Here is a 144,179-nt window from a genome sequence, read left to right on the forward strand (position 1 = left end):
ACCTCTGTGATACATAGCGCCCATTCACCAAATGACCAGTCGCCATACCACAAGTGATATAATGAACTGACAATTGCAGCTTTTTATATCCAATTTCTATGTATAAGTTTCTCAGAAAGTGACCAAAAGCTGCTGTTGGGTCTGCTTACTCAAAGGCAAAGTAACCGGTGCAGAGAAAGTAATTTTTATATTTTGAGTGAAAATCCTCAGCAATAGTTTTTTTTGATGGAGTAGAAATAAGAAATAAGATGTGTAGAGGAGAAAAGATAATTCTTGCTACAATTTTTTTCTTATTGCATTGGCAAAATTATTTCCATTTTCACATCCACACAAGACTGACTCTGCTTTGGATTTGAAAACCTGCGCCATGCTTCTATTTTTCTGCAGATTTTAACTGAGGGAATTAGAAATGAGCAGATCATGCAAAATTCAAATTCGCCTTTTTGTACGAATTTTCCTGGAAAATTAGATTTGCGAAGAAGTTATTGTTTTCAAATTTATTGTTCCTTATTCTTCTCTTATGCTCAATTTATTATCCCTTATTATTCTCTATTATTTTATTTTTATACTCTTACCCCAGAGCATAATAAATGTAAGGTGTAAAAAAGCAGAATACAAATACTTACTGTATACTCACCTTACCGCTTGCCTCTCCAGTTGTTCAGCTTCTTACTGTCTGGTCTGCTTCATATATTCTGATCCACACCACGAGTGCTGAAATCCCGGGCCTCGTACACTGAGCCTGGACTTCTTGCTCTGATGAGGCACAAGAGGGTTCTGCATATACATGTGAAAGTTCATGACTTCATGCCATGCGCTGTGACCTTGCACGTGCATGCACAAAACTGTCTCAGACCTACTCAGAGCTGGAAGTCTCAGGTTAGTGTGAGAAGCTTGGGGCAAGGATCAAAAAATGCTAAAGGACCGGATGAGTGGTGGTAAGCAGTGGACGGGCTGGAGAGGTGAGCGGTAATGTGAGTACAAGTATTTTTTTATTATTATTTTACTCATTTCTAGAGCTCCATTTATTCCCCAGTGCTTTACAGATATTATCATTGCTATCCTGACTGGGGCTCACAATCCAGATTCCCTATCAGTATGTCTTTGGAGTGTGGGGGAGTCAACCGAAGTACCCGAAGGAATCCCACTTGAGAACATACAAACTCCTTGCACGTGTTGTCCTTGGATGGGATTTGAGTCAGGATTGCAAGGCTACAGTGCTAATTACTGAGAATTTTTTTAACGTTTTGATCACCCTTTACGGTTTAGAAAAATGTCGAATGCGAATTTTTGTAAAATGTGAGAATAATTCAATTATGATCAAATTTATTAGCACAGCTTTTGAGGCAACCTATAGAAAATGCTCAGATTCATTGTGTGCCTGAAGTTCTTAGCTTTATACCTGACTCAGGAAAAGAAGAAAATCCCTGAGGAGTAAACCTCTAGGAAACAAAACATAACAGATTACCTGTTCCTTTGGTTCAGGACTCGCTCATACAAGCATATAAAATGGACGAGTGCTATCCAATATTTTATTGGATAGCACTCGACCAATGTTACTCTACGGGATAACTAAGTGCTGATTAGTGGTTTTTATTTTCAAAAACAAATTGCAGCATGCTGTGAGTTGCTGCATAAAGCAGATTGCACTTATTTATTCAAGTCTATTGGTGTGTGGAAAACGGACTCACACAATGGAGAAGATGGAGAAGTCTTGTTCTCCCTCTTCTCCTCAGGAATGCTACAGTTCTCTTATCTGAGAGAATCAGATTACAATAAGCTAAGGGTACCGTCACACTAAGTGACGCTGCAGCGATACCGACAACGATGTCGATCGCTGCAGCGTCGCTGTTTGGTCGCTGGAGAGCTGTCACACAGACAGCTCTCCAGCGACCAACGATCCCGAGGTCCCCTGTAACCAGGGTAAACATTGGGTTACTAAGCACAGGGCCGCGCTTAGTAACCCGATGTTTACCCTGGTTACCAGCGTAAACGTTAAAAAAACAAACACTACATACTTACCTTCAGCTGTCTGTCCTCCGGCGCTCTGCTTTCCTCTGCACTGTCAGCGCCAGTCAGCCGGAAAGCAGAGCGGTGACGTCACCGCTGTGCTTTCTGGCTTGCCGGCGCTGACACAGGATGCTGGAGGAGTGCAGAGAAGCACAGCGCCGGGGACAGACAGCTGAAGGTAAGTATGTAGTGTTTGTTTTTTTAAAGTTTACGCTGGTAATCAGGGTAAACATCGGGTTACTAAGCGCGGCCCTGTGCTTAGTAACCCGATGTTTACCCTGGTTACCAGTGAAGACATCGCTGAATCGGCATCACACATGCCGATTCAGCGATGTCAGCGGGAGATCCAGCGACGAAAGAAAGTTTCAGACGATCTGCTACGATGTACGATTCTCAGCGGGGTCCCTGATCGCAGTAGCGTGTCAGACACAGCGGGATCATAACGATATCGCTGGAACGTCACGGATCGTGCCGTCCTAGCGATCAAAGTGCCACTGTGTGACGGTACCCTAAGAGTTTGAACCAAGTGTCATTTACATATTCAATCCAATTCTCTAGCATAAGGGAATCTACTCTCGGGTTACTCCAGCCTTAAAGAAATTTTGTCAGCATAAAATCACAGTTCAAACCATGTAGAGATGCTCAGTGCACCCTTTGCGTGGCCAAACAGTTCTTCGCACCTCCTCAACTACTTGTTTTCCATTTATCTTCACCCTTCTCTCACTCCTTTAAATCCAGAGCTATAAAACAAAAAAGTGGAGTGCAGAGAGAGATTCAAACATGTATAATGAGAGAGTACACTGACCTGTTTGGCCACCTCAAGGTTGCACCGAGGGCCTGTACTTGGTTTGGACAGTCATTTTGTGATGACAGATTTCTTTTAAAAAGTTTACGGTTTTTATACAATTTAAACTTACTGTATGAATACATTTGTATTATACTTTATGGTTTTCTAAATATTTGTTTGATGGCAATTGAGAACACTTACTTGCAGTCAAAGGCTGCTACATTTGTATCCAGTCTAGATAAGGATGTCTGATCTAAGGCTAGGTTCACATTGCGTTAGTGGGTGTCCGCTAACGGAACCCGTTACATGGCGAAATTGGCGCAATTAACGCTATGTAACGGATCCGTTAGCGCACCCATTGACTGCAATGTGCTAATGGATCGCTAATGCATTGCTAACGTATGCCATTTTTGGCATGCGTCAGCGATCTGCCGTTATTTTCGGACGGACCTCGAACGCTGCTTGCAGCGTTCAGGGTACGTTCTTCGCTAGCGCAGATCTGGCATCTGCACTAGCGGGATTGCCAAACGCAATCCCTTTTTGGACATTGCGATAGCGCAATCCATTAGCGTATCCGCTAAACGGATTGCACTAACGCAATGTGAACCTAGCCTAAACAGTATGCATTCTACATTGATAGGTACATTGTTGTCTACCCTATCACAATTTATAGTTTTGTCAGTGTTTTGATTGTATTTTTTAAATTAGTTTTAAGAATTTTTTTTCGGTAAGTAATTCTCAACTTTAAACAGTAGTGCTTTTTGGGCCTTAATGACTAAACTGAATTTTATTGAGCATTAACATTTTACCTTTAACTTTTAGACTATTAGATTAATTGAGTAATAGAGCTTTTTCAATATTTATTTTGCTTTCACTATTTTATGAATACTTTGCAAGAAAACATTGCAAAACTGATTATTTTATGGCATTTTCTCTGACATCTGGATAGCTGACCTTTGGTTGTATGATTTTCCATGCATGAACCCTAAAGGAGTGCCTTTAAAAAGGCATTAAAGGTCATTAAATGGTTAAACAATGTAAAGATGAGATGCTCTGTGGTTTATCTAACCTCTGAGAATTACACACAATTTTACAGCTTCTCATGTAACCTTTATTCTTCTTACAACAAACAAAATGTCCGAAAAAATATATTCCTGAATTGAGTTTAAAGTGCAGCTCTCCATTCCTGAATTTACAGCCAATCAATGCCTAAAAGTGTTAAATTTCCCATATTTTCTATATAAAGGCGTGCGTGAACTACCAGCACCAGCAGAGACCTTTGTAGTGAAACTATTAAGTGCTCTTGTCTTTGTCTTGTCAGCACAGTGTTTGTATATTTGTGCCATGTGCACATACTTGACCCCCGGCTTCCCTTCTCACCTCAATACGACCTACAGATAACCCATGACAAGTCTCCCAGTCATCTGCAGAATGTGACAACATGTAGTCCATGTCTTTTATCATTCAAGCACCTTTTAAATATGTCTTTGTCTCTTCAAGTCAGACGACAGTGCCACATGGATCAGTAACACGTCACCTTCTTCTATAACGATTCCGTCCCAGATATCTTCTGTAACTGAGGTTATTGCTAGCATGGAAAATAGTTGCATTAATGATAACAATATAAAATACATTTTTATTATTTTACATAACACTACGTAGAAATGTTCTATCAATTGGATATCTTATTAATCAGTGTGATATATTCTATTTAATTTAACAATATTACCTCCCTCATTAAATAGGCTACAATCATCCATCCATGTGACACGTCCAAGTAGTGTCCTCTTTTTCCTCATATAACAAATATACCCATAGAGTTTTATTCGTTCATACACACATCCATTTTAGAAACAAATCTGGGCCCAATCCGTGACACTTGACTATTAAAGTCTATTCATAAGATTTGAAAGAAGCGAAGAAGACAAACTTTGTACTTCCAGGTTTCATTCATTTGAAGCGATGGCCAGGGGACCACCACGGTGCAGGAAGACTACCGTACACAAGATGAGGTGCAAACAACAAAGGGTAGATTTATTGGAAGGCAATGAAGTGGATGAGGAAGATGCAAACAGGGGTATGCAATGGCAAAAGATAATTTACAAGAGTTATATTCTTTAGCTTGTCCGTAACATAGCACGGTGCTCCAACTGTTACAGATTCAATATATGCCACACAAGCAAATGCAAGCAATAAACAAATAATGATGCTACTCTATGTATAACCTCCCTGGCCTCTACTAAGCAGGCCACACGGCTCCCGTGTACTGACTATTGAAGCCTACACTAGGCCCTGACATGTGTACAAAACAGGAACAAACTCACGGTGATGTTGGGGACTCAGATCCTGTCCTGGGGGGCCCCCAACAGTCTAGTACAGTGGTGCGCACGGCTTTCTACCAGCTCCGTGAAACGTGGTCTTCTCCTTGCTTCGGGGTCCTGGAGGTGCTCCTGAAAACTGTAAATCCCTTTCTCGGTATCTTCGTGGCTTCTCAAACTCACACAGGACAGCCACTCTCGCTGCACCCGGAAAAGGCTGTCAAATTTCACAAGTCCACTACGTTACAGGCTGTGGGTCCTCTCTTGCAGCTATAAGCACAAAGTTCTCTCTGCAGCAGCTCTAGCTCACACACGCTCTCCAGGCTCCACCCCCGCCCTCTGCTCAGTCCAGTTCATTCACACAGCCTATTGAAGGGGAGAAACAGAACATTCCACCACACCAGACAAGGGGGTGCACTCTTTTAAAGTGACAGCATGTTCCTTACTGTCCATAACAGCACCACCCTCTTACACATTTTTTACTGCACACATGAGAGAATCAAGATCTGTTTTTACATGGATGAAAAATAGACACAGAGGTATAAATGGACCCCTAGGATAAATTCACATATCTGTATTTCACAGTCCATGTATGGACTGTAATGCTCAAACCAACCACATGTCTCCTGATGCAAACTAGCAGACCCACATGCATATATGGGACTTTTATTTTGGGTCCGAAAACCCACTGTCCTGACATTGTAGTCCTTACACAGACTGTGAACAGAGATATGTGAATGCCGCCTTAGCCTGCACCTACACAGGGAGTTCAACCATAAAACATGGTGTCCGGACCGTGACACAATTCACACTATGACGATGCTACAAAGTTGTAATTTAGCCCCAGATTAAACTTGTAGGTTGTAAAGAGTAGCCTATAAAATAAACATTTTCTAAAAAAAAAAGTTTGTAATTGTGAATATTTCTATTTCCAATCTACATAATTAATGCTGGGTTAAAATTCCACCAAGTACAACATCGGAAAGGAGTTTCTGTGTTCTCCCCATGTTTGTGTGGGTTTCCTCCAGTTTCCCCAGTTTTCTCCCATACTCCAAAGATATATTGATAGAGAATTTAGATTGTGAGTAGAGATGAGCGAACTTGTTAAGAAAATGTTTGCTAATCTCAAATTCGGCATGAACGTTGCACTTTTGGATTCGTATTTGGATTCTCGAGCTTTTATTCCTAAAAATCGGCAAAAGTCGGCCAAAGTTCGATAAATGAACGAGTTCACTAATGGCTCTTTCAGACGTCAGTGTTTTCAGGAGCAGCTCGGGCCGCAAAACGTCTGACATACATGCACACTGATGACACGATTGACATCCCTGTGTCATCAATGTGACACGTACCGGCGCCTGGAAATCAGTAGTGCTGTTCGCACTGTTTTCCGGCACTGGGTGCTGAAGAAAACAGCTCACATCACTGTCCCCTGCTTGCGCTGCAATCAGCACCAGCAGGGGACAATTTTGAGAGTTGTATTCATCTGTTAACAGTGAGTCCACACGGTGGCTGATGGGAGTATTAATCAACCGCCACCTGCAGTAAAAATAAATATAAAACAAAATGAAGTGAGGTTCCTTTGTATTTTCAATAACCAGCCAGGCAAAACTCACAGCTGCAGGTTGCAACCCTTAGCTGTCAGCGTCATCAAGGCTGGCTATCAAGTATAGAGGGGCCCCCATGTCGTATTTTTTAACAATTGAAATAAATAATTTAAAATAACGGCGTGGATTCTCTCCCATTTTTGACAACCAGCCAAGCTAAAGCAGACAGCTGGGGACTGGCATTCTCAGACTGGTAACTGGTAAGAATGTGGGCGATGCGGCGGTCGTTTCTCAGGCACTGCAGCATGAAATCAACCATGTGCTGCAGACTGCCAACTGGCCAAGAAACGCTGCCCCCTGCTTGAGGCGTGATGTCTGCCTGCTCTGCATCACTCCACCCTCGCTCTACATACTGACTACTTGAGATTTGTGTAACTCCCTCCTCTGGAAAGATGCCTTCCTCCTCCATTGACTCCTCCTCATCCTCCTCACAAAAGGTCCCCTGCCTAGTCCTTTGTGAGGAACCACGTTGCGCAGACTGTCCTGAAGCCGATGGCATTTCTGACTCCTCATCCTCAACCTCTTCCACCACCTCATCCCTTAGCGCTTGCAGTGTTCTTTCAAGCAGGCAGATAAGGTGGACAGTCATGCTGACTAGTGCATCATCTTCACTCGCCATCCGCGTGGATTCATCAAAGGCCCGCAAAACCTGGCAGATGTCCTTCATAGTGGCCCACTCAGTGGTTGTGAAGTCTGAACGGCACGCACTGCGACTATTTTGCGCCTGATGCAGCTGGTACTCCATTACTGCTCGCTGCTGCTCACACAACATGGAAATCCACTTGGTGGGGAGGTCATGCAGCGCCCCAGAGATCTGGTCATTGCAGTATGACACTCTGCCACTAAGGGGAGTGATGGTACGTCTGATGGCACTGAAGGAATTCTACTGACCAGTTATCACCAGCACACATTACACTTCACACTCCAGCCACTAGGGGGAGAAAAAGGCTTTATTTATTGGGCCACTCCTCACACTGGTAAAACTAGGGGTTGGATAGGAAGTTAGTCAGAAGCTGACTGGATTGGATTCAGGCAACATCCCGTGGCAGGGGGTGTTGCAGGGAGAAGACACAGGGGGGTCCTTGTCGGGCGTGGGAACCTGGCAGGTACCTAGCGAAGAGAGCAGAACGTTAAGGAACCGCGCCTGCACTACCTTGCGGCAGTATCCTAAGAAAGAGAAACGAAGCGAAGGGTATTGTGGAACAGTGAGAAACGAGATCAAGCACAAAGGAGAGCCAGTAGGAGTCGTGCCGTGAGACCGAGGCAACATCCTACTGAGGCGCAAAAGAGAATGGTAAAACCAAAAACACTCAGTTTGAAAAAATGTTTGCAGTAATCCGCAAGTGCTAGTAAAAGATGTAAATAACAGGGTATTTGGTTGATACGTTTTTTGCAAAAAATGTATACTAAGCTGCTCTACCAATCTTCACGGTATACCCATATCAGAGCAGTCCTAACTAATGTATGCAATCCCTATCTGATGTATTTAAAGACCTGATCATCTGTATATTACCTGTGTGAACAGGGTTCAGAGAGGAAAAATCCATGTGTGCATACAGGGCAGAACAGCTTTCAACAGCTTTCAAACTGAGTGTTTTTGGTTTTACCATTCTCTTTTGTGTCTTCAGGTTTCTTGGTGGTGTGTGAACATGTTCTTACAGACTTGTTCACTGTGCAAGTAGCCCATGTGTTCCTGTTCCCATGATTGTTCTCTTGTGTCTACAAGACTGGGGAGTTCCACCACTCCTCTTGGGCTAGCTGCACAAAAGCTGTTCTGCCCTGTATGCACACATGGATTTTTCCTCTCTGAACCCTGTTCACACAGGTAATATACAGATGATCAGGTCTTTAAATACATCAGATAGGGATTGCATACATTAGTTAGGACTGCTCTGATATGGGTATACCGTGAAGATTGGTAGAGCAGCTTAGTATACATTTTTTGCAAAAAACGTATCAACCAAATACCCTGTTATTTACATCTTTTACTAGCACTTGCGGATTACTGCAAACATTTTTTCAAACTGAGTGTTTTTGGTTTTACCATTCTCTTTTGTGTCTTCAGGTTTCTTGGTGGTGTGTGAACATGTTCTTACAGACTTGTTCACTGTGCAAGTAGCCCATGTGTTCCTGTTTCCATGATTGTTCTCTTGTGTCTACAAGACTGGGGAGTTCCACCACTCCTCTTGGGCTAGCTGCACAAAAGCTGTTCTGCCCTGTATGCACACATGGATTTTTCCTCTCTGAACCCTGTTCACACAGGTAATATACAGATGATCAGGTCTTTAAATACATCAGATAGGGATTGCATACATTAGTTAGGACTGCTCTGATATGGGTATACCGTGAAGATTGGTAGAGCAGCTTAGTATACATTTTTTGCAAAAAACGTATCAACCAAATACCCTGTTATTTACATCTTTTACTAGCACTTGCGGATTACTGCAAACATTTTTTCAAACTGAGTGTTTTTGGTTTTACCATTCTCTTTTGTGTCTTCAGGTTTCTTGGTGGTGTGTGAACATGTTCTTACAGACTTGTTCACTGTGCAAGTAGCCCATGTGTTCCTGTATCCTACTGAGGCGCGTAGCCGGTGGCTGGAACACCGCGGAAGTAACTGACTCTATGCCTTACTTCGAACTCCGCAGGGCAGTTAATTATAGGTTGGCTGTCTACCTTAAATTTCCTACGAAGACATAGGGGGCAACGCATGGAGAGGGGCGTCTCTAGGGTTCCAGAAGAGCTCCAAGCCTTCCCGTCATACGGGTGCATCCTAGCCAAAACATATCTGGGGTACGAGAAACTAGTAACATCTGGAACAAGAGAGAGAGAAAGAATTAGAAAGAATGAACGAACGAGAACAGAAGTTGTGAGGACTATTACGAATGCTCAGCAGGGTAGCACTGCAACACACAGGCGCTAGTGGTAGGCAACGATTTCCACCTGCAAAGGGAACTCTGGATGTGCCCATCGGACCGGCCGGTCTCAGAAAGCCCTGTTAACCGTGCTCTGGATTGCGGATCCTGAAGTCTTCAGTAAAGAGGTAAAGAGACTGCAACCTTGTGTACTCGTTATTGTCTGCACCTCACACCATGGCCATCTATATCACTGGGAAGCCCTGGGGACATACTTCACCTGTGGGAAGGTATACCATCTAGCTGCCATTCCATCACCCCAGCGGACCCCAAGCAGCGTCGGTCATCCTGACCAAACACCACAGGTGGCGTCACGAAACCTTGACAGACTCCTATCACCTTTCATTGGACGCCCCTTAGCAGGGTCACAGACCGGGTCCAGCCACCGTGACAACCCCAGAACTGAGACAGAAAGGACCGGTACCGAGTAACCTTTGGCCCTGTGTCTGGGGGCGATCCAGTCACATATGATGTGATGTTCCGGAAGACGGAATCGGCGCTGCAGAGTTGCAATGCGCGATCTGGCCATACTGGAACGCCGCAAGTGAGCACACTCAAGGCGGACCTTGTGCAGCAGTGCATCAAGATCCGGATAGTCCCTCAGAAAACTTTGCACAACCAAGTTGAGCACATGTGCCAGACATTGGATGTGAGTGAGGTTGCCAAGGCCCAGAGCTGCCACCAGATTTCTGCCATTGTCACACACTACCATGCCTGGCTGGAGATTCACTGGCGCAAACCATACGTCACTCTCAGAATTGATGGCATTCCAGAGATCCTGCGCTGTGTGGCTTCGATTCCCCAAAGAAATTAATTTAAGTACGGCCTGTTGACGTTTGGCCACAGCTGTGCTCATATCGGTTGTAACAGGTAAGCGTTCACGGGTCAAGGTGGAGGTAGAACGTGACGGCTCCTGCAGCGATGATTCTGAGGAACTGGAGTATGAGTAGGAGTCAATGTGCACAGACTGGATTCCTGCAATCCTTGGCGTTGGCAGTGCACGTACAGCGCCACTCGCCATGTCTGTACCCGGCTCCACAACATTGACCCAAAGGGCAGTGAGGGAAAGGTATCGTCCCTGTCCATGGTGACTGGTCCACGCATCGGTGGTGAGGTTGACCTTGCTACTAACGGCATTTAGTAGCGCATGTTTGATGTTTCCCTCCACATGCTTTTGCAGGGCAGGGACGGCTTGTCTGCTGAAAAAAAAGCGGCTGGGCACATTGTATTGTGGGACTGCCAATGCCATCAAGTTACGGAAGCTGTCAGTCTCCACCAGCCTGAATGAGAGCATTTCAAGTGACAGAAGTTTTGCAATGCCTGCATTCAGAGCCTGTGCTCGTGGGTGGTTTGCCGAGAATGGCCGCCTTTTCTCCCATACCTGTGGTACTGATGGCTGTAGACTGGGCAGGGAGTGTGAGGATGACTGGGAGTGTGGTGCTGTGGGTGGAATTACACTGGGTTTCTGGACAACAGTGCCAGAGGTTCTTCCATGGCTATCCTGTGAGGAAACCGAACCAGCAGTGTGTGAGCTGGAGGAAGAGGCAACAACACGAGCTGAAGAGGTGGTAGGTGCCGCTGTAGGTTGGCCTAGGTCTTCAGTGTGTTTTTGTAACTCCACCGCGTGCTTGGTCCGCACATGTTTCCACATGTTTGAGGTATTGAGGTTGCTGACATTTCTACCTCGTTTGATTTTCTGACGACATAGCTTGCATTTGACAAAGCAAATGTCATCTGCAACTGTGTCAAAAAAGGACCTGGCACTGCAAGTCTTGGGAGCGCCCGCTTTGGCTTTTGGAAGAGGCATGCTGCTAATGGGTGCCGAAGTGGAGGCTACAGGCACCGCAGTCTTCCCCCTCCCTCTCCCGGCCATTCGGGGAATCTCTTCCTCAGAGCTGCTCCCACCACCTTCCTGTTCCTCACGCCATGATGGGTCGAGGACCTCATCATCTATGCTACCCTCTTCCACCAACTGCTTCTCCTGGGTAGTCTCGGCAGCACAGTACGCACCAGAAACTGGCACCTGAGTCTCATCATCAGATGCGTACTGAGAAGTGGTAACCGGAGGCACTGTCCCACCTGCCTCTTCTGATTCAGAGAGACAAAGCTGTTGGGCATCACTGCATACAGCCTCTTCTTCTGATTCTCTAATGCTGCTTGGCTCGCCCCCTGTTTCCAAGCCAAGAGATTCAGAGAACAGAAGAAGAGATGGCTCCTGTCCTGGGCTCTCTGACTGCCTGGGCAATTTGGCAGGTGGTGAAGAGACAGATGGTTGCTCTTCAGTGCTCTGTGCCTGAGAGGATGTGGCACTAATTGAAGTCGATGCATTAGCTGCCATCCATCCGACAACGGCTTCAATTTGTTTGTCCCGCAGCAGCGGGGTACGGCGAGCTCCTACAAAGCTGCGCATGAAGGTCTGCTCCCTGCTAAAACTGGGGGATGATAAGTCACCGGTGCCCGCAGCTGGCGCAGAGTCCTCACGTCCTCTCCCTGCTCCACCAGACAATACAAAGTTGACATCAACCCCACAAATATGAACCCCACTTGCCACCACAACAGGGCATCTGGGAAGAGCCGGGTAAAGTGCCAGAATTGGCATATCTAATGAATGCACCTTTTCTGAGGCTGGTGTGTTATGCTATTTTTAGGCTGTGGGGCCAATAACCATGAACCCTTACCAGCAGGGCCGTATTTGCCACTAGGCACTCGAGGGCACGTGCCTAGGGCGGCGACATTGCGGGGGGCGGCACCTGGGCAAGGATTTTTTTTTTTTAGTCACAAACGCGACCGACCGCAGAACTTCATCGCCCCCTTCCTCCCTGCAGAACATCGCCCCCCGTCCGTCCTCATACTCACCTGTCAGCTGCCTGTCCCACACACTGCGCGCGCCGCAGCCGCCGACAGAGCGCCAGAGGGATGTCGGCGGCTGCGGCGCGCGCGGTGTGTGGGACAGGCAGCTGACAGGTGAGTATGAGGACGGACGGGGGGCGATGTTCTGCAGGGAGGAAGAGGGGGCGATGAAGTTCTGCAGGGAGGAAGGAGGGGCCATGAAGTACTGCAGGGAGGAAGGGGGGTCGATGAAGTTCTGCAGGGAGGGGGGGGCGATGAAGTTCTGCAGGGAGGGAGGGGGGGCGATGAAGTTCTGCAGGGAGGGAGGGGGGGCGATGAAGTTCTGCAGGGAGGGAGGGGGGGCGATGAAGTTCTGCAGGGAGGGAGGGGGGGGCGATGAAGTTCTGCAGGGAGGGAGGGGGGGCGATGAAGTTCTGCAGGGAGGGAGGGGGGGCGATGAAGTTCTGCAGGGAGGGAGGGGGGGCGATGAAGTTCTGCAGGGAGGGAGGGGGGGGCGATGAAGTTCTGCAGGGAGGGGGGGGCGATGAAGTTCTGTAGGGAGGGAGGGGGGGCGATGAAGTTCTGCAGGGAGGGAGGGGGGGCGATGAAGTTCTGCAGGGAGGGAGGGGGGCGATGAAGTTCTGCAGGGAGGGAGGGGGGGCGATGAAGTTCTGCAGGGAGGGAGGGGGGGCGATGAAGTTCTGCAGGAAGGGAGGGGGGGTGATGAAGTTCTGCAGGGAGGGAGGGGGGGCAATGAAGTTCTGCAGGGAGGGATGGGGGGCGATGAAGTTCTGCAGGGAGGGAGGGGGGGCGATGAAGGTCTGCAGGCAGGGAGGGGGGGCGATGAAGTTCTGCAGGGAGGGAGGGGGGGCGATGAAGTTCTGCAGGGAGGGAGGGGGGGCGATGAAGTTCTGCAGGGAGGGAGGGGGGGCGATGAAGTTCTGCAGGGAGGGAGGGGGGCGATGAAGTTCTGCAGGGAGGGAGGGGGGGCGATGAAGTTCTGCAGGGAGGGAGGGGGGGCGATGAAGTTCTGCAGGGAGGGAGGGGGGGGCGATGAAGTTCTGCAGGGAGGGAGGGGGGGGCGATGAAGTTCTGCAGGGAGGGAGGGGGGGACGATGAAGTTCTGCAGGGAGGGAGGGGGGGGGCGATGAAGTTCTGCAGGGAGGGAGGGGGGGCGATGAAGTTCTGCAGGGAGGGAGGGGGGGGCGATGAAGTTCTGCAGGGAGGGAGGGGGGGCGATGAAGTTCTGCAGGGAGGGAGGGGGGGCGATGAAGTTCTGCAGGGAGGGAGGGGGGGCGATGAAGTTCTGCAGGGAGGGAGGGGGGGCGATGAAGTTCTGCAGGGAGGGAGGGGGGCGATGAAGTTCTGCAGGGAGGGAGGGGGGGCGATGAAGTTCTGCAGGGAGGGAGGGGGGGCGATGAAGTTCTGCAGGGAGGGAGGGGGGGCGATGAAGTTCTGCAGGGAGGGAGGGGGGGCGATGAAGTTCTGCAGGGAGGGAGGGGGGGCGATGAAGTTCTGCAGGGAGGGAGGGGGGGCGATGAAGTTGTGCAGGGAGGGAGGGGGGGCGATGAAGTTCTGCAGGGAGGGAGGGGGGCGATGAAGTTCTGCAGGGAGGGAGGGGGGGCGATGAAGTTCTGCAGGGAGGGAGGGGGGGCGATGAAGTTCTGCAGGGAGGGAGGGGGGGCGAAGAAGTTCTGCAGGGAGGGAGGGGGGGGCGATGAAGTTCTGCAGGGAGGGAGGGGGGCAATGAAGTTCTGCAGGGAGGAAGGGGGGGCGATGAAGTTCTGCAGGGAGGGAGGGGGGGGCGATGAAGTTCTGCAGGGAGGGAGGATGATGTTAGGGAGGGAGGATGATGTTAGGGAGGGAGGGGGGGCGATGAAGTTCTGCAGGGAGGGAGGGGGGGGGCGATGAAGTTCTGCAGGGAGGGAGGGGGGGCGATGATGTTCTGTAGGGAGGGAGGGGGGCGATGATGTTCTGCAGGGAGGGAGGGGGGGCGATGATGTTCTGCAGGGAGGGAGGGGGGGCGATGATGTTCTGCAGGGAGGGAGGGGGGGCGATGATGTTCTGCAGGGAGGGAGGGGGGGCGATGATGTTCTGCAGGGAGGGAGGGGGGGCGATGATGTTCTGCAGGGAGGGAGGGGGGGCGATGATGTTCTACAGGGAGGGAGGGGGGGCGATGATGATCTGCAGGGAGGGAGGGGGGGGCGATGATGATCTGCAGGGAGGGAGGGGGGGCGATGATGATCTGCAGGGAGGGGGGGGGCGATGATGATCTGCAGGGAGGGAGGGGGGGGCGATGATGTTCTGCAGGGATGGAGGGGGGGATGATGTTCTGCAGGGAGGGAGGGGGGCGATGATGTTCTGCAGGGAGGGAGGGGGGGCGATGATGTTCTGCAGGGAGGGAGGGGGCGATGATGTTCTGCAGGGAGGGAGGGGGGGCGATGATGTTCTGCAGGGAGGGAGGGAGGGGGGCGATGATGTTCTGCAGGGAGGGAGGGAGGGGGGCGATGTTCTGCAGGGAGGGAGGGAGGGGGACGATGTTCTGCAGGGAGGGAGGGGGGGCGATGATGTTCTGCAGGGAGGGGGGGCGATGATGTTCTGCAGGGAGGGAGGGGGGACGATGTTCTGCAGGGAGGGAGGGGGGCGATGATGTTCTGCAGGGAGGGAGGGAGGGGGGGCGATGATGTTCTGCAGGGAGGGAGGGGGGCGATGATGTTCTGCAGGGAGGGAGGGGGGCAATGATGTTCTGCAGGGAGGGAGGGGGGGCGATGATGTTCTGCAGGGAGGGGCGATGTTCTGCAGCTGTCGCGGTCCTGTAGAGTTATCGGACATGTTTGTCTTCTCTGTTGGGTGCAGATGGAGCAGATAACGGCAGACGACCCCCATCCTCCGCGGAGTCCTGTCCACACTGGGAGATCCCGTGTCCGCAGTCGCTTGTGGCGGTGTCGCCCGCGCGGATCAGCGCCGTCCTCCCGTGGAAATATCCAGTGATCAGACAGCGAGGCTTCTACTCTGATATTCTGACCTAGAGCGCCACTCCTCTGGTGAAAGTGAGTGCAGGCGTCACATGACCGGCAGCCGCATGCTATACTGCACGTCTCCACGGCTGCAGAGCGCTCTGTCCCCGCCGTTCTCTGGTGTCTCCTGGTGCTGCAGCTTCAGCCGCCATTTCCATTATATTGCAGGATGTCAGCGCCGGACCGGGCGATGAAGTTCTGCAGGGAGGGAGGGGGGGCGATGAAGTTCTGCAGGGAGGGAGGGGGGGCGATGAAGTTCTGCAGGGAGGGAGGGGGGGCGATGAAGTTCTGCAGGGAGGGAGGGGGGGCGATGAAGTTCTGCAGGGAGGGAGGGGGGGCGATGAAGTTCTGCAGGGAGGGAGGGGGGGCGATGAAGTTCTGCAGGGAGGGAGGGGGGGCGATGAAGTTCTGCAGGGAGGGAGGGGGGGCGATGAAGTTCTGCAGGGAGGGAGGGGGGGCGATGAAGTTCTGCAGGGAGGGAGGGGGGGGCGATGAAGTTCTGCAGGGAGGGAGGGGGGGGCGATGAAGTTCTGCAGGGAGGGAGGGGGGGGCGATGAAGTTCTGCAGGGAGGGAGGGGGGGGCGATGAAGTTCTGCAGGGAGGGAGGGGGGGCGATGAAGTTCTGCAGGGAGGGAGGGGAGGGGCGATGAAGTTCTGCAGGGAGGGAGGGGGGGCGATGAAGTTCTGCAGGGAGGGAGGGGGGGGCGATGAAGTTCTGCAGGGAGGGAGGGGGGGCGATGAAGTTCTGCAGGGAGGGAGGGGGGGCGATGAAGTTCTGCAGGGAGGGAGGGGGGGGCGATGAAGTTCTGCAGGGAGGGAGGGGGGGCGATGAAGTTCTGCAGGGAGGGAGGGGAGGGGCGATGAAGTTCTGCAGGGAGGGAGGGGGGGCGATGAAGTTCTGCAGGGAGGGAGGGGGGGGCGATGAAGTTCTGCAGGGAGGGAGGGGGGGCGATGAAGTTCTGCAGGGAGGGAGGGGGGGCGATGAAGTTCTGCAGGGAGGGAGGGGGGGCGATGAAGTTCTGCAGGGAGGGAGGGGGGGCGATGAAGTTCTGCAGGGAGGGAGGGGGGGCGATGAAGTTCTGCAGGGAGGGAGGGGGGGCGATGAAGTTCTGCAGGGAGGGAGGGGGGGCGATGAAGTTCTGCAGGGAGGGAGGGGGGGCGATGAAGTTCTGCAGGGAGGGAGGGGGGGCGATGAAGTTCTGCAGGGAGGGAGGGGGGGCGATGAAGTTCTGCAGGGAGGGAGGGGGGGCGATGAAGTTCTGCAGGGAGGGAGGGGGGGCGATGAAGTTCTGCAGGGAGGGAGGGGGGCGATGAAGTTCTGCAGGGAGGAAGGGGGGGCGATGAAGTTCTGCAGGGAGGGAGGGGGGGCGATGAAGTTCTGCAGGGAGGGAGGGGGGGGCGATGAAGTTCTGCAGGGAGGGAGGGGGGGCGATGAAGTTCTGCAGGGAGGGAGGATGATGTTAGGGAGGGAGGATGATGTTAGGGAGGGAGGGGGGGCGATGAAGTTCTGCAGGGAGGGGGGGGGCGATGAAGTTCTGCAGGGAGGGAGGGGGGGCGATGATGTTCTGTAGGGAGGGAGGGGGGCGACGATGTTCTGCAGGGAGGGAGGGGGGGCGATGATGTTCTGCAGGGAGGGAGGGGGGGCGATGATGTTCTGCAGGGAGGGAGGGGGGGCGATGATGTTCTGCAGGGAGGGAGGGGGGGCGATGATGTTCTGCAGGGAGGGAGGGGGGGCGATGATAATCTGCAGGGAGGGAGGGGGGGCGATGATGCTCTGCAGGGAGGGAGGGGGGGATGATGTTCTGCAGGGAGGGAGGGGGGCGATGATGTTCTGCAGGGAGGGAGGGGGGGCGATGATGTTCTGCAGGGAGGGAGGGGGGGCGATGATGTTCTGCAGGGAGGGAGGGGGGCGATGATGTTCTGCAGGGAGGGAGGGGGGGCGATGATGTTCTGCAGGGAGGGAGGGAGGGGGGCGATGATGTTCTGCAGGGAGGGAGGGAGGGGGGCGATGTTCTGCAGGGAGGGAGGGAGGGGGGCGATGTTCTGCAGGGAGGGAGGGGGGCGATGTTCTGCAGGGAGGGAGGGGGGGCGATGATGTTCTGCAGGGAGGGGGGGCGATGTTCTGCAGGGAGGGAGGGGGGGCGATGATGTTCTGCAGGGAGGGAGGGAGGGGGGCGATGATGTTCTGCAGGGAGGGAGGGGGGCGATGATGTTCTGCAGGGAGGGAGGGGGGGCGATGATGTTCTGCAGGGAGGGGCGATGTTCTGCAGCTGTCGCGGTCCTGTAGAGTTATCGGACATGTTTGTCTTCTCTGTTGGGTGCAGATGGAGCAGATAACGGCAGACGACCCCCATCCTCCGCGGAGTCCCGTCCACACTGGGAGATCCCGTGTCCGCAGTCGCTTGTGGCGGTGTCGCCCGCGCGGATCAGCGCCGTCCTCCCGTGGAAATATCCAGTGATCAGACAGCGAGGCTTCTACTCTGATATTCTGACCTAGAGCGCCACTCCTCTGGTGAAAGTGAGTGCAGGCGTCACATGACCGGCAGCCGCATGCTATACTGCACGTCTCCACGGCCGCAGAGCGCTCTGTCCCCGCCGTTCTCTGGTGTCTCCTGGTGCTGCAGCTTCAGCCGCCATTTCCATTATATTGCAGGATGTCAGCGCCGGACCGAGCGTTCAACCGAATCTCCTGAGACAAGTGGACGAGGAGCGCAACACCCCGAAAGGTGAGCGGAGGATACAATGTAACAACCACAGGAAGGTAGACCCCGGCAACCAGATCCAGCAGTCACAATAGGAGATGTCACAGCTCACCTCCTCCTCCTTAAAGGGAACCTGTCACCCCCAAAATCGTGGGTGAGGTAGGCACACCGGCATCAGGGGCTTATCTACAGCATTCTGGAATGCTGTAGATAAGCCCCCGATGTATCCTAAAACATGAGAAAAAGACGTTATATTATACTCACCCAGGGGCGTTCCCGCTGTTCGTCCGGGTCCGGGGCCTCCCATCTTCATCAGATGACGTCCTCTTCTGGTCTTCACGCCGCAGCTCTGGCGCAGGCGTACTTTGCCTGCCCTGTTGAGGGCAGAGTAAAGTACTGCATTGCGCAGGTGCCGGGAAAGGTCAGAGAGGCCCGGCGCCTGCGCAATGCTGTACTTTGCTCTGCCCTCAACAGGGCAGGCAAAGTACGCCTGCGCCGGAGCTGCGGCATGAAGACCAGAAGAGGATGTCATCTGATGAAGATGGGAGGCGCCGGACCCGGACCATCAGCGGGAACGCCCCTGGGTGAGTATAATATAACGTCTTTTTCTCATCTTTTAGGTTACATCGGGGGCTTATCTACAGCATTCCAGAATGCTGTAGATAAGCCCCTGATGCCGGTGGGCTTACCTCACCCGCGATTTTGGGGGTGACAGGTTCCCTTTAACACCCTCCCATAGAAGTGAATGGTCCCCACAATACAGTCTGATGTTACTTACATATTACAGTGTCACCCGGGCTCAGTACATGGGGTGTCGCGCCCGTCACCCGGGCTCAGTACATGTGGTGTCTCGCCCGTCACTCGGGCTCAGTACAGTCATGGTGAAAAGTATTGACACCCCTGCAATTCTGTCAGATTATACTCAGTTTCTTCCTGAAAATGATTGCAAACACAAATTCTTTGGTATTATTATCTTCATTTAATTTGTCTTAAATGAAAAAACACAAAAGAGAATGAAGCAAAAAGCAAAACATTCTTCCAAAACGTTTTAGGCTTTTTCAGGTAAGTTTTGGCAAACTCCAGCCTGGCTTTTTTATGTCTTGGGGTAAGAAGTGGGGTCTTCCTGGGTCTCCTACCATACAGTCCTTTTTCATTTAGATGCCGACGGATAGTACGGGTTGACACTGTTGTACCCTCGGACTGCAGGGCAGCTTGAACTTGTTTGGATGTTAGTCGAGGTTCTTTATCCAACATCCGCACAATCTTGCATTGAAATCTCTTGTCAATTTTTCTTTTCCATCCACATCTAGGGAGGTTAGCCACAGTGCCATAAGCTTTAAACTTCTTGGTGACAGTGCGCACGGTAGACACAGGAACATTCAGTTCTCTGGAGATGGACTTGTAGCTTTGAGATTGCTCATGCTTTCTCACAATTTGGTTTCTCAAGTGCTCAGACAGTTCTTTGGTCTTCTTTCTTTTTTCCATTCTCAATGTGGTACACACAAGGACACAGGACAGACGTGGCCATTATACAGTATGGAGCATCATGTGGGACCATTATACAGTATGAAGCATCATGTGGGACCATTATACAGTATGGAGCATCATGTGTGGCCATTATACAGTATGGAGCATCATGTGTGGCCAATGGCCATTATACAGTATTGAGCATCATGTGTGGCCATTATACAGTATGGAGCACTGTGTGGCCATTATACAGTATGGAACATCATGTAGGGCCATTATACAGTGTGTGGAGCACTGCATAGCAATTGTACAGTATGAAGCACTGCGTGGCCATATTTTTTTTTTGTTTTAATGTATATGAAACAGTGTGATCAGCAGTGCTAAATGGGTGTGGTTGGGACTTGGATATGGGTGTGATTAGTTGTGAAATGGGTGTGGTCAGAGGCGTGGCCTAAAATTTGCCGCAGCGCACACAGTGCGCCGCAAACTTTAGACCTTTTTCTCTTCAAAAGTTGAGAGGTATGGTACCGCATTTCCCAGATCACACCAAGTACCGCAAATCCCATAGGGAATGAATGAAACCAAACGCAGTGTTGCCGTAAGTGATCCGTTACGTGGCAGATACAGAAAAACTGCCTGATCTGCTGCAAAAGGCAACTTTCACATCAGCGATTCTTCCCAAAGTCACTGCCGATAGTGTCATACTCACCAGAGGGGGAGGCAGCGCTAAAAGTGCCTAAGGCAGCAGAAACTCTAAATACGGCCCTGACCACGGCTGATTATTGGGTGTACACCCACCTCGATCCGCGCTACAGGGACAATTTGCAAACCCTCATACCACTGTTGCAGCGGGAGCATAAAATGCGGCTGTACCAAGACACACTGGTGCAGTCCATCATCTTCTCCAGTCCAATCGAGAGAAGTGCTGCGCCTGCTACTGCTAGTGCTTTACAAAGCAGCTCTGTGCGTAGAGGCAGTGGAGGAATCTCTGCACAAAGAGGGAGCAGAAGCAGTGGCTCAGCACAAGTTAAGACCAGCCTGTTCCAACAATGGCAAAGTTTTGTGTGCCCGCCACAAATGTCTACACCATCACTGACGGATCCAGTCAGCAGGAGGCCACGTTTCTGTCAGATGGTGACAGACTACATGTCTTGCACCCTCAGCGTACTCCCAGACGGCTCTTCCCCCTTCAAGTGTTGGGTCTCTAAGCTGGATATATGGCCAGAGCATAGCCAGTATGCATTGGAGGTGCTGGCTTGCCCTGCTGCCAGTGTATTATCGGAACGCGTCTTTTAGTGCTGCAGGTGGTGTACTAACAGACCGTCGCATGCAACTATCCTCCAATAACGTTGACCGGCTTACTTTCTTGAAAATGAACAAGGCCTGGATCTCACAGGAATTTGCCACTCCTCTTACCGATTAAATAATTGGTTGCCAACAGTATCCAGGTCTCTAGCTGTGTTCATGTTTCAACCACCTGAACTTTAATCCCTGGGCTCCAACACTGCCAGTTGCTGCCCAGAAGTGCCGGCTGCACAGACAACACATGACCCAGTGTTATTGGGTTTCAGTAATGTCCGCTGATCCCCTGCTGTGTATCCGGCAACGTGTCCAGCGACCGCCACGCTGGCACTACAACAGCAATTAAAGGGAACCTGTACCCCCCCAGGCGTTTGTAACTGAAAGAGCCACCTTGTGTAGCACTATTGCTGCACAAGGAACAGGTGGCTCTTTTATTTCTGCTTCTTGCACACGCTGCACTTAACACATATAAAATATGTGTCTCCTCATACCGTGAAACCATCCCGTAGGTGGGACTTTCCTTTGCAATGAGACGTAGCACAGCTGGCATTCATACCCCCATGGTGCCGAGCGCCGCCTCCTCAGCGTTGTTTGCATCTGACCCGGAGCCTGCGCTGTTATGTTTAACCTTGGGCATGCACAGTTAGTGCTGCCCATCTTCTGACATCATTTGATGTCATGCTGGCTGTGCCTGTGCGGCCGCGCTGCCAGAGATCACGCCACGCAGTGTCTTCTGATTTAGTCACACTGTGGGGCTGGGATTCCTGGGCATGCGCAGTGCATATCTTTGCCTCTCACTCTTCTCCCTCCACCTTCTACAGACAGTGTGGAGTCAGCTGATCCCAATTCACATGCCACGGCCGTGATGCTGCACACTCTGAAGATGGAGGATGGAGAGTAGGGAGAGGCGAAGTTATGTACTGCGCATGCCCAGGAATCCCAGCCCCACAGTGGGACTAAATCAGAAGACACTGCGAGGCGGTTTCTCGGTGGTTCGGCCGCACAGGCACAGTTAGCATGACACCAAATGATATTAGAAGACGGGCAGCTCTAACTGCGCATGGCCAAGGTTTAACATAACAGCGCGGGCTCCATGACAGATTCAAGCAACGCTGATGAGGCGGCGCCCAGGGGCACGGGGGTATGAATGCCAGCTGTGCTTCGTCTCATCACGACGGAAAGTGCCACCTCTGGGACGGTATCTGTTGTGAATTCTGTTATCGAACTCCCTTCTGTGGTCATGAATGGTACTTCGGCGAGTTCTGTCCATGGATTCCCTCTGGTGGCTGAGTGGAGCTGCTGCTTCTGAGGTTCCTTCCACAGGTGACTTAGTTTATTCTTTGGCTGGCTGCTCTATTTAACTCCACTCAGATCGTTACTCCATGCCAGCTGTCAATGTTCTTGTACTGGTTCAGTTCGCTCTTGGATCTTTCTGGTGACCTGTCTACTCCAGCAGAAGCTAAGTCCCTGCTAGTTAATTATTTGTTCATTGTTTTCTTGTCCAGCTTGCTATCATGATTTTGCCTTGCTAGCTGGAAGCTCTGGGATGCAGAGTGGCACCTCCGCACCGTGAGTCGGTGCGGAGGTCTTTTTGCACACTCTGCGTGGTCTTTTTGTAGTTTTTTGTGCTGACCGCAAAGATACCTTTCCTATCCTCAGTCTGTTTAGTAAGTCTGGCCTCCTTTGCTGAAACCTGTTTCATTTCTGTGTTTGTGACTTTCATCTTAACTCACAATCAATATATGTGGGGGGCTGCCTTTTCCATTGGGGAATTTCTCTGAGGCAAGGCAGGCTTAATTTTCTATCTCTAGGGCTAGTTAGCTCTTAGGCTGTGAAGAGGCGTCTAGGCAGAGTTAGGTACGCTCCACGGCTATTTCTAGTGTGTGTGATAGGATTAGGGGTTGCGGTCAGCAGAGCTCCCACTTCCCAGAGCTTTTCCTGTGTTAGTTTAACCATCAGGTCGTTCCGAGTGCTCCTAACCACCAGGTCCATAACAGTAAAGCTGGCCCAAAGTGTTAATGCATCTCAATAGAGGGTTAAGAGAAGTTCTGATACCATTTTTTTTTCTCTGCAGTGTGTTTTATCTTTCTTTTCCCCTTAACCTCTGGGTGGTTCAGGATACAGGTGTAGATATGGACATTCAAGGTCTGTCCTCTTGTGTGGATCATTTCACTGCAAGGGTACAAAACATTCAAGATTTTGTGGTTCAGAATCTGATGTTAGAGCCTAGAATTCCAATTCCTGATTTGTTTTCTGGGGATAGATCTAAGTTCCTGAATTTCAAAAATAATTGTAAACTGTTTCTTGCTTTGAAACTCCGCTCCTCTGGTAACCCCGTTCAACAAGTAAAAATCATTATTTCTTTGTTGCGTGGCGACCCTCAAGACTGGGCATTTTCCCTTGCGCCAGGAGATCCTGCATTGCGTGATGTAGATGCGTTTTTTCTGGCGCTTGGATTGCTTTATGATGAACCAAATTCAGTGGATCAGGCAGAGAAAATCTTGCTGGCTTTGTGTCAGGGTCAGGATGAAGCAGAGGTATATTGTCAGAAGTTTAGAAAGTGGTCTGTGCTTACTCAGTGGAATGATTGTGCCCTGCCGGCAATTTTCAGAAAGGGTCTTTCTGAAGCCCTTAAGGATGTCATGGTGGGATTTCCCACGCCTGCTGGTCTGAATGAGTCTATGTCCTTGGCCATTCAGATCGATCGGCGCTTGCGTGAGCGCAAAGCTGTGCACCATTTGGCGGTATTCTCTGAGCATAGGCCTGAGCCTATGCAATGTGATAGGACTTTGACCAGAGCTGAACGGCAAGAACACAGACGTCAGAATGGGCTGTGTTTTTACTGTGGTGATTCCACTCATGCTATCTCCGATTGTCCTAAGCACACTAAGCGGTTCGCTAGGTCTGCCACCATTGGTACGGTACAGTCTAAATTTCTTTTGTCCGTTACTCTGATTTGCTCTTTGTCGTCCTATTCTGTTATGGCATTTGTGGATTCAGGCGCTGCCCTGAATTTGATGGACTTGGAGTTTGCCAGGCGCTGTGGTTTTTTCTTGGAGCCCTTGCAGTATCCTATTCCATTGAGAGGAATTGATGCTACGCCTTTGGCCAAGAATAAGCCTCAGTACTGGACTCAATTGACCATGTGCATGGCTCCTGCACATCAGGAGGATATTCGCTTTTTGGTGTTGCATAATCTGCATGATGTGGTCGTTTTGGGGTTGCCATGGCTACAGGTCCATAATCCAGTATTGGATTGGAAATCTATGTCTGTGTCCAGCTGGGGTTGTCAAGGGGTACATGGTGATGTTCCATTGCTGTCAATTTTGCCTTCCACTCCTTCTGAAGTCCCTGAGTTTTTGTCGGATTACCGGGATGTATTTGATGAGCCAAAATCCAGTGCCCTACCCCCTCATAGGGATTGCGATTGTGCTATTAATTTGATTCCTGGTAGTAAGTTTCCTAAGAGCCGACTGTTCAATTTATCTGTGCCAGAGCACGCCGCTATGCGGAGTTATATAAAGGAATCCTTGGAGAAAGGTCATATTCGCCCATTGTCATCACCGTTGGGAGCAGGGTTCTTTTTTGTGGCCAAGAAGGATGGTTCTTTGAGACCTTGTATTGATTACCGCCTTCTTAATAAGATCACAGTCAAATTTCAGAACCCTTTGCCGCTGCTGTCTGATTTGTTTGCTCGGATTAAGGGGGCTAGTTGGTTCACCAAGATAGATCTTCGAGGGGCGTATAATCTTGTGCGTATTAAACAGGGCGATGAATGGAAAACAGCATTTAATACGCCCGAGGGCCATTTTGAGAACCTGGTTATGCCATTCGGGCTTTCTAATGCTCCATCTGTGTTTCAGTCCTTTATGCATGACATCTTCCGAAAGTACCTGGATAGATTCATGATTGTATATTTGGATGATATTTTGGTCTTTTCGGATGATTGGGAATCTCATGTGAAGCAGGTCAGAATGGTGTTCCAGGTCCTTCGTGTGAATTCCTTGTTTGTGAAGGGGTCAAAATGTCTCTTTGGAGTTCAGAAGGTTTCATTTTTGGGTTTCATTTTTCCCCTTCTACTATCGAGATGGACCCTGTTAAAGTTCAGGCCATTTATGATTGTACTCAGCCGACATCTGTGAAGAGCCTACAGAAGTTCCTGGGCTTTGCTAGTTTTTACCGTCGCTTCATCGCTAATTTTTCTAGTGTTGCTAAACCGTTGACTGATTTGACCAAGAAAGGTGCTGATGTGGTCAATTGGTCCTCTGCGGCTGTAGAGGCTTTTCAGGAGTTGAAGCGTCGTTTTTCTTCTGCCCCTGTGTTGTGCCAGCCAGATGTTTCGCTCCCGTTTCAGGTCGAGGTTGATGCTTCTGAGATTGGAGCAGGGGCTGTTTTGTCGCAAAGAAGTTCTGATTGCTCAGTGATGAAACCATGTGCCTTCTTTTCTAGAAAGTTCTCACCTGCTGAGCGCAATTATGATGTTGGCAATCGAGAGTTGTTGGCCATGAAGTGGGCATTCGAGGAGTGGCGACATTGGCTTGAAGGAGCCAAGCATCGCGTGTGGTCTTGACGGATCACAAGAATTTGACTTATCTCGAGTCAAATGGTTGAATCCTAGACAGACTCGATGGTCACTGTTTTTCTCCCGTTTTGATTTTGTGGTTTCGTAGCTTCCGGGCTCTAAGAATGTGAAGGCTGATGCCCTGTCAAGGAGTTTTGTGCCTGACTCTCCGGGTGTTCCGGAGCCGGCGGGTATTCTCAAAGAGGGGGTAATTTTGTCTGCCATCTCCCCTGATTTGCGGCGGGTGCTGCAGAAGTTTCAGGCTGATAGACCTGACCGTTGTCCAGCGGAGAAACTGTTTGTCCCTGATAGATGGACTAGTAGAGTTATCGCTGAGGTTCATTGTTCAGTGTTGGCTGGTCATCCTGGAATCTTTGGTACCAGAGATTTGGTGGCTAGATCCTTTTGGTGGCCTTCTTTGTCACGGGATGTGCAGTCCTGTGGGACTTGTGCTCGGGCTAAGCCCTGCTGTTCTCGTGCCAGTGGGTTGCTTTTGCCCTTGCCGGTCCCGAAGAGGCCCTGGACGCATATTTCCATGGATTTTATTTCAGATCTCCCTGTCTCTCAAAGGATGTCGGTCATTTGGGTGGTTTGTGATCGCTTCTCTAAGATGGTCCATTTGGTACCCTTGTCTAAATTGCCTTCCTCCTCTGATTTGGTGCCATTGTTTTTCCAGCATGTGGTTCGTTTGCATGGCATTCCGGAGAACATCGTCTCGGACAGAGGTTCCCAGTTTGTTTAGAGGTTTTGGTGGTCCTTTTGTGCTAAGATGGGCATTGATTTGTCTTTTTCTTCGGTTTTCCATCCTCAGACAAATGGCCAAACCGAACGAACTAATCAGATTTTGGAAACATATCTGAGATGCTTTGTTTCTGCTGATCAGGATGATTGTGTGTCCTTCTTGCCTTTGGCTGAGTTCGCCCTTAATAATCGGGCCAGCTCGGCTACTTTGGTTTCGCCTTTTTTCTGTAATTCTGGTTTCCATCCTCGTTTCTCTTCAGGGCAGGTTGAGCCTTCGGACTGTCCTGGTGTGGATACTGTGGTGGACAGGTTGCAGCAGATTTGGACTCATGTGGTGGACAATTTGACATTGTCCCAGGAGAAGGCTCAACGTTTCGCTAACCACCGGCGCTGTGTTAGTCCCCGACTTCGTGTTGGGGATTTGGTTTGGTTGTCGTCTCGTTATGTTCCTATGAAGGTTTCCTCTCCTAAGTTTAAGCCTCGTTTCATTGGTCCGTATAAGATTTCTGACGTTCTCAATCCTGTGTCATTTCGTTTGGCCCTTCCAGCTTCTTTTGCCATCCATAATGTGTTCCATAGGTCGTTATTGCGGAGATACGTGGCGCCTATCGTTCCCTCCGTTGATCCTCCTGCCCCGGTGTTGGTCGAGGGGGAGTTGGAGTATGTGGTGGAGAAGATTTTGGATTCTCGTATTTCGAGACGGAAACTCCAGTACCTGGTCAAGTGGAAGGGTTATGGTCAGGAAGATAATTCCTGGGTTTTTGCCTCTGATGTTCATGCTGCCAATCTAGTTCGTGCCTTTCATTTGGCTCGTCCTGATCGGCCTGGGGGCTCTGGTGAGGGTTCGGTGACCCCTCCTCAAGGGGGGGGGTACTGTTGTGAATTCTGTTATCGAACTCCCTCCTGTGGTCATGAATGGTACTTCGGCGAGTTCTGTCCATGGACTCCCCCTGGTGGCTGTGAGTGGAGCTGCTGCTTCTGAGGTTCCTTCCACAGGTGACTTAGTTTATTCTTTGGCTGGCTGCTCTATTTAACTCCACTCAGATTGTTACTCCATGCCAGCTGTCAATGTTCTTGTACTGGTTCAGTTTGCTCTTGGATCTTTCTGGTGACCTGTCTACTCCAGCAGAAGCTAAGTCCCTGCTAGTTAATTATTTGTTCATTGTTTTCTTGTCCAGCTTGCTATCATGATTTTGCCTTGCTAGCTGGAAGCTCTGGGATGCAGAGTGGCACCTCCGCACCGTGAGTCGGTGCAGAGGTCTTTTTGCACACTCTGCGTGGTCTTTTTGTAGATTTTTGTGCTGACCGCAAAGATACCTTTCCTATCCTCAGTCTGTTTAGTAAGTCTGGCCTCCTTTGCTGAAACCTGTTTCATTTCTGTGTTTGTGACTTTCATCTTAACTCACAGTCAATATATGTGGGGGGCTGCCTTTTCCTTTGGGGAATTTCTCTGAGGCAAGGTAGGCTTAATTTTCTATCTCTAGGGCTAGTTAGCTCTTAGGCTGTGAAGAGGCGTCTAGGCAGAGTTAGGTACGCTCCACGGCTATTTCTAGTGTGTGTGATAGGATTAGGGGTTGCGGTCAGCAGAGCTCCCACTTCCCAGAGCTTGTCCTGTGTTAGTTTAACCATCAGGTCGTTCCGGGTGCTCCTAACCACCAGGTCCATAACAGGTATCACGGTATCAAGGGACACATTTTATAAGTGTTTAGTTCAGCGTGTGCAAGGAGCATAATTAAAAGAACCACCTTGTCCTTGTGCACTATTAGTGCTGCACAAGTTGGCTCTTTCAGTTGCTAACGCATGGGGGGGTTAAAGGTTTACTTTCAACTTAATGCAATTAGGCCTCGGCCTACACTCTGCTCCTCCTGCTGTCCCTGGGCTCTAACACCGCCAGTTGGTGCCTGGAAGTGCTGTCCGAACAGTCAACAGTCACTCCTCTGTTATTGGGGTTCAGTAACGTCAGCTGTTCCCCAGCTGTGTGTGTGGCAATACCTCATATCTGCTCCTCCTGCTCTCCCTGGGCTCTAACACCGCCAGTTGGTGCCTGGAAGTGCTGGCTGCACAGTTAACACTTGCTGCCTTGTTATTGGGTTTCAGTAACATCAGCTGATTCCCAGCTGTGTATCTGGCAAAACCTCATATCTGCTCCTCCTGCTGTCCCTGGGCTCTAACACCACCAGTTGGTACCTGGAAGTGCTGTCCGCACAGTCAACAGTCGCTCCTCTGTTATTGGCGTTCAGTAACGTCAGTTGTTCCCCAGCTGTGTGTGTGGCAATACCTCATATCTGCTCCTCCTGCTGTCCCTGGGCTCTAACACCGCCAGTTGGTGCCTGGAAGTGCTGTCCGCACAGTCAACAGTCGCTCCTCTGTTATTGGGGTTCAGTAACGTCAGTTGTTCCTCAGCTGTGTTTGCAGCAATACCTCATATCTGCTCCTTCTGCTGTCCCTGGGCTCTAACATCGCCAGTTGGTGCCTGAAAGTGCTGGCTGCACAGTTAACACTTGCTGCTGTGTTATTGGGTTTCAGTAATGTCAGCTGATTCCCAGCTGTGTATCTGGCAAAACCTCATATCTGCTCCTCCTGCTGTCCCAGGGCTTCAACACTGTCAGTTGTTGCAAAAGCCACACTGGCACAATAACAGACATTTACCTGCCTCCAGTGCAGGCTTCGGCCTACACTCTGCTCCTCCTTGATTCCCTGGGCTTCAACACTGTCAGTTGTTGCCCGGAAGTGCTGGCTGCACAGACAAAAACACTAGCTCATGTGTCAGTGGGGTTCAGTAAAGCCAGCTGTTCCCCTGCTGGTTAGTCGGCAACGTGTCCAGCAAAAGCCACGCTGGCACAAAAACAGACATTTACCTGCCTCCAGTGCAGGCTTCGGCCTACACTCTGCTCCTCCTTGATTCCCTGGGCTTCAACACTGTCAGTTGTTGCCCGGAAGTGCTGGCTGCACAGACAAAAACACTAGCTCACGTGTCAGTGGGGTTCAGCAACGCCAGCTGTTCCCCTGCTGTGTAGTCAACAACGTGTCCAGCAAAAGCCACGCTGGCACAATAACAGCAATTAAAGGGACCCGGCCCCCCCAGGGACCCGGCCCCCCCAGGCGTTTGTAACTGAAAGAGCCATCTTGTGCAGCACTAATGCTGCACAAGGAACAGGTGGCTCTTTTAGTTATGCTCCTTGCAGACGCTGCACTTAACACTTATAAAATATGTGTCCCCTCATACAGGGGCGGACACAGACAGCATGGGGCCCCTGTGCAGGAAATGTGCCTGGGCCCCCCTCTTTTTAAGGCGACAAAGCTAAGGGACTGTGCTATACATAAGTGAGTACACTTTATACTAAGGGACTGTGTTATACATAATAATCGATAATAATGTCTTCCTCCACCTCCCCCTGTTCTTAAACCCATTATAAAACCCCCGCATCCCATTATGGCCCTCTCCCCCACCCCCATGATTTCCCTCTTCACAACCTACATCATTGCTTTCTCCCCCACCACCCCATATCATTGCCCTTTCCACCACCTCCATCACTGCCTCCTCCCCACCACCCCCATCATTGTCCTTTCCACTGCCACCATCATTTCCTCCTGCCCCACCACCCCTATCATTGCTCTCTCCATCAACCCAATCATTGCCTTCTGCCCCGTCACCCCCATCATTGCCCTCTCCTCCACCTACACACACAGCACCATTCACCTCTCTACACACACACACACACACACACACACCACCTCTGCTCGCACGGTATCCAGAAGCCGCACCATTGCCGGCAGCTTCCTGTCTCACACAGCCGCGGCGCTGAATGATGATGTAATTTAGCCGCTGCTGTGTGGCAGGAAGCAGGATGGATCCATTCCCTGCAGCTCCGCTCCACTGCCTTTTTCTCTTGCAGGCAGCAGAGCTGCAATCCCATGATGGCAATCTAGCCAGGGGCCCCCCAAAGCCGGATAAACTGGCCAGTTTGCCCTCATTATTAGCCACCTTGCAGGCAGGGCAAAGTGGGGCCCTAGGCAAAGTTTAAAATGGGGCCTCAACTCCTAACATATTGCACATCACACAGAAGCATTTCGGTTGTATTTACATGCGCTGAGTTCAGGCCACTAAATGAGTGTGATTGACAATACTGAAGTCGTTCAACGCTTGTTTCTCAGCCTCTTTCCACCGTCTGAGAAAGAATGATGGGGACAGAACGGCGCAGCCTCATAGTATACAGCACTGCCCGCATAGTATACAGCGCAGCCTCATAGTATACAGCGCAGCCTCAAAGTATACAGCGCTGCCCGCATAGTATACAGCGCAGCCTGCATAGTATACAGCGCAGCCTCATAGTATACAGCGCAGCCTCATAGTATACAGCGCAGCCTCATAGTATACAGCGCAGCCTCATAATATACAGCGCAGCCTCATAATATACAGCGCAGCCTCATAGTATACAGCGCAGCCTCATAGTATACAGCGCAGCCTCATGGTATACAGCGCAGCCTCATGGTATACAGCGCAGCCTCATGGTATACAGCGCAGCCTCATAGTATACAGCGCAGCCTCATAGTATACAGTGCAGCCTCATAGAATACTGCGCAGCCTCATAGTATACAGCGCAGCCTCATAGTATACAGCGAAGCCTCATGATATACAGCGCAGCCTCATGGTATACAGCGCAGCCTCATAGTATACAGCGCAGCCTCATAGTATACAGCGCAGCCTCATAGTATACAGCGCAGCCTCATAGTATACAGCACAGCCTCATAGTATACAGCGCAGCCTCATGGTATACAGCGCTGCCTCATGGTATACAGCACAACTTCATCGCATACAGCACACAGCCTCATAGTATACAACACACAGCCTCATGGTATACAGCACACAGCCTCATAGTATACAGCGCACAGCCTCATGTTATACAGCACACAGCCTCATAGTATACAGCACACAGCCTCATAGTATACAGCGCAGCCTCATGGCATACAGCACAGCCTCATGGTATACAGTGCAGCCTCATGGTATACAGCGCAGCCTCATAGTATACAGCGCAGCCTCGTAGTATACAGCGCACACAGCCTCATGGTATACAGCACGCAGCCTCATAGTATACAGCGCAGCCTCATGGTATACAGCACACAGCCTCATGGTATACAGAACGCAGCCTCATAGTATACAGCGCAGCCTCGTAGTATACAGCGCACACAGCCTCATGGTATACAGCACGCAGCCTCATAGTATACAGCGCAGCCTCATGGTATACAGCGCACACAGCCTCATGGTATACAGAACGCAGCCTCATAGTATACAGCGCAGCCTCATGGTATACAGCACACAGCCTCATGGTTTACAGCCAGCACGCAGCCTCATGGTATACAGCACGCAGCCTTATAGTATACAGCGCAGCCTCATGGTATACAGCACACAGCCTCATGGTATACAGCACGCAGCCTCATGGTATACAGCACGCAGCAGCAGCCTCATGGTATACAGCATGCTGCCTCATGGTATACAGCACGCAGCGGCAGCCTCATGGTATACAGCACGCAGCCTCATGGTATACAGCACACAGCCTCATGGTATACAGCACGCAGCCTCATGGTATACAGCACACAGCCTCATGGTATACAGCACGCAGCCTCATGGTATACAGCACGCAGCCTCATGGTATACAGCACGTAGCTTCATGGTATACAGCGCAGCCTCATGGTATACAGCACGCAGCCTCATGGTATACAGCACGCAGCCTCATGGTATACAGCACGCAGCTTCATGGTATACAGCGCAGCCTCATGGTATACAGCACGCAGCCTCATGGTATACAGCACGCAGCCTCATGGTATACAGCACGCAGCCTCATGGTATACAGCACGCAGCCTCGTGGTATACAGCGCAGCTCCCCCACCCTCCCCAGAATGGCCCCACAGTCCAGTACTCACTGTTATAGAGCAAAAAAAACAAACAAACAACACATTCCTCACCTCACCTCGTGCCCGCGCTGCTTCCACTTCCTGCTCCTGTCGGCACACAGTGAGAGTGCGAGGCAGTGTCTGTCAGAGGCAGAGCGGGGAATGATGGGCGAGGGAGCGTCAGGTGACGTTCTCTCCTCCATCATTCATTGCTTTGAACTCTACCAGCAGACGCCGGTATAGTTCAACGCAGTGGGGGAGTTGGTGCTGGCGGCAGGCGGGCCCCCCTGCCTCATAGGGGCCCCATAGCAGCTGCGTGATGTGCCACTAGCTGGGGGACCCTGGGGAAGCCTGCCCCTAACGCCGGCCCTGCCTGCAGGGGCCTCTGGGCCCCTGTGCAGCCGCACAGGTTGAACAGGAGATATGTCCGCCCATGCCCTCATACCTTGAAATGGTCCCGGAGGTGGGACTTTCCTTCGCAATGAGACGCAGCACGGCCAGCATTCATGCCCCCATGGCACCGAGCGCCGCATCATCAGCGTTGTTTGAATCTGTCCCGGGGCCTGCGCTGTTATGTTTAACCTTGGGCATGCGCTGTTAGCACTGTCCTTCTTCTGACATCATTTGATGTCAGGCTGACTGCGCCTGTGCATACGCGCTGCCCGAGATCCCGCCCTGCAGTGTCTTCTGATTTTGTCACACTGCGGGCCTGGGATTCATGGGCATGCCCAGTGCATATCCTCACCTCCTACTCATCTGCTTCTGCCTTACTCAGACTGTGCGGCGTCACGGCCATGGCATGTGATTATGGATCGGCTGACGCCGCACACTCATAAGATGGCAGATGGAGAGGAGTGAGAGGCGAAGATATGCACTGCGCATGGCCATGAATCCCAGGCCCACAGTGTGACTAAATCAGAAGACACTGCGGGGCGTGATCTCTGGCAGCGCGCCCGCACAGGCGTAGTCAGCCTGACACCAAATAATGTCAGAAGACGGGCAGCGCTAACAGCGCATGGCCAAGGTTTAACATAACAGTGCGGGCTCTGTGACAGATTCAAACAATGCTGAGGAGGCAGTGCCCGGCGCCAAGGGGGCCTGAATTGCGGCTGTGCTGCGTCTCATTACGAAGGAAAGTCCCACCTCCGGGATGGTTTCTTGGTATCAAGGGACACATTTTATAAGTGTTTAGTTCTGCATGTGCAAGGAGCATAACTAAAAGAGCCACCTTCTCCATGTGCAGTGTTAGTGCTATACAAGGTGGCTTTTTAAGTTGCTAACGTCTGGAGGGGGTTAAAGGTTCCCTTTAAACTTGCTCCAATAAGGCCTCAGCCTACACTCTATCATGTAATCCCTGGGCTCCAACACCGCCAGTTGCTGCTCAGAAGTGTCTTTGGCACGGGTACTCCCACCTGCCCAGCCTGGTTCCGGTATGCTAGCTGTTTCCGGGTAGTGTCAAGGTCACTTGTCCTGTCGTGTTGCGGTCGGGTTAGCCAACTCCATGGTGCCTGCAGTGTAGGTGCTGCCTATGTGGGCTGCGGGAAGTGGCAATCAAGGCTGGTTCTGTAGTGCCAATAGGACAAGCCCCCCCTGTAGGACTGTTGGTTATCGGTAACTGCGGCTAGATCATGGCCTACCTATTTTTTCTTTTACTGTTGACCTTCTGCTGCCTGAGTTTCAGCATCGTTAGCTGGTTCTTGGCAACACAATCTTATCTAGGTACCCCTGGTTCCAGCACTGTCAGCTGGTTCCGGGCAGAGTCTTTGGCTTAGGTGCCTCCTTCTGGGTATCCGAGTTCCACCAACGTCAGGTGGTCCTTGGTAGTGCTTTGTGGCACGGGTACCTCATGCTTAGTAACCGGGTTCCAGTACCGTCAGCTGGTTCTCGGTCGTGCCATTGGCTCTTGCACCTTGGGCAACGCATCTGGGTTCCAGTACCGTCAGCTGGTTCTCGGCAGTGTTTTTGGCACGGGTACTCCCTCCTGCCCAGCCTGGTTTTAGCACCATCAGCTGTTTCCGGGTAGTGTCAAGGTCACTTAGACTCCGAAACGTTGTCCTGTCGTGTTGCGGTTGGGTTAGCCGACTCCATGGTGCCTGCAGTTTAGGTGCTGCCTATGTGGGCTATGGGAAGTGGCAATCAAGGCTGGTTCTGTAGTGCCAATAGGACAAGCTCCCCCTGTAAGACTGTTGGTTTCGGTAACTGCGGCTGGATCGCGGCCTACCTATTTTTTCTTTTACTGTGGACCTTCTGCTGCCTGAGTTCCAGCACCGTTAGCTGGTTCTTGGCAACACAATCTTATCTAGTTCCCCCTCTTTCCAGCACCGTCAGCTGGTTCCGGGCAGAGCCTTTGGCTTAGGTGCCTCCTTCCACCAACGTCAGATGGTCCTTGGTAGTGCTTTGTGGCATGGGTACCTCATGCTTAGGAATCGGGTTCCAGTACCGTCAGCTGGTCCTCGGTCGTGTCATTGGCTCTTGCACCTTGGGTAACGCATCTGGGTTCCAGCACCGTCAGCTGGTCCTCGGTCATGCCATTGGCTCTTCTACCTTTGGGTAGCCATCCGGGATCCAGTACCATCAGCTGGTTCTCGGCAAGGTCTTTTGCTCTTTTACCTTCTGCTCCCCATCCTGGTTTCAGCACCGTCAGCTGGTTCCAGGCAGAGCCTTTGGCTTAGGTGCCTCCTTCTGGGTATCCGAGTTCCACCATTGTCAGGCGGTCCTTGGTAGTGCTTTGTGGCACGGGTACCTCCTGCTTAGTAACCGGGTTCCAGTACCGTCAGCTGTTCCTCGGTCGTGCCATTGGCTCTTGCACCTTCGGGTAGCCATCCGGGTTCCAGTACCGTCAGCTGGTTCTCTGCAGTTCCTCGGCCTTCTTGTGCCTCCTGCTACAGTTCAAAGTTCAAGACCCTAAGCATGACGACCCTGAAGACCGAGAAGCAAAAGAACAAGAAGCTGCAGAACAAAAAGCAGAAGAACATTAAGCATAAGACTAAAAATCAGACTAAAAGATATTATCTAAATTATAAGCAGAAGAAGACTAAGCAGTGTATGGGGGTGAGTCCGTTCCTCCTCGTGGTGCCCCTGGAAAAAACCTGCTGCTGCAGGCCAAACTGAACGTGGACAAATGCTGTTTTAAATCTTTTGTGACAGGCAGAATGGAAGGTGTAATCTTCAAACTTTGACAGATAACAACTACAGGAATGCCTGTTTGTAACACATAAGATTTTGATGAAGAAGAGGAATATGAAGGAGATGATGAAGTTGAATATGAAGAAGAAGAAGAGTTGAATGAGAAGAATATGAGGAATTTAAAAAAAAAGAATAATAGGAAGAAGGTGAAGAAGAAGATGAATAAGGTGAAGAAGTTAATGAAAAAGATGCTGCTGCTGAGGATGATGAAGAAGAAAGTGTGGTAGAAGTTAAAAAAAGGTGCAGAGCATGGAAGTAGAGAAACATAAATATATGACAAAATCTAAAAAAAATAAACATAGTCAAAATCTTTGTAACTCCGAACGTCTTAAAAAATTTATAATTCCTGCTATTCTATTTGAATGGGCTAAACCTTTATGCCTTTAATGTCTCCTCCACCTCCTCCGATACATTCTACGTTAGTCTTAGTTGTTTTCCTTCATGTAGAATTACCTACAGGGAAAGAAAGGGTATATTTTAATTCCGATATTTTGGTCCCATTGACTTGCATTGGTATCGGGTATCGGTATCGGCGAGATCCGATATTTTTACGATATCGGCCAATCCAATCCGATACCGATACTTTTGAATATCAGAAGGTATCGCTCAACACTAATAATAATCCATTTGTCCTGCAATGGGTCTAGCTGTACATCTAGATGGCAGGCTGCATTGTTGCACGATAGTAACATAGTACCAGAGTTAGCAAGGCAGAAAAAAAGACGTTTGTCCATCCAGTTCAGTCTATATTCTGTCAGAATAAATCCCCAGATCTACGTCCTTCTAAAGAATCTAATAATTGTAAGATACAATATTGCTACGCTCCAGGAAGACATCCAGGCCTTTCTTGAACCCATCGAATGAGTTTGCCATCATCACCTCCTCAGGCAAGGAATTCCAGATTCTCACTGCCCTAACAGTAAGGGTATGTGCACACGATGCAGATTTAGTGCAGATTTAGTGCAGTTCTGCAGCGTTTTTTTCTGTAGCAGAAACGCTGCAGAACTGCACTGTGATTTATAGTACAATGTAAATCAATGTGAAAAAAAAGCTGTGCACATGGTGCAGAAAACTCTGCGCAGAAACACTGCAGATTTCAAAGAAGTGCATGTCACTTCTTTTGTGCAGTTCTGCAGTGTTTCTGCACCCCTCCATTAATAGAAATCTGCAGTGGTAAAATCTGCACAAAAACTGCACAAAATCCGCATCAATTCCGCACAAGAAGCGCACTAAAACCGCATAAAAAATGCATCAAAAACGCACCTGCAGATTCTGCCAGGAGATGCAGATTTAGTGCAGAAAATTCTGCACCACATTTCCTACGTGTGCACACAGCCTATCCTTTTCTATGTTGGTGGAAAAACCTTCTCTCCTCCAGATGCAGAGAATGCCCCCTTGTGCCCGTCACCTTCCTTGTTATAAACAGATCCTCTGAGAAATATTTGTATTGTCTTCTTATATACTTATACATGGCTATTAGATCGCCCCTCAGTTGTCTTATTTCTAGACTAAATAATCCTAATTTTGCTAATCTCTCTGGTTATTGTAGTTCCCCCATTCCCTTTATTAATTTTGTTGCCCTCCTTTGTACTCACTCTAGCTCCATTATATCCTTCCTGAGCACCGATGCCCAAAACTGTGCACAGTACTCCATGTGCGGTCTGACCAGTGATATGACCCCACGTCGTTAGCTAAGAAAAGTGCCTTTACCAACATAAAAAGAAAGGTACAAATCAAGCTACGCGAGATGCAGGATATCTGGTTTAGCAAGAAGGCCAACGAAATTCAGGGCTATGCAGATACCCATGACCAGAAACGCTTCTACGATGCGCTCAAAGCTGCATATGGACCCCAGTCATCAAGCTCTTCATCTCTGCTTAACGCAGATGGAACTAAGCTGCTGGCAGAAAGGAAACAAATTCTGGAACGGTGGGCTGAGCACTTTAATAATATTCTTAATCGCCCTGCCAATATCAATGATGAGGCTATTGCTCGCCTGCCCCAGGTGGAAATCAACAAGGAGCTTGATGTTCTTACAAGTGGAGATGAAGTCACGAAAGCAGTGAAACAACTTTCTTGTGGAAAAGCACCCGGAAATGATGCTATACCTGCTGAGGTATATAAAGCTGGCGGCCCTGTTCTGATGCAAACGGTGACCAAACTATTCCAATATATGTGGACAAAGGAACAGGTCCCACAACAAATGAAAGATGCCAGCATAATCCACATATAAAAGAGGAAAGGTAATCGCCAATCTTGTGACAACCATCGAGGCATCTCCCTTCTGTCCACTGCAGGCAAGATATTGGCTCGTGTCTTGCTCAACCGCCTTCTACATCACCTTGAGCAAGGACTATTACCCAAAAGCCAGTGTGGTTTCTGTGCTAAATGTGGAACAGTAGATATGGTCTTTTCAGCACGTCAACTTCAGGAAAAGTGCCAGGAGCAACACCGTGACCTTTATGTAACTTTTGTTGATTTGACCAAGGTTTTGACACAGTCAGTAGAGATGACCTGTGGAAGATCATGGCAAAATTTGGCTGCCCGAGCAAGTTCATCTCAGTCATCCGGCAGTTCCATGATGGCATGATGGTGAAGGTTCTGAACGATGGAGACGTATCTGAGGCTTTCCCAGTAACAAACGGCGTAAAACAAGGCTGTGTGCCTGCTCCAACCCTGTTCAGTATGCTGTTCTCTGCAATGTTAAGTGATGCCTTTAACAACTGTGAAGATGGAATCCAGGTTAGGTACATGACAATTGGGTATACGTGAATCCCCATGAGTTTCTCTACCCACCTTTTTCACTCCTCATTTACCCCTTCAACCTAACGGCTCGACCACTTTATCTGAAATAAAAACTGACCACAATGGTTATTTGGATAAGTTGGCCACAGCAGCCGTTTTATTAACACATAATAACAAACAGTTTATTTATTAAACATTAACCACGGGGAGGGCGGTCCTCGAAGCCCCAAAATGTAATAAACTTGGCCTCCAGACCATAAAACTTGTCCTCCATAACCGTAACAAACTTGGCCTCCAGGTCGCGTCTTGCCTCTAGCCGCTACGCTCCAGCTCAGAGACGCCCATAGACTCACCCGGCCAATTTCCTCCAAAATTACCCATGTATCCTAATTATCACCTCCATGTGATCTTTTGTTCCATTCCAAATTTGTTCACCCACGGGGGAGTCCAGGACCTTTGAGATCCCCCCCCCCTCCGATCCACCATTTCCATCACCACCAACCTCGAGGACCTCCCCCCCCACGCCACCAGCATAAATGTTCTGATCCCTTAAACATTTATGTCCCGCCAAACCAAAATACCTTTCTCAATGCCCTCTTGAATCGCCAGACACCACAGATCTAGACCTATCGCATTTAAATGGACCCCATCTTTCCGCCAGTATTCCCCTTGCCCAGACTCTAGATCCTTATGCCGAACCACAAGTGCCCCATTTCTCACCATAAAACGTGAAATCGCTCTGTTTAGCTTAATCCTCGCCTTGTTCACACCCTGAACAGATCTTGCCCCGCGCCAAACCTTCCTGGGCACAATGTCTGACCAAACCACCAACAAACGTGGAAACATAGACCAAAGCCGTAACATGTCAAACTTGATATCCTTGATTAGTTCCCTACAGGGACGTTTGCCCAAATCATTGCCCCCCACATGAACCACCAACAAGTCTGGTACCCGATCCAATCGAACAAATCTGTGGAATTCTGGCAGCAATTGTTTCCACATCATACCCCTTTTTCCGATCCACCTCAGGGTTCCAAGCGATCGGGGCACTCCCAGTTGTCTCCCGTCCGGACGCACGTCGGCCCTCACTGCCGCCCAGAAGACAAATGAATGACCCATGATCCAAATAAGTAATTGCCTCGGCTCTGAAAATAGAAAAGAAACATCAACACTGTATAACTGAGAAAGGAAAAACCACGGTCAATTAGATCAATCCGTCACAACAAAGAAGGGCGAATGTAAGAACGAAATCTTACTGATTCCCAACGACCGATCCTCTGAACCATTTCATCTCCCAAACCCCTCCTGGCAGCCTCCGTTGCCGCCCCAATCCGGAATGAATGCCCACTAAAATTCTTCGCTGGAATGCCCCCTTTTTCCAAACAACGTCTAAATATAGTCAAAAACTGAAAACGGGAGAGGAATGACCTATCCTTATGCACTAACAATGGGCAGTCCCCCGAACCTGGCCCAGACAGGAATTCTCTCAAACATTTTACCGGGCAAACTGGCGAGCCGTTTACCTCAAAAAGAACAACTCGACAACCTTTTCCTGCAGTATCCGTTTTGGACGAACGCAAAAATATCACTAACCTGTCCCCAAACATGTCCACATCCTGCCTCAATATACCACCTTTCTTATACCTGGAAGGACTAACCAATTCACCTAAACGAAAAGCACCGAAAAATGCTAGAGAAAATGCTAATCTAAACAAAATTACTTCCCCCATATCCGAACACACAGCCTCCAACTGATTTTCCAGATTTAGTAAAACTTCATATGACACCGGACGCCTACCGTCTGACACCTTCCAACCTTTACGACAGCCTTTTACCACCTGCCGGACCAAAAACGATTTTGTCAAATCCTTCAACCCCCTAAGTTTAAAGCCAAAAGCCAAACCTGATAAAGAATTATTGATTTTTGACACTGACCATCCTGTTTCCCAGATATGACCGATAAATAAAATCAATTTGCTTTCGTCCTCCAAATCCACCCCCATTTGATATTTCCACCGTACCCAAGAATCCCAGGCCCTCGTATAGTGCGACCAAGTTCCCGCCGACAGCGATCTGGCCAACAAGTCTCTCACTGCCCCAGCGGAAGATTCCATAGCTCCTCTGAACAAACCTTCCCTGTGGGTTCCACTTGAGGTGCCAACTCCCGAACACGATCCCACTGTGAAGAAGAAAGAGCTTCAAGAATGTTGTTATATTTCAAAACCCCAAACTCCGCCGTGACCCACAAATTAAAATTCAAACCAACCCAAACCAAGTGCTGCAAAACTCGCAGAATAGAGTGTTTTGATGATGACAACGAATTAATAGCCTCCATGGCCCCAATTGAGCCGCAACGAAAACATATTTTCTTGTCTCGAACATTGCCTCCCCATAGTGTCAAAGCTACCACGATAGGAAAAACTTCGCAGAGTGTAAGATCAGCTACCAGACCATTGTCTTTCCACATTTTTGGCCACTCGGCTACTAACCATTCGTTCCGAAAGAACAAAGAAAAACCTGATTCGTCCGCCGAACCGATCAAGATTCCGAGAAACTCCGCCGACACCACCGGCGCAATCCAAAGTGACTTTCCATTATATGATTCCAGGAAAAATTCCCAAACTTTCAAATCATCCTTCAGGTCCCTCCTAAGCCGTATGAAATGATTCGGCGCTCTAATCCCAATCGTGGCCAATGAAAGTCTACGACAAAAAACTCTTCCCATTGGCATGATCCGACATGCGAAGTTCAGTTTACCAAGCAATGACTGGACCTCGCAAAGTGTTACCTTCTTCAAGCTACCCACGCGCTTCACCTCCAATCTCATGTTCACCAGTTTGTCCTCTGGCAATCTACACTCCATTGCCACCGTGTCGATTTCAATACCCAGAAAACTCAAAGATGTAACAGGCCCAACCGTTTTTTCCGCTGCCAACGGAACGCCAAATCTTTTAGCCACCCCTTCCATCGAGTGAAGTAAAACCGAACAATCCGAAGAAAAAGCTGACCCTACAAACAGGAAATCATCCAAATAATGAACACAAGAGCCGAGTCCTGTCACGTCCTTAACTACCCATTCTAGAAATGTACTAAATGCTTCGAAATAGGCGCATGACAGTGAACACCCCATCGGCAAACAACGATCCACAAAAAATCCCCCGTCCCAAAAACAACCAAGCAAATGCATACTGTCCGGGTGAACTGGTAGCAGTCTAAACGCTGCCTCAATGTCCGTCTTTGCCAACATGGCCCCTTGTCCACTTTTCCTAACCCACGACATTGCCGAATCAAAAGAAGTATATAACACAGAACACAATTGGGGGTCAATTCCATCGTTTACCGAAGAGCCCTTCGGAAATGAAAGGTGATGAATCAACCTGAACTTGTTAGGCTCCTTTTTTGGCACAACCCCCAATGGCGACACTCTCAGGTTATCGATGGGGGCCGTGTCAAACGGGCCAGCCATTCTACCTAAGGCCACTTCTTTGTGTAATTTTTCAGTGACCACTTCTGGGAATTCCCTGGCTGATTTCAAATTCTTGGTTGATAACCTCACCTCCATCTCAACAAAAGGGATCTTGAATCCCTCCCGAAAACCATCACGCAACAATTTCGCAGCCTCTTTGTCCGGGTATTTATTTAGAAAGTGCTCCATCTCTTCCAGCCGAACTGGTGTCACCCCTTTTTTCAAAACCCTCAGATCCCTTCTGTCTTCCTCCCTTGAAGCACTTCGACACCCCGTGATTACCTCCGCAGGCAGAACACTCGTGTTTAAATTTGCATTTGGTACCAAACCTGCATGCGCCGTCATTGTATAAGAAGCACAGTCCTTTCTGTACTGCCACCGAGTGCCCTGACTGCCCTGAACCCCCGGTGCCCCCAAGAAACGATTGTGAACCTGAACCCCCTTTACCAGGGGCCGTCACTCTCATCCAAAGAGCTATGTCTTTATGATCCCACCTAATGTTCGGACGAACTGCTTTCCTCTGGCGGAATTACTCATCATATCTCAGCCATCCTTGTCCCCCGTATACTCTATATGCCTCCCCTATGATATCCATATAGCAGAATAGGGGCGAACAATTTTCTGGCGCTTTTTCCCCAATAACGCTAGCAAATATAGCGAAAGCCTGTAACCAATTATTGAATGTGCGGGGTATCAAACGAAAACGTCTCTTTTCCTCGTCTTCCTTTTTAGACTCATCCCGACTGACCCTATCTAAATTAAAACGTTCGAGTGGGAGAAGCGAGAATATTTCCACGTATTCCCCCTTCCAAATCCTATCCCTCACTTCCTGCTTTAAATGTGTTCCCAGCGGCCCCTCAAAACAGACATACACTTGACCTTTTGCAGCATCCCCTAAACGCGGTGCCTCATCCTTATCTTTACCCCCGTTATCAACTGCCGTGGATACCTGACCCGTTATCGCATTGCCCGAAACCGCCACATCCCCAGCCGCCGCAGTAACCCCCATTGCCTCGCTCTGGACCACAGGGCATGACTCTATACCCCTTCCTGCATCCCCCATAACCCTTCTATTACCTAACCAAGCCGCCGAAGGAGATAACGTGCCCTGTGTACTCCCCGCCTCCCATAAACGCACTAAATCTTTAAGACTTTGTAATAAAACATCAGAGCCACCACTAGCCCCCCCAACAGATAAATCCTCCCCCCCCGCGTTCACATTTGAGGCTAGTACCGGCAAGTAAAAGGAAGTGACATCTCGCTCACCTGGCTGCCTGGGTGCTGTGTTCCCAGCAGCCGCCAGTCCAGCGTCCTGACGCGATCTCTCTGGGCGCGTGCTTCTTCCATCCTCGTGCTGTCCCATGGATGTTGATGTGGTGTGCAGCCGGCCTGACTCGACCGCTGCGTCCCCAGTGTCCATGAGTCCTACGTAACCTGGTTCATATCTGGCTGATGATCTTCTTCTTCTAGATGAATGGCCACATTCATGCTCCCCCCTCCTCTCCCCCTCCCCAGTGGCCGGAGATTCCCTCCCTCTTGCTTCACAGCGATCCCCTCCAGGCCTGCGTTCAGCTTCACCCCCCCTCTCCCTCCCAGCTGCAGCACAGGGACCTCGATCTCTGTCCCCTGTAGCAGCAGCAGCCAGTGAGCGGGAGGAGTTTCCCCACTGCCACTCATCAGCCACCCTGCGTGCTGGTGCTTGCCCTGCCGACTCCTCACTGCTGCTGGAGGAATGCTGAGCCTGGGACCGAACCGAAGGGGCCCCAGCCGTACCTGACCCTGGATCCCTGTTATCTGCTGCTGCTGGTGAGTTCTCGCGTTGCCGGCTATCCCCCTGCGCTGAAGGCACCTGACTAGCAGGCCCTCGTGTGCACCGCAGTACCTCTCTGCCCCGCCGAGCCGAGCCCGTTCCTGGTTGGGCAGCGGCCGCTCCTGCTCCTGGATCCACACTCCCTCCAGACGCCATCGCTGCAGGGGAGGCCGACACCTCCCCCTGTTGCAGGCCCCGCCGGTTTTGCGGATTCCTCCCAGCCGCTGGTTTACGTGCCGCCTGCCGTCGCTTCGTGACCGCGGCTGGAGGGTCCCTAGAGGGGCTCCTAATACGGCGTCGGGCCCTGGGGGTAGCCTCAGGGCTGAGGCGCTCCGGAGGCCTAGACCTCCGAGTCCGTCGCCCTGTACTCAATCCTTGGGGTTGCACGGCTCCCCCATCAGGCAGCAGGCCCTGAATGGATGCCTGCAGCCATCCCGCACCCCTGGTTCCCGCAGCAGCTCTCAATTGCTGCAGAATCGCCTCAATCTCCATAACTACAAAAAATAGCTCTGAGCTTGTTTCTAGTATGGTGGGGAACCTAAAATGGTTGCCCCACTGAGATGGCCGTTGCCCCTTATAGTGCCCGCCCTTACTCCGCCTCCTCTCCCTACTCCCCCCCCCCAGCCATACATCATACCCCTGATTCAAACTTATTAACCCTTCCCCACCCAAAATTCCTTCTACCCCATGCTTCCTCATGTATTATCACTTAACCCTGTCATGGCGTCCTCCCTTTGAAGGCCTGCGGCCCAGTACGGCCTTACTGCACTGATGGCAAGCTATTTAACCCAAAACGCCTGAAGGCAGTTACGAAAGTGCATGAGACTGTTATCCGTGAATTACTATTTGCTGATGACTGTGCACTTAACGCTAGCACGGAACAGCAGATGCAGCATGAAATGGACTGTTTTTCAGAAGCCTGCGACAGTTTTGGTCTCAAGATCAACATTAGAAAAACCGAAGTCATGTATCAACCGGTTCAAGGAAAACTGTACAAGGAGCCACGTATCACGGTGAAGGAGCAAAACCTCAAAGCAGTCGATAACTTCACCTACTTAGGCAGCACACTTTCCCGTGAAGTAACCTTAGATGCTGAGGTTAATAACACAATCGCCAAAGCCAGTGTCGCCTTCGGGAGACTGCGTAAGATCGTCTGGGAACGAAGGGGACTCAGCCTTACCACCAAGCTGAAGGTCTACTGCGCGGTGGTCCTCACCACACTTCTCTATGCTAGCGAGACCTGGACAGTGTACAGGCGGCATACTAAACAGCTTAATCATTTCCACATGAGTTGCCTCCGCAGACTCCTCCACATCAGGTGGCAAGACAATGTCCCGGACACGGCAATTCTAGAACAAACTGGGCTCTGCAGCATTTACACTCTCCTGCTGAAAGCCCAAGCCAGGTGGGCTGGACATGTGGTCCGAATGCCTGACAGCCGACTACCGAAACAACTGCTGTACGGAGAACTGTGCCAAGGAAAGCGAGCAGTTGGGGGGCAGAAGAAGCGCTATAAAGACTGCCTTAAGGTGTCTCTCAAAAACCTGGAAGTCAACACCAATGAATGGGAAGAGCTTGCCGTGGATCATCCAGGTTGGAGGGGCAGGATCACCTCAGGAGCACGTGCAGCTGAAGATAGGAAAATCTCTGATGCAAAAAGAAAGCGTGCTGTACGCAAGGCACAAGTAGAATCTGGTGTACTGACCACATCTGCTTTCGTATGTCAAGTATGTGGGCGAACCTTCAGGGCCCGGATTGGACTCATTAGCCACCTCCGGACTCATAACTATTAATTCTCTTCTAACCCTGAAGTCATGGTCATCTTCGAAAACGAAGGACGAACATCATCATGTACAGAGGCAGTATAATGCTCTCATCATGTGTATCCAGACCTCTTTTAATGGACCCCATGATCCTGTTTGCCTTGTCAGCCCCTGCCTGGCACTGGCTGCTCTAGGTGAGTTTATCATTAACTAGGATCCCCAAGTCCTTCTCCATGTCAGATTTAACCAGTGGTTTCCGGTTCAGTGTGTAATGATGATATTGATTCCTTCTTCCCATGTGTATAACCTTACATTTATCATTGTTAAACTGCATCTGCCACCTCTTGGCCCAAGTTTCCAACTTATCCAGATCCATCTGTAGCAGAATACTATCTTCTCCTGTATTGACTGCTTTACATAGTTTTGTATCATCTGCAAATATCAATATTTTACTGTGTAAACCTTCTACCAGATCATTAATAAATATATTGAAGAGAATAGGTCCCAACACCAACCCCTGTGGTAGCCCACTGGTCACAGCGACCCAGTTAGAGAATATAACATTTATAACCACCCTCTGCGTTCTATCACTAAGCCAGTTACTTACCCATTTGCACACATTTTCCACCAGACCCAGCATTCTCATCTTGTGTACCAATCTCTTGTGTGGCACGGTATCAAACGCTTAGGAAAAATCAAGATATACCACGTCCAATGACTCACCTTGGTCCAGTCTATAGCTTACCTCTTCATAAAAGCTGAGTAGATTGGTTTGACAGGAGCGATTCCTCATAAACCCATGCTGGTATGGAGTTAAACAGTTATTCTCATTGAGATAATCCAGAATAACATCCCTCAGAAACCCTTCAAATATTTTACCAACAACAGAGGTTAGACTTACTGGCCTAAAATTTCCAGGTTCACTTTTAGAGCACTTTTTGAATATTGTACCACATTTGCTATATGCCTGTCCTGTGGAACAGATCCTGTTGCTATAGAATCCCTAAATATAAGAAATAATGGTTTGTCTATTACATTACTTAGTTCTCTTAGTACTCGTGGGTGTATGCCATCCGGACCCGGAGATTTATCTCTATTAGGCTAGGTTCACATTGCGTTAATGGGATAACACTAACAGACAGCCTTGCACGGCGAAATGTCGCAACTAACGCCGTGCAACAAGTCCGTTAGCGCACCCATTGACAGCAATGTTATTTCTGAATGTAGCGCATCGCTAGCGCGTGCCATTTTCGGCACGCGCTAGCGATGTGCCGTTCTTTTGCGATGGACCTCGGAGGCTGCTTGCAGCGTCCGAGGTGCGTCCGAGTTCTGGTCCTCACTAGCGTAGATCGGGGATCTGCACTAGCGGGGATGGCGAACGCGGATCAAAAAGAAACATTGCGTTAGCGCAATCTGCTAGCGATATGCGCTTAACGGATTGCCCTAACACAATGTGAACCTAGCCTTAATCTTATTTAGCTGGTTTTGCACCTCTTCTTGGGTTAGATTGGTGAACCTTAATATAGGGTTTTCTTTGTCTCTCTGCATTTCACCTAGCATTTTATTTTCCACCATGAATACCGTGGAGAAGAAGGTGTTTAATATATTAGCTTTTTCCTTGTCTTCTACAACCATTCTTCAACGGTGACATCCTGCTTTAATAGTTTAAATGCTTTCTTTTCATTGTTAATTGCCCCTCATCTTTGTTTAGCCACATTAGGTTTTTCCTAATTCTTGTCCTTTTATTCCCACAAGGTATAAACAGCTTACAATGTCTATTTAGGATGTTCTTAAACATTTCCCATTTACTGTATTATCTGTATTCTTATTTCTAAGGACATACAGCCTGCAACTATACAGCCTGCAATCCAGCAGAGATATTGGGCAGCGTGTGCTACTGCTGCTCAATACCTCACGGTGAACTCCTATGACCTGACTGATGTCACCATGATCGTGAGAAAATTTTCACAATCGTGGTGCTGTCAGAAAGGTCCTGGGAGTCCACAGTCAATGACCTCAGTTCAACTCACTGAAGTCAGCGTGAGTGTAATGGGAAAAGTTGAAGTGGCGCTTCAGTGAGTTGACCTTTCTCATGCTCATTGGGATGTCAGTCATACAGTAGGAGTTCACCACGAGACACTCAGCAGTGGTTGCACACGCTGCTGAGGGTCTCTGCTGTATTACAGGCTGTACAGTCATGGCCAAAAGTTTTGAGAATGACACCAAAATTATATTTTCATATGATCTGCTGCCCTCTGGTTTTTATTAGTGTTTGTCTGATGTTTATATCACATACAGAAATATAATTGCAATCATATTTTGAGTACCAATAGTTTATATTGACAGTTAGAATGAGTTAATGCAGCAAGTCAATATTTGCAGTGTTGACCCTTCTTCTTCAAGACCTCTGCAATTCTCCCTGGCATGCTCTCAATCAACTTCTGGACCAAATCCTGACTGATAGCAGTCCATTCTTGCATAATCAATGCTTGCATTTTGCCAGAATTTGTTGGTTTTTGTTTGTCCACCGGTCTCTTGATGATTGACCACAAGTTCAATGGGATTAAGATCTGGGGAGTTTCCAGGCCATGGACTCAAAATCTCTATGTTTTGTTCCATGAGCCATTTAGTTATCACCTTTGCTTTATGGCAAGATGCTCCATCATGCTGGAAAAGGCATTGTTGGGCGCCAAACTGCTCTTGGACGGTTGGGAGAAGTTGCTCTTGGAGGACATTCTGGTACCATTCTTTATTCATGGCTGTGTTTTTTGGCAAGACTGTGAGTGAGCCGATTCCCTTGGCTGAGAAGCAACCCCACACATGAATGTTTTCAGGATGCTTTACAGTTGGCATGAGACAAGACTGGTGGTATCGCTCACCTCTTCTTCTCCGAATAAGCTGTTTTCCAGATGTCCCAAACAATCGAAAAGGGGATTCATCAGGGAAAATGACTTTGCCCCAGTCCTCAGCAGTCCACTCCCTGTACCTTTTGCAGAATATCAGTCGGTCCCTGATGTTTTTTCTGGAGTGAAGTGGCTTCTTTGCTGCCCGCCTTGAAACCAGGCCTTGCTCAAAGAGTCTCCGCCTCACAGTGCGTGCAGAAGCACTCACACCAGCCTGCTGCCATTCCTGAGCAAGCTCGGCACTGCTGGTAGTCCGATCCCGCAGCTGAAACAGTTTTAAGATACGGTCCTGGCGCTTGCTGGTCTTTCTTGGGCGCCCTGGAGCCTTTTTGACAACAATGGAAGCTCTCTCCTTGAAGTTCTTGATGGTGCGATAGATTGTTGACTGAGGTGCAATCTTTGTAGCTGCGATACTCTTCCCTGTTAGGCCATTTTTGTGCAGGGCAATGATGGCCGCACGTGTTTCTTTAGCCTAGGTTCACACTAGCGTTGCGCCGCCCTGCGTCGGCGACGCAACGCACGACGCACGTAAAAACGCGCGCAAACGCGCGCAAAAACGCGCGCGTTTTGCGACGCGTGCGTCGTTTTTGACGAAAATCGGACGCACAGAAAATGCTACAATGTAGCGTTTTCTTGCGTCCGACGCTAGCGTCGGAAACGACGCACGTGGCAAAAACGCCACCAAAACAACGCACGCGTCCCCTATGTTAAACATAGGGGCGCGTCGCCGCTGCGTCGCCGCTGCGTCGCCGGCGCAACAGCGACGCACATTGGCGGAACGCCAATGTGAACATAGCCTTAGAGATAACCATGGTTAACTGAAGAGAAACAATGATACCAAGCACCAGCCTCCTTTTAAAGTGTCCAGTGATGTCATTCTTACTTAATCATGACTGATTCCTCATCAACACCCACACCTGTGTTAATGGATCAATCACTAAAACGATGTTAGCTGCTCCTTTTAAGGCAGGACTGCAATGATGTTGAAATGTGTTTTGGGGGTTAAAGTTCATTTTCTGGGCAAATATTGACTTTGCAAGTACAGTAATTGCTGTTAAGCTGATCACTCTGACATTCAAATTGCAATTAGAAAAAATGAAGCAGTAGACTTTGGAAAAATTAATATTTGTCTCATTCTCAAAATTTTTGGCCATGACTGTATAGTCGCATCATGCAACAATGCAGCCTGCCATCTAGATGTAGCAAAGCTAGACCACTCGCTGGACAAATTGATTTTATCTTCTTTGCAGACATGAGACGAATATTGTTGTTTATTATTTTAATTTAATTCTCTAAACAGAAGACATTGGCTTATGTGGACTGGGCGATTACGTGAGTATGGTTTAATTTAGATTCATTAAAGGAATATGTGTTATTATTTCTATTAAATAACTTTATTATCCATTAATAACCTCTGGGTTTGATGCCACCTGACAATACAAAGGTGACATCAACCCCTCAACTATAACCCCACTTGCCACCGCACCAGGGTAAGTAAAAAGAGTCGGGCAAAGCGCCAGAAATGGCGCATCTAATAGATGCACCTTTTCTGGGGTGGCTGCGGGCTGCTAGTTTTAGGCTGGGGGAGCCAATATCCATGGCCCCTTACCAGCTTGAGAATACCAGCCCCCTGCTGTCTGCTTAGCCTTTGATGGTTATTAAATATAATGGGACCTAATGTCATTTTTAGGGGGGTCCCCAATTTAATAACCAGAAAAGGCTAAGTATACAGCTGTGCATTTTGTCACTAAATTAACTATAACCCGCAATTTTATGTGTATTAAGGAAATCATCCAACCCTTTTTAAAAACTGTTAGTGTCTGTCATTGCTTCCTTATTTTGGTAGGGCATTCCACACTCTGATTGCTCTAACTGTAAAGAATCCTTTCCTATTTAGCTGTCGGTATCGCCTTTCTTCCACCAGTAATGAGTGCCTCTTGGTCCTAAGTATGGTCCTTGGAAGGAATAAGTCATACGCCAGTCCTTTGTGGTGAGCACACATGCATTTATACATGTAAATGAGATCTCTGAGGCGTATTTTTTTTCTAAGCTAAACAAACCTAACTTTTGCAACCTCTCATCATATGAGATGCCTTCCAACCCTTGTAATAATCTAGTTGCCCGCCTTTTGAACTGACTCTAATTTCTGAAAATTCTTTCTTAAATGTAGTGCCCAAAATTGGATCCCATATTCTAGATGTGGCCTTACCAGTGATTTATAAATGGGTCTCCCATAGTGCAGTAAATACAAGGGCTGCCAAAAATTTGGAGGCACTCCAATGCCCCTTTGAAGAGACACAGAGGAGGGTCTCATGAAAAATGTTCCCACTCTTAGGAAGTGGGTCTCCCATAGTGTTTGCCTATGCAGTGAATGCAAGGGCTGCCAAAAATTTGGAGGCACTCCAATGCCCCTTGGAAGAGACGTGGAGGAGGGCCTCATAAAAAAAATGTTTCCATTAGAAAGGAGCGGGTCTCCTGTACTTGTAATGCCCATGCACTAAGTATATGGCCTGACAAACATTTAACCCTGGGGGGTATACATGAACATACTGTACAACAAAAATTTTTAACGGCCATCATAAACACGCTTTAAAAATTTTTTGTGGGTGTTGCATCACGGACGACAGTCACCCTGGTGATGTGGTGGAGGATGAGGAGAAGGAGGACAACAGCAAATAGCCAAAATTAGGAAGTGCATATGTGACACCCCAGGGTCCTGGTTGTCACAGTGGCATTGCTTTCCTCACAGGGAGAGTGATGCCACGTTTGGAAAGGAAGGAAGATCTTCTCTGTCAGGTATACACAAATATGCAACATATTCACACTCCAGGCCAGAAGAGGGAGCTCTGAACCCGGTTTTCAGGGGAACTTTCCTATAGATAAAGTCTGGTCTGGAGTGAAAGTCAGTCAGTTCCTGTCAGAGCGACAGAGAGGAGAGAGAGCAGTCAGAAGGACTGGCCCGTGCAGCCAGAGGTGCTGCAGCCATTGGAGAAAGAGAATACAGAGAGAAGAACACATTGTAGAGAGAGAAGCACAGAAGAGTGACAACTGGGGAGAATAGCTGCGATTGGGCTACCTCCCTGTAGAGCGCAGACACCGGTAGCCAGAAGACTGAAGTTGTGTCGGACTCCACAAGGCACAGCAAAAACTGTCAAGGACAGCTGAACTACACGTCACCTGTCCGCCCTTCCTACTGGTTTTACGTGGAACCTTTGAAGAAATTGCTGCTAATGTTGCCTTGAAAGTTGAATTGTTTTACAGAGACCTGAAGAAAGACCGGTTTGGCGTGGCCGAAAACAAGGTCTGGGTGTCACGCCTTGTAGCATGCCCAAAACTACGTTGGAGGTTTACAAAACAGGTCTCCCGCATCGTTGATGCTGTTTAAATATTATTGAGTTATTGACTTGAATAATAATTGCACCTTTAAATACACTACCTCAGTATAGAACATGTTAAATTATTGCACTTTAAGATAGTGAAAATGTTTAATGTTGTTAGAAAAAGTGAGAGTTCCATGGTATAGTATGTGTCAGATTGTTAAAATATGTAGTCAGAGAAGTTACCCTGTAAGGGGAGTAAGTAGTGTTTTTATATGCGAGATAAAAATATTCAGATAGTGTTGAACATTATAATGAGAGCTAGTAAATGAGAAGTAAAGTTGATATTTTGCACTTTGATTAAAGAAAGCCTTAAAGATAGTATACCCGTAAAGGTAGTCGCCGTCCGATAGTAAAGTTTATTATGGCTAAAAAATTAATTATATTATGTACATATGTTCTTGTAATGTTTAAGAATTACTTACCTCCCATAAAAGGGAAGCCAATGTTTACACCTGCTTAACCTGTTGATATGCATTTGCATATGCATATGCATGTCTTTTTCCCAGTCCGGGAGTACTGGATTTAACGGGGGTGGGGGGAGTGTGTCACCCCAGGGTCCTGGTTGTCACAGTGGCATTGCTTTCCTCACGAGGAGAGTGATGTCATGATTGGAAGCACAGGAAGATCTTTTCTATCAGGTATACACAAACATGCAACATGTTCACACTCCAGGCCAGAAGGGGGAGCTCTGAACCCGGTTTTCAGGGGAATTTCCCTATAGATATAGTCTGGTCTGGAGGGAAAGTCAGTCAGTTCCTGTCAGAAAGACAGAGAGGAGAGAGAGCAGTCAGAAGGACTGAAGGGGCCGTGCAGCCAGAGGTGCTGCAGCCATTGGAGAAAAAGAACACAAAGAGAAGAACACATTGTAGAGAATGTGCAGGAGAGCAAAGCACAGGAGAGTGACAACTGGGGAGAATAGCTGCGATTGGTCTACCTCTCAGCACAGTGCAGACACCGGTAGCCGGAAGACTGAGGTTGTGTCGGACTCCACAAGGCACAGCAGAAACTGGCAGGACAGCTGGACTACACATCAACTGTCCACCCTAATACCCAGGAGACACAGTGGTGCATAGAGCCTGGGTTGTGATAGAAACCCTGTAAAAAGGCTGGAGCCACCTGTCATACGGGTTAGTGTCCCACCTTTATGGAGGACAGAGAGAACTGTGAGGACCTTGACAGAAGCCACAGGCAGTAAGGGACTACACCACCGCACTAGTAGGAAGGCTATTAATTCCACCTGGGAAAGGGGACTCTGAACTCGCTTTCAAGCCAGCCAGACCTTGCCTGTACCTGTGATCTGGTGCCCTGGACTGTGGTTGCCTGAAGTCTTCAGTAAACTAGGTAAAGAGACTGCAAACCTGTGTCCTCCGTTTCTTAGTGCACCACTCACCATCTCCATCTACACACCGGGAGCCCTGGGGACCCAACTTCACCTGTGGGTAGTTATACCATCTTAGCTGCCATACCATCACCTCAAAGGACCCATTTAAGCAGAGTCGGTCCCCACTGACCGAATACCACAGGTGGCATCACAAACACAACTTTATTCTCAAAACCCCTTTAAAGACATTCCCTTTAACATGGGCGCCCAGGGCCACTGACCGGGTCGACACCACCGTGACATCCCCTTTTAAGTACCAGACCCAATACCGAGTGCCTTATGGTCCTGGCGGGCATTCCACATACCCATGTGTGGGTGCGAAGAGGTGCATGGGAATAGACCTCCCAAAAAAAGACACTGGATTTGAGTTTATGCTACACTGCTATCATTCGGTGGTGTTGAGAAGTCTGGCCAAATCCAGCCCTTCTTTACTTTCATAAGAGTCAGCCTGTCATTTTCAGTTTACAAATTTAAAAAACTGACCGTCACATCCAAACATAGAACAAGTGTGAACAGGTGCTGAACCTAGATTCACCAACTCGTATACAGTCAAATAAATAAGGCAGCAAACTGCGGCGCTAAAACATGCAAACATGAAACATGAAAATTGAACTGCATTACTGCATTAGAAATATGAAATAATGAAAGCGTTTAGTGCATAAATTGGCCAATTCATTTGTGCCTGGTTGCCACATTAAGGCATCTCTCATATACCAGGACCTAGACATTCCTTTCCTCACTGAGAATAAACGTCTTCATCTGAATGGGAACCTACTGTAAAGCTCTTCTTAGACTATAATCTCTCTCTCTCTGTGGAGGGGTAATGGTCCTGCTGCAATTAAAACACCTGTGGCTAAAAGGCGGAGTGCTCAGTCAGGAGGCTAATGAATACAAATTTCAAAACACTGACCGTCACATCCAAACATAGAACAAGTGTGAACAGGTGCTGAACCTAGAGTCACCAACTTGTATACAGTCAAATAAATAAGGCGGCACACTGCGGCGCTAAAACATGCAAACATGAAACATGAAAATTGAACTGCATTACTGCATTAGAAGGATGAAAAAATGAGAGTGTTTAGCGCATAAATTGGCTAATTCATGTGTACCTGGTAGCCACATTAAGGCAATATTTTTTCGGGGGGTAAAACAGTAATTTTGCGCAAAAAATCTTACGCGGAGGGCTGACGGGATGATTGAGGGTTGTGCAAGCTATGTTCTGGTGGGAAGATGTACCTGAAAGTAAATGTAAAGTGTTAATGCCGGAATGAGTAAAAGGAACGAGTAGGTACTTTAAGAACACACTTCATAGGCTGTGGACTACACAGAGAAGAGGATCACAGCCGACAGAGCATCTAGCTAGAGGTGTGCAGAGGAATGCAATGGTGTGGGTGCTCAGAGAGTCTTCACTGAGGGGGATATCAAAGTCAATAGGCAAACAAGGAGGGCACAGATTATTAAAAATGAAAGACCCTTTGGGCAGATAGCCGATATAGTCAGATTGAGAGATTTTTTAAATTGACTTCTGTCGGGTATGATTAAACACAGGTGACGTGCCCTGTATTCCTTTAAGGTATGTGGGACAGGCAGAGGAGTGGAGGTCCTTGCAGTTGCTGTCGGTGCAGACAGGACTTGTGTGACGTAGAGAGTCACGTGTGCCCCACGTGGTTACTGCTGGTGCGAGGAGCTGTGAGGACCAAAGGCAATCCCTAAAGCACCTACTGTTTTTACACCAACGACACTTTGTTCCAATTGGGTATCATTCCTTTTACCCATTCAGGCATTAACACTTTACATTTACTTTCAGGTACATCTTCCCACCAGAACATACCTCGCACAACCCTCAATCATCCTGCCAGCCCTCCGGGTAAGATTTTTAGTGCAAAATTACTGTTTTACCCATTTGTTGTTTTCACACTGACAGCAGGGTTGTTGCTGTCTTTGTTTTGCAGCTTTTATCTTACCTAGTGGTTATTAGTGCCTTCAACCTTGTTGTTTTTTTTTTTAAATATATTTTTTTGCCTAAAATTCAAAGGAAATGTGTCATCTTTAACTTTAGTCCATTTAGAGATCAATTCATCTTCAACTTGCTTAACTGTTCACAATAACAGTCATTTTGACCAAGGGTGCCCAAACTTTTCCATGTCACTGTATGTAACTTCTCCTGCAGGATCAAGTTCTTTTAAGGATGTAACCATCTGCAGTGCCCCAGAGTCCTGGTCGTTGCAGTAATGTCGCTCTTCCACCAGGGAGAGTGATGTTACGTCTGATGGCACCAAAGGAGTTCACCTTGCCAGGTATCACAGCCACACACACACTTCACACACCAGTCCACCAGGGGGAGCTAAGGGTTCTATCCACTAGGCCACTCCTCACATAGGGTAAAACTGGTGGGTTGGTTAGGAAGTTAGAAGCTGAATAGAGGGAGAAGGAGATGGGCAGAACGAGGAAATGAGAGTTCCTGGCTGGAGGCCGACGAGGAAAGGTCTTCAGGTCGAGCTGGCTGGGGTGATCCCTGGTCAGATCCAGACTGAAGTCTGAGGAAGAGAGGAGGAAGGAAAGAAGGATACGGAGCTGCGCCTGCAACCCATGCGGCAGCATCCTAAGAAAGGACAAGAAAGGAAATGTGCTGTAGTGAGTGAGCAAAGAAGTCATAGCAGCAGGAGTGAAACATCGGTGGGAGACCAGCTAGGAGCAGGCTGCCTCCTTCCAAAGCGCAGACCCGGTTGCTGGAACACCGAGGGAGTAATAGACTCTACGCTTTACTTCAGAGACCGGCAGGGCAGTCAATTCCAAGTTGGCTGTCCGATTTAAACACCTAAGCAGATACGGTGGCAATAGTGGAGGAGGGGCGTCACTAAGGTCCCTATAAAATAGCCTCAGGCCACCACCATCATACAGGTTTGTCCTATCCATCTGGGGGACAGAGAGAGAGAAGTAACAACAGTGAGGACCTTATGGTAGCTAATGCAAGTAGGGACCTACTACGTTAGTGTGCACAAGGGGAAGGCTACTGATTTCCACCTGGATAAGGGGACTCTGGAATTGCTATCAGACCAGCCGAACCCTGCCTACCCTGTTGTCCGGCACTCTGGACTGTGGATGCTGAAGCCTTCAGTAAAGGTAAAGAGACTGCACCCATTGTGTCCTCGTTATTTGCTGTGCCTTACATCATCCACCACCATCATCTACACTTCTGGGAAGCCCTGGGGAAATACTTCACCTGTGGGAAGATATACCATCTAGCTGCCATAACACCACCCCAGCGGACCCCTGAGCAGCGTTGGTCACTCTGACCGAATACCACGGGTGGCGTCATGAACACTACCATTATCTACGAACTCTGCCTTTTAGTTGGGCGCCCCTCATAGGGCCACGGTCCGGGTCGGGCCACCGTGACATCCTCACTGAGGGAACTGAAGGACCCGGGACCGGGTACCCCATTGACTTTACGTGGGGGCGCTCCACATCCTTCGCCTCAAAGAGCCATTTTTCTGTAATAAACCAGGATGCACCCACATTCTTCTCCTCCTTCGCGGATCAACTATCACGGGGTATGGGTGGCCAAAGCGGCGTGACAAGACCCAATTAAATAATACCCGCTGAGTTTGTGTGAATTACAGGAGGTCACACATGTTTCCCAAGTACCACCAAAACACCTACACAAGCACAGCAACAAAACGGCCATATGGGAGGGTTCCACCTGTTGTAGAGGCCTTAAATAGGATTATGCTGATGATTTAAATTAATTTCAGGCCTCAAAACCGTTAAATGTCCATGTTTGGTTGCGAGAAAAAAATGCATTACGGATGCCATACGGATTACATGCGGAGGTTAACAAGCATAAAATACGCAGACACACCCTGCCTACGGCTGACATACGGATCACTGTTTTGGGATCATTTCTGCGTATTACGCATGTAAAATACGGACCGTATTTCCCTACGCTGAGTTTGACTCCAGCCTTATAATAACTTAATGCCTATTCTTCTGAAGCCATTGTTTTCTGTAAAAAAACATAAAATAAAATTTAAAAAAACCATATTCCTTGCCTGTCCGTTGTTCTGTCCCACATCGTAATCCATGTCTGGGGATAAACAGTTTTCAACCTGGTTGATGCAAAGGTTTGCACATGACAGGGCGGCAAACACTGGATATTCGGTCCCCCCATTCAAGTGAATGGGGTACAAGTTTGGGTTTGGATGCTCTGCTGGTACACGAACACAAACTTTTTTTAATTGTCCAGCCGAAGCAGCCAGACCCAAACAGGGTACCGCCGCACCTGAGCCACCTTCCACCCAGGTAATTTACCTTGCCTTCAATATATCCTATGCCTCATAGGAATTGTGCTTTACCCCTATTACCTCCCTGGTCTTATAGTAACTGTGCTTTACCCTATTTAGTCAGTCCTTTAACCTCACTGCCTACATCTTGGGTATAATATGGCTGATCTTCCAACATAATTATAAGTCATTGTATTAAGAAGCACCCACTGACCATCACATATCTATATACTGTATCTCTCTCTCTCTCTCTCTCTCTCTCTCTCTCTTCTGTTCGTTCCAGTCCTGAGTTTTCTAGTTGCTTATGGGGCATGGCACTGGCTGTATATACTTGGATATAAAATGTTGTGCACAGTGTAGCACACAAAACATTGTGATGATATAATGAAAGTGTTATACATCATCTATTTACTACCCTGGGGTTTTGTTTTTTAATTGTTTAACTGTATATAATTATGTGTTTTTTACGTTAATGGTGTATGTATGTGGTGCTACCTCTTACCACTTTGTTAATAAAGGTATTTTATCTTTATATACTTTCTTGTCCCGTATTGTTTTGATCACATGTTCGGCTTCTTTTTTTTCTTTAAAATTTTTCAGTCTTTGTTTCATTGCAGCCATTTGGTAAATTCAAAAACGTTCATTTTTTCTCATTAATATATACTCTGCACCCCATTTTGACTGAAAAAAAATGAGAAATGTAGTATTTTTTGCAAATTTATAAAAATGAAAAACAACTGAAATATCACATGGTCATAGGTATTCAGACCGTTTGCTCGGTATTGAGTAGAAGCACCGTTTTGAGCTAGTACAGCCATGTGTAAGCATGGGAAGGATGCAACAAGTTTTTCACACCTGGATTTGGGGATCCTCTGCCATGCTACCTTGCAGATATTCTCTAGTTTCGTCAGGTTGGATGGTGAATGTTGGTGGACAGCCATTTTCAGGTCTCTCCAGAGATGCTCGATTGAGTTTAGGTCAGGGCTCTGGCTGGGCCACTCAACAATGGTCACAGAGTTGTTCTGAAGCTACTCCTTTGTTATTTTAGCTGTATGCTTAGGGTCATTGTCTTGTTGGAAGGTGAACCTTCGGCCAAGTCTGAGGTCCACAGCACTCTGGAAGATATTTTCATCCAGGATATCTCTGTACTTGGCTGTATTCAGGTTTCCTTCAATGGCAACCAGTCATCCTGTCCCTGCAGCTGAAAAACAACCCCATAACATGATGCTGCCACCACCATGTTTCACTGTTGGGATTGTATTGGGCAGGTGATGAGTAGTGCCTGGTTTTCTCCACATATACCGCTTAGAATTGTCACCAAAAAGGTCTCTATTCATCTCATTAGAACAGAGAATCTAATTTATTATAGTCTGGGAGTCCTTCATGTGTTTTTTTAGCAAACTCTATGCAGGCTTTCATATATCTTGCACTGAGGAGAGGCTTCCATCGGGCCACTATGCTATAAAGGCCCGACTGGTGGATGGCTGCAGTGATAGTTGACTTTATGGAACTTTCTCCCATCTCCCTACTGCATCTCTGGAGCTCGGCCACAGTGATCTTGGGGTTCTTCTTTACCTCTCTCACCAAGGTTCTTCTCCCACGATTGCTTAGTTTGGCTGGATGGCCAGGTCTAGGAATACTTTTGGTGGTCCCAAACTTCTTTCATTTAAGGATTATAGAGGCCACTGTGCCCTTAGCAACCTTGAGTACTGCAAAAATTCTTTTGTAAACTTGGTAAGATCTGTGCCTTGCCACAATGCTGCCTCTGAGCTCCTTGGCCAGTTCCTTTGACCTCATGATTCTAATTTGGTCTGACATGCACTGTGAGCTGTGAGGTCTTATATAGACAGGTGTGTGCTTTTCCAAATCAAGTCTTATCAGTTTTAATTAAACAAAGATGGCATCCAATGAAGGAGTAGAACATCTCAAGGAGGATCCCAAAGAAATGAACAGCATGTGACTAAGGCTGGTTTCACATTTGCGTTTTTTGCCGCTGCTTTTGTAACGCATATAAATGCATGCGTCATGTTTTACTATATGTAACATTAAAAACGCACGTTTTCTTGTACGCGTTTTGCCGCGTTTGATGATGCGTGCGTCGTTTCGATGCTTGCGTCTTGGCACGGAAATGCCAACATGTAGTAATTTCTAGAGGCATTTTTTGCCGCAAAAAAACGTATGCGTTCGATGGCGTCAAAAAAACGTATTGCTGTCTATGTAAACGCATGCGTTTTTTAACACATGCGTTTGGTTGCGTTTTTGAACGCATGCGTTTCCATAGAGAAAAACAAGTCTAGACACTGATAAGCCACCCCCCACCATCAAGGTGATAAAGGGATCCAAACCATAACCCTAACCCTAGCCCTAACCCTAACCCTAAGCCACCATCAAGATGATAAAGGGATCCAAACCCTAACACTAACCCTAGCCCTAACCCTAACCCCAAAGGAATCCAAACCCTAACCCTAGCCCTAACCCTAACCCTAGCCCTAACCCTAACCCTAACCCTAAGCCACCATCAAGATGATAAAGGGATCCAAACCCTAACCCTAGCCCTAACCCTAATGGGAAAATGGAAATAAAAATTTTTTTTTAATTTTTAAATTTTTCCCTAACTAAGGAGTTGATGAATGGGGTTTGATTTCTATTTATAAGGGGTTTTCTAGTGGATTTTTATGATTGGCAGCTGTCACACACTGAAAGACGCTTTTTATTCCAAAAAATATATTTTTTGCATTACCACATTTTGAGAGCTACAATTTTTCCATATTTTGGTCCACAGAGTCATCTGAGGTCTTGTTTTTTGCGGGCCGAGTTGACATTTTTATTTGTAACATTTTCGGGCACGTGACATTTTTGATTGCTTTTTATTCCGATTTTTGTTAAGCAGAATGAGCAAAAACCAGCTTGTGAAATTTCTCATCATGCGTACCAAAAGCACAAACGCAGGGAAATACGCATGTAATCGACAACGCATGCGTCTAAAAAACACAGCGTTTGTACACGTTTACATGTGTTTTTTTCACCACTTGCGGATGCGTTTAAAACACTGCGGATTTAAACGCAAATGTGAAACCAGCCTTACTTATGAGTGACTGAGCAATGGGTCTGAAAACTTATGACCATGTGATATTTCAGTTTTTCTTTTTTTATTAAATTTGCAAAAATGTCAACATTTCTGGTTTTTTCAGTCAAGATGGGGTATAGAGTGTACATTAACCCCTTCATGACCTTGGGATTTTCCATTTTTCCGTGTTCGTTTTTTGCTCCCCTCCTTCCCTGAGTCATAACTTTTATAATTTTCGGTCAATATGGCCATGTGAGAGCTTATTTTTTGCAGAACGAGTTGTACTTTTGAATTACATCATTGGTTTTAGCATGTCACGTACTAGAAAAAGGGAAAAAAATTCCAAGTGCGGTGAAATTGCAAAAAAAAGTGCAATCCCACACTTGTTTTTTTGTTTGGCTTTTTTGCTAGGTTCACTAAACGCTAAAACCTCATATTATGATTCTCCAGGTCAGTACGAGTTCGTAGACACCAAACATGTCTAGGTTACGTTTTATCTAAGTGGTGAAAAAAAATTCCAAACTTTGCTTAAAAAAAAAGAAATTGTGCGGTATTCCGATACCTGTAGCGTCTCCATCTTTCGTGATCTGGAGTTGGGTGAGGGGTTATTTTTTGCGTTCCAAACTGAAGTTTTTATTGATACCACTTTTGTGCAGATACGTTCTTTTGATCGCCCGTTATTGCATTTTAATGCAATGTCACTGCGACCAAAAAAACCATAATTCTGGCGTTTCAAATTATTTTCTCCCTACGCCGTTTAGCGATCAGGTTAATGTTTTTTATTGATAGATCGGGTGATTCTGAATGAGGTGATACCAAATATGTGTAGGTTTGATTTTTTTTTATTGTTTTATTTTGAATGGGGCGAAAGGGGGGTGATTTAAACTTTTATACTTTTTTATTTTTTTCACATTTTTTTACTTTTTTTAAACTTTTGCCATGCTTCAATAGCCTACATGGGAGGCTAGAAGCTGGCACAACTGGATTGGCTCTGCTACATAGCAGCGATCATCAGATCGTGCTATGCAGCAGAAATGCAGGTGTGCTATGAGCGCCGACCACAGGGTGGCGCTCAAAGCTAGCGGGGATCAGTAAGCATAGAGGTCTCAAGGACCTCTATGGTTAAAATGCAGAAGCATCGCTGACCCCCGATCATGTGACGGGGGTCGGCGATGTGCGCATTTCCGTCTGCGCTGCCCAAAGCGGTAGTTAAATGCCGCTGTTTGCGTTTGAAAGCGTCATTTAACTAGTTAATAGGGGCAGGTGAATCGTGATTTCACCCACCGCTATTGCGGGCACATGTCAGCTGTTCAAAACAGCTGACATGTCCCGGCTTTAATGCGGGCCCACAGCCGGAGCCCGCATCAAAGTAGCCCACATCAAAGCGGGGCTTCTGACCTCAAAAAGGGGTTAATGAGAAAATAGTGAACTTTTTTGAATATACCAAATGGCTGCAAAGAAACGAAGAGTGAAAAATTTAAAGGGGTCTGAATAACTTTCCGTAACCACTGTATACCACTTACTCCATAGAAACAAACAAAACCAAAGAAAAAACAATATGTGCATATATCCTAATGAAAATAAATAAGTAAAAAAGCGCATTAAAGTGCATTAAATAATTACCATAGGGTACTTAGTAAACACTGTTTTTGAAAAAAAAAAAAGCATAAAGCTGCCCCACCATGGCAAGGTGTACCCAATTGGGACAGTAACTACACTCTCTAATGTTAAAACCTACCTAGTGTGAATAGTGGCAAAGAGTCACAGGGTCCCAACCAGACACCAAGCCTTGGAGGAACTCCAGTGGCGTATCTAGGGGGGAACAGCCGGGGCATTTGCCCCGGGCGCAGCCGGCAGGGGGGCGCAGTCGGGCCGCCTAATTCGGTGGTCCGCAGTGTCTCCCCCGGTGGCTGCATTCTGCCGCCCCCCGCACTGGGAGTCAGCTGTTCTCTGTGCCGACTGTCAAGCTGACAGCCGACACAGAGAAGCTGCAGAGTGCCGGCTCCCAGTGTGTGCAGAGGGGGAGGGGAGCCCCTGCAGAGTGGCTGCGGCGGGTGGGGAGAAATCCCTGCAGCTCCACTGCCCAGCTGCATGATCTGTCTTCTTCCTGCTTCCTCTCACGCAGACGCGCCGCTGGATGACGTCATCATTCAGCGGCCGGCTGTGTCAGAGGAAGGCGATGGAGCTGCTGCGCAGAGCGCGAGGAGAGGTGAGAGGAGTGTGTGTATGTGTGTGTGTATGTTAGTGTGTGTATGTGTGTGAATGTGAGTGTGTATGTGTGTGAATGTGTGTGAATGTATGTGTGTGTGTGTGAATGTGTATGTGTGTGAGTGTGTGTGAATGTGTGTGTGAATGTATGTGTGTGTGTGTGTGTGAATGTGCATGTGTGAGTGTGTGTGTATGTGAGTGTGTGCGTATGTGTGTGTCTCAGTATTGTGTGTGTGTGTGTGTGTGTATCGTGCTGCAGGGGAATGTGCAGAGAAGTGAATGGTGTGTGTGGGGGGGGAGGAGAGGGCAATGATGGGGCTGACGGGGGGCATATGCCCTTGGAGGGGGGGGGGGGGGGCGCCAAAATGAATTCTTGCCCCGGGTGCCAGAAGCGCTAGATACACCTCTGAGGAACTCTATATGAACTGTCAGCTCAATGAAAAGGGGACCAGCCCCTATTTGTACTGAATACTAAAATACTGATGAAAACAAAAAACTGAGCCAGTGTATGACTTGAAAAGATGCATGATGTAACAGCATGTTCACACTGGCCATGGAAACAAACAAAACCAAAGAAAAAATAATATGTGCATATACTCTAATGAAAATAAATAAGTAAAAATGCAAGTGCATTAAATAATTAACATAGGGTACTTAGTAAACACTATTTATATATAAAAAAGAATAAAGCTGTCCCACCATGGCAAAGTGTACCCAATTGGGGCAGTAACTACACTCTCTAATGTTAACACCTACCTGGTGTGAATAATGGCAGAGAGTCACAGGATCCCCAACCTTGGAGGAACAATATATGAACTGCTAATGTCAAGGTAAAAATATATGTCTTTATACTCTTTTGTACTTTTATGTATTCTTATGCTGTGAAACAATAAGTGTTTCCTCTTCGCTTGCTAATGCATATGTTATTGTGTTTAAGATGGCTGCCAGTATTCACCTTTGCCTTAGTTTTTGTTCTTGCCAAGAATCTACTTTCGTTTCTGAAGCTAAAGTATCGTTTCTGGGGAAATGATACTTAAAGCGATGTGGACAAGATGTGGACAAAGGAAGATTCATCAGATGATGTCAGAGCCAACCAGAAGGACTGAATACTAGATACATTGCTTAACCCCTGCCTATCCCCGCCCTCTGCACACCTTCCCCCAATAGATCATGTAATGTTGTGTATCAGGAAATAAAGTTCAGTCGTTGCTGTGACGTTACACACGAGCATGCAATGAGTTTGAACCAGCATTGTGTCTGACTCATTCTTATCCGGTACCAACATGCTTTTATTCTGATTTGGAATGACTGGTGGATGAAGGGTATTGTCGTGACGACCCCGACAATTTGGCGCAACCAACGTGGGGCGTGGCCGGCGATCCGAGACCCCCTGGACCCATGCCTGGATGTCCGTGGATGACACCCGTAGTGCCTGACCTCGAGGACTGATCACCCTCCAAACACGGTAAGTGGAGATCACATACTATGTATGTGTCACACTTGCTAGTGTTTCAGCCGTTATTGGTTAGTCTGTGGTCTCCTTGGGTCTGGGGAGTGACCGGTCGAGTGGTGAGACCGAGCGCGATCTCGTGCCACGCTTCGAACCAGCAACTGAGAGACGTCGCACTCTGCGCGTACTCGTGTACACCACACCTCCTCCACCGGTCATTGTACTCCATTCAACCACCCTACCCGTGATTGTTGTCTAGTAGTGATAGAGTGAAAGATTGAAGAAGTTTGTGGATTGGGGGCGGCTGAGAGAAAGAGATAGGAGACGCAGCCTCTGTGATATTGCACGCATTGGTAATTAAGACGTCCCAAGTGGGGGGACCACCAGAATCACATTGGTAATTAAGACGTCTCAAGTGGGGGGACCACCAGAATCACATTGGTAATTAAGACGTCCCAAGTGGGGGGACCACCAGAATCACATTGGTAATTAAGACGTCCCAAGTGGGGGGACCACCAGAATCACAGTGGAGGGGTCTCACTAGGAGACCGCCTCCCAATGTTTAGAATATCGTGACAGGACAGACTGTAATCACTGGTGTTCAGGTTAGGGAAAAATATTGAGCGCGAGGCTCTTTATTCATAGCACGTCGAACGTGAGGCTCCGTGCTAAGGACACAAGTGTTGCTGTCGCTGTCAGCGGCCTACTGCAGAAGGGCGTAGTATTCTGTGAGTCATGTTGCGTCTCTTAAAAAGAAGTCCGTGCCCCATGAGTTAAGTGAGGATGCTGTAAAAGTCAAGACAATAGTAGAGTCACGGGAGGGCAAGAAGGCAGTTAAGAATGTCGAGAGGGTGTACGAGCATGTAGGATTGCCCTCGACAGGGAGATTGCAGCCGTCTACATGGCACAATTTCATAGAGAACAAAAAGGGCATGTTCAAAGAGAAAGGATTGTTAGAACAAGTGCAAGCTCATCTGCGAGTTGCGCGAGGTTTAAAGAACGAGGAATGGAAAAAGGTTAATGGAGAGGAAAGATGAAAGGATGCAGAGCCCGTGTTTGGTTATAAAATATCTCAATCATTGGTTTTTCCAAGGTGTTTGGTATATGAATTGTGTGAAGGTTTTGTAGAAATTAATTGAGTCTGAGAATTGCTGTATTCCGTTACTGTGGTTTTCCAAGACACTCGATGGGAGGGGTCAAACAGCTGCGCTGTGCCTTCCTTCTTTTGTGTTGAGGAATGCTGTAAATTCTTATTTCTGTGTTTATAGCTGATGGGAGGGGTGAACTCCTGCGCGAATTGTTTTTTGACTTCTCCTCTCTGTGCTGCGGGCCAGAGAAAGGGGGGCCGGCTGCGCTGAAGAATATGGAGTTGTGTATATTCTGTCCTTGGTTCAGTATGCGCTGAGTCCAGAAGAACTTAACCTATTCTGTATCAGCAGCTGCAGCGATCCTTACTCGCTCTCTAGTCCCCCTCCCCCCCGCCGCAGCTTCAAGGACACGGCACGCGGCTCGGTTCCTTATCAGTGGCCCAAGAAACAGATTCCAGCTCCAGCCCCTTCCCTTACACAAATCCAGTCTTACACTCCAATATCCATTTTAACCCTGTGTCTGGAAATCTCCCTCCCAAGCCTCGCTATGTTAATTCTCAGACCAAGAGCTTGTTTTAATTAGAGTAGATGGCAGACCCAATTGATAGACTCTCACAAAACCCATCCCTGTGGGACCTTCCCCTGAAGTTACTGCTCAGTTTGTAATCTCTCCCTGAGGCCGGCTTCACACTTGCGAGTTTTACGGACGTAAGAGCGCAGAAACTACGTCCGTAAAACTCGCAAAAAATACGGCACAATTATTCTCTATGCCCCTGCTCCTATCTGCCGTATTTTACTGATCAGTATTATACGGCTTTCTACGGCCGTACAAAATCGCAGCATGCTGCGTTTGTCACCGTACTGCGCAAGAAATACGCCAATGAAAGTCTATGGAAGCGTGAAAAATACGGATTACACACGGACAAGCAGTGTGACTTGCGAGAAATACGCAGCGCTGTTAGAGAGAAAAGCCGGCAATTCAGTGCGGTGTACAGTAAAATCACACTGACAGCTTACAGTCCAATAGGTAGAATAAATGTGTACACATAGAATAGGTATATATATATATATATATATATATATATATATATGTCAGTGAGACACATATATGTATATATATTAATATTTATTCCAGCGCTATACAGCTTGAAAGCCGGTAATTCAATTACCGGCTTTTTCTTTCTCCTTCCTAAACCCGACATGATTTGAGACATGGTTTACATACAGTAAACCATGTCTTCTCTCCATTTTTTTTGCAGATTCCACACTACTAATGTCAGTAGTGTGTATCTGCAAAATTTGGCCGTTCTAGCTCTTAAAATAAAGGGTTAAATGGCGGAAAAAATTGGCGTGGGCTCCCACGCAATTTTCTCCGCCAGAGTAGTAAAGCCAGTGACTGAGGGCAGATATTAATAGCCTGGAGAGGGTCCATGGTTATTGGCCCCCCCCTGGCTAAAAACACCTGCCCCCAGCCACCCCAGAACAGGCACATCTGGAAGATGCGCCTATTCTGGCACTTGGCCACTCTCTTCCCATTCCCGTGTAGCGGTGGGATATGGGGTAATGAAGGGTTAATGCCACCTTGCTATTGTAAGGTGACATTAAGCCTAATTAATAATGGAGAGGCGTCAATTATGACACCTATCCATTATTAATCCAATTGAATGAAAGGGATAAAAAAACACACACACACATTATTAAAAATTATTTTAATGAAATAAAAACAAAGGTTGTTGTAATATTTTATTTAACGCCCAATCCAGTCACTGAAGACCCTCGTTCTGTGAAAGAAAAAACATAATAAACCAACAATATCCTTACCCTCTGCAGATCTGTAACGTCCAACGATGTAAATCCTTCTGAAGGGGTTAAAACATTTTGCAGCAAGGAGTTCCGCTAATGCAGGCTGCTCCTCGCTGCAAAACCCCGGGGAATGAGGCTAAATATAGATCAATGATCTATATTTAGCTTCATTTGCGGTGAGGCGCCCTCTGCTGGCTGTTCCTAGATCGTGGGAACTTTCCTAGAAAGCTCCCAGGCTTTCTAGGTAAGTTCACACGATCTATGAACATTTAACTTTTTTACACAAAAAATTTACTTTAGCTCCAATTTGTTTTATTTTACCAAGGGTAACAGGAGAAATTGGACCCAAAAAGTTGTTGTCCAATTTGTCCTGAGTACGCTGATACCCCATATGTGGCAGTAAACCACTGTTTGGGCGCATGGGAGAGCTCGGAAGGGAAGGAGCGCTATTTGACTTTTCAATGCAAAATTGATAGAAATTGAGATGGGACGCCATGTTGCGTTTGGAGAGCCACTGATGTGCCTAAACATTGAAACCCCCCACAAGTGACACCATTTTGGAAAGTAGACCCCCTAAGGAACTTATCTAGAGGTGTGGTGAGCACTTTGACCCACCAAGTGCTTCACAGAAGTTTATAATGCAGAACCGTAAAAATAAAAAATCATATTTTTTCACAAAAATTATATTTTTGCCCCCAATTTTTTATTTTTCCAAGGGTAAGAGAAGAAATTGGACCTCAAAAGTTGTTGTCCAATTTGTCCTGAGTACGCTGATACCCCATATGTGGCAGTAAACCACTGTTTGGGCGCATGGGAGAGCTCGGAAGGGAAGGAGCGCCGTTTGACTTTTCAATGCAAAATTGACAGGAATTGAGATGGGACGCCATGTTGCGTTTGGAGAGCCACTGATGTGCCTAAACATTGAAACCCCCCACAAGTGACACCATTTTGGAAAGTTGACCCCCTAAGGAACTTATCTGGATGTGTGGTGAGCACTTTGACCCACCAAGGGCTTCACAGAAGTTTATAATGCAGAGCCATAAAAATAAAACAAAATTTTTTTCCCACAAAAATTATTTTTTAGCCCCCAGTTTTGTATTTTCCCTAGGGTAACAGGAGAAATTGGACCCCAAAAGTTGTTGTCCAATTTGTCCTGAGTACGCTGATACCCCATATGTGGGGGGGAACCACCGTTTGGGCGCATGGGAGGGCTCGGAAGGGAAGGAGCGCCATTTGGAATGCAGACTTAGATGGAATGGTCTGCAGGCGTCACATTGCGTTTGCAGAGCCGCTAATGTACCTAAACAGTAGAAACCCCCCACAAGTGACACCATTTTGGAAAGTAGACCCCCTAAGGAACTCATCTTGATGTGTTGTGAAAGCTTTGAACCCCCAAGTATTTCACTACAGTTTATAACGCAGAGCCATGCAAATAAAAAATATTTTTTTTCCACAAAAATTATATTTTAGCCCCCAGTTTTGTATTTTTCCAAGGTTAGCAGGAGAAATTGGACCCTAAATGTTGTTGTCCAATTTGTCCTGAGTACGCTGATACCCGATATGTGGGGGGGAACCACCGTTTGGGCGCATGGGAGGGCTCGGAAGGGAAGGAGCATCATTTGGAATGCAGACTTAGATGGATTGGTCTGCAGGCGTCACATTGCGTTTGCAGAGCCCCTAATGTACCTAAACAGTAGAAACCCCCCACAAGTGACCCCATATTGGAAACTAGACCCCTCAATAAACTTATCTAGATGTGTTGTGAGAACTTTGAACCCCCAAGTGTTTCACTACAGTTTATAACGCAGAGCCGTGAAAATAAAAAATCTTTTTGTTTTCCCACAAAAATTATTTTTTAGCCCCCAGTTTTGTATTTTCCCAAGGGTAACAGGAGAAATTGGTCCACAAAAGTTGTTGTCCAATTTGTCCTGAGTACGCTGATACCCCATATGTTGGGGTAAACCCCTGTTTGGGCACACAGGAGAGCTCGGAAGGGAAGGAGCACTGTTTTACTTTTTCAACGCAGAATTGGCTGGAATTGAGATCGGACGCCATGTCGTGTTTGGAGAGCCCCTGATGTGCCGAAACAGTGGAAACCCCCCAATTATAACTGAAACCCTAATCTAAACACACCCCTAACCCTAATTCCAACGGTAACCCTAACCACACCTCTAACCCTGACACACCCCTAACCCTAATCCCAACCCTATTCCCAACTGTAAATGTAATCTAAACCCTAACCCTAACTGTAGCCCCAACCCTAACCCTAACCCTAGCCCTAACCCTAGCCCTAACCCTAGCCCTAACCCTAACCCTAGCCCTAACCCTAGCCCTAACCCTAGCCCTAACCCTAGCCCTAACCCTAGCCCTAACCCTAACCCTAGCCCTAACCCTAGCCCTAGCCCTAACCCTAACCCTAGCCCTAGCCCTAACCCTAGCCCTAACCCTAGCCCTAACCCTAGCCCTAGCCCTAGCCCTAACCCTAGCCCTAACCCTAGCCCTAGCCCTAACCCTAGCCCTAACCCTAGCCCTAATGGGAAAATGGAAATAAATACATTTTTTTTTATTTTTCCCTAACTAAGGGGGTGATGAAGGGGGGTTTGATTTACTTTCATAGCGAGTTTTTTAGCGGATTTTTATGATTGGCAGCCGTCACACACTGAAAGACCCTTTTTATTGCAAAAAATATTTTTTGCAATACCACATTTTGAGAGCTATAATTTTTCCATATTTTGGTCCACAGAGTCATGTGAGGTCTTGTTTTTTGCGGGACGAGTTGACGTTTTTATTGAAAACATTTTTGGGCACGTGACATTTTTTGATCGCTTTTTATTCCGATTTTTGTGAGGAAGAATGACCAAAAGCCAGCTATTCATGAATTTCTATTGGGGGAGGCGTTTATACCATTCCGCGTTTGGTAAAATTGATAAATCAGTTTTATTCTTCGGGTCAGTACGATTACAGCGATACCTCATTTATATCATTTTTTTATGGTTTGGCGCTTTTATACGATAAAAACTATTTTACAGAAAAAATAATTATTTCTGCATCGCTTTATTCTCAGGACTATAACTTTTTTATTTTTTTGCTGATGATGCTGTATGGCGGCTCTTTTTTTGCGGGACAATATGACGCTTTCAGCAGTACCATGGTTATTTATATCTGTCCTTTTGATCGCGTGTTATTCCACTTTTTGTTCGGCGGTATGATAATAAAGCGTTGTTTTTTGCCTCGTTTTTTTTTTTTTTTTCTTACGGTGTTTACTGAAGGGGTTAACTAGTGGGACAGTTTTATAGGTCGGGTCGTTACGGACGCGGCGATACTAAATATGTGTACTTTTATTGGGTTTTTTTTTTTATTTAGATGAAGAAATGTATTTATGGGAATAATATTTTTTTTTTTTTCATTATTTTGGAATATTTTTTTAAATTTTTTTTACACATTTGGAAAATTTTTTTTTTACTTTTTTACTTTGTCCCGGGGGGGACATCACAGATCAGTGATCTGACAGTTTGCACAGCACTCTGTCAGATCACTGATCTGATATGCAGCACTGCAGGCTTCACAGTGCCTGCTCTGAGCAGGCTCTGTGAAGCCACCTCCCTCCCTGCAGGACCCGGATCCGCGGCCATCTTGGATCCGGAGCTGGACTGAGCAGGGAGGGAGGTGAGACCCTCGCAGCAACGCGATCACATCGCGTTGCTCCGGGGGTCTCAGGGAAGCCCGCAGGGAGCCCCCTCCCTGCGCGGTGCTTCCCTGCACCGCCGGCACATCGCGATCATCTTTGATCGCGGTGTGCCAGGGGTTAATGTGCCAGGGGCGGTCCGTGACCGCTCCTGGCACATAGTGCCGGATGTCAGCTGCGATAAGCAGCTGACACCCGGCCGCGATCGGCCACGCTCCCCCCGTGAGCGCGGCCGATCGGCTATGACGTACTATCCCGTCCAGGGTCAGATAAGCCCAGGGCACCTCGACGGGATAGTACGTCTAAGGTCACAGAGGGGTTAAAGCCGGAGCAGCAAGAGCAAGTTTTGGCTTATCTTGCTGACTCAGCCTCTAGCTCTTTTGCCTCCTCTCATGAAACTGGTAAATGTAAAAGCAGCGCGTCGTTAGTGGATGTTCACGGTCAGGGACAAGTCGCTTCCTTGTCCTCTTCAGCAAAAACAACAACAGAGAAGAATGCAGCAGGCGACACAACGGGTTACTCCATGGAGCTCTTTACACATACCGTCCCTGGCTTAGAAAGTGAAGCAGTTAACAGTCCATGCCCATTACAAGTTGAATCTGACATGGAGTGCACTGATGCACAGCCACAGCCAGACTACTATGCTGGTCCTTTGACTCAGACCACAACATTGCCCTCGCAGGGTAATGATCAAGAATCAGACCCTGATGAGACTATGTTGCCCCATCACGAACGCTATACCACCGACCGACACGGTGACACAGACGAAGTTGCACACGAGCTACAAGAAGAGGTAATAGATGACCCAGTTCTTGACCCAGATTGGCAGCCATTGGGGGAACAGGGTGCAGGTGGCAGCAGTTCTGAAGCGGAGGAGGAGGGGCCGCAGCAGGCATCAACATCGCAACAGGTTCCATCTGCCGGGCCCGTATCTTGCCCAAAACGCGTGGCAAAGCCAAAACCTGTTGGAGGACAGCGTGGCCATCCGATTAAAGCTCAGTCTGCAATGCCTGAAAAGATATCCGATGCTAGAAAGAGTGCAGTCTGGCATTTTTTTAAACAACATCCAATTGATCAGCGCAAAGTCATCTGTCAAAAATGTTCAACTACCTTAAGCAGAGGGCAGAATCTGAAAAGTCTCAATACAAGTTGCATGCATAGACATTTAACCACCATGCATTTGCAAGCTTGGACTAACTACCAAACGTCCCTTAAGGTTGTAGCACCCTCGGCCAATGAAGCTAGTCATCAACGCAACATCCCTTCCGGCAGTGTAGGGCCACCATTTTCCGCACCACCTACAGTATCTGTGCAGGTTTCTTTGCCAGGCCAAAGCAGTCAGGGTCAGGGAATCACCAGTTTCGTAGTAGGAAACACTGCATCTAGGGCACCGGCGGCAACAATACCATCTCCCACCGTCTCTCAGTCTGCCATGTCCACCGGCACCCCCGCTAGTTCCACGATCTCCAGCTCTCCAGTCCAGCTCACCCTACATGAGACTATGGTTAGAAAAAGGAAGTACTTAGCCTCGCATCCGCGTACACAGGGTTTGAACGCCCACATAGCTAGACTAATTTCGTTAGAGATGATGCCCTACCGGTTAGTTGAAAGCGAAGCTTTCAAAGCCCTGATGGACTACGCTGTACCACGCTACGAGCTACCCAGTCGACACTTTTTTCCAGAAAAGCCATCCCAGCCCTCCACCAGCATGTTAAAGAGCGCATCGTCCATGCACTCAGGCAATCTGTGAGCACAAAGGTGCACCTCACAACAGATGCATGGACCAGTAGGCATGGCCAGGGACGTTACGTGTCCATCACGGCACACTGGGTGAATGTTGTGGATGCAGGGTCCACAGGGGACAGCAAGTTTGGGACAGTTCTGCCTAGCCCATGGTCTAGGAAACAGTTCGCTGTAGCCGTTCGCACCCCCTCCTCCTCCTCCTCGTCCTCCTGCAGAAGCGAGAGCTCGTCCACAGACCGCAGTCGCACAACCACTCCATCCGCAGCTGCCACTGTTGCACACCAGGTCTCCCATTATGGGGCAGCTACTGGCAAACGTCAGCAGGCTGTATTGGCTATGAAGTGTTTGGGCGACAACAGACACACCGCGGAAGTTCTGTCCGAGTTCTTGCAGAAAGAAACGCAGTCGTGGCTGGGCACTGTAGATCTTGAGGCAGGCAAGGTAGTGAGTGATAACGGAAGGAATTTCATGGCTGCCATCTCCCTTTCCCAACTGAAACACATTCCTTGCCTGGCTCACACCTTAAACCTGGTGGTGCAGTGCTTCCTGAAAAGTTATCCGGGGTTATCCGACCTGCTCCTCAAAGTGCGTGGACTTTGCTCACATATCCGCCGTTCGCCCGTACACTCCAGCCGTATGCAGACCTATCAGCGTTCTTTGAACCTTCCCCAGCATCGCCTAATCATAGACGTTGCAACAAGGTGGAACTCAACACTGCACATGCTTCAGAGACTGTGCGAACAGAGGCGGGCTGTTATGTTTTTCTGGGAGGATACACATACACCGGCAGGCAGTAGGATGGCAGACATGGAGTTGTCAGGTGTGCAGTGGTCGAAGATTCAAGACATGTGTCAAGTCCTTCAGTGGTTTGAGGAATGCACACGGCTGGTTAGTGCAGACAACGCCATAATAAGCATGAGCATCCCCCTAATGCGTCTGCTGATGCAAAGTTTGACGCACATAAAGGATCAGGCGTCTGCAGCTGAGGAAGAGGAAAGCCTTGATGACAGTTAGCCATTGTCTGGCCAGGGCAGTGTACAGGACGAGGTAGCGGGCGAAGAGGAGGAGGAGGACGAGGAGGATGATGGGGATGATTATATTTTTAATGAGGAAGCTTTTCCGGGGCCACTGGAAATTGTTGACGCGGCAAGGCCGGGTTCTGGTTTTTGGAGGGACACAAGTGACGTGGATTTGCCTGAAACTGCCCCTCAACCAAGCACAACCGCAGATTTGAGAACTGGAACTTTGGCCCACATGGCGGATTATGCCTTACGTATCCTCAAAAGGGACACACACATTACTAAAATGATGAACGATGACGATTACTGGTTGGCCTGCCTCCTTGATCCTCGCTATAAAGGCAAATTGCAAAATATAATGCCACATGACAACTTGGAAATAATATTAGCAACCAAACAATCAACTCTTGTTGACCGTTTGCTTCTGGCATTCCCTGCACACAGCGCCCGTGATCGTTCTCACACGAGCTGCAGGGGCCAGCAGACCAGAGGTGTTAGAGGGGCAGAAATCAGAAGTGGCGTTGGCCAGAGGGGTTTTCTGACCAGGTTGTGGAGTGATTTTGCTATGACCGCAGACAGGACAGGTACTGCAGCATCAATTCAAAGTGACAGGAGACAACATTTGTCCAGTATGGTTACAAACTATTTTTCATCCCTTATTGACGTTCTCCCTCAACCATCATTCCCATTTGATTACTGGGCATCCAAATTAGACACCTGGCCAGAATTGGCAGAATATGCATTGCAGGAGCTTGCTTGCCCGGCAGCTAGTGTCCTATCAGAAAGAGTATTCAGTGCTGCAGGTTCAATACTAACAGAAAAAAGGACTCGTCTGGCTACCCAAAATGTAGATGATCTAACCTTCATTAAAATGAACCACAACTGGATTTCGAAATCTTTTGCCCCACCTTGCCCGGCTGACACCTAGCTTTCCTATGAAAAGGTCTTGCCTGTGGACTATTCTGAATGACTTTTCCAATCTCGTAATTTTCTGCACCTGATTGTCCAGCATACGACATGTTTACACCTCACTAAATGGCCAAACTCCCCACACGGGGCCGTGGTATCGCCACTTGGCGCCAGCACCCGTGAGAGTGCTGTTTGTCTGAAGAGGTGGGTGTGCCCGCTTTTGGTCGACGGCACTGCCACTGGGTCCCTCATAGTACAATAAAGTGTCTCTGGCGGTGGTGGTGCGCACCCAACGTCAGACACACCGTTGTAATATGAGGGGCCCTGGGCCTGTACCGCCGTCCACAAGACAGTTCCCTCCCCCCCCCAGCTCAAACAGTGCTCTACCACTTGCAAAATTATCTCTCACAGCTCCACCAATGTTTAGTCTATGCGCTGACATCCTTCAATGCCTGGCACTGACAATACCATTGTATTGACATTTTTGTTATGTTAGGCCTTCGAAGCCTGTCTGCGGTCCCTCCTTCCACTAGGCCTCCACTGACCATTGCACTGCTGCCCGTGTACCCCTGGAACCAATTTTAAATTGCCAACAGCCCTATTTTTTTATGTTAGGCCTTCGAAGCCTGTCTGCGGTCCCTCCTTCCACTAGGCCTCCACTGACCATTGTACTGCTGCCCTTGTACCACTGGAACCAATTTTAAATTGCCAACAGCCCTATTTTTCTATGTTAGGCCTTCGAAGCCTGTCTGCGGTCCCTCCTTCCACTAGGCCTCCACTGACCATTGTACTGCTGCCCTTGTACCACTGGAACGAATTTTAAATTGCCAACAGCCCTATTTTTTTATGTTAGGCCTTCGAAGCCTGTCTGCGGTCCCTCCTTCCACTAGGCCTCCACTGACCATTGTACTGCTGCCCGTGTACCCCTGGAACCAATTTTAAATTGCCAACAGCCCTATTTTTTTGTTAGGCCTTCGAAGCCTGTCTGCGGTCCCTCCTTCCACTAGGCCTCCACTGACCATTGTACTGCTGCCCTTGTACCACTGGAACCAATTTTAAATTGCCAACAGCCTTATTTTTTTATGTTAGGCCTTCGAAACCTGTCTGCGGTCCCTCCTTCCACTAGGCCTCCACTGACCACACCACTGCTGCCCGTGTACCCCTGGAACCAATTTAAAATTGCCGACAGCCAGCCCAATTTTATTATGTTAGGCCTTCGAAGCCTGTCTGCGGTCCGTTCTTTCTACTACTACTACACTGACCAGGCCACTGCTGCCCGTGTTCCCCTGGAACCAATTTAAAATTGCCTACAGCCATCTGTTATTATGTTAGGCCTTCGATGCCTGTTTGCGGTCACTCCTTCCACTAGGCCTCCACTGACCACACCACTGCTGCCCGTGCACCCCTGGAACCAATTTAAAATTGCCTACAGCCAGCCCAATTTTTTTATTTTAGGCCTTCGATGCCTGTCTGCGGTCCGTTCTTTCTACTACTACTACACTGACCAGGCCACTGCTGCCCGTGTACCCCTGGAACCAATTTAAAATTGCCTACAGCCATGTGTTATTATGTTAGGCCTTCGATGCCTGTCTGCGGTCACTCCTTCCACTAGGCCTCCACTGACCACACCACTGCTGCCCGTGTACCCCTGGAACCAATTTAAAATTGCCTACAGCCGGCCCAATTTTATTATGTTAGGCCTTCGAAGCCTGTCTGCGGTCCGTTCTTTCTACTACTACTACACTGACCAGGCCACTGCTGCCCGTGTTCCCCTGGAACCAATTTAAAATTGCCTACAGCCATGTGTTATTATGTTAGGCCTTCGATGCCTGTCTGCGGTCATTCCTTCCACTAGGCCTCCACTGACCACACCACTGCTGCCCGTGCACCCCTGGAACCAATTTAAAATTGCCTACAGCCAGCCCAATTTTATTATGTTAGGCCTTCGAAGCCTGTCTGCGGTCCGTTCTTTCTACTACTACTACACTGACCAGGCCACTGCTGTCCGTGTTCCCCTGGAACCAATTTAAAATTGCCTACAGCCATCTGTTATTATGTTAGGCCTTCAATGCCTGTTTGCGGTCACTCCTTCCACTAGGCCTCCACTGACCACACCACTGCTGCCCGTGTACCCATGGAACCAATTTAAAATTGCCTACAGCCATCTGGTATTATGTTAGGCCTTCGATACCTGTCTGCGGTCACTCCTTCCACTAGGCCTCCACTGACCACACCACTGCTGCCCGTGTACACCTGGAACCAATTTAAAATTGCCTACAGCCATCTGTTATTATGTTAGGCCTTCGATGCCTGTCTGCGGTCACTCCTTCCACTAGGCCTCCACTGACCACACCACTGCTGCCCGTGTACCCCTGGAACCAATTTAAAATTGCCTACAGCCATCTGTTATTATGTTAGGCCTTCGAAGCCTGTCTGCGGTCCTTCCTTCCAATAGTTCTCCACTGACCAGACTAATGCTGGCCGTGTACCCCTGGAACCCAGCTGAAAGTGCATGTAGCCTCCTTTTTTTCTTTGTTTTATATTTAGAAAGCCCAGATGAACTACGCTGTGCAACGGTTCAAGCTACCCAGTCGACATTTCTTTTGCGAGAAAAGCCATCCCAGCCCTCCAGCGGCATGAAAAAGTCTGCATTGTCATAGCACTCAGGCAATCAAACAGTAGAAAGGTGCACCTGACAAGAGACGCATGGACCAGTAGGCATGTCCACAAAAAGTTACGTGTCCATTACGGCGCACTGGGTTAATGTGTTGGATGCATGGTCCACAGGGGACAGCCTACAAAGTCTGTCTGCAGTCCCTAATTCCAATTTTCCTCCGCTGACCACACCACTGCTGCCCGTGTACCCCTGGAACCAATTTTACAGTGTCTGCAGCCTAATTTTGTTATGTTAGGCCTACTACGCCTGTCTGCGGTCCCTCCTTCCAATACTCGTCCACTGACCACACCACTGCTGCCCGTGGACCCCTGGAACCTATTTTTAATTGCATAGAGCATCCTTTTTTTAATAGTAGGCGTACAAAGTCTGTCTGCGGTCCACTATTGAAATTGTCCTCCACTGCCCAGAGCACTGCTGCTTGTGTACCCCTGTAACTTTTTTAAGCTGCAGTGAGCCACATTTTTGGTTTAAGTCCTACTACCTGTGTCTGTCTGCGCCACTCAATTCAGCTGTGTTCCTTTGAAAAAAGCTGAGCGTCAATAGTCTTGTTTTCAGCCTCTAGGAATTTTAAAACTGCATTGGGGGTACAACTTTGGTAGGGCCTACTAACGGTGTCTGCCTCCCCAAGGTGTGCCCCAGGTTTCCTCGCCATTGCTTCGATCTTCATGCTCTCGTTTAGTAGTTGTTGGAAACTACACTGCATTAGGCCTACAAATTGGGTATGGGGTGTAGAGAGATGGTGTGTTCCACTCCAAGGTGTTCCCCAGGTTTCCTCTCCATTGCTTCGATCTTCATGCTCTCGTTTACTAGTTGTTGGAAACTACACTGCATTAGGCCTACAAATTGGGTATGGGGTGTAGAGAGATGGTGTGTTCCACTCCAAGGTGTTCCCCAGGTTTCCTCGCCAATGCTTCGATCTTCATGCTCTCTTTTAGTAGTTGTTGGAAACTACACTGCATTAGGCCTACAAATTGGGTATGGGGTGTAGAGAGATGGTGTGTTCCACTCCAAGGTGTTCCCCAGGTTTCCTCTCCATTGCTTCGATCTTCATGCTCTCGTTTAGTAGTTGTTGGAAACTACACTGCATTAGGCCTACAAATTGGTTATGGGGTGTAGAGAGATGGTGTGTTACACTCCAAGGTGTTCCCCAGGTTTCCTCTCCATTGCTTCGATCTTCATGCTCTCGTTTACTAGTTGTTGGAAACTACACTGCATTAGGCCTACAAATTGGGTATGGGGTGTAGAGAGATGGTGTGTTCCACTCCAAGGTGTTCCCCAGGTTTCCTCGCCAATGCTTCGATCTTCATGCTCTCGTTTAGTAGTTGTTGGAAACTACACTGCATTAGGCCTACAAATTGGGTATGGGGTGTAGAGAGATGGTGTGTTCCACTCCAAGGTGTTCCCCAGGTTTCCTCGCCAATGCTTCGATCTTCATGCTCTCGTTTAGTAGTTGTTGGAAACTACACTGCATTAGGCCTACAAATTGAGTATGGGGGGAAGAGAGATGGTGTGTTCCACTCCAAGGTGTTCTCGAGGTTGCCTTTCCTGAGCTTCGATCTTCCGGCTCTCGTTTAGTAGTTGTTGGAAACTACACTGCATTAGGCCTACAAATTGGGTATGGGGTGTAGAGAGATGGTGTGTTACACTCCAAGGTGTTCCCCAGGTTTCCTCTCCATTGCTTCGATCTTCATGCTCTCGTTTAGTAGTTGTTGGAAACTACGCTGCATTAGGCCTACAAATTGGGTATGGGGTGTAGAGAGATGGTGTGTTCCACTCCAAGGTGTTCTCCAGGTTGCCTTTCCTGAGCTTCGATCTTCTGGCTCTCGTTTAGTAGTTGTTGGAAACTACGCTGCATTAGGCCTACAAATTGGGTATGGGGTGTAGAGAGATGGTGTGTTCCACTCCAAGGTGTTCCCCAGGTTTCCTCTCCATTGCTTCGATCTTCATGCTCTCGTTTAGTAGTTGTTGGAAACTACACTGCATTAGGCCTACAAATTGGGTATGGGGTGTAGAGAGATGGTGTGTTCCACTCCAAGGTGTTCCCCAGGTTTCCTGTCCATTGCTTCGATCTTCATGCTCTCATTTAGTAGTTGTTGGAAACTACACTGCATTAGGCCTACAAATTGGTTATGGGGTGTAGAGAGATGGTGTGTTACACTCCAAGGTGTTCCCCAGGTTTCCTCTCCATTGCTTCGATCTTCATGCTCTCGTTTACTAGTTGTTGGAAACTACACTGCATTAGGCCTACAAATTGGGTATGGGGTGTAGAGAGATGGTGTGTTCCACTCCAAGGTGTTCCCCAGGTTTCCTCGCCAATGCTTCGATCTTCATGCTCTCGTTTAGTAGTTGTTGGAAACTACACTGCATTAGGCCTACAAATTGGGTATGGGGTGTAGAGAGATGGTGTGTTCCACTCCAAGGTGTTCCCCAGGTTTCCTCGCCAATGCTTCGATCTTCATGCTCTCGTTTAGTAGTTGTTGGAAACTACACTGCATTAGGCCTACAAATTGAGTATGGGGGGAAGAGAGATGGTGTGTTCCACTCCAAGGTGTTCTCGAGGTTGCCTTTCCTGAGCTTCGATCTTCCGGCTCTCGTTTAGTAGTTGTTGGAAACTACACTGCATTAGGCCTACAAATTGGGTATGGGGTGTAGAGAGATGGTGTGTTACACTCCAAGGTGTTCCCCAGGTTTCCTCTCCATTGCTTCGATCTTCATGCTCTCGTTTAGTAGTTGTTGGAAACTACGCTGCATTAGGCCTACAAATTGGGTATGGGGTGTAGAGAGATGGTGTGTTCCACTCCAAGGTGTTCTCCAGGTTGCCTTTCCTGAGCTTCGATCTTCTGGCTCTCGTTTAGTAGTTGTTGGAAACTACGCTGCATTAGGCCTACAAATTGGGTATGGGGTGTAGAGAGATGGTGTGTTCCACTCCAAGGTGTTCCCCAGGTTTCCTCTCCATTGCTTCGATCTTCATGCTCTCGTTTAGTAGTTGTTGGAAACTACACTGCATTAGGCCTACAAATTGGGTATGGGGTGTAGAGAGATGGTGTGTTCCACTCCAAGGTGTTCCCCAGGTTTCCTGTCCATTGCTTCGATCTTCATGCTCTCATTTAGTAGTTGTTGGAAACTACACTGCATTAGGCCTACAAATTGGGTATGGGGTGTAGAGAGATGGTGTGTTCCACTCCAAGGTGTTCCCCAGGTTTCATCCACATTGCTTCGGTCTTCCGACTCTCGTTTAGTAGTTGTAGAAAACTAAACTGCATTAGGCCTACAAATTGGGTATGGGGTGTAGAGAGACGGTGTGTTACACTCCAAGGTGTTCCCCAGGTTTCGTCCACATTGCTTCGATCTTCCGACTCTCGTTTAGTAGTTGTTGAAAACTACACTGCATTAGGCCTACAAATTGGGTATGGGGTGTAGAGAGATGGTGTGTTACACTCCAAGGTGTTCCCCAGGTTTCCTCTCCATTGCTTCGATCTTCATGCTCTCGTTTACTAGTTGTTGGAAACTACACTGCATTAGGCCTACAAATTGGGTATGGGGTGTAGAGAGATGGTGTGTTCCACTCCAAGGTGTTCCCCAGGTTTCCTCGCCAATGCTTCGATCTTCATGCTCTCGTTTAGTAGTTGTAGAAAACTACACTGCATTAGGCCTACAAATTGGGTATTGGGTGTAGAGAGACGTTGTGTTCCACTCCAAGGTGTTCCCCAGGTTTCGTCCACATTGCTTCGATCTTCCGACTCTCGTTTAGTAGTTGTTGAAAACTACACTGCATTAGGCCTACAAATTGGGTATGGGGTGTAGAGAGATGGTGTGTTACACTCCAAGGTGTTCTCCAGGTTGCCTTTCCTGAACTTCTATCTTCAGGCTCTCATTAAATTGTGGTTAAATGGAACAACTGCATTTGGCGTACTAGTTGGTTTGGGGCCTACTATCGGTGTCTGCCACTCCTTGCTGTTCTCCTGGTTTCCTGTCCTGAAACTCCATTTTCAGGCTCTCGTTAAGTAGTTGTTAATGTTAGACTGCATTTGGCCTACTAGTTGGGTTGGGGCCTACTATCGGTGTCTGCCACTCCTTGCTGTTCTCCTCCACTGAACAAAGCTGTGCCGCTTGTTTACTACGGTTGCCAATTTTGAACTGCATTTCGACTACTTATTGATTTGGGCCTACTCTCTGTGTCAGCCTCTCATTCCAGTTGTCCTCCACTGCAATGCCCCCTGGTTAGTCCTGTGTTACCAATTTTGAACTGCATTTAGCCAACTTTATTCTTTGGGCCTATATCTGTGTTTCCTCCTCATCCTGCCCATTGCCCAGCCAGTGATAGATGAGTCTGCTGGTACATTGACCCATAACGCAAAATTCCCCGTGCACGCTACACAGCAAGATTGTGACCCTGCTGAAAGTCAGGTTCCTCTTCCAGCATACCATACCACCTTACACGGGGACAAAGAGGAAGGTGCAGATGAAAGTGCAGGTTCCTTCATCAGGTGGGGGGAGGAATACTAGTTGGCGACGTCACTGGCACAGGGCCTCTCATAGTACGCAAAAGTGTTGCTGCCGGTGGGAGGCGCCCCCGCCGTGCAAACACACCGCTGTACTTTGAGGGGCCCTGTGCCAGTGCCAATGCCAACGAGTGGGCCCCCCCTGCTTGCTCAGGATCACAGCACTTGCAAAGTTGAAATACTTACCTCTCCCTGCTCCACTGCCGTGACGTGGTCCAGATTTACTGGGCCCACTAATTACTTGAACCAGCCCTACCCCCCACAACTTTAGCCAAATGACCCCCAATTTCAAATGCCTTCCAATTATTATAAGCTAAATTACAATTGACAAGCTTCTGTAACAAGAATGGATGTTTTTGCCATTAAAATGGGCAGTGTAGGTGTTTTCCTGGCCTCCACTCACTGCCGACTATGCTCCCCCATTGACTTGCATTGGGTTTCGTGTTTCGGGCGATACCTGACTTTTCGCCATAATCGGCCGATTCCACTCGACTCGACTTCTAAGATAGTCGGGTTTCGCGAAACACAACTCGACTCTAAAAAGGTCAAGGTCGCTCAACCCTATTTGTTACTACTGCCGGGACTCCAGTGAAGAATGCTGAAGCTGTTAAAACCCTCATGGACTCAATCAAATTACCTACCCAGGTGGCCATTATCAAAGTTAAGGAGCACGGTCCTAAGAACAGTCCACAAACTGTTGGTAACGCCTCTGCAGATATGCAAGCAAAAGCCGCTGCTCTTCTGCCTGTTGAACTGACCATACCAGCTATGGTGACCACACGCTCTGAGCGTAAACAGTTACAAGAAACACTGACTCTACAGGAACCTGATGATCTATGCCAGACTGAGGTTTTCTGCCGGACCCCGCGAGACCGCTTAATGACGATGAAGAAGTGAAGCAGTGGAAAGCTGATGGAGCACGTATGGACAATGGTCGCTGGAAAAAGGACCAACTTGTGTGTCTCCCTAAGCGGATGTACCCTGCTATTGCCACGTGGGCACATGGGCCCACACATCGAGGTATCAGTCAGACCTGCAATCCCGGTCAACTTTAACGTGTACCCCCAAAGTATCTTGCTAAGCCCGACTATCCTTTCCAAAGGCTTCAGGTGGACCTCATCACGTTGCCTAAGTCTGAAGGTATGAATATTGTCTGGTGGTTGTCGATATTTTATCCAGTTGGCCAGAAGCATTCCCTGTTACCAACGTGACTGCAAAGACCACAGCAAAGAAACTGGTGATGTAAGTTATATGCAGATATAGTGTTCCAGAAGTTGTCGAAAGTGACCAAGACCCGGCCTTTTCTTCTCATGTGTATCAGGAGGTTCTGACAATGCTTGGATCCACTGTAGCCCTCCATACTCTCCACAATCCAGTGGGAAAGTTAAAAGGCTGAACGGTACACTGAAGGGACAATTGACCAAAATGATGCAGGAGACTACGGCTCCATGGCCAGGGCTCTTACACATTCGTACTACCCCTATTGCAAAACATGGCCTGTCCCCATAGGAGATATTGTTTGGTGCTAGGTTCTCAGTTGCAAATTTTCAGTCTCAGTAGTTATAGAGGAAACTGACCATGCTGTTCAATATGTTATTCAGTTTAGTAAAAAATGTTGCTAACACCTATGTTTTAGTTTCTTCTTCCCTTCCAGATTCAGCAGAAACCGATACTTGTCACAATTTGAAGCCTGGTGGTTTTATGGTCGTGAAAAGCTATGTCAGAAGACACAGACTAGAACCCCTGTATGACGGTCCCTACCAAGTTCTCATTACTCCTATGACAGTAAAGCTGGAAGGAAGGCCGACATGGATCCACGTATCGCACTGCAAGCTGGTCAAACAGACTAGTAGCAAACAAGGGGACATAATGTTTTGGTTTTTCATATTTCCATATAATAATATTGGTAACCGTATGGGACAGTCTAAATTCCCCAATATCCTTGAATAATAAGTTGGTACAATATCATGAAAGATTAGTAGTACAGATGGGTATAGCCAATAAAATTGTCAGTTATATAAATGTGGGGTAAATTGGTTAGGGCCAAAGATTATCCAGATGATCAAATTTGGGATATATTGGATATACTTAATACCACTGCCTGTGTTATGAATCTGTTGAAGGGTTTAAAGCCCACTGATTGCTCAGATTATGTCCCACTAATTCATGAAGCACCTAAACTAAAGGTCCCAGGAGGGATAACTGTGTTAGCTGATAATTATACATGTTATAATTCCCATGACACTACAGGTACACCAGTAGGGGTCTTCGAGACAGGTTTCTGCAAAGAGAACAGTTCCCTAGATACTGACTTGCTAGCTAATCATACACAGTATATGTACGATATTTATTGGTTATGCGGAGATGGTAAGCTCCATCCTAGGTTGCCTAATGCCTGGACAGGTCAGTGCACCCTTGTTAAATTAGCTATGCAGTTCAAGATTTAACCTTGGGATCCTGAGACACCTGATGAATATACCAGAAAGAGGAGAAGTCTCGATCAGCTCCACATGAGTTATGAAGAAGATCCATTGGTATATGTTGATGGCATTGGAGTGCCAAGGGGGGTGCCTGACCAATTTAAAGCCCAGAACCAGATCTATGCTGGCTTTGCTTCCATAATCCCACAGGTGCAGATTAATAAAAATGTTGATTGGATCAATTATATATATTACAGTGAACAAAGGTTTGTCAATTTCATCTGTGATGCCTTCCAAGGTATAGTTGAGGAGTTGGGCCCTAACACTAGAATGACCCTCCAAAACCGACTAGCCCTTGATATGATCTTAGCTGAGAAAGGAGGAGTCTGTGGGATGGTGGGAGAGGAGTGTTGTACCTATATCCCTCAGAACTCTGGGGTAAATGGAAAGACCATGATAGCTCTTAGAAAGATAAATGGGTTAGCAGCAGAATTAAAATCTAATGCTGGAGTAGACATATCATTCTTTTCTGGCTGGTTGGGTGGGCTCAAAGGATTCCTTCAACAAGCTTGTCTAGTACTGATTGCCCTTCTTGTAGTTGGATCAATAATTCTCTGTTGTGTTATTCCCCTGTATAAAAAGGTTATTGCTGAGGCAACTCCGACTGGCACCTTCAACAAACCAAGAAGTAGACCCACCAGCGTACGATGGTACTGATCCAGGGGAGATCCCCAAGTATGTCCCCCTCAAGAAGATAGACAATACCCTTTACTCTCAGATGTTGCTAAGAGATTTAGTTTAGGGACAGCGGGAGAACTCCATGTGAAGCTAGTGAAGGGTTCAGCTGCCTGGAGGCCTCTCGCAAGGGGAGAGCTTCTGAGGTGTCTGGATGAAGAAATCCACCTCCCCTTTCCCCATCACATGGACAGTCTCGAAGGATTTTTCTTCTTAGGGAAAAACTTAGTGTTTAGGGGGGATTGTCAAGGTAAAAATATATGTCTTTATACTCTTTTGTACTTTTATGTATTCTTATGCTGTGAAACAATAAGTTTTTCCCCTTTGCTTGCTAATGCATATGTAATTGTGTTTAAGATGGCTGCCAGTATTCACCTTTGCCTTAGTTTTTGTTCTTGCCAAGAATCTACTTTCGTTTCTGAAGCTAAAGTATCGTTTCTGGGGAAATGATACTTAAAGCGATGTGGACAAGATGTGGACAAAGGAAGATTCATCAGATGATGTCAGAGCCAACCAGAAGGACTGAATACTAGATACATTGCTTAACCCCTGCCTATCCCCGCCCTCTGCACACCTTCCCCCAATAGATCATGTAATGTTGTGTATCAGGAAATAAAGTTCAGTCGTTGCTGTGACGTTACACACGAGCATGCAATGAGTTTGAACCAGCATTGTGTCTGACTCATTCTTATCTGGTACCAACATGCTTTTATTCTGATTTGGAATGACTGGTGGATGAAGGGTATTGTCTCAGTGAAAAGGGGGCCACACCATATTTGTACTGAATAGAAAAATACTGAAGAAAAACAGAAAACTGAGCTGATGTATGACTTAGAGCATGTTCACACTGGCCATGGAAGCAAACAAAACCAAAGAAAAATCAATATGTGCATATACCCTAATGAAAATAAATGCCGTATTTTTCGCTTTATAAGATGCACCCCAAATTTTAAGGAGAAAAATAGGAAAAAAACTTTTTTTTAAAAAAAATGCTGGCGCTTCTTATAATCCATGCGTCTTATTGCTTACCGGAGGTGGTGGCTGCAGTGAAGCGGGGTTCCAGGGTTGCTGCTGAAGGAGGCAAGAGTGGAGGGTTGCTGCAGGCAGCAGGCTCAGATGAGGGGGTGTTCCAATGTGCAGTGCGCCGCTGCGGGTGTTCAGTGCTGCCGCTGCACTGTGTCCCCGATGCTGACAGGTGTTACCGCTGCGCTGTGTCCCCGGTGCTTGCCATCGCGCTCTGTCCCGTGCTGTCGGTTGCTGCCACCGCGCTGTGTCCCCGGTGCTTACAGTCGTGCTCTGTCCATCTGTCCGGTGCAACCGGGTGCTGCCGCCATACTGTGTCCCCAATGCTTGCTGAGGCGCTCTTTTCCCTGGTGCTCCTGCGCACTGTGTCCCGGGTGCTTGACACCACATTCTGTCCCATGCTGCCAGGTGCTGCCGCCGCTCTCTGTCCCATGCTGTGTGGGGGACTCAGCAGTTCTATCCATGCTTTACTGTGCGGTGGATTCCTTCTGGGATCATGGCCCCTGAGAGGCAACACATGCACAGAGGGAGATCTTGGCAACAAGATCTCGGGAGACGAGATTTCAGCACTGAGATCTCATCTCCCGAGATCTCCATCTGCGCATGTGCCGCCTCCCGGCGGACATTTTCCCGGAAGGAATCAACCGCATAGGATAGCATGGATGGAACTGCAGAGACCCCCCACGCAGCATGGGACAGAGCGGCGGCAAGCACCGGGGACAAATCACGGCGGAGGCAGCACACGGAAGCACAGGGGACAGAGCACGGTGGCAGCACCGATAAGGTATATCCGCATTGTAAGATGCTCCCCCATTTCCCCCCAAATTTGAGGGAAATAAGTGCATCTTAGAAAGTAGAAAATACGGTAAGTAAAAAAGCAAGTGCATTAAAAAATTAACTTAGGGCACTTAGTAAACACTGTTTTTGATTAAAAAAAGCATAAAGCTGTCCCACCGAGGTAAGGTGTACCAGTTACTGAACCTATTGGGTACACCTTGCCGTGGAGGGACAGCTTTATGATTTTTTGATCAAAAGCAGTGTTTACTAAGTACCCTGTTACTTTTCAGGCCTATTGGCACCCTGACGGTAGTTGCCATGGCAACCTGTGGCAAAATAATGGCCTTTTTTCTCAACCAGTTATGGTGGCCTGTAAAGCCTTGCAATAAGTAGGTCTAACAGGTGAAATATCAGTGTAAAACTAACAGTTCTAATATCCTGCAATCAGTAGAGATGTATTGCAGGATATTAGATCAGTGATCAGGCAAGAAAAGTTAAAGTCCAAAATAGGGACTAAGGAAAAAAATGTAAAATAAATAGTATGAAGAAATAAAAGGAAAATATGTCCAGAAATTTTTTTCATTATACAGACACAAAAAAACAAAAAAAATGAGCCGAAGATCAAAAAGTCATCTAGAAAAAAATTGCATCACTGAAAACATTAACCCCTTCCCGACCCATGACGCCACGTAGGCGTCATGAAAGTCGGTGCCAATCCGACCCATGACGCCTATGTGGCGTCATGGAAAGATCGCGTCCCTGCAGATCAAGTGAAAGGGTTAACTCCCATTTCACCCGATCTGCAGGGACACGGGGAGTGGTAGTTTAGCCCAGGGGGGGTGGCTTCACCCCCCCGTGGCTACGATCGCTCTGATTGGCTGTTGAAAGTGAAACTGCCAATCAGAGCGATTTGTAATATTTCACCTAGTATAACTGGTGAAATATTACAATCCAGCCATGGTCGATGCTGCAATATCATCGGCCATGGCTGGAAACACTAATGTGCCCCCACCCCACCCCACCGATCGCCCCCCCAGCCCCCAGATCTGTCCGGTACACTGCACCGGCTCCCCTCCGTCCTGTGCTCCGCTCCCCCCGTGCTCGTGTCCGCTCCCCCGTGCTCCAATCACCCCCCCGTGCTCCAATCACCCCCCCTGCACTCCGATCCACCCCCCCTGCAGTCCGATCCACCCCCCCTGCAGTCCGATCCACCCCCCGATGCTCCAATGCACCCCCCCATGCTCCGTTCCACCCCATCCGCGCTCCGATCCCCCTCCCCCATGCTCCGATCCCCCCCCGTGCTCCCCCCCACCCCATCATACTTACCGATCCTGCCGGGGTCCGTCCGTCTTCTCCCTGGGCGCCGCCATCTTCCAAAATGGCGGGCGCATGCACAGTGCGCCCGCCGAATCTGCCGGCCGGCAGATTCGTTCCAAAGTGCATTTTGATCACTGAGATATAATCTATCTCAGTGATCAAAATAAAAAAATAATAAATGACCCCCCCCCCTTTGTCACCCCCATAGGTAGGGACAATAAAAAAAAAGAATTTTTTTTTTCCACTAATGTTAGAATAGGGTTAGGGTTAGGGGTAGGGTTAGGGGTAGGGTTAGGGGTAGGGTTAGGGGTAGGGCTAGGGTTAGGGTTTCGGTATTTGCACACGTATTCTGGTCCTCTGCAGATTTTTCGGCTGCGGATTTGATAAATCCGCAGTGCTAAACTGCTGCGGATTTATGGCGGATTTACCGTGTTTTTTCTGCGCATTTCACTGCGGTTTTACAACTGCGATTTTCTTTTGGAGCAGTTGTAAAACCGCTGCGGAATCCGCACAAAGAAGTGACATGCTGCGGAATGTAAACCGCTGCGTTTCCGTGCAGTTTTTCCGCAGCATGTGTACAGCGATTTTTGTTTCCCATAGGTTTACATTGAACTGTACACTCATGGGAAACTGCTGCGGATCCGCAGCGTTTTCCGCAGCGTGTGCACATACCTTTAGAATTAGGCTATGTGCACACGGTGCGGATTGGCCGCTGCGGATTCGCAGCAGTGTTCCATCAGGTTTACAGTACCATGTAAACATGTGGAAAACCAAATCCGCTGTGCCCATGGTGCGGAAAATACCGCGCGGAAACGCTGCGTTGTATTTTCCGCAGCATGTCAATTCTTTGTGCGGATTCCGCAGCGTTTTACACCTGTTCCTCAATAGGAATCCGCAGGTGAAATCCGCACAAAAAACACTGGAAATCCGCAGAAAATCCGCAGGTAAAACGCAGTGCCTTTTACCCGTGGATTTTTCAAAAATGATGCTGAAAAATCTCACACGAATCCGCAACATGGGCACATAGCCTTAGGGTTAGGGTTGGAATTAGGGTTGTGGTAAGGGTTAGGGGTGTGTTGGGGTTAGGGTTGTGGTTACGGGTGTATTGGGGTTAGGGGTGTGTTGGGGTTAGGGTTGTGATTAGAGTTGTGGTTAGGGGTGTGTTGGGGTTAGGGTTGTGATTAGGGTTATGGCTACAGTTGGGATTAGGGTTAGGTGTGTGGGGGGGTTAGTGTTGGAGGTAGAATTGAGGGGTTTCCACTGTTTAGGCACATCAGGGGTCTCCAAACGCAACATGGCGCCACCATTGATTTCAGCCAATCTCGTATTCAAAAAGTCAAATGGTGCTCCCTCACTTCCGAGCCCCGACGTGCGCCCAAACAGTGGTTTACCCCCACATATGGGGTACCAGCATACTCAGGACAAACTGCACAATTATTACTGGGGTCCAATTTCTCCTGTTACCCTTGCGAAAATAAAAAATGCTTGCTAAAACATCATTTTTGAGGAAAGAAAAATGATTTTTTATTTTCACGGCTCTGCGTTGTAAACGTCTGTGAAGCACTTGGGGGTTCAAAGTGCTTACCACATATCTAGATAAGTTCGTTGGGGGGTCTAGTTTCTAAAATGGGGTCACTTGTGGGGGGTTTCTACTGTTTAGGAACACCAGGGGCTCTGCAAACGCAATGTGACGCCCGCAGACCATTCCATCAAATTCTGCATTTCAAAAGTCACTACTTCCCTTCTGAGCCCCGACGTGTGCCCAAACAGTGGTTTACCCCCACACATGGGGTATCAGCGTACTCAGGAGAAACTGGACAACAACTTTTGGGGTCCAATTTCTCCTGTTACCCTTGGGAAAATAAAAAATTCTGGGCAAAATAATTATTTTTGAGGAAAGAAAACGTATTTTTTATTTTCACGGTTCTGCATTATAAACTTCTATGAAGCACTTGGGGGTTCAAAGTGCTCACCACACATCTAGATAAGTTCCTTTCGGGGTCTAGTTTCCAAAATGGGGTCACTTGTGGGGGGTTTCTACTGTTTAGCCACATCAGGGGCTCTGCAAACGCAACATGACGCCCGCAGAGCATTCCATCAAAGTCTGCATTTCAAAACGTCACTACTTCAATTCCGAGCCCCGGCATGTGCCCAAACAGTAGTTTACCCCCACATATGGGGTATCACCGTACTCAGGAGAAACTGGACAACAAATATTGGGGTCAAATTTCTCCTGTTACCCTTGGGAAAATTTAAAAAATTCTGGGCTAAATAATTATTTTTGAGGAAAGAAAACGTATTTATTATTTTCACGGCTCTGCATTATAAACTTCTGTGAAGCACTTGGGGGTTCAAAGTGCTCACCACACATCTAGATAAGTTCCTTTCGGGGTCTAGTTTCCAAAATAGGGTCACTTGTGGGGGGTTTCTACTGTTAAGCCACATCAGGGTATCTGTAAACGCAACGTGACGCCCACAGAGCATTCCATCAAAGTCTGCATTTCAAAACGTCACTACTTCACTTCCGAGCCCCGGCATGTTCCCAAACAGTGGTTTACCCCCACATATGGGGTATCATCGTACTCAGGAGAAACTGGACAACAACTTTTGGGGTCAAATTTCTCCTGTTACCCTTGGGAAAATAAAAAATTGCAGGCTAAAAGATCATTTTTGAGAAAATATTTTTTTTTTTTTATTTTCACGGCTCTGCGTTATAAACTTCTGTGAAGCACTTGGGGGTTCAAAGTCCTAACCACACATCTAGATTAGTTCCTTTGGGGGTCTAGTTTCCAAAATGGGGTCATTTCTGGGGGATCTCCAATGTTTAGGCACATAGGGGCTCTCCAAACGTGACATGGTGTCTGCTAATAATTGGAGCTAATTTTCCATTTAAAAAGCCAAATGGCGTGCCTTCCCTTCCGAGCCCTGCCGTGCGCCCAAACAGTGGTTTACCCCCACATATGGGGTATCAGCGTACTCAGGACAAACTGGACAACAACATTTGGGGTCCAATTTCTCCTATTACCCTTGGCAAAATAGGAAATTCCAGGCTAAAAAATCATTTTTGAGGAAAGAAAAATTATTTTTTATTTTCATGGCTCTGCGTTATAAACTTCTGTGAAGCACCAGGGGGTTTAAAGTGCTCAATATGCATCTATATAAGTTCCTTGGGGGGTCTAGTTTCCAAAATGGGGTCAGTTGTGGGGAGCTCCAATGTTTAGGCACACAGGGGCTCTCCAAACGCGACATGGTGTCCGCTAACAATTGGAGCTAATTTTCCATTCAAAAAGTCAAATGTCGCGCCTTCCCTTCCGAGCCCTGCCGAGTGCCCAAACAGTGGTTTACCCCCACATATGAGGTATCGGCGTACTTGGGAGAAATTGCCCAACAAATTTTAGGATCCATTTTATCCTATTGCCCATGTGAAAATGAAAAAATTGAGGCGAAAAGAATTTTTTTGTGAAAAAATTACTTTTTCATTTTTACGGATCAATTTGTGAAGCACCTGAGGGTTTAAAGTGCTCACTAGGCATCTAGTTAAGTTCCTTGGGGGGTCTAGTTTCCAAAATGGGGTCACTTGTGGGGGAGCGCCAATGTTTAGGCACACAGGGTCTCTCCAAACGCGACATAGTGACCGCTAACGATGGAGATAATTTTTCATTCAAAAAGTCAAATGGCGCTCCTTTCCTTCCGAGCCCTGCCGTGCGCCCAAACAGTGGTTTACCCCCACATGTGAGGTATTGGTGTACTCAGGAGAAATTGCCCAACAAATTTTAGGATCCATTTTATCCTGTTGCCCATGTGAAAATGAAAAAATTAAGGGCTAAAAGAATTTTTTTGTGAAAAAAAAGTACTTTTTCATTTCATGGCGCTCCTTCCCTTACAAGCCCTGCCGTGCGCCCAAACAGTGGTTTACCTCCACATATGAGGTATCAGCGTACTCAGGACAAATTGGACAACAACATTCGTGGTTCAGTTTCTCTTTTTACCATTGGGAAAATAAAAAAATTGTTGCTAAAAGATAATTTTTGTGACTAAAAAGTTAAATGTTCATTTTTTCCTTCCATGTTGCTTCTGCTGCTGTGAAGCACCTGAAGGGTTAATAAACTTCTTGAATGTGGTTTTGAGTACCTTGAGGGGTGCAGTTTTTAGAATGGTGTCACTTTTGGGTATTTTCAGCCATATAGACCCCTCAAACTGACTTCAAATGTGAGGTGGTCCCTAAAAAAAATGGTTTTGTAAATTTCGTTGTAAAAATGAGAAATCGCTGGTCAAATTTTAACCCTTATAACTTCCTAGCAAAAAAAAATGTTGTTTCCAAAATTGTGCTGATGTAAAGTATACATGTGGAAAATGTTATTTATTAACTATTTTGTGTCACATAACTCTCTGGTTTAACAGAATAAAAATTCAAAATGTGAAAATTGCAAAATTTTCAAAATTTTCGCCAAATTTCCATTTTTATCACAAATAAACGCAGAATTTATTGACCTAAATTTACCACTAACATGAAGCCCAATATGTCACGAAAAAACAATCTCAGAACCGCTAGGATCCGTTGAAGCGTTCCTGAGTTATTACCTCATAAAGGGACACTGGTCAGAATTGCAAAAAACGGCAAGGTCTTTAAGGTCAAAATAGGCTGGGTCATGAAGGGGTTAATCTCATCCCACAAGAAATGTGGCCCCTCAACTTTTTTTGTGTGTGACCCATTTACCTGGCTAAGCTTGAGATCCCCGGTATATAGTGTAAGTGTACAGGTAATAGAATGATCACCTGGAACATTATACACAGGAGCTTTTTAAATAGTGCCGTATATTTAGAAAATGTACAGGTAAATCTAATGACTCAACGGTGACTTCTTCAATTGAAGTAATTAATGTTTTGTTCTTCATTGACCATAGACCATTATAACTTGTTTCAGAAAGGACTCATCAATGCAGAGTAAAACACATAAACATCTATAGTTGATTACTTCTAGATTTTTATTTCTACCATGTCATTTCGATAGAGGCAGAAGAAGCGTGTCATATTGCCGCCCTGGTGCCCTCCATAGTAACAGTATATGCAGGGATTGCTTAACAAACAGGCAATCCCTGCATGTGTTGCCGCTGTCATACAGCCGAGAGACATGCAGCCACGGTTGATATAGAAGGGTTAATAGTTTGCCTTTAAGTGCCTTTTGCCTTTAATTGTTAGAATTACTAGAATCTGTTGACACAGTAGTCTGATGTCCTCCTTTCAAGGAGACCATACTTCTTATCAATGTATGTTCTCAATAGTCAGTCACAACATGCTCTGGGTACGTTAGAGAATAAAGGTCAGTATGACCCTGGGTGATGGTGGGGGCTACATGAATTGCATTAATGTTGTAAATGGTATAAAATATTGCCTCTTGCTCTATTACTTCAGATAAAAGTGACTTGCTCACAGGATATGTGTGAGGTGTCTTTTTGTCTCCAACCGCGCTTGTAAAATGACGGGCGTAACTCCACAATTTGGCCCTCACTGGTGATCTGTCAGCTGACATTGGTCAGAACGAAAACAGCTATAACAGTTTTGGCGCCCGACCGGGGCCGTGTATCCAGCCTATTCGGAATCCGTATGGGGGAGCTTTCTGAGAAATTGGACATGCAAAACACCAGCTGCAGCAAGGTGAGAAATATTATTCTTACAACCTGTTTTGCACTTGCAATCTCTCATCTGGATCTCTCCATACCTCTGGGTAAAAGGCTGCGAACATGGTTCAAAGAATCCACATCACCAGTGAGTTTTGTGTTTGTTTTCTGTTTATGTCCGTATGAGATTTGAATAATAGAGTGATAATTGTGATAATTGTTATCTGTATTTTCTGTCAATATCCTAATTGGTTGTGTATTTGTTTAGTGTGTGTAATACAGAGCTGGGATAGACTCTGTGCAGTGTTGTTATTTTGGTCATTTTGGATTGGCAGTACATTATATGAAGCTGTATTTTGTATTAGGGCCGTGGTTTTTGTTGTTTGGCCTTAAAGTGCTTTCAGAGTGTCAGTGGACACTGCTGCAGTTTTTGTTATATAGAGTTGTGTTAATTCCAAAGTGCAAAATAGGCAGGCTGTGTGAACCTTGTATGTAACCTTGTATGTATGTATGTCTTTGAGAACTCTGAATGAGATGACAGGTGAGTAAATGAGTATAAGGAATAAACATAAATCCCTGATTGATGAGGGGTTCCGTTAGGTGTGGTCCTCTGTATGTGACAGAAGACATTATTCAACACAGTTTGAGCTGAATCAGGTGGAGTGATTGAGATAAGGAATTTTCTTCTTGTAAAAATCAACTGAAAAGTGAAAGGAAAAGAAACAACAATCCCTGAATGAGCATGTATGAATGAGTGATCACATAAGTATCATTACTTATCTTACTGTTGTTAATTGTCCAGGATGAATGAGTTGTGGATATTTTAATGTACATTTAATTTACATCTGAGATTCAGTGAAACCCGTGTTATATATGGTTTGACATTGGATAGGTTTCTATATGTGTTTTGGCCGGATGCGGTCGGAATCAGCTTATTCAAGTTGTGCAGTGATCTGCCTGTATAAAGAAACTGTTTTTAATTCCGAGAGGATGAATGGTTTGTAGAGATTAAGTCTGAAAACTGCTGCATTCTGTTTCTGTGTGTGAGACAAGCTCTTATCTGTGTCTATACCTGATGGGAGGGGCGAACCCCTGCGCAAATTGTTTTGATTTCTCCTCTTTCTGCTGCGGGCAAGAGGAAGGGGGGCCATGCAGCTGCGCTGAAGAATATGGAGCTGTGCATATTCTGTCCTTGGTTCAGTACGCGCTGAGAGATTTGTGTTTAAAGCAATAGTGCTGTATGTATTGAAGTAGAAAGAAATATCGCAAGTTCAAGTTGGAATTTGAAAGTGAAAGAATTGTGCCTATTTTAGAGGAAACTTGTAAGTGATTGAAAGATTGGTAAAAGATTCACCTGCTTCAAGTTGAGTGATTGATATATAGCAAATTGAGGATCAACTGAGGAGGTAGCCAACTGCATGGCTTATGTAATAGGTGGTGTAACCTGCTACAGTCAGCCTACGGCACATAGGTGGTGTAACCTTGCCGTTCCATGGAGCTGTGCTAGCCAGCTGATCTACCGGGTGGTAGGTGGTGTAACCTGCCTGCTAGAATCCTTTAGGTCTACCGGGTGGTAGGTGGTGTAACCTGCCTGCTAAACCTTGACACTCACTCTGACTTGTCACGTGTTGCAACCCTGGTTTAAGGCAAGGCACACTAAAAAGGGCATTTTTAGAGGTGAGTGTCTGAGCGGATAAGTTGAAGCCATGGGCAACTTATTCTGTGTGCTGTCAGGGCCCCCAATGGGATCCAAAAACCGCTGTACAGATTGGAAAAAGGAAGCAGTGAAAGATGTGAGACCAATATTGAAACAGGCAAAAATGCCAGTGAGTGGATGGATATTTGGATGTTCAAAAAGGCACAGACAAAGGAGGAAAATAGCATGTGAATAAATGGCGTCTGAGAGAGTGCAGCATGACGGAAGTAAGGTGTATTATGAATGTTTTGATGCTCAAAAGTCCGACTATGACCGACACATTACTGCTACGGTCATACCTTTGTATAACCAGAGACCAAGACAAGACAGATGGACTTGTAAACATTGCGGTCAGACAAACCCAGACTGGAGAAATACTTGTATGATCTGTGCTGCAACCCAACCTAAGTGAATTACACTGAATCCTGTCCAGACAAGATCACATGTAGTGACATAAGAAGCTGACACAGGATTGTGGTTAGTGGGTAGTGGGGACATTAACTTTTGGGAGTAAGCTGACAGTAATCCTTTTGGGAAGGAGCTGTAGACCAGCATGTCATGTCACCCCCAACCGGTCATCTAGTTACCCCCACCACCAGAGAACCAACCACATCAGGTAGTGTAAGACAGATACAGGAGTATTATCCCTGGAAGCCCTCTGACTAGCTAGCTACGCTAAAATAATTGGCTGACCCTGACAACAAACCTTTCCCATTTTACAGACAAAGACAATATGATGGACGTATAAGTGCACCTGAGCAGACCTAGAGAGTTGGTGAGCACAAAAGCAGGTGACGTATTAGGATGCAAATTAAGACTTTTACAGATGTGGCAAAAGGAAAGAGTGTAGAGATGTACTCTAGACGGTTACAGTTGAAATGGGCAGACATGGGGTACAGTCCAGTAAACCCACTCGATGTTAAAATATTGGTAAATACATTCATTGACGGTATGACAAAAGGCTTACGAGACGCAGTACAGACAGCCAGACCTAAATGGAGAAATGTAGATCCAAAGACCTCCTGAAGATTGCTCAGGAGTTGAAGAAACTAGGACAATAAGACGACGTGTCATGTATGCTGGAGCACAAGGAAAACAGTGGAGATGTAGTAAGGGACCTAAGGACTTAGAAACAGTGAAGTGCTGGAATTGTGGAGAAAATGGACACTCAGACCAATCTTCCACCTCCTTCGCCTTCAGACCAGGAAACTGACAACCCAGTGACAAATGTGTGCCCTGTTCTTCTCCCCTCCGGACCTGGTCCTGCCTTGATGACCACCATACCAATGCTGGGACTAAAATAGACAGAATTCTTGACCGACACTGGGGCAGCAGGGACTAGTACACAAAGACTTGATACTGCCAGACATGATTACTGACGAGACTGTGGAATACGTGAGGGTAGGGGGACAAGCGACTGAAGCCCCTATGACTAAACAAGAAAAGACTAGAGTCACGAGACAGCCAAGAGGTGCTTACAAACTTATTGTTAGTGACAATACCCCTATGAATTTGCTGGGAGCAGAGTTGAGTGCTGTCTAGGCACTATACAGTACTCTCCTGAGGGTATTACAGTCACAAGTCCCCTTTTCATATAAACACTTGTGGCAGAGGGACGCCAGGGTCTTCCACATGCACATTATACCACAGGTAAATCATGCCCTATTATAGTTACACTTAATTCCATTAATTTACCAGTTTAGTAGTTTCCTTACACAAGATGGTAGAGTTACCATGTATTTCTAGGTTGTCTTCATATGATATATAGTTTTTTAGCCATTCATTATATTGGCTCAAACCATAGTCACTGTTTATTCGTCTTTTCCACTTCTTATACCTTATCGCAAGCAACTGGTATTGATATTTGGTATTTTTCAAATCCCTTCTTTTTGTATTTGGAACTGTTAGTTATGGATTTATATAGGGCTGTTACTTTCTTAGAATAAGCTTGTGCTTTGCTGTGGCCTATGGCATTGTGCTCCCCCGTTTTTTTGACTCAGTATCTTTCGTAATCATATATATAATTTTCTTTTGGTAACATTTTGTGAATCAAATTTAGGTTTTTTTAAGGGATACTCTACCCAATCAAATACGGGTATAAATATTTGGACATTAATGTGTGACTTATATAAACACTTGTGTAATATTGCAGAAATGGTGTATATGGCAAGAGTAGTGAAAGTAACACCTGACACCAGAATGTCTGAGGACAGGGAAAACAGGTACCAGACACCGTTTGGGCAAGGGGAAAATCTGATATGGGTCGGCTGCCCATTCCCCCTGTCATGATAAATCAAGAGAAGTAATCACTCCTCTTTGGTTAAGGCAATACCCCTTAAGTCTAGTCAAATCAATGGCCCTGAGCAGGGATATTAAAGAGTATGTTAAGGCAGGGGTTCTAGTGCAGAGATATTTCCCCTGCAACACCCCTTTGTATCCCATTAAGAAAAAAAGGACCCAAGGGTTCCCCTGACACTTACAGAATAGTTCATGACTAACGAGCTATTAATGATGTTACAGTGAGTGTGACCTCAACTGTCCCTAATACACACACCGTACGGTCACAGATCCCAGCGACGTCAAAATGTTTCACAGTTATTGATTGGCAAATGCATTCTTCTCTGTACCACTGCACTCTGACTGTCAGTATCTTTTTTTCTTTCACTCACGAAGGTAAACAATACTGTTGGACGGTCCTCCCACAAAGGGGGAAAGAACTCCCCAACCATCTATTCAACAGCGATGGCAGGGATTCTTGAGCAGTGGCAACCACCTCATCCACAGATTGTACTACTACAGTACGTGGATGACCTCTTGCTCTGCTGCCCGGACCAGACGTCCTGCAAGGAAGCTACAGTTTCCTTGCTGTGTTTTTTTTGGCAGAAAAGGGTTGCAGAGTCTCACGTGATTGCAAACAAAAGGTGACATTTTTAGGACATTGTATTGCTGAAGGTACAAGACACCTGACTAAAGACAGAAAACAGGCAATACAAATCTCCCTTTACCCAGGTCACACCAGCATCTGCACACTTTCCTAGGCTTGGTGACCTACTGTAGGCCTTGGATAAGGTCTGCTTCACAAATGATGCACCCACTCTATGACTGTTTGCCATCAGACCCCTACAATCTCACTCAAGAAGCAATTGACTCCTTCCACTCTCTCAAGCTGCTCATTGTGTCAGACATTCCAAACTATGATCAGCCATTTTTCTTATTTTTCACAGAGGAGGGTGGACATGCTAACGCAGTACTGACACGACAACATGGAAAGAAACAGAGACCGATAGCTTACTACTTAGCACAATTAGACCCAGTGATTAGAGGGTCTCCTACATGAGTCTGTGCTGTAAGAGCTGCTGTATTACTGAAAGGCATGTGAAATCACACTGACTTTTTTTTTTGACAATTTTGTTCCCCACGTGACATTAATGCCATACTCGTACAAGTTCAATCAAAACACCTGTCAATGGATAGACAGATCAGACTTGAATGTGCTCTAATACTAATTCCTGAATATGTCACCCTCAAAAGACATAATGTTCTGAATCCAGCCACTCATTTGCCTGTCGATTCAGAAAAGGGGGAATTGGTGACAGCATTTGCAGGTGGGAAAGAGAACATGACATGACGTTGACATGACGCACGAACATGACTGCATAGGAACTGATGAGTCATGAGACAGTGGGTTTTACATATGTTCGTGGGAAGAAAAAAAAAACCTGTTCCTAATGCATATTTTGAGGTTTTTATTTTTGTAGATGACTCCAGATACCACCAGAATGGGCGACTCTACATTGGATATGCAGTAGTATCCTCACATGAGGTAATTACTGAACCACTCGCTCCTCACATGTCGGTGCAGGAGGCAGAGTTGAAGGCACTCACTGAGGCGTGTAGAGCTGCTGCAGATAAAGTCGCTAACAGTTACACAGATTCGAATTGTGCATGGGGAATATCCCATGATTATGGCCCTATCTGGAGAAGCAGAGCGTTTCTTGCATCAGCCGGTAAGCCCATTAAAAATGCAGAGCTGGTGAAACAATTAGTGGAGGCATTGACGTTATCAGTCCAGGTTGGCAAGGTAAAAGCACACACGGATGGTGACTCTGTGGAGGTAGAGGGCAACAAAAGGGCGGACGAGGCTGCTAAAGTAGCAGCAAGGCGGCCTAGGGAGCAGTGGACGGTGGCGGGGAGTCAGAGTATTCCAGCCACACTGTGCCTAGATGTCCTGAAATCCCTCCAGCTGCCCAAACAGAGAAGGAACACTGGGAGAATGGGAGCTGAGCTGAACTCAGAAAGAGTATGGGAGAATAAGGATAAATCGTATATACCAAGATCCCTGCTCCCAATCATGGCGCAAGCAACACAAGATGCCTTCTGGATCGCTACTGGTTTCAGTTACGCAGCCGCAAAGCTCGTACGGTCATGCCTCATCTGTGCACAGCACAACCCAGGTAAAACAGTAAAAATCCCTAAGAAAGCGACACCCAGGCCTCTCTACCCGTTTCAGAGACTGCAAACTGGCTACATACAGCTACCCAAGGTAGGAGTGTGTGAAAAATATCCTAGTATGTGTAGATCTCTTCTCTGGTTGGCTGGAAGCCTATCTGGTAAAATGTGCAAATACTAAAGCGACTGCAGACAAACTTATGAAAGAACTGATCTGCAGGTATGGTATCCTAGAAACTATAGAGAGCGATAGGGGTACACACTTCACGGGAGAAATAATGAGGGAAGTCATGCAGGTCCTGGGAGTACAGCAAGCATATCATGCACCATATAGACAACAAAGTAGTGGGAAAGTGATGAGACTAAATGGGACACAAACTGAAAAATCAAAGGCCACGGCAGACACAGGAAAGAGCGGGTAGAGTGCTTGTCTCTTGCACTCATGTCAGTCAGACACACTCCAAATAGAAAGACAGGCTTGTCTCCTTTTGAAGTCCTGTTTAGTAGTTTGCCAGAGGCTGGTCTGTACTTCCCACAGGTGCTACAAAAGCAACATGGTGCTATGACAGCCCATGTCCAGGCCTTGCAGGAAAGACTTAATGTGGTGCATAAACATGTGTTTTCATCCATTCCAGATCCTAATGCCAGTGCAGACGTACATCAGCTGAATCCAGGTGATTGGTGGTCATACACAGACACGTGAGAAGGAGCCTAGATCCACGGTTTGACGGCCCATTCTAAAGTCCAGCTGACCACATTTACCTCAGGGAAACTTGAGGGAAAGCCCACCTGGATCTATGCCAGTCACTGCAAAAAGATATTTTCACCAGCAGAATGACTGTTCTCCTAATCACCTTGCTGGCAGTGGTAGGATGTTTGCACCTTACAGAGACACTGGATAAACAAACTTATTCAACATCTTGCTTTTCTTATAAAAGACGTGGAAGGACAAAAACTGCTGGACTGTTGGATCTGCATACACAGCCCAGTATCTGCAAGGACTATGCTGTACTTAGACTTACCCCTGGAGCCAAGGAAGGTATTAACACCACACCACATACACAATGAGACTTGGACTCAGATTTTCTTGGTTCCTTAACCCCTTAGTGACAGAGCCAATTTGGTACTTAATGACCAGGCCAATTTTTGCAATTCTGACCACTGTCACTTTATGAGGTTATAACTCTGGAACGCTTCAACGGATCCCGCTGATTCTGAGATTGTTTTTTCGTGACATATTGTACTTCATGTTAGTGGTAACATTTCTTCGATATTACTTGCGATTATTTATGAAAAAAACGGAAATATGGCGAAAATTTTTAAAATTTAGCAATTTTCAAACTTTGTATTTTTATGCCCTTAAATCAGAGAGATATGTCATAAAAAATAGTTAATAAATAACATTTCCCACATGTCTACTTTACATCAGCACAATTTTGGAAACAAAATTTTTTTTTGTTAGGGAGTTATAAGGGTTAAAAGTTGACCAGCAATTTCTCATTTTTACAACACCATTTTTTTTTAGGGACCACATCACATTTGAAGTCATTTTGAGGGGTCTATATGATAGAAAATAATGAAGTGTGACACCATTCTAAAAACTACACCCCTCAAGGTTCTCAAAACCACATTCAAGAAGTTTATTAACCCTTTAAGTGCTTCACAGGAACTGAAACAATGTGGAAGGAAAAAATGAACATTTAACTTTTTTTTGCAAACATTTTAATTCAGAACCATTTTTTTTATTTTCACAAGTGTAAAAACAGAAATGTAACCATAAATTTTGTTATGCAATTTCTCCTGAATACGCCAATACCCCATATGTGGGGGTAAACCACTGTTAGGGCGCACCGCAGAACTTAGAAGTGAAGGAGCGCCGTTTGACTTTTTCAATGCAGAATTGGCTGGAATTGAGATCGGACACCATGTCACATTTAGAGAGCCCCTGATGTACCTAAACAGTGGAAACTCCCCACAAGTGACACCATTTTGGAAACTAGACCCCTTAAGGAACTTATCTAGATGTGTGGTGAGCACTTTGAACCCCCAAGTGCTTCACAGAAGTTTATAACGTAGAGCCATGACAATAAAAAATCGCTTTTGTTTACACAAAAATGATCTTTTTGCCCACAAATTCTTATTTTCACAAGGGTAACAGGATAAATTAGACCACAAAAGTTGTTGTGCAATTTCTCCTGAGTACGCTGATACCCAATATGTGGGGGTAAACAACTGTTAGGGCGCACCGGAGAGCTTGGAAGAGAAGGAGTGCCGTTTTACTTTTTCAATGTAGAATTGGCTGGAATTGAGATCGGACGCCATGTCGCGTTTGGAGAGCCCCTGATGTGCCTAAACAGTGGAAACCCCCCACAAGTGACACCATTTTGGAAACTAGACCCCTTAAGGAACTTATCTAGATGTGTGGCGAGCACTTTGAACCCCCATGTGCTTCACAGAAGTTTATAACGTAGAGCCGTGAAAAAAAAAATTTGAATTTTTTCTACAAAAATGATCTTTTTGCCCACAAATTTTTATTTTCACAAGGGTAACAGGAGAAATTAGACCACAAATGTTGTTGTGCAATTTCTCCTGAGTACGTCGATACCCAATATGTGGGGGTAAACCACTGTTTGGGCGCACCGCAGAGCTTGGAAGAGAAAGAGTGCCGTTTTACTTTTTCAATGTAGAATTGGCTGGAATTGAGATCGGACGCCATGTCGCGTTTGGAGAGCCCCTGATGTGCCTAAACAGTAGAAATCCCCCACAAGTGACCCCATTTTGGAAACTAGACCCCCCATGGAACTTATCTAGATGTGTGGTGAGAACCTTGAATGCCCAAGTGCTTCACAGAAGTTTATAATGCAGAGCCGTGAAAATAAAAAATATTTTTTTTTTCCACAAAAAAGATTTTTTAGCCACCAAATTTTTATTTTCACAAGGGTAACAAGAGAAACTGGACCCCAAAAGTTGTTGTCCAATTTGTCCTGAGTATGCTGGTACCCCATATGTGGGGGTAAACCACTGTTTGGGCGCACGGCAGAGCTCGGAAGGAAGGAGCGCCATTTTGGAATGCAGACTTTGATAGAATGGTCTGCGGGTATTATGTTGCGTTTGCAGAGCCCCTGATGTACCTAACCAGTAGAAACCCTCCACAAGTGACCCCATTTTGGAAACTAGACCCCCCAAGGAACTTATCTAGATGTGTGGTGAGAACTTTGAATGCCCAAGTGCTTCACAGAAGTTTAGAATGCAGAGTCGTGAAAATAAAAAATATTTTTTTTTCCACAAAAAAGATATTGTAGCCCCCAAGTTTTTATTTTCACAAGGGTAACAGGAGAAATTGGACTGCAATAGTTGTTGTCCAATTTATCCCGAGTACGCTGATGCGCCATATGTGGCGGTAAACCACTGTTTGGGCGCACGGCAGAGCTCGGAAGGGAAGGAGTGCCTTTTTGGAATGCAGACTTTGATAGAATGGTCTGTGGGCATTATGTTGCGATTGCAGAGCCCCTGATGTACCTAAACTGTAGTAACCCCCCACAAGTGACCCCATTTTGGAAACTAGACCCCCCAAGGAACTTATCTAGATGTGTGGTGAGAACTTTGAATGCCCAAGTGCTTCACAGAAGTTTAGAATGCAGAGTCGTGAAAATAAAAAATATTTTTTTTTTCACAAAAAAGATTTTGTAGCCCCCAAGTTTTTATTTTCACAAGGGTAACAAGAGAAATTGGACCCCAGAAGTTGTTGTCCAATTTATCCCGAGTACGCTGATGCCCGATATGTGGGGGTAACGCACTGTTTGGGCGCACGGCAGAGCTCAGAAGGGAGGGAGCACCATTTGACTTTTTGAGCGCAAAATTGGCTGTCGTGTTTGGAGACCCCCTGATGTACCTAAACAGTGGAAACCCCCCAATTCTAGCTCCAACCCTAACCCCAACACACCCCTAACCCTAATCCCAACCTCATCCATAATCCTAATCACTAACCCTAACCATAATCACAACCCTTACCCCAAAACAACCCTAATGTCAACCCTAACCATAACCCTAATCAAAACCCTAAATCCAACACACCCCTAATCCTAATCTCAACCCTAACCTCAAACCTAACCCTAATCCCAATACACCCCTAATCACAACCCTAACCTTAACCCTAATCCCAAACCTAACCCTAATCCCAAGCGTAACCCTAATGCCAACCCTAACCCTAATACGAACCCTAATCCAAACCCTAACCCTAATCCCAGCTCTAACCCTAACTTTAGCCCCAACCCTAGCCCTAACTTTAGCTCCAACCCTAACCCTAGCCCTAGGGCTACTTTCACACTTGCGTCGTTTGGCATTCCGTCGCAATCCGTCGTTTTGGACAAGAAACGGATCCTGCAAATGTGCCCGCAGGATGCGTTTTTTGCCCATAGACTTGTATTGCCGACGGATCGTGACGGATGGCCACACGTCGCGTCCGTCGTGCACTGGATCAGTTGTGTTTTGGCGGAGCGTCGGCACAAAAAAACGTTCAATGAAACGTTTTTTTGTACGTCGCATCCGCCATTTCTGACCGCGCATGCGTGGCCGTAACTCCGCCCCCTCCTCCCCAGGACATAGATTGGGCAGCGAATGTGTTGAAAAACTACAGCTGCTGCCCACGTTGTGCACAATTTTCACAACGTGCGTCGGTATGTCGGGCTGACGCATTGCGACGGCCCCGTACCGACGTAAGTGTGAAAGAAGCCTAACCCTAAGTTTAGCCCCAACCCTAACCCTAAATTTAGCCCCAACCCTAACCCTAAATTTAGCCCCAACCCTAGCCCTACCCCTAACCTAACCCTACCCCTACCGCTAACCCTAACCTAACCCTACCCCTAACCCTACCCCTAACCCTACCCCTAACCTAACCCTAACCAAACCCTAACCCTACCCCTAACCCTAACCCTAACCCTACCCCTAACCTAACCCTAACCAAACCCTAACCCTACCCCTACCCCTAACCCTACCCCTAACCCTAACCTAACCCTACCCCTAACCCTACCCCTAACCTAACCCTAACCTAACCCTAACCCTAACCCTACCCCTAACCCTAACCTAACCCTACCCCTAACCCTAACCCTACCCCTAACCCTACCCCTAACCTAACCCTAACCTAACCCCACCCCTAACCCTAACCCTAACCCTACCCCTAACCCTAACCCTAACCCTACCCCTAATTTTAGCCCCAACTGCTGTTCTCCTGCCGGCCGGCAGATGGAGACAGATGGCGGGCGCACTGGGCATGCGTCCGCCATGTTCTGCTGCCGGCGGCCAGGAGGAGCAGCAAGAGGATCCAGGGACCTAGGTGAGTATGCTAGGGTCCCCGAATCCCCCTATTTCTCTGTCCTCTGATGTGCGATCACATCAGAGGACAGAGAATTACACTTTACTTTTTTTTTTTTTTGCGATCGCCGGTAAACAGTTAATTACCGGCGATCGCAAAACAGTATTACCGACCCCGATCGTGCTCTTTGGGGTCTCGGCTACCCCCGGCAGCCGAGACCCCAAAGATTCTCCCGGTGCCGGCCGGCGGGCGCACTGCGCATGCGCCCGCCATTTTGAAGATGGCGGCGCCCACCGGGAGACACGAGGAGCATCGGGGGAGCTAGGTGAGTATTGGGGGGCCACCTGGGACCCCTTTTCTCTGTCCTCCAATGTGCGATCACATCGGAGGACAGAGAAATTAAAAAGAGATCGCTTTTTTTTTTTTTTTTTTTTTTTTGCGATCGCCGGTAAACGGTTAATTACCGGCGATCGCAAATGCGGGGTGGGTTAAAAACCCCCCGAATCATGTTCTCTGGGGTCTCGGCTACCCTCGGCAGCCGAGACCCCGGAGAAAATCGGCCTCTGGGGGGCGCTATGGACTTTTTCCACAGCGCCGTTAATTAACGGCGCTGTGGTTTAAGTACCCTTAGCGGCCGCCGTTAAAAGGCGTATCGGCGGTCACTAAGGGGTTAAGGCTCTTAATGAGACTAATACAATATAGAGACTCCTTTTTAAATCCAGCCAATTGGGTTAGCGGCCTAGTGGGATGGATTATTTTTGGTATTTTACAGACTTGTATGCAAATTTTGTTGCTTTGCTTATTGTTTTATGTAGCCGTAAAATCGCTAATATATATTACCTAAGCTATGGAATAATGTAGGTGTAGAAAAAAATCTAAGGCTGAACCTTCTGTAGTGTATCATAGGCCCCGTGTAGCCACTGCTGACGGGGGAGGTGAGTGTCCACACTGAGGGTGGATGGGCGAAGCAGGTAGGAAGTCCCCTTGTGGGTACTAGACCCATGAGACAGTAGCTCCTTTGGTGGACATCAGCTGACCCCGTAGCAGAGGTTATACCATTTACAAAAGGGGGAAATTGATATAGAAGGGTTAATAGTTTGCCTTTAAGTGCCTTTTGCCTTTAATTGTTAGAATTACTAGAATCTGTTGACGCAGTAGTCTGATGGCCTACTTTCAAGGAGACCATACTTCTTATCAATGTATGTTCTCAATAGTCAGTCACAACATGCTCTGGGTACGTTAGAGAATAAAGGTCAGTATGACCCTGGGTGATGGTGGGGGCTACATGAATTGCATTAATGTTGTAAATGGTATAAAATAATTCCTCTTGCTCTATTACTTCAGATAAAAGTGACTTGCTCACAGGATATGTGTGAGGTGTCTTTTTGTCTCCAACCGCGCTTGTAAAATGACGGGCGTAACTCCACAATTTGGCCCTCACTGGTGATCTGTCAGCTGACATTGGTCAGAACGAAAACAGCTATAACACGGTGATGCAAACATAGTAATAGAGCACCCCGCAAATGCTCTATTAGCACTCGAGCATACTCTGATAACACCTTATCTGAGTATTCTCTCTCATCACACAAATTAACTCTCATCTGAGACATCTTTTTTCTTAGATAAACAAGCCCAACTTTTCCAACCTCTCATCATATGGTAGGCCTTCCATCCCTTGTAATAATCTAGTTGTCCAAATTTGAACTCTAATATCTTTTTAAAATGTGAAGTGAGCCACCCGCCTGGGCCGTGGAGTACCCGATACCGGGTCCAGTGTTCACAGGGAGATGTCATGGTGGTGACCCAGTCTGTGGCCCTGGGCGCCCATGTAAAAGGGAAATTGAATACATTTTATGTTCATGACGCCACCTGTTGTATTCGGTCAGTGGGGACCGAGGCTGATTTAAGTGGTCCTCTGGGGTAATGTTATGGCAGCTAGACGGTATACCTTCCCACAGGTGAAGTATATCCCCAGGGCTCCCGGTGTGTAGATGGAAGATGGTGAATGGTGCAGTATAGAATGAGGACACAGGTTTGCAGTCTCTTTACCTGGTTTACTGAAGACTTCAGGCAACCACATTCCAGGATACCAGATCACAGGACAGGCAGGGTCCGGCCGGCTTGGAAGCGAATCCAGAGTTCCCCTTTACGAGGTGAAGTTAAAAGCCTTCCTCAAAGCGCGGTGGTGTTGTAGTCCCTTACTGACTATGGCTTCTGATAAGGTCCTCACAGTTCTTCTCTGTCCCCAATATAGGTTAGGACACAAATCGGTATGACAGGTGACTCGGGCCTTTTTACAGGATCTCTATCATGACTTGGGCTCTATGTGTCACTGTGCCTCCTGGGTATTAAGGCGGACAGGTGATGTGTAATCCAGCTGGCCTGCCGGTTTCTGCTGTCAGTCTTAGAGTCCATCACAACCTCGGTGTTCCGGCTACTGGTAATATGCCCTTCACAGGGAGGTAGCTCATTCGCAGCTGTTCTCCCCTGTTGCCACTCTCCTGTGCCTCGCTCTCCTTCACACTTACTGAATTATGTTCTTTCCTTTTCTGTTCTCTTTCTCCAGGAGCTGTAGTACCTCAGACTACAGGACCCCTTCAGACCTTCTGATACTCTATGTCGGTCTGCTCTTTTCCTCTGTCTCTGACAGTCTACCTGAACTCACTCCCTTCCCTCCAGATCAGAATGTATTTATAGGGGAGTTCACCGTAAACAGGTTTAGAGCTCCCCCTTCTGTCCTGGAGTGTGAACATGTGGTGTGCATTGTGATTACCTGATAAAGAGATATCCTTCATCACTCTCCCCATGAGGAAAGCAATGCCACTGTGACGACCAGGACCCTGGGGCATCACATGAAGTCCAAAAGTCGATCCCATATTCTAGATGTGGCCTTACAAGTGATTTAAACAGGGGTAACAATACGTTGGGCTCACGGGATTATCTCATCCCCTACCTCATGCTGTCTTCAGATTAAATAGCAAAAACTTGTCGACAGATGTCCTTTAATATCTCCCTCTGAGTCCTCCATTCAGTATGATGTTCTTTAGTCATTGTGGCCCCAATATAGTAATAATATCCACCTTGCAGGTTCTCATAAAATATGATGGTCCCCTCTGTGACTCCCATACAGTATAATGGGCCCTCTCTGGCCCCTTGACCTTTTAATGTCACCCTCTATGACCCCTGTACACTATGGTGTCTTCCATTGTGGCACCTATACAGTATAATGTCCCCCATTTTGGCCCCCGTCACGTATACTGTTCCATTAAGGCCTCCATATGGTATAATGTCCCACCCTGTTGCTTCCATACAGTATAATGTCCAACCTCTGTGACCTCCAATCTGTATAATGACCCCCTCTGTGGATCTCTTTGCATTGTAATTAAAGAAATAAAAAATGATTTCTATCATCTGTTATCTGAGAAAGCACTTCCAGCTGTAAATAGCGTCAACACTTCCAAGCCTTTTTACAACCTCTATGACCGTGCTCATTATGCCACATCTCAGGGGCTCACTGGGGGATTGCCAATGTCCCGGTGGTCCAGACTGAGCCTGAAGTCAGCTAATTTAATGATCAGTGTATGGGCTTAGACAGATATACTATGTAAATAACAATAACAAAAACACACCGGCGCTAAAAGAAGTATAGAAGCCGCTGGTACCAAGACACGCACTGTGCTGGCTGTGTCAAGACCAAGAGGTCATACACAAAATCTAAAAGGGAAAATGGGTACCGCACTAAAATACTGGCCCAACCAGTATTGCACACGACTGGCCCTTATAGTAATAAATCACAATCGAGTCTGCTAGGTTATACCTCCATAAACAATGAAATAAGATAAAAATAAAAATAAAAAGTGTCACTGTTATATTAGTGCGGTACCCATTTTCCCTTTTAGATACTATGTAGTTTCCCTTTAAGATAAACAATAATAAGCATGTAACACTCACAGATGCTGAATTGCTTGCTTTAAAATTGCTCCATTTGTCTCTTAGGATTTATTCCAATTTAATGATTATTACAGTGAAAAGGCTCCTCTCTTGCTGATAAACTATGTGCTGTTCAGGTTAGCTGGAGCCGGGTGCTAAGTCTAATTAGTATGTTGGCATGCTGCCCGTCTCCATTCTGGTGTTGTTGTTATTAAGAATTAAACCGACAACAAGTGCAACGTCTTGAGCTTCTGCACAGATTTTATATCATTTACAATTACTCATATGAGTTGTCATTTTGTGGTTATTAGGAGTTTAGGGGCACCACAGGAGATATGCTGATTCAGGGGTGGATACTGACATCTCTGGGCCCCTGTGCAAAAAATGTGTCTGGGCCCCCCTCTTTTTATAGTGAAAAAGCTACAGATATATATATATAGTCACACACACACACACACACACACATATATATATATATACGGTATATATATATATATATATATATATATATATATATATATATAAAACATAGTCTTCATTATTATGTACATATTACCATCTGTGAGATAGCGCTCACTAACGTGTTGAGGAACACTCGCTTGGCAACAGGATGCACTCAAACAGGCACGGTTTTTCACTTAAACAGTCTATCCGGTTTACTTTATGCAGCATAAACTGGGACATGCACAGTTCATTATATACATTTTATATATGGCTTCAACTCACAGACACTAAACATGCTGGACTTCTCACTTCACCCAGTTACCATGGGTGACCGTATGCCAAACAGTTCATCAATGTCCGTGGAACACAACAAGCACCAACAGTCTGTTCCACTGGCAGATACGTCTCTGCCGTTATGATAGCCCCCTTCCCGGGTGTTACCTTTCTGTATCTACTGCTCCGCATGCTGACCTCCTGTCAGTCTTCTCTCCTCCAGGGAAACTGCCAAACTGGGATCACCAACTTGCCTGGCAGGCACACATCAGTCAGTCCAGATCCTCAGACGGGCTGTAGATCCCCCAATGCAGTGCCATCACGGACTCTGCAGACATGGCCTCTCTATGCGCTATTCAGGATGTCTGTCCCCACCTGGGACCATCCAACACACTGGCCTCCAGGTCCAAGACCTCCCCATGGATCCGGTCTTACTCCCAGGACCTCTCAACACAGAGGCCTTCCAGGACCTGGCACACAGACCACTCAGGATCACGGCCTCACCAGGTGCTCTTCAGGGATCCGGTCCACACTCTAGACCTCCCAAAACTCAGGCCTTTCCTCTCACATGACCTTCCAGCCAAGATCCATTCAGGTCCATACACAGGAACCATGCACAGGAACCTGTGACCCACACCCTGGTCACATTATCAAGCTGTAACCACTCCCATAGATGGGTGGTGTGTGTGTGACTAGTTCGACCAGCCCAGCTCTCAGAACTAGCCCTGCCAGCCTCCCTCTAAAACAACACAATTACTTATAGGTCTGCAGGTCCCAGAACAACCTTACTTCAGGCTGACACACAGACCGGCCAGTCACAATTATGCCAGACTTTGTCTCATCACCATAGTTATGCCTGCGACTGCCATGCATTCCTATGGCCTCAATACGCCTCCATGCATATTTTGGAAAGACCATGCAGCAACCCCTACCTGTAACAGGGGTCACTGCATCACACATCCCTTATTACACAGTGCCTTCTTTTGCTATGTACAGCACCATCCCTTACATATCATACTATTTATTCTTTATTACATACCATCCTCGTTTGTTTGATATGTAATGCAATTATAGCTGATGGATCATTGGAAAGCTTCTTTTCTAATGGAGGAGGCTGATCTTCTGGTCACTGACTACTACATCAGCAGTTCTTTTATATCTAACAAGGGAGTACTATGTAATAAAAGACAGCTCTATGAATAACAAAAATAACAAGAATACACAATGTAAGGGACAGCATTGTACACAGAAGCAGAGTAAGCTATAAAATAAGGGACGGCATCATATATAACTAGAGACGATGGTATGTAATGACGGACGGTGTTATACATAATAAAAGAGGAAACTATGTATCTACTGTATGTAACTAAGGCACTATACATAATAAGTGAGCACACTATATACTAAGGGACTGTGCTGTACAAAACAAGGCTAAATTCCTGTATCTGTGTGCAGTGTTGGATCAGAACAGGACATTCTCTGACCCTCACCGATAAGAGTCCATGTGCCATCCAATAAAAAAAATCTGGCAGCACATGGACATTTCACACAAATGAGAGAATGCTGCCTAAAGGATCTTACAAATAACATTATCACTCTAAGTCATACAGGACAGATATAGAATAATATTTGCATCCAGGTACTTACCGCTGGCGTCCTGACTCTCGTCTGATTAGAGCCATTTTCTACTGTTGCAGCCCTGAAAATAACATTGTCACATTTATTGTATACATACAGTACGTGTCACCCTCACACTGTGCCCCCGACGACAGATATTTACTCCCACCATTATTATGCTAGTAGCCATGCACCAATCAAAATATAAAGTGATAAGCAGCACTGGGCCCCCCGAGTAACTATATTCTCCGCCACCCAATAAATTTAAATTATTCAGTCTCTGTGACTCTCCCCAATTAACTTTAAGGCTATATGAACACACTACCTTTTTCTTACAGAATATGTTCAAAGGTTTACAGTACAAGCAAAGTGAATGAGATCCCAGAAGTCTCATGCACACGTTGCTTATTTTTTTCCTTGCCGATTTGCAGATCAAAATCTCCAGTATATCAATTATTGAATTGTATTTTAACCATACTAATGAGTGGGGGGAAATATGCAACAAACGCATGTCAATAACGTTGCATAAAAATTTATTTTATGCAGCGTTCTTCCTGCCAACACATTAGGATATGCAGCAGACTATTTTATCTATAGGACATCTGGAAAATGAAGCATACATACACTATATGTTTGGACTTTGTATGCGTCGCGTATTTAACCCCTTTCTGATATCAGACGTAATAATCCATCCATGTACCATGGGCCAATTTTACCAGGAACGGATTATTACATCATTTCGATCGCCCGCGCACACAGGTGGTGTATGGACGATCGCCGCCGGGTTTCAGCTGATTCTGACAGCTGACACCCGGCACTTAGTGCCAGGAGCGGTCATCACAGCATTCCAGAGCTGACAGCCTCTCTGCCTATGGATCGGAGACCCCGTGGAGTGACAGGGGTCCCGATCATTGCCATGGTGGCCCAATGTCGTCATGACAACATCCGGGTCACCAGAACTAGGAAACTTGTTGATCATGTTGATCATGCGCAGTGCATGATCAGCAACTTTCCCTTATAGTGCAGAGATGACAGTTTATACAGCATGGGGATGTTGCTGCATCCCCATGCTGTAGAAGCGATCAGCCTGCAGAAAATGATAGCCCCGTAACGGTACAAAGTAAAAAAATTAAAAAAAAGTTAAAAAATGTTTAAATAATCGTAAAAATATATAAAATCAACAATAAAAGTACACATATTTGATATCGTTGCGTCTGCAACGACCCGACCAATAAAACTGTTCCACTCTTAACCCCTTTAGTAAACACTAAAAAAAAGACAAAAAACAATGCTTTATCATCATACCGCCGAACAAAAAGTGGAATTAAGCACGATCAAAATGACGAATATAAAAAAAATGGCACAGCTGAAAACGGAATCTTGTCCCGCAAAAATTAAGCCACCATTCAGCTCCATCAGCGGAAAAATAAAAAAGTTTTAGCTCTCAGAATAAAGCGATGCAAAAGTAATTATTTTGTCTATAAAACAGTTTTTATTGTGTAAATGCGACAAAACGTAAAAAAAAATATATCATTGTAATCATACTAACCCAAGGAATAGAACTGCCTATAAATCTTACCACACATGGAACGGCATAACCCCTCCCCCCCCCCAAAAAAAAAAAAAAACCTCCTGAATTGCTGTTTTTTGTTCTTTCCGCCTCCCAAAAATTGGAATAGAGAGTGATCAAGAAATGTCGTGTGGCTGAAAAATGATACCAAAAAACCGTAATCTCATACCGCAAAAAACAAGCCCACACATGACTAAATATGGGCCAAAATATGGAAAAATTATTGCTCTCAAAATATGGTGATGCAAAAACTATTTTTTGCAACAAAAAGTGTTTGTTTGTGTGTGACAGCAGCCAAACATAAAAACCCGATATAAATCTGGTATTGCAGTAATCACACCGACCCAAAGATTAACCCCTTGCCGGCATCGGACGTACTATACCGTCCGATGCCGGCTCCCCTGCTTTGATGCAGGGCTCCGCGGTGAGCCCGCACCAAAGCCGGGACATGTCAGCTGTTTTGAACAGCTGACATGTGCCCGTAATAGGCGCGGGCAGAATCGCGATCTGCCCGCACCTATTAACTAGTTAAATGCCGCTGTCAAACGCAGACAGCGGCATTTAACTACCGCTTCCGGCCGGGCGGCCGGAAATGACGTCATCGCCGACCCCCGTCACATGTCCGGGGGTCGGCGATGCGTCTCCATTGTAGCCATAGAGGTCCTTGAGACCTCTATGGTTACTGATTGCCCGTCGCTGTGAGCGCCACCCTGTGGTCGGCGCTCACAGCACACGTGCAATACTGCTACATAGCAGCGATCAGCAGATCGCTGCTATGTAGCAGAGCCAATCGTGCTGTGCCTGCTTCTAGCCTCCCATGGAGGATATTGAAGCATGGCAAAAGTTAAAAAAAAAAGTTTAAAAAAATGTGAAAAAAATAAAAAAAACATAAAAGTTTAAATCACCCCCCTTTCGCCCCAATCAAAATAAATCAATAAAAAAAATATCAAATCTACGCATATTTGGTATCGCCGCGCTCAGAATTGCCCGATCTATCAAATAAAAAAAAGTATTAACCTGATCGCTAAACAACGTAGCGGGAAAAAAACTCGAAACGCCAGAATTACGTTTTTTTGGTCGCCGCGACATTGCATTAAAATGCAATAACGGGCGATCAAAAGAACGTATCTGCACCGAAATGCTATCATTAAAAACGTCATCTCGGCACGCAAAAAATAAGCCCTCAACCGACCCCAGATCACGAAAAATGGAGACGCTACGAGTATCGGAAAATGGCGCAATTTTTTTTTTTTTTTTTTTGTAGCAAAGTTTGGAATTTTTTTTCACCACTTAGATAAAAAATAACCTAGTCATGTTTGGTGTCTATGAACTCGTAATGACCTGGAGAATCATAATGGCAGGTCATTTTTAGCATTTAGTGAACCTAGCAAAAAAGCCAAACAAAAAACCAATGTGGGATTGCACTTTTTTTGCAATTTCACCGCACTTGGAATTTTTTTCCCATTTTCTAGTACACGACATGCTAAAACCAATGATGTCATTCAAAAGTACAACTCGTCCCGCAAAGAATAAGCCCTCACATGGCCAAATTGACGGAAAAATAAAAAAGTTATGGCTCTGGGAAGGAGGGGAGCGAAAAACGAACACGGAAAAACGAAAAATCCCCTGGTCATGAAGGGGTTAAAGTTCCTAATTACTTATATCGCACTAGAGTCAACACAAACTGAATACAGCAATACTTATTGTGAGGCAGTGACTGGTGTTACATTTGAGGGTCACTGTTTATTCCCCCCCCAGGATGCGCATGGAGGCGTATTGAGGTCATGAGAGGGCATTACAGTCACAGGCGTAGCTGTGGTTGCAATACAGACTAAAGTGAGTATAGGTCTTGGACATGCTGGTTGTCCAAGGCAGATTTAGGGAAAACTTGCTCTGGGTTTTTGTGTTTGAAGCAGACTGCAGTATGGTAGTGGTGCATTCCATTTCATTCCCGGCCTGGGTTTTCCTTGTGGCCCAAGGCCACAGGTTGCTAGTTAAATACCCTGCAGTATATGGTTTGGGTGTGTTAGTGTCAGTCTGGTGTTTGGAGGAGTACAGAGCAGTTGGCTCTGCACTGCTCCACCTGTGTGAGGCAACACAAGCCAGCAGAGCCAAATAGCCAGGGGAGCTGAGACGCCTGGCACCCACAGCGTACACAGTGGTGCAGTCACCCACGGTAACTGGTCTCGAAGGTGGACTGTCTTGTGCCTGGCAGTGAACCGGAGGTAGACTGTCCTGTGCCCGAAGGAGGACTGGCGGGTTTAGTGACTGGATACTGGAGGATATGGTTCCCGGCTTTGATCCAGGGGATACTGTGTACTGTGTAAAGCTGTGAGTAAAAAGACATTAACACAGCGGTGCAGTCGCCCATGGCAACTGGTCTCAGGAGGTGGACTGGCATGTTTAGTGACTGTAATCCAGAGGATATGTGCCCGGCTGCGATCTGGAGGATATCATGTGCTATGTTTATATGAGTTGGACATTAATATAATTATACTTTGTTGCATTTTTTATTTTATATTCCGAGTATGGGCACATGTTTTTGATGTAGTACTATCGTTTATCATTTCTGTTTAATAAAAGTAGTTTTATTTAAATATTTGTTAGTCCTGGTATTTCCTTTTAGACCATAAGTTTGAGGATTTCTTATTCGGTTTCTAATACCGCACTAGGAATGGCATAAAAAAAATAAATAAAAACAATTCTTCACCTGTTGTTGAATTTTTCATTCTGCCTCCCAAAGATTGCAGTAAGGTTCAGCGCACATTTATCCTGTATTCTGCGCTGAGTGCTTACACAGAGGTTTCTGTGTAAATTTCTGAAACACGTTATTCAGATGGAACCTCTTGCGGAAGATTCCCTATAATGAGGATGATGGAGGCACTGTGGATGCCGCCTGACCTGTGATCCGACGGTGTCTTTTATTAAAAGAATTGCATGAAAAGGACACCGCTGATCAGAAGCCAGCCGGAGTCCAGAGTAACTCTGCTGCTTCATCATAGTGAATGGATCCCTTGGGGGTTTCATCTGAATCACGTCAGAGATTTAGACATTATGTAAAATGTTCCCAATAAAAGTTTCAACTCAATCCACAAAAAAAGCAAGTCCCCACTCAGGTCTGTCATCTGTAGTGTTGAGCGATACCTTCCGATATCGGAAAGTATCGGTATCGGTTTGGATCGGCCGATATTCAAAAAATATCGGATATCGCCGATACCGATACCCGATCCCAATGCAAGTCAATGGGACCAAAATATCGGAATTAAAATAAACCCTTTCTTTCCTTGTAGGTTCATTCTACATGAAGGAAAACAACTAAGAATAATGTAGGATGTATGGGGGAGGTGGCGGAGACATTAAAGGCAATGAGGATTAGTCCAATCAAATAGAATAGCATGTTTTTTTTTTTTTTTAAAGACGTTCGGATTGAAAAAGATATTGACTATGTAAATTTTTTTTATTTTGTCAGATATTGATGTTTCACTATTCCACGCCCTTCCCCTTCTTTTTTTTCTTTTTTTTTTTTTCTTTTCCCACACTTTCATCTTCATCATCATCAGCATCTTTGACATCAACTTCTTCACCTTATTCATCTTCTTCTTCATCTTCTACCTATTTTTTTTTTTTATTACATTCTTCATATTCATTTTCTTCAACTATTATTATTCTTCCTATTCTACATATTCTTTTTATTCCACTGTTATTATTCTTCCTATTCTACTTCTTCATCATATTCTCATTTGTGACAGGCATTCCCGTAGTTGTTATCTATAAAAGTTGGAAGATTACACCTTCCGTTCTGCCAGTCACAAAAGTTACATTTGTCCGCGTTCAGTTTGGCCTGCAGCATCAGGCTTTATCCAGGGGCACCACGAGGAAGAACAGACTCACCCCCATACACTGCTTAGTCTTCTTCTGCATATAATTTAGATAATATCTTTTGCTCTGATATTAAGTCTTATGCTTAATGTTCTTCTGCTCTTTGTTCTGCAGCCTCTTGTTCTTCTGCTTCTCGGTCTTCCATGTTGTCGTCTCCAGGGTCGTCGTCTCCAGTGTCGTCATCTCCGCCGTCGTCGTCTCAGCCGTCGTCGTCTCCGCCGTCGTCGTCTCCGCCGTCGTCGTCGTCGTCATCGGGGTGGTCTTCCGGGTCGTCGTCATCGGGGTGGTCTTCCGGGTTGTCGACGTTAGGGTCTTCAACTTGGAAATGTAGCAGAAGGTACAAGAAGGCTGAGAAAATGCCAAGAACCAGCTGATGGAACTGGAACTCGGATGGCTACCCGAAGGTTCAAGAGCCTATGGAACTACCGAGGACCAGCTGACGTTACTGGAACCCGGTTACTAAGCAGGAGGTACCCGTGCTAAAAAGCACTACCAAGGACCGCCTGACGTTGGCGGAACTCGGATACCCAGAAGGAGGCACCTAAGCCAAAGGCTCTGCCCGGAACCAGCTGACGTTACTGGAACCAGGATGGGGAGCAGAAGGTACAAGAGCAAAAGACACTGCCGAGAACCAGCTGACGGTACTGGAACCCGGATGGGTAGCCGAATGTCCAAGAGCCAATGGAACTACCAAGGACCAGCTGACGTTACTGGAACCCGGTTACTAAGCAGGAGGTACCCGTGCCTGAAAGCACTACCAAGGACCACCTGACATTGGTGGAACTTGGATACCCAGAAGGAGGCACCTAAGCCAAAGGCTCTGCCCGGAACCAGCTGACGGTACTGGAACCAGGATGGGGAGCAGAAGGTACAAGAGCAAAAGACACTGCCGAGAACCAGCTGACGGTGCTGGAACCAGGTGGTGGACCCGAAGGCCCACAGGAGAGGAGAGAACAGCTAGGCCGCGAGGCAGCCGCAGTTACCGAACCCCAACAGTCCTACAGGGGGAGCTGGGCCTACTGGCACTACAGAACCAGCCTTGACTACCAGTTCACGCAGCCCACATAGGAAGCTCCTAAACTGGAGGCACCCTGGAGTTGGCTAACTCGACCGCACCACGACGGGGCAAGCATAGGCGTCTCAGTGAAGTTGACACAACCCGGAAACAGCTGACGGTGCTGAAACCAGGCTTGGCACGAGGGAGTACCTGTGACAAGAACACTGCAGAGAACCAGCTGGCGGTGCTGGAACCCGGATGCGTTGCCCCAGTGTGCAAGAGCCAATGGCACGACCGAGGACCAGCTGACGGTGCTGGAACCCGGTTACTAAGCTGTAGGTGCCCGCGCTTAAAAGCACTACCAAGGACCGCCTGGCGTTGGCGGAACTCGGATACCCAGGAGGAGGCACCTAAGCCAAAGGCTCGGCCCGGAACCAGCTGACGGTGCTGGAACCAGGTGGTGGACCCGAAGGCCCACAGGAGAGGAGAGAACAGCTAGGCCGCGAGGCAGCCGCAGTTACCGAACCCCAACAGTCCTACAGGGGGAGCTGGGCCTACTGGCACTACAGAACCAGCCTTGACTACCAGTTCACGCAGCCCACATAGGAAGCTCCTAAACTGGAGGCACCCTGGAGTTGGCTAACTCGACCGCACCACGACGGGGCAAGCATAGGCGTCTCAGTGAAGTTGACACAACCCGGAAACAGCTGACGGTGCTGAAACCAGGCTTGGCACGAGGGAGTACCTGTGACAAGAACACTGCCGAGAACCAGCTGGCGGTGCTGGAACCCGGATGCGTTGCCCCAGTGTGCAAGAGCCAATGGCACGACCGAGGACTAGCTGACGGTGCTGGAACCCGGTTACTAAGCTGTAGGTGCCCGCGCTTAAAAGCACTACCAAGGACCGCCTGGCGTTGGCAGAACTTGGATACCCAGGAGGAGGCACCTAAGCCAAAGGCTCGGCCCGGAACCAGCTGACGGTGCTGGAACCAGGTGGTGGACCCGAAGGCCCACAGGAGAGGAGAGAACAGCTAGGCCGCGAGGCAGCCGCAGTTACCGAACCCCAACAGTCCTACAGGGGGAGCTGGGCCTACTGGCACTACAGAACCAGCCTTGACTACCAGTTCACGCAGCCCACATAGGAAGCTCCTAAACTGGAGGCACCCTGGAGTTGGCTAACTCGACCGCACCACGACGGGGCAAGCATAGGCGTCTCAGTGAAGTTGACACAACCCGGAAACAGCTGACGGTGCTGAAACCAGGCTTGGCACGAGGGAGTACCTGTGACAAGAACACTGCCGAGAACCAGCTGGCGGTGCTGGAACCCGGATGCGTTGCCCCAGTGTGCAAGAGCCAATGGCACGACCGAGGACCAGCTGACGGTGCTGGAACCCGGTTACTAAGCTGTAGGTGCCCGCGCTTAAAAGCACTACCAAGGACCGCCTGGCGTTGGCGGAACTCGGATACCCAGGAGGAGGCACCTAAGCCAAAGGCTCGGCCCGGAACCAGCTGACGGTGCTGGAACCAGGTGGTGGACCCGAAGGCCCACAGGAGAGGAGAGAACAGCTAGGCCGCGAGGCAGCCGCAGTTACCGAACCCCAACAGTCCTACAGGGGGAGCTGGGCCTACTGGCACTACAGAACCAGCCTTGACTACCAGTTCACGCAGCCCACATAGGAAGCTCCTAAACTGGAGGCACCCTGGAGTTGGCTAACTCGACCGCACCACGACGGGGCAAGCATAGGCGTCTCAGTGAAGTTGACACAACCCGGAAACAGCTGACGGTGCTGAAACCAGGCTTGGCACGAGGGAGTACCTGTGACAAGAACACTGCCGAGAACCAGCTGGCGGTGCTGGAACCCGGATGCGTTGCCCCAGTGTGCAAGAGCCAATGGCACGACCGAGGACCAGCTGACGGTGCTGGAACCCGGTTACTAAGCTGTAGGTGCCCACACTTAAAAGCACTACCAAGGACCGCCTGGCGTTGGCGGAACTCGGATACCCAGGAGGAGGCACCTAAGCCAAAGGCTCGGCCCGGAACCAGCTGACGGTGCTGGAACCAGGTGGTGGACCCGAAGGCCCACAGGAGAGGAGAGAACAGCTAGGCCGCGAGGCAGCCGCAGTTACCGAACCCCAACAGTCCTACAGGGGGAGCTGGGCCTACTGGCACTACAGAACCAGCCTTGACTACCAGTTCACGCAGCCCACATAGGAAGCTCCTAAACTGGAGGCACCCTGGAGTTGGCTAACTCGACCGCACCACGACGGGGCAAGCATAGGCGTCTCAGTGAAGTTGACACAACCCGGAAACAGCTGACGGTGCTGAAACCAGGCTTGGCACGAGGGAGTACCTGTGACAAGAACACTGCCGAGAACCAGCTGGCGGTGCTGGAACCCGGATGCGTTGCCCCAGTGTGCAAGAGCCAATGGCACGACCGAGGACCAGCTGACGGTGCTGGAACCCGGTTACTAAGCTGTAGGTGCCCGCGCTTAAAAGCACTACCAAGGACCGCCTGGCGTTGGCGGAACTCGGATACCCAGGAGGAGGCACCTAAGCCAAAGGCTCGGCCCGGAACCAGCTGACGGTGCTGGAACCAGGTGGTGGACCCGAAGGCCCACAGGAGAGGAGAGAACAGCTAGGCCGCGAGGCAGCCTGTTGTGAATTCTGTGGCTGAGTTCACTTCTGTGGTCACAAGTGGTATTGCAGTCTCTGGGCTTCCTCCCTCAGGTGTTTTGGTGAGCTCGTTGGCTGCCTTGCTATTTAGCTCCACCTGAGTCTGTCTTCCTTGCTCCTTGTCAATGTTCCAGTGTTGGATCTGAGCTACTGCATCTTTCCTTGGGCCTGCTGCTCTGCTAGATAAGTGCTTCTAGTTTGTTTTCTGTTTTTTCTGTCCAGCTTGCTATTAACTTTTGCTGGAAGCTCTGAGAAGCAAAGGGGTGCACCGCCGTGCTGTTAGTTCGGCACGGTGGGTCTTTTTGCCCCTTTGCGTGGTTTTCGTTTTAGGGTTTTTTGCAGACTGCATAGTTCTCTTTGCTATCCTCGCTCTGTCTAGAATATCGGGCCTCACTTTGCTGAATCTATTTCATTCCTACGTTTGTCTTTTCATCTTGCTAACAGTCATTATATGTGGGGGGCTGCCTATTCCTTTGGGGTATTTCTCTGAGGTAAGTCAGGCTTGTATTTCTATCTTCAGGCTAGTCAGCTCCTCAGGCAGTGCCGAGTTGCATAGGTAGTTATAGGCGCAATCCACTGCTGCTTATAGTTGTGTGAGGATAGATCAGGTACTGCAGTCTACAGAGATTCCACGTCTCAGAGCTCGTCCTATTGTTTTTGGTTATTGCCAGATCTCTGTATGTGCGCTGATTACTGCACGCTGTGTTGCCTGATTGCCAGCCATAACAGTACAAGGAGCCAAACCAATGATTCCCAATAGAGGGAAAAAAGAAATCCTGACATCATTTTTTTTTTCTTAGCTCTGTCTTCAGTCTTTTTTTTTCCCCTAGACATTAGAGTGCTTCAGGACACAGCTGTGGACATGGACATTCAGGCTCTGTGCTCCTCAATGGATAATCTCGTTGTAAATGTACAAAAGATTCAAGATACTATTGATCAGAAATCGATGCTAGAACCAAGAATTCCGATTCCTGATTTGTTTTTTGGTGACAGAACTAAGTTCCTGAGCTTCAGAAATAATTGTAAGCTATTTTTGGCCTTGAAACCTCATTCTTCTGGTAATCCTATTCAACAGGTTTTGATTATTATTTCTTTTTTGCGCGGCGACCCACAGGACTGGGCGTTTTCTCTTGCACCAGGAGATTCTGCATTGAGTAATGTTGATGCATTTTTCCAGGCGCTGGGATTGCTTTACGATGAGCCTAATTCAGTGGATCAGGCTGAGAAAAATCTGCTGGCTTTATGCCAGGGTCAGGATGATGTAGAAGTATATTGTCAGAAATTTAGAAAGTGGTCAGTACTCACTCTGTGGAATGAATCTGCACTAGCGGCTTTGTTCAGAAAGGGTCTCTCTGAAGCTCTTAAGGATGTAATGGTGGGATTTCCTATGCCTGCTGGTTTGAATGAGTCTATGTCCTTGGCCATTCAGATCGGTCGTCGCTTGCGCGAGCGTAAATCTGTGCACCATCTGGCGGTATTGTCTGAGAGTAAACCTGAGCCTATGCAGTGCGACAGGACTATGACTAAAGTAGAACGGCAAGAACACAGACGTCTGAACAGACTGTGTTTCTATTGTGGTGATTCTACTCATGCTATTTCTAATTGTCCTAAACGCACCAGGCGGTTCGATAGCTCTGCCGTTATTGGTACTGTACAGTCCAAATTCCTTTTGTCCATTACCTTAATGTGCTCTTTGTCATCGTATTCTGTCATGGCATTTGTGGATTCAGGCGCTGCCCTGAATCTGATGGATTTGGATTATGCTAAACGTTGTGGATTTTTCTTGGAGCCTTTGCGGTGTCCTATTCCGTTGAGAGGAATTGATGCTACACCTTTGGCCAAGAATAAGCCTCAGTACTGGGCCCAGCTGACCATGTGCATGGCTCCTGCACATCAGGAAGTTATTCGCTTTCTGGTACTGCATAATTTGCATGATGTGGTCGTGTTGGGGTTGCCATGGCTACAAACCCATAATCCAGTATTGGATTGGAACTCTATGTCGGTAACCAGCTGGGGTTGTCAGGGAGTACATGGTGATGTTCCATTTTTGTCTATTTCGTCATCCATTCCTTCTGACATCCCAGAGTTCTTGTCGGACTTTCAGGATGTATTTGAAGAGTCCAAGTCTGATGCCCTACCTCCGCATAGGAATTGTGATTGTGCTATCGATTTGATTCCTGGTAGTAAATTCCCTAAGGGTCGCTTATTTAATTTGTCCGTACCTGAACACACCGCTATGCGCAGTTATGTGAAGGAGTCCCTGGAGAAGGGACATATTCGCCCATCGTCGTCACCATTGGGAGCAGGGTTCTTTTTTGTAGCCAAGAAGGATGGTTCGCTAAGACCGTGTATTGATTACCGCCTTCTTAATAAGATCACTGTTAAGTTTCAGTATCCCTTGCCATTGATTTCTGACTTGTTTGCTCGGATTAAGGGGGCTAGTTGGTTCACCAAGATAGATCTTCGTGGTGCGTATAATCTGGTGAGAATCAGGCAGGGAGATGAATGGAAAACGGCATTTAATACGCCCGAGGGTCATTTTGAGTATCTGGTGATGCCGTTCGGACTTGCCAATGCTCCATCTGTTTTTCAGTCTTTTATGCATGACATTTTCCGTGAGTATCTGGATAAATTCTTGATTGTTTACTTGGATGACATTTTGATCTTCTCAGATGATTGGGAGTCTCATGTGAAGCAAGTCAGAATGGTTTTCCAGGTACTGCGTGCTAATTCCTTGTTCGTGAAGGGATCAAAGTGTCTCTTCGGTGTGCAGAAAGTTTCATTTTTGGGGTTCATCTTTTTCCCTTCTACTATCGAGATGGATCCGGTTAAGGTTCAGGCCATCCAGGATTGGACTCAGCCGACATCTCTAAAAAGTCTGCAGAAATTCCTGGGCTTTGCTAATTTTTATCGTCGCTTCATCTGTAATTTTTCTAGCATTGCCAGACCATTGACCGATTTGACCAAGAAGGGTGCTGATTTGGTTAATTGGTCTTCTGCTGCCGTGGAAGCTTTTCAGGAGTTGAAGCGTCGTTTTTGCTGTGCCCCTGTGTTGTGTCAACCTGATGTTTCTCTTCCGTTCCAGGTCGAGGTTGATGCTTCTGAGATTGGTGCAGGGGCGGTTTTGTCACAGAGAGGTTCTGGTTGCTCAGTGTTCAAACCATGTGCTTTCTTTTCCAGGAAATTTTCTGCTGCTGAGCGTAATTATGATGTGGGCAACCGAGAGTTGCTGGCCATGAAGTGGGCATTCGAGGAGTGGCGTCATTGGCTTGAGGGTGCTAAGCATCGCGTGGTGGTTTTGACTGATCATAAGAACCTTACTTATCTTGAGTCTGCCAAGCGCTTGAATCCTAGACAGGCCCGTTGGTCGTTATTTTTTGCTCGTTTTGATTTTGTGATTTCATACCTTCCGGGCTCTAAAAATGTGAAGGCGGATGCTCTGTCTAGGAGTTTTGTGCCCGACTCTCCGGGGTTATCTGAGCCGGCGAGTATCCTCAAGGAAGGAGTCATTGTGTCTGCCATCTCCCCTGATTTGCGGAGAGTGTTGCAGAAATTTCAGGCTAATAAACCTGATCGTTGTCCGGCCGAGAAACTGTTCGTCCCTGATAGGTGGACTAGCAAAGTTATCTCTGAACTTCATTGTTCGGTGCTGGCCGGTCATCCAGGAATCTTTGGTACCAGGGAGTTGGTTGCTAGATCCTTCTGGTGGCCATCTCTGTCACGGGATGTGCGTGCTTTTGTGCAGTCCTGTGGAATTTGTGCTAGGGCTAAGCCCTGCTGTTCACGTGCCAGTGGGTTGCTTTTGCCCTTGCCGGTCCCGAAGAGGCCTTGGACACATATTTCGATGGATTTCATTTCTGACCTTCCCGTTTCTCAAAAAATGTCGGTCATTTGGGTGGTCTGTGATCGCTTTTCTAAAATGGTCCATCTGGTGCCCTTGGTTAAATTGCCTTCCTCCTCTGATTTGGTGCCTTTGTTCTTCCAGCATGTGGTTCGTTTACATGGCATTCCTGAGAATATTGTTTCTGACAGAGGTTCCCAGTTTGTCTCGAGGTTCTGGCGAGCCTTTTGTGGTAGGATGGGCATTGACCTATCTTTCTCCTCGGCCTTCCATCCTCAGACTAATGGCCAGACCGAACGAACCAATCAGACCTTGGAAACATATCTGAGATGTTTTGTTTCCGCTGACCAGGATGATTGGGTGTCATTTTTGCCGTTGGCTGAGTTCGCCCTTAATAATCGGGCCAGCTCGGCTACCTTGGTCTCTCCATTTTTCTGCAATTCTGGGTTCCATCCTCGTTTCTCTTCAGGACAGGTTGAGTCTTCGGACTGTCCTGGTGTGGATTCTGTGGTGGACAGGTTGCAGCAGATCTGGACTCAGGTGGTGGACAATTTGACCTTGTCGCAGGAGAAGGCTCAGCTTTTCGCTAATCGCAGACGCCGTGTGGGACCCCGACTTCGTGTTGGGGATCTGGTTTGGTTATCTTCTCGTCATATTCCTATGAAGGTTTCCTCTCCTAAATTTAAACCTCGTTTTATTGGTCCGTATAGGATTTCTGAGATTCTCAATCCGGTGTCTTTTCGTCTGACCCTCCCAGACTCCTTTTCCATACATAATGTATTCCATAGGTCGTTGTTGAGGAGATACGTGGCACCTATGGTTCCATCTGTGGAGCCTCCTGCCCCTGTTTTGGTGGAGGGGGAATTGGAGTATATTGTGGAGAAGATTTTGGATTCTCGTGTCTCTAGACGGAAACTCCAGTATCTGGTCAAATGGAAGGGTTATGCTCAGGAAGATAATTCCTGGGTTTTTGCCTCTGATGTCCATGCCCCAGATCTTGTTCGTGCCTTTCATGTGGCTCATCCTGGTCGGCCTGGGGGTTCTGGTGAGGGTTCGGTGACCCCTCCTCAAGGGGGGGGTACTGTTGTGAATTCTGTGGCTGAGTTCACTTCTGTGGTCACAAGTGGTATTGCAGTCTCTGGGCTTCCTCCCTCAGGTGTTTTGGTGAGCTCGTTGGCTGCCTTGCTATTTAGCTCCACCTGAGTCTGTCTTCCTTGCTCCTTGTCAATGTTCCAGTGTTGGATCTGAGCTACTGCATCTTTCCTTGGGCCTGCTGCTCTGCTAGATAAGTGCTTCTAGTTTGTTTTCTGTTTTTTCTGTCCAGCTTGCTATTAACTTTTGCTGGAAGCTCTGAGAAGCAAAGGGGTGCACCGCCGTGCTGTTAGTTCGGCACGGTGGGTCTTTTTGCCCCTTTGCGTGGTTTTCGTTTTAGGGTTTTTTGTAGACTGCATAGTTCTCTTTGCTATCCTCGCTCTGTCTAGAATATCGGGCCTCACTTTGCTGAATCTATTTCATTCCTACGTTTGTCTTTTCATCTTGCTAACAGTCATTATATGTGGGGGGCTGCCTATTCCTTTGGGGTATTTCTCTGAGGTAAGTCAGGCTTGTATTTCTATCTTCAGGCTAGTCAGCTCCTCAGGCAGTGCCGAGTTGCATAGGTAGTTATAGGCGCAATCCACTGCTGCTTATAGTTGTGTGAGGATAGATCAGGTACTGCAGTCTACAGAGATTCCACGTCTCAGAGCTCGTCCTATTGTTTTTGGTTATTGCCAGATCTCTGTATGTGCGCTGATTACTGCACGCTGTGTTGCCTGATTGCCAGCCATAACAGCAGCCGCAGTTACCGAACCCCAACAGTCCTACAGGGGGAGCTGGGCCTACTGGCACTACAGAACCAGCCTTGACTACCAGTTCACGCAGCCCACATAGGAAGCTCCTAAACTGGAGGCACCCTGGAGTTGGCTAACTCGACCGCACCACGACGGGGCAAGCATAGGCGTCTCAGTGAAGTTGACACAACCCGGAAACAGCTGACGGTGCTGAAACCAGGCTTGGCACGAGGGAGTACCTGTGACAAGAACACTGCCGAGAACCAGCTGGCGGTGCTGGAACCCGGATGCGTTGCCCCAGTGTGCAAGAGCCAATGGCACGACCGAGGACCAGCTGACGGTGCTGGAACCCGGTTACTAAGCTGTAGGTGCCCGCGCTTAAAAGCACTACCAAGGACCGCCTGGCGTTGGCGGAACTCGGATACCCAGGAGGAGGCACCTAAGCCAAAGGCTCGGCCCGGAACCAGCTGACGGTGCTGGAACCAGGTGGTGGACCCGAAGGCCCACAGGAGAGGAGAGAACAGCTAGGCCGCGAGGCAGCCGCAGTTACCGAACCCCAACAGTCCTACAGGGGGAGCTGGGCCTACTGGCACTACAGAACCAGCCTTGACTACCAGTTCACGCAGCCCACATAGGAAGCTCCTAAACTGGAGGCACCCTGGAGTTGGCTAACTCGACCGCACCACGACGGGGCAAGCATAGGCGTCTCAGTGAAGTTGACACAACCCGGAAACAGCTGACGGTGCTGAAACCAGGCTTGGCACGAGGGAGTACCTGTGACAAGAACACTGCCGAGAACCAGCTGGCGGTGCTGGAACCCGGATGCGTTGCCCCAGTGTGCAAGAGCCAATGGCACGACCGAGGACTAGCTGACGGTGCTGGAACCCGGTTACTAAGCTGTAGGTGCCCGCGCTTAAAAGCACTACCAAGGACCGCCTGGCGTTGGCGGAACTCGGATACCCAGGAGGAGGCACCTAAGCCAAAGGCTCGGCCCGGAACCAGCTGACGGTGCTGGAACCAGGTGGTGGACCCCAAGGCCCACAGGAGAGGAGAGAACAGCTAGGCCGCGAGGCAGCCGCAGTTACCGAACCCCAACAGTCCTACAGGGGGAGCTGGGCCTACTGGCACTACAGAACCAGCCTTGACTACCAGTTCACGCAGCCCACATAGGAAGCTCCTAAACTGGAGGCACCCTGGAGTTGGCTAACTCGACCGCACCACGACGGGGCAAGCATAGGCGTCTCAGTGAAGTTGACACAACCCGGAAACAGCTGACGGTGCTGAAACCAGGCTTGGCACGAGGGAGTACCTGTGACAAGAACACTGCCGAGAACCAGCTGGCGGTGCTGGAACCCGGATGCGTTGCCCCAGTGTGCAAGAGCCAATGGCACGACCGAGGACTAGCTGACGGTGCTGGAACCCGGTTACTAAGCTGTAGGTGCCCGCGCTTAAAAGCACTACCAAGGACCGCCTGGCGTTGGCGGAACTCGGATACCCAGGAGGAGGCACCTAAGCCAAAGGCTCGGCCCGGAACCAGCTGACGGTGCTGGAACCAGGTGGTGGACCCGAAGGCCCACAGGAGAGGAGAGAACAGCTAGGCCGCGAGGCAGCCGCAGTTACCGAACCCCAACAGTCCTACAGGGGGAGCTGGGCCTACTGGCACTACAGAACCAGCCTTGACTACCAGTTCACGCAGCCCACATAGGAAGCTCCTAAACTGGAGGCACCCTGGAGTTGGCTAACTCGACCGCACCACGACGGGGCAAGCATAGGCGTCTCAGTGAAGTTGACACAACCCGGAAACAGCTGACGGTGCTGAAACCAGGCTTGGCACGAGGGAGTACCTGTGACAAGAACACTGCCGAGAACCAGCTGGCGGTGCTGGAACCCGGATGCGTTGCCCCAGTGTGCAAGAGCCAATGGCACGACCGAGGACCAGCTGACGGTGCTGGAACCCGGTTACTAAGCTGTAGGTGCCCGCGCTTAAAAGCACTACCAAGGACCGCCTGGCGTTGGCGGAACTCGGATACCCAGGAGGAGGCACCTAAGCCAAAGGCTCGGCCCGGAACCAGCTGACGGTGCTGGAACCAGGTGGTGGACCCGAAGGCCCACAGGAGAGGAGAGAACAGCTAGGCCGCGAGGCAGCCGCAGTTACCGAACCCCAACAGTCCTACAGGGGGAGCTGGGCCTACTGGCACTACAGAACCAGCCTTGACTACCAGTTCACGCAGCCCACATAGGAAGCTCCTAAACTGGAGGCACCCTGGAGTTGGCTAACTCGACCGCACCACGACGGGGCAAGCATAGGCGTCTCAGTGAAGTTGACACAACCCGGAAACAGCTGACGGTGCTGAAACCAGGCTTGGCACGAGGGAGTACCTGTGACAAGAACACTGCCGAGAACCAGCTGGCGGTGCTGGAACCCGGATGCGTTGCCCCAGTGTGCAAGAGACAATGGCACGACCGAGGACCAGCTGACGGTGCTGGAACCCGGTTACTAAGCTGTAGGTGCCCGCGCTTAAAAGCACTACCAAGGACCGCCTGGCGTTGGCGGAACTCGGATACCCAGGAGGAGGCACCTAAGCCAAAGGCTCGGCCCGGAACCAGCTGACGGTGCTGGAACCAGGTGGTGGACCCGAAGGCCCACAGGAGAGGAGAGAACAGCTAGGCCGCGAGGCAGCCGCAGTTACCGAACCCCAACAGTCCTACAGGGGGAGCTGGGCCTACTGGCACTACAGAACCAGCCTTGACTACCAGTTCACGCAGCCCACATAGGAAGCTCCTAAACTGGAGGCACCCTGGAGTTGGCTAACTCGACCGCACCACGACGGGGCAAGCATAGGCGTCTCAGTGAAGTTGACACAACCCGGAAACAGCTGACGGTGCTGAAACCAGGCTTGGCACGAGGGAGTACCTGTGACAAGAACACTGCCGAGAACCAGCTGGCGGTGCTGGAACCCGGATGCGTTGCCCCAGTGTGCAAGAGCCAATGGCACGACCGAGGACCAGCTGACGGTGCTGGAACCCGGTTACTAAGCTGTAGGTGCCCGCGCTTAAAAGCACTACCAAGGACCGCCTGGCGTTGGCGGAACTCGGATACCCAGGAGGAGGCACCTAAGCCAAAGGCTCGGCCCGGAACCAGCTGACGGTGCTGGAACCAGGTGGTGGACCCGAAGGCCCACAGGAGAGGAGAGAACAGCTAGGCCGCGAGGCAGCCGCAGTTACCGAACCCCAACAGTCCTACAGGGGGAGCTGGGCCTACTGGCACTACAGAACCAGCCTTGACTACCAGTTCACGCAGCCCACATAGGAAGCTCCTAAACTGGAGGCACCCTGGAGTTGGCTAACCGGACCGCACCACGACGAGGCAAGCATAAGTGTCTCAGTGAGCTTGACACAACCCGGAAACAGCTGACGGTGCTGAAACCAGGCTTGGCACGAGGGAGTACCTGTGACAAGAACACTGCCGAGAACCAGCTGGCGGTGCTGGAACCCAGATGCGTTGCCTTGCCTATTAAAGATTGTCTTCCTAGAGCCCCAACTAGCGGTGTTGGAGCAAAGGGTAAGCAGGGGGAGATGAGTGTAGGCCGAAGCCTGCACTGGAGGCAGCTTTGTGTCTGCGTTGCGTTTGCAGGACACTTTGCCGGCTACACACTGGGGGAACAGCTGGCGTTGCTGAACCCCACTAACACAATGGCGTGTGTTTTTCTCTGTGCAGCTAGCATTTCCGGGCAAAAACTAGCGGTGTTTGAGCCCAGGGTCAGCAGGAGGAGTAGAGGAGCAGAGTGTTGGCCAAAGCCTAGTTGAACCAATTTCAAAGGTTACCTTTAACCCCCCCCTCAGGTGTTGCAAGGTACAAGAGCCACACCTTGAACAGCATTATTGATGCACAAGTCAAAGGTTGCTCTATTTAATTTTGCTCCTTGCACACGCTGAATTAAACACGTACACTATTTAGCCCATTATACTGTCAAACAGTAGTGGAGGCGTGACTACTAGTCTTTTTAAGGAGACGCAGCACAGGTGTACAAATTTACACCTAGGTGCTGTGCGCTGATTCCTTACCGTTGTTATTTGCAGTACAGGAAACTGCGCTCTTGTGTTATCCCTTGGCAATACCCTGTTAGTGCAGGCCGTCTCATGACCTCATTTCATGTTGGCCGGTGCGGTTAACGATGGCCATAAATCCCAGACCCACAGTGGCTTTTCCTAAAGTCACACTGCGGTGCTGGGATTCGTGGCCTTGTGCAGTAAATATGTTCGCCGCTCACACATGTCCTTACACCTGCTTCAGACTGGGCGGCCTCAGCTGATCCCTTATCGCATGCCGCGGCCATGAGGCCGCACAGTCAGAAGAAGGCGGAAGGAGGGGAGTGAAAACAGGGGAACATATGCACTGCTCGTGCCCATCAATCACACCCTCGCAGTCAAAATATATGAGACAACGGGGGGCGTTGTGTCGGGCAGGGGGGACGCACAGGCACAGCCAGCCAACCAATGATGTCAGGAGACGGGCAGCGCTAACAATGGGGGTGCTGCGTGTCATTAAAAAGGAAAGTCACACCTCAGGGACATTGTAATGGTCTGTAATGAGACACATTTTGTACTTGTTGAGTTCCACGTGTGCAAGGAGAAAAAGTCAGCCACCTTGTACAAATGCAGCAGTACTGCTGTACAAGGTGGCTGTTATACATAGAAACACCTGGGGGGGTGGGGGGCAGGCTCCCTTCAATTTCAGTTCATGTTCCTGCGTGGCGTTTGCAGGAAACGTTGCAAGCTACACAGCAGGGGAACAGCTGGCGGTGCTGAACCCCACTAACATATTGGCTGGTGTTTTTCTCTGTGCAGCTAGCATGTCCGGGCAGAAACTGGCGTTGTTTTAGCCCAGGGTCAGCAGGAGGAGGAGAGGAGCAAAGTGTAGGCCGAAGCCTGCACTGGTGGCATCTTTTGGTCAGTTGTACCAGCGTGGCTTGTGCTGGACACGATGCCGACTACACAGCAGAGGAACAGCTGGCGGTGCTGAACCCCACTAACACATTGGCTGGTGTTTTTCTCTGTGCAGCTAGCATGTCCGGGCAGAAACTGGCGTTGTTTTAGCCCAGGGTCAGCAGGAGGAGGAGAGGAGCAAAGTGTAGGCCGAAGCCTGCACTGGTGGCAGCTTTTGGTCGGTTGTGCCAGCGTGGCTTGTGCTGGACACGATGCCGGCTACACAGCGGGGGAACAGCTGGCGGTGCTGAACACCACTAACACATTGGCTGGTGTTTTTCTCTGTGCAGCTAGCATTTCCGGGCAAAAACTAGCGTTGTTAGAGCCCAGGGTCAGCTGGAGGAGGAGAGGAGCAGAGTGTAGGCCGAAGCCTAGTTGAACCAATTTCAAAGGTTACCTTTAACCCCCCCTCAGGTGTTACAAAGTACAAGAGCCACTCCTTCTGCAGCATTAATGCTGCACAAGTAAAAGGTTGCTCTATTAATTTTTCTACTTGCACAAGCTGAATGCAACACGTAGACTATTTAGCCCATTATACTGTTAATCAGTAGTGGAGGCGTGACTTGTCTTTTTAAAGAAAAGCAGCACAGGTGTCGAAAACAACACCTTTTTGCATGGGCGCAGCTTCCTGAGCGTTGTTAGTTGCTGTACAGGAGTCTGCGCTCTTGTGATCCTTTGGCCATGCGCTATGAGCGCTTCCTGTCTTATGACCTCATTTCATGTTGGCCGTTGCGGTTAGCGATGGACATGAATCCCAGACCCACAGTGTGTTTTTAAAAAATCACACTGCGGTGCTGGGATTCGTGCCCTGGTGCACTAAATATGTTTGCCGCTCACACATGTCCTTACACCTGCTTCAGACTGGGCGGCCTCATCTGATCCCTTATCGCCTGCCGCGGCCATGAGGACACCCAGTCTGAAGAAGGCGGAAGGAGATGAGTGAACACAGGCAAACATATGCACTGCACATGCCCATCAATCACACCCTCGCTGTCCAAAAAAATAAGACACCATAGGGCCGTTGTTTCGAGCAGGGGAGATGCACAGGCGCAGCCAGCTAACCAATGATGTCAAAAGACGGGCAGCGCTAACAAGGGTGGTGCTGCGTGTCATTACAAAGGAAAGTCACACCTCAGGGACATTGTAATGGTCTCTAATGAGACACATTTTGTACGTGTTGAGTTCCACGTGGGCAAGGAGAAAAAGTCAGCCACCTTGTACAAATGCAGCAGTACTGCTGTACAAGGTGGCTGATATACATAGAAACACCTGTGGGTGGGGGGCAGGCTCCCTTCAATTTCAGTTCATGTGCCTGCGTGGCGTTTGCAGGTCACGTTGCAAGCTACACAGCAGGGGAACAGCTGGCGGTGCTGAACCCCACTAACACATTGGCTGGTGTTTTTCTCTGTGCAGCTAGCATGTCCGGGCAGAAACTGGCGTTGTTTGAGCCCAGGGTCAGCAGGAGGAGGAGAGGAGCAAAGTGTAGGCCGAAGCCTGCACTGGTGGCAGCTTTTGTTCTCTTGTGCCAGCGTGGCTTGTGCTGGACACGTTGCCGACTACACAGCAGGGGAACAGCTGGCGTTGCTGAACCCCACTAACACATTGGCTGGGGTTTTTCTCTGTGCAGCTAGCATTTCCGGGCAAAAACTAGCGGTGTTTGAGCCCAGGGTCAGCAGGAGGAGGAGAGGAGCAAAGTGTAGGCCGAAGCCTGCACTGGTGGCAGCTTTTGTTCTGTTGTGCCAGCGTGGCTTGTGCTGGACACGTTGCCGACTACACAGCAGGGGAACAGCTGGCGGTGCTGAACCCCACTAACACATTGGCTGGTGTTTTTCTCTGTGCAGCTAGCATTTCCGGGCAAAAACTAGCGGTGTTTGAGCCCAGGGTCAGCAGGAGGAGTAGAGGAGCAGAGTGTTGGCCAAAGCCTAGTTGAACCAATTTCAAAGGTTACCTTTAACCCCCCCCTCAGGTGTTGCAAGGTACAAGAGCCACACCTTGAACAGCATTATTGATGCACAAGTCAAAGGTTGCTCTATTTAATTTTGCTCCTTGCACACGCTGAATTAAACACGTACACTATTTAGCCCATTATACTGTCAAACAGTAGTGGAGGCGTGACTACTAGTCTTTTTAAGGAGACGCAGCACAGGTGTACAAATTTACACCTAGGTGCTGTGCGCTGATTCCTTACCGTTGTTATTTGCAGTACAGGAAACTGCGCTCTTGTGTTATCCCTTGGCAATACCCTGTTAGTGCAGGCCGTCTCATGACCTCATTTCATGTTGGCCGGTGCGGTTAACGATGGCCATAAATCCCAGACCCACAGTGGCTTTTCCTAAAGTCACACTGCGGTGCTGGGATTCGTGGCCTTGTGCAGTAAATATGTTCGCCGCTCACACATGTCCTTACACCTGCTTCAGACTGGGCGGCCTCAGCTGATCCCTTATCGCATGCCGCGGCCATGAGGCCGCACAGTCAGAAGAAGGCGGAAGGAGGGGAGTGAAAACAGGGGAACATATGCACTGCTCGTGCCCATCAATCACACCCTCGCAGTCAAAATATATGAGACAACGGGGGGCGTTGTGTCGGGCAGGGGGGACGCACAGGCACAGCCAGCCAACCAATGATGTCAGGAGACGGGCAGCGCTAACAATGGGGGTGCTGCGTGTCATTAAAAAGGAAAGTCACACCTCAGGGACATTGTAATGGTCTGTAATGAGACACATTTTGTACTTGTTGAGTTCCACGTGTGCAAGGAGAAAAAGTCAGCCACCTTGTACAAATGCAGCAGTACTGCTGTACAAGGTGGCTGTTATACATAGAAACACCTGGGGGGGTGGGGGGCAGGCTCCCTTCAATTTCAGTTCATGTTCCTGCGTGGCGTTTGCAGGAAACGTTGCAAGCTACACAGCAGGGGAACAGCTGGCGGTGCTGAACCCCACTAACACATTGGCTGGTGTTTTTCTCTGTGCAGCTAGCATGTCCGGGCAGAAACTGGCGTTGTTTTAGCCCAGGGTCAGCAGGAGGAGGAGAGGAGCAAAGTGTAGGCCGAAGCCTGCACTGGTGGCAGCTTTTGGTCAGTTGTGCCAGCGTGGCTTGTGCTGGACACGATGCCGACTACACAGCAGAGGAACAGCTGGCGGTGCTGAACCCCACTAACACATTGGCTGGTGTTTTTCTCTGTGCAGCTAGCATGTCCGGGCAGAAACTGGCGTTGTTTTAGCCCAGGGTCAGCAGGAGGAGGAGAGGAGCAAAGTGTAGGCCGAAGCCTGCACTGGTGGCAGCTTTTGGTCGGTTGTGCCAGCGTGGCTTGTGCTGGACACGATGCCGGCTACACAGCGGGGGAACAGCTGGCGGTGCTGAACACCACTAACACATTGGCTGGTGTTTTTCTCTGTGCAGCTAGCATTTCCGGGCAAAAACTAGCGTTGTTAGAGCCCAGGGTCAGCTGGAGGAGGAGAGGAGCAGAGTGTAGGCCGAAGCCTAGTTGAACCAATTTCAAAGGTTACCTTTAACCCCCCCTCAGGTGTTACAAAGTACAAGAGCCACTCCTTCTGCAGCATTAATGCTGCACAAGTAAAAGGTTGCTCTATTAATTTTTCTACTTGCACAAGCTGAATGCAACACGTAGACTATTTAGCCCATTATACTGTTAATCAGTAGTGGAGGCGTGACTTGTCTTTTTAAAGAAAAGCAGCACAGGTGTCGAAAACAACACCTTTTTGCATGGGCGCAGCTTCCTGAGCGTTGTTAGTTGCTGTACAGGAGTCTGCGCTCTTGTGATCCTTTGGCCATGCGCTGTGAGCGCTTCCTGTCTTATGACCTCATTTCATGTTGGCCGTTGCGGTTAGCGATGGACATGAATCCCAGACCCACAGTGTGTTTTTAAAAAATCACACTGCGGTGCTGGGATTCGTGCCCTGGTGCACTAAATATGTTTGCCGCTCACACATGTCCTTACACCTGCTTCAGACTGGGCGGCCTCATCTGATCCCTTATCGCCTGCCGCGGCCATGAGGACACCCAGTCTGAAGAAGGCGGAAGGAGATGAGTGAACACAGGCAAACATATGCACTGCACATGCCCATCAATCACACCCTCGCTGTCCAAAAAAATAAGACACCGAGGGCCGTTGTTTCGAGCAGGGGAGATGCACAGGCGCAGCCAGCTAACCAATGATGTCAAAAGACGGGCAGCGCTAACAAGGGTGGTGCTGCGTGTCATTACAAAGGAAAGTCACACCTCAGGGACATTGTAATGGTCTCTAATGAGACACATTTTGTACGTGTTGAGTTCCACGTGGGCAAGGAGAAAAAGTCAGCCACCTTGTACAAATGCAGCAGTACTGCTGTACAAGGTGGCTGATATACATAGAAACACCTGTGGGTGGGGGGCAGGCTCCCTTCAATTTCAGTTCATGTGCCTGCGTGGCGTTTGCAGGTCACGTTGCAAGCTACACAGCAGGGGAACAGCTGGCGTTGCTGAACCCCACTGACACATTGACTGGTGTTTTTCTCTGTGCAGATTGCATGTCCGGGCAAAAACTAGCGGTGTTAGAGCCCAGGGTCAGCAGGAGGAGGAGGAGAGGAGCAAAGTGTAGGCCGAAGCCTGCACTGGTGGCAGCTTTTGGTCGGTTGTGCCAGCGTGGCTTGTGCTGGACACGATGCCGGCTACACAGCGGGGGAACAGCTGGCGGTGCTGAACCCCACTAACACATTGGCTGGGGTTTTTCTCTGTGCAGCTAGCATGTCCGGGCAGAAACTGGCGTTGTTTGAGCCCAAGGTCAGCAGGAGGAGGAGAGGAGCAAAGTGTAGGCCGAAGCCTGCACTGGTGGCAGCTTTTGTTCTGTTGTGCCAGCGTGGCTTGTGCTGGACACGTTGCCGACTACACAGCAGGGGAACAGCTGGCGGTGCTGAACCCCACTAACACATTGGCTGGTGTTTTTCTCTGTGCAGCTAGCATTTCCGGGCAAAAACTAGCGGTGTTTGAGCCCAGGGTCAGCAGGAGGAGTAGAGGAGCAGAGTGTAGGCCGAAGCCTAGTTGAACCAATTTCAAAGGTTACCTTTAACCCCCCCCTCAGGTGTTGCAAGGTACAAGAGCCACACCTTGTGCAGCATTAATGCTGCACAAGTAAAAGGTTGCTCTATTTGTTTTGCTCCTTGCACACGCTGACTAAAACACGTACACTATTTAGCCCATTATACTGTCAAACAGTTGTGGAGGCGTGACTTGTCTTTTTAACGAGACGCAGCACAGGTGTCAAAATTTGCACCTAGGTACTGGGCGCAGATTCCTGAGCGTTGTTATTTGCTGTACAGGAGTCTGCGCTATTGTGATCCCTTGGCCATGCGCTGTGAGCGCTTCCTGTCTTCTGACCTCATTTCATGTCGGCCGTTGCGGTTAGCGATGGACATGAATCCCAGACCCACAGTGTGTTTTCAAAAAATCACACTGCGTGGCTGGGATTCGTGGCCTTGTGCAGTAAATAGGTTTGCCGCTTACACATGTCCTTACACCTGCTCCAGACTGGGCGGCCTCAGCTGATCCCTTATCGCCTACCACGGCCAGGAGGCCGCACAGTCTGAAGAAGGCGGAAGGAGATGAGTTAAGACAGGCGAACATATGCACTGCTCGTGCCCATAAACCACACCCTCGCTGACAAAATAAATATGACAACGAGGGGCGTTGTTTCTAGCAGGGCGGATGCACAGGCGCAGCCAGCTAACCATGATGACAAAAGACGGGAAACGCTACCAAGGGGGGTGCTGCGTATCATTACAAAGGAAAGTCACACCTCAGGGACAGTGGAATGGTCTCAATGAGACACATTTTGTACGTGTTGAGTTCCACGTGGGCAAGGAGAAAAAGTCAGCCACCTTGTACAAATGCAGCAGTACTGCTGTACTAGGTGGCTGTTATACATAGAAACACCTGGGGGGGTGGGGCCAGGTTCCCTTTTAATTTCAGTTCCTGTGCCTGCATGGCGTTTGCAGGTCACGTTGCCGGCTACACAGCAGGGGAACAGCTGGCGTTGCTGAACCCCACTAACACATTGGCTGGTGTTTTTCTCTGTGCAGCTAGCACTTCCGGGCAAAAACTAGCGGTGTTTGAGCCCAGGGTCAGCAGGAGGAGGAGAGGAGCAGAGTGTAGGCCGAAGCCTGCACTGGTGGCAGCTTTTGTTCTGTTGTGCCAGCGTGGCTTGTGCTGGACACGTTGCCGACTACACAGCAGGGGAACAGCTGGCGGTGCTGAACCCCACTGACACATCACCTAGTGTTTTTTCTGTGTAGACAACACTTCCAGGTGGCAACTGACAGTGTTGAAACCCAGGGAATCAAAGAGGAGCAGAGTGTAGGCCGAAGCCTGCAGTGGAGCAAGTTGAAAGGGAACCTTTAACCCCCCCCCCCCCCAGGCATTTGTTGCTGAAAGAGCCATCTTGTACAGCAGTAATACTGCACATGGAAAATGGTGGCTCCGAAAATTATGCTCCTTGCAAACGCTGAAGTACACACTCATATAATGTGTCCCCTCACACCGTCAAACCATCCCGGAAGTGGGACTTTCCTTTGTAATGTGACACAGCACAGCCGTCATTCCAACCCCCTTGGTGCCGGGCACCACCTCCTCAACGTTGTTTGGTTCTGTCACGGAGCCCGCACTGTAATGTTATCCCTTGGCCATGCACAGTTAGCGGTGCCCGTCTTCTGACATCATGTAGGTGTCAGGCTGGCAGTGCCTGTGCGTCCAAGCTGCCCGAGATCCAACCTTGCAGTGTCATCTAATGTAGTCCCACTGCGGGCCAGGGATCCATGGGCATGCGCAGTGCATATCATCGCCTCTCACTCACCTCCTTCCTGCTTCTTCAGACTGTGCGGCGTCACGGCCGTGGCATGCTATTAGGGATCAGCTGACGCCGCCTAGTCTGAAGAAGCGTGAAGAAGGGGAGTGAGAGGCTAGTATATGCACTGCGCATGGCCATGGATACCAGGCCCACTGTGGGATCACATTAGACGACACTGCGAGGTGTGATTTCGGGCAGCGTGGACGCACAGGCACAGCCAGGACGACAACAAATGATGTCAGAGGACGGGCAGCGCAAACTGTGCATGGCCAAGGGATAACATAACAGCGCAGGGTCCATGACGGAATCAAACAACGCTAAGGAGGCAGCGCACGGTGCCAAGGGGGTAGCAATGACGGCTGTGCTGCGTCACATTACAAAGGAAAGTCCCACCTCCGGGACGGTTGGACGGTGTGAGGGGACACATTACATGAGTGTGTAGTTCAGCGTTTGCAAGGAGCATAATTTCAAGAGCGACCTTTCCCTTGTGCAGTATTAGTGCTGCACATGGTGGCTCTTTCAGTAACAAACGCCTAGGGGGGGGGGGGACAGGTCCCCTTACATTTTAGTTGTGCCAGCGTGGCGGTCGCATGACACGTTGCCGGATACACAGCTGGGGATCAGCTGACGTTACTGAACCCCAATAACAGAGGAGCGACTGTTGACTGTGCACACAGCACTTCCAGGCACCAACTGGCGGTGTTAGAGCCCAGGGACAGCAGGAGGAGCAGATTGGAGGTATTGCCGCACACACAGCTGGGGATCAGCTGACGTTACTGAACCCCAATAACAGAGGAGCGACTGTTGACTGTGCACACAGCACTTCCAGGCACCAACTGGCGGTGTTAGAGCCCAGGGACAGCAGGAGGAGCAGATTGGAGGTATTGCCGCACACACAGCTGGGGATCAGCTGACGTTACTGAACCCCAATAACAGAGGAGCGACTGTTGACTGTGCACACAGCACTTCCAGGCACCAACTGGCGGTGTTAGAGCCCAGGGACAGCAGGAGGAGCAGAGGAACAGAGTGTAGGCCGAAGCCTGATTGGAGCAAGTTGAAAGGAAACCTTTAACCCCCCCCCCCCCAAGACGTTTGTAGCTGAAAGAGCCATGTTGTGCAGCACTAAGGATGCAAAAGGAAAAGGTTGCTCTTTTAATTATGCTCCTTGCAAACACCGAAGTAAACACTAAAAATGTGTCCCTTTATACCGTTAAACCGTTCCGGAGGTGCGAATTTCCTTCGTAATGGGACACAGCACAGCTGTCATTCCTATCCCCTTGATGCCGTGCGCTGCCTCCTCAGCGTTGTTTTAAGCTGTCACGGAGCCTGCGCTGTTCTGTTAGCCCTTGGCCATGCCCAATTAGCGCTGCCTGTCTTCTGACATAATTTGGTGTCAGGCTGTCAGTGCCTGTGCGTCCACGCTGCTCCAGATCCCACCTCGCAGTCTCATCTAACGTAATCCCACTGCGGGCCTTGGAACCATGGGCATGCACAGTGCATAACCTCGACTCTCGCTCCCCTCCTTCCCTCTTCTTCAGACTGTGCGGTGTCACGGCCGTGGCATGCTAGGGATCAGCTGACGGCGCACAGTCTAAAGAAGGCGGAGGGAAATGAGCGAGAGCCCGAGGGGAAGATATGCACTGCGCATGCCCATGGATCCCAGGCCCGCAGTGTAACTCAATCAGAAGACACTGCGAGGCGGGATCTCGGGCACCGCGGCCGCACAGGCGCAGCCAGCCTGACACCAAATTATGTCAGAAGACAGGCAGCGCAAATAGGGCATGCCCAAGGGATAACAGAACAGCGCAGGCTCCGTGACAGCTTAAAACAACGCTGAGGAGGCAGCGCATGGCACCAAGGGGGTAGGAATGACGGCTGTGCTGCGTCACATTACGAAGGAAAGTCCCAGCTCCGGGACGGTATAACGGTATCAGTGAACACATTTTATAAGTGTTAAGTTCTGCGTGTGCAAAGAGCTAAAAAAAAAGAGCTACCTTTTCCTTGTGCAGCATTACTGCTGCACAAGATGGCTCTTTCAGTAACAAACGACGGGGGGGGGGGGGGACAGGTTCCCTTACATTTAGGTTGTTGTGCCAGCGTGGCGGTCGCAGGACACATTGCCGGCTACACAGCTGGGGATCAGCTGACGTTACTGAAACCCAATAACACTGGGTCGTATGTTTTTACTGTGCAGCCTGCACTTCTGAGCCGCAACTGGCGGTGTTGGAGCCCAGGAATAGCAGTTCAGGTGGTAGAAAGATGAACACAGCAGGAGACCTGGATGACACCCAATTACTTAATCAGGCAGAGGAGTGGCAAATTCCTGCGAGATCCAGGCCTGGTTCATTTTCAGGAAAGTAAGCCGGTCAACGTTATCGGAGGATAGTTGCATGCGACGGTCTGTTAGTACACCACCTGCGGCACTAAAGACACGTTCCGATAAGACACTAGCCGCAGGGCAAGCCAGCACCTCCAATGCATACTGGCTTAGCTCTGGCCATGTATCCAGCTTAGAGACCCAAAACTTGAACGGGGAAGAGCCGTCTGGGAGTACAGTAAGAGGGCAAGCCATGTAGTCTGTCACCATCTGACGGAACCGTTGCCTCCTGCTGACTGGAGCCGCCGGTGATGGTGTAGACATTTGGGGCGGGCACACAAAAGTGTGCCAGAGTTGTGCCATACTGGGCTTGCCTTGGGCAGAGGCACTGCTTCTGCTCCCTCTTTGGGCAGAGCCTCCCCCACTGCCTCGACGCACTGAGCTGCTTTGTAAAGCACTAGCAGCACTCCTCTCAGTTGGACAGGAGAAGATGATGGAATTCACCAGTGTGTCGTGGTACTCCCGCAATTTACGCTCCCGGGTCAACGCAGGGATGAGGTTTTGGACGTTGTCCCGGTAGCGAGGATCGAGGAGGGTGAACACCCAATAATCAGGCATGTTGAGAATGTGGTCGATGCGGCGGTCGTTTCTCAGGCACTGCAGCATGAAATCCACCATGTGCTGCAGAGTGCCAACCGGCCCAGAAACGCTGTCCCCTGCTTGAGACATGATCTCTGCCCGCTCGTCATCACCCCACCCTCGCTGTACACACTGACCACTGGACAATTGTGTCGCTCCCTCCTCTGGACGGAGCTCTTCCTCCTCCATTGACTCCTCCTCATCCTCCTCACAAATTGGCCCCTGCGTACCCCTTTGTAAGGAACCACGTGGCGCTGACTCTCCAGAAGCTGATGGAAAAGGTGACTCCTCATCCTCCACCTCTTCCACCACATCATCCCTTAACCCTTGCAAAGTTTGCTGAAGCAGGCAGATAAGGGGGACAGTCATGCTGACTAGTGCATCATCTGCACTTGCCATCCGCGTGGAATAATCAAAAGGACGCAAAACCTGGCAGACGTCCTTCATAGTGGCCCACTCTGTGGTTGTGAAGTCTGATCGGCGCTGACTGCGACTTCTTTGCGCCTGATGCAGCTGGTACTCCATAACTGCTTGCTGCTGCTCACACAACCGCTCCAACATATGTAACGTGGAATTCCACCGGGTAGGTAGGTCACATATGATGCGGTGTTCCGGAAGGCGGAATCGGCGCTGCAGAGCAGCAATGCGGGATCTGGCCAAGCTGGAACGCCGCAAGTGAGCACACTCTAGGCGGACCTTGTGCAGCAGGGCATCAAGATCCGGATAGTCCCTCAGAAAACTCTGCACAACCAAATTGAGCACATGTGCCAGACATGGGATGTGAGTGAGGTTGCCAAGGGCCAAAGCTGCCACCAGATTTCGGCCATTGTCACACACTACCATGCCTGGCTGGAGATTCGCTGGCAGTAACCACACATCGCTCTCCTGCTTTATGGCATTCCAGAGCTCCTGCGCTGTGTGGCTTCAATGCCCCAATGAAACTAGTTTCAAGACGGCCTGCTGACGTTTGGCCACGGCTGTGCTCATGTCGGTCATAGGTAAACGTTCACGGGTCCATGTGGGGGTGGACTGTGACGGATCCTGCAGAGAGGAATCAGAGGAACTGGTGTAAGAGGAGGAGTCGATGCGTACAGACTGGATTCCTGCAATCCTTGGAGTGGGCAGGACACGTCCTGCGCCACTCGCACGATCTGTACCTGGCTCAACAACATTAACCCAATGGGCAGTGAGGGAAACATATCGCCCCTGTCCATGCTGACTGGTCCACGCATCGGTGGTGAGGTGGACCTTGCTACTGACGGCGTTCAGTAGCGCATGTTTTATGTTTGCCTCAACATGCCTGTGCAGGGCAGGGACAGCCTGCCTGCTGAAGTAAAAGCGGCTGGGCACCTTGTACTGTGGGACTGCCAATGCCATCAAGTCACGGAAGCTGTCAGTCTCCACCAGCCTGAACGAGAGCATTTCCAGGGACAACAGTTTGGCAATGCCTGCATTCAGAGCCTGTGCTCGGGGGTGGTTGGCCGAGAATGCCCGCCTTTTCTCCCATGCCTGTACTACCGATGGCTGTAGAGTAGACTGGGAGTGTGAGGATGACTGGGAAGGTGGTGCTGTGGGTGGAATTACACAAGGTCTCTGGGAGGAAGCCAAACCAGCTGTGCGTGAGCTGGAGGAAGAGGCAACACGAGCTGAAGAGGTGGTAGCTGCCGCTGTTGGTTGGCCTACATCTTCAGTGTGTTTCTGTAACTCCACCGCGTGCCTGGTCCGCACATGTTTCCACATATTTGTGGTATTGAGGTTGCTGACATTTTTCCCTCTTTTTACTTTATGATGACACAGCTTGCATTTGACAAAACAAAATGTCATCTGCAACTGTGTCAAAAAAGGACCAGGCACTGCAAGTCTTGGGAGCGCCCTTTTTGGCTTTGGAAAGAGACAGGCTCCTAACGGGTGCCAAAGTGGAGGCTACAGGCTCCGCAGTCTTCCCCCTCCCTCTCCCTCTTTGGCCCGTAAGAGGAAGCTCTTCCTCTGAGCTGCTCCCACCACCTTCCTGTTCCTCACGCCACGATGGGTCAAGGACCTCATCATCTCCACTACCCTCTGCCACCAACTGCTCCTCCTGGGTAGTCTCAGCAGCACAGTACGCACGAGAAAGCGGCACCTGAGTTTCATCATCAGATGCGTACTGCGCTGTGGTCACCGGAGGCACTGGCCCACCTGCCTCTTCAGAGTCAGAGAGAAAAAGGTGTTGGGCATCACTGCACACTGCCTCTTCTTCCATTTCTCCAATGCTGCTTGGCTGGCCCCCTGTTTCCAAGCCAAGAGATTCAGAGAACAGAAGTAGAGACGGCTCCTGTCCTGGGCTCTCTGACTGCCTGGCCAATTTGGCAGGTGGTGAAGAGACAGATGGCTGCTCTCCAGTGCTCTGTGCCTGAGAGGATGTGGCACTAACTGAAGTCGATGCCGAGGCGTTAGCTGCCATCCACCCGACAACGGCTTCAATTTGGTCTTCACGCAGCAGCGGTGCACGGCGCTCTCCGACAAAGCTGCGCATGAAGGACTGTTCCCTGCTGAAACTGAGTGACGACGAGTCACCGGCGCCCGCAGCAGGCACAGAATCACCACGTCCTCTCCCTGCTCCTCTCCCTGCTCCGCGCCCACGCCCACGTGCCTTACTCCCTGCCCTCTTCATCTTGGTTGACAGATAAAGATAAGCAGAAAAGTACTAAGGCCTTAGTGTGCTTATTCCTGTAATGCTCCTCCTAACAGGTGTAAGAAACACTAATGTTGTAAATTGTGGACTAAACTTTATTATTTTTCAAATGTGGCCTACACAAGTGTTAAGTTGTGTTTGGTGAACTTAACCTTTTTTTTGGTGCAGATCGGGCTACAGAGCTAGTTTAAATCACACGGAGACCGTGCAGACAGCCGTAAACGGCGCTGCAAGGCCAAAAAACCCTCCTCTAGGTTATCCTATATAGTGTTTTTCCACTATTTAGCTGGATACAAGTGGAAAGACACTAATAGGAATTTTTTTTTTCAAATTTTAAACTGGCTGCACTATTTGAAAAAAAGGAAATTGTTTTTCAAGGTATGAGGCAGTAACGCACCCTGAGCTGAATCCAACCGGCTATGGCTGCACACAGACTACAGGGCGAGCTGCGCTCACACAGAGACCGTGCAGACAGCCGTAAACGGCGCTGCAAGGCCCCAAAAAAACCCTCTAGGTTATCCTATGTAGTGTTTTTCCACAATTGAGCTGGAGACTGGTGGAAAGACACTAATAGGAATTTTTTTTTTTTTCAAATTTTAAACAGGCTGCACTATTTCAAAAAAAGGAAAATTTTTCTCAAGGTATGAGCCAGTAACGAACCCTGAGCTGAATCCAACCGGCTATGGCTGCACACAGACTACAGGGCGAGCTGGGCTCACACGGAGACCGTGCAGACAGCCGTAAACGGCGCTGCAAGGCCAAAAAACCCTCCTCTAGGTTATCCTATATAGTGTTTTTCCACTATTTAGCTGGATACGAGTGGAAAGACACTAATAGGAATTTTTTTTTTCAAATTTTAAACAGGCTGCACTATTTGAAAAAAAGGAAAATTTTTCTCAAGGTATGAGCCAGTAACGAACCCTGAGCTGAATCCAACCGGCTATGGCTGCACACAGACTACAGGGCGAGCTGGGCTCACACGGAGACCGTGCAGACAGCCGTAAACGGCGCTGCAAGGCCCAAAAACCCCCCTCTAGGTTATCCTATGTAGTGTTTTTCCACAATAGAGCTGGAGACTGGTGGAAAAACACTAATAGGAAATTTGAGAAAAAATGT

The 144,179-nt window shown here is 48.2% G+C and overlaps 1 protein-coding gene and 1 long non-coding RNA gene across 2 annotated transcripts; one reads left to right on the forward strand and one right to left on the reverse strand.

Moving 5' to 3' along the window:
- Positions 1 to 38,943: 38,943 nt before the first annotated feature.
- Positions 38,944 to 43,081, reverse strand: LOC138637420 (integrase/recombinase xerD homolog). The gene is made up of 2 exons (XM_069726092.1): positions 42,809 to 43,081; positions 38,944 to 40,255 (listed from the first exon to the last, which is right to left on the reverse strand). Exons 1-2 carry the CDS (start codon positions 42,960 to 42,962, stop codon positions 39,294 to 39,296), a joined length of 1,116 nt encoding a protein of 371 aa, XP_069582193.1. The 5' UTR covers positions 42,963 to 43,081; the 3' UTR covers positions 38,944 to 39,293.
- Positions 43,082 to 43,086: 5 nt separating this feature from the next.
- Positions 43,087 to 85,037, forward strand: LOC138637421 (uncharacterized). Its single transcript, XR_011312394.1, has 2 exons — positions 43,087 to 43,348; positions 82,868 to 85,037. It is a non-coding gene; the product is annotated as an uncharacterized lncRNA (long non-coding RNA).
- The last annotated feature ends 59,142 nt before the right edge of the window (positions 85,038 to 144,179 follow it).

This window comes from Ranitomeya imitator, chromosome 5, assembly GCF_032444005.1.
Source record: "Ranitomeya imitator isolate aRanImi1 chromosome 5, aRanImi1.pri, whole genome shotgun sequence".
Taxonomy (NCBI): domain Eukaryota; kingdom Metazoa; phylum Chordata; class Amphibia; order Anura; family Dendrobatidae; genus Ranitomeya; species Ranitomeya imitator.

What these genes read in the sequence shown, in the direction of transcription:
- LOC138637420 (XM_069726092.1), bottom strand. Translation starts at nt 42,962, where the DNA reads ATGGACACTGGGGACGCAGCGGTCGAGTCAGGCCGGCTGCACACCACA. An exon ending in CACAGCACCCAGGCAGCCAG is followed by an intron (nt 40,256 to 42,808) that starts GTGAGCGAGATG and finishes TCTTCTTCACAG; the next exon opens with TGGGATCGTGTTCGGGAGTT.